This window comes from Theobroma cacao, chromosome 1 (genome assembly GCF_053813885.1).
Source record: "Theobroma cacao isolate CCN51 chromosome 1, ASM5381388v1, whole genome shotgun sequence".
NCBI lineage: Eukaryota > Viridiplantae > Streptophyta > Magnoliopsida > Malvales > Malvaceae > Theobroma > Theobroma cacao.
Window position 1 is genome coordinate 15,569,525 of NC_142639.1, and position 144,179 is coordinate 15,713,703.

Genomic DNA, 144,179 nt, shown 5'->3' on the forward strand with positions numbered 1-144,179 from the left:
TCGGGGTGCCTTACTAGTCCGTGTGGACGACAGTGAGGAGCGATTTGGGAACCTTTAGCTCCATTTTCAACCCAAACTCAGCATGTAGAATACCGAAAGTCGCCTTTGCTTAGGTAGAGCTTCACCCTGGGAATATACCTTTTGACTAGGTACACATGAAGGAATTTTCATAATCCCCTTGTTCTAAATTCTTCTCCGCGAATAATAAAGGTATCAGGTTATTGATTACTTTCATTCATCTTTTGAAATTTTTTTTTATAGTGCTAACTTAAATTTTTTGTCATATGCATATTTGCATCATAATAGGAAAAGTATTTGTCACCTGACAACCATTAACAGAGTAGATCCAGTTGCATACATGGAGTCATCATGGCCATCCTCAAGTTACGATGGAATTTATGAAGTGACTCAGCATATGGCGAGTGCCCAACAAAGTGAAGGAGATTGCTTGTCAATGGATCACTTCTCATCACTACCTGATAGGGTCCACCTTGATCTCAAACAGAACGACTTCACCGATTTGCTCAACATATGGGATAAGTGGGGGGCTACCACTCGGGCAAATTTCGATAGGAAATATGGCCACATAGCTCGACTCCTCAAGGTCCAGATAGACGAACAGTTATTGAAGGCTATTGTGCAATTTTGGGATCCGTCATATAGATGCTTCGTGTTCAATAAGGTGGATATGGTCCCCACAATCGAAGAGTACTCGGCTCTCCTACAAATCGATCTCGATAATCCGGACAAGATATATTGGAGAGGATAAAAGACCGGACACAGGCTAAAGTTAGCCAAGATGATGGGTATTACTTCGGCGGAAGTTGATCAGAACCTAAGGAAAAAAGGGGACAATGAATATATCCCGTGGAGTTTTCTACATAGTTATATCATGAAGCATCGGGACACCGAGCAAGGACAGCTTGTGATGGCCTTGGGAATTTATGGGCTAGTGATCTTTCCCAAAGTTTTGGGGCATATAGAAGTCTGAATTATAGACTTCTTCGAGCAAGTCATCAACAAGGCCCATCCTTCGCCCTCTATTCTAGCGGAAACTCTCAGATCACTGAATTACTGCAGAAGAAAAGGTGAGGGACGATTTGTGGGATGTGCACAGCTTCTTTCCATCTGGATAGTGAGCCACTTTGAATGCAAGGTCGATAAATTCAGAAAGCCATTTCATCCGTAAACCGCCCCTATCAGAGAATTTTGTGAGAGTGAATGGCCAGAAAATAGGACTAAGGAACAATGGATCTCTAGACTTCAGGAACTCATGAGTGTGGAAGTAACATGGAGAGCCCCGTGGATGCCACATCACCCTGTCTTATACAAATGCCGAAATGAACCTTGGGTACCGTTAATGGGGCCATGGGGAGCCATCAGTTATGCCTCAATTATGGTGAGAAGACAATTTGGGTCAGAGCAGTTTGTGCCAATGACACACCGACTTAATACTTTGGAGTTTGCTTATGGAGAGTCGGGTTTTCTAAAAAGGATTGAAGAGATTGCGCAAGCTTGGAAAAAAATCAGCCTAGTGGATCAAGGGAGGTACACCGACGAAGTGACTACCGGATATCAGATGTGGCATGACCAACGAGTTAAAGATGTGGTATATCCGAAAGAAGATGCACTACGTGGCCCAGTTGATCCAGAACCATGAGACGCTTTGCTCGAAAGTGAGTTGGCTCGAAAGAAGTCCGAAGCTGAAAATGCTAGTTGGAAGCAACGATATGAAGACCTCCAGAAAGAGTGTGAGAAAATGAAAAGAGAAGTAAGTGAGCAAAGAAAGAAAGTCTGAAAAATGGAAGGGAAGTATGAGAGCCTGAATGATAAGTTTTCTGCCACAACCAGTGAACTTCAAAGGGAAATACAGGTGAGAGAAAATCGAGGCAATGAACTTCAAACGCACAATGATGGGTTAAGAAGACAAGTGCGATTCCAACAAGAGTCCATCCAATTACTAAGACAGGAGTATGAAGAGCTCGAAGGGGTCATGACGACTTATCAACAGGAATATGAACGCCTTAAGCAACAGAGCACCAGAATCCAAGAATGGGGTGAATCTTACATACAAGCTTATACAGAGAAGTACGACCAGATGGATTACTTGGTTTGGCAAATGAGAGAGGTGGCTTACAAGGCGAGAAACATGGCTTGGAAGACGGACATATTAAGAAGCCAGATCTTTCCAGTTGGAAAACAAGAGCAACAGTTGATCAAGCATTTAGATGAGGTGTATAGCCATTATAATAAGATTGGCGAATATTTCTAGATGGCTTCTGAGTTGTAATCAAAGACAAATATCTTATGCAATGGATGACTTTGTTGTTGGGTGTCATGTGACGAATACTTTTAGTACATAATCATTCATACATGCATAAATCATCATTTCATGACAATGAATATTTGCATCTAAAAAATAAAGATAATGGGTTCATTCATGCATCAAATACGCATCTAATTCATGTTTATGATCAATAATAAGGTTCCAAAATAGCTCGACCACCTAAGCCAAGTGACCAACGTGTTCATAATACGCGTCAGCGAGCAAGGATCATGGAAGAAGAACAAAGATAGCGAATGGACAGAATGGAAAGAGCTCAGGAAGAAATGAGAGAACAGTTAGCAAAGATGATGGAATTGATGATGAGTCTCAGTAAAGGAAAAAGAGCAATCGAAGAGTCAGCTCCGTCAGAAAACCCACCAGCACAAGACAGTGGAAACCAAAGGGATGATCCATCCTATCCCCCAGGGTTCACTCCACCACATGCCCAAACCTCTCAAAGGGTCCACCCTCAAGTGATGCCACACGTCTATTACAATGCACCACCCCCGCTAGGCCATCAACTGACTCACGGGCAATTTGGGCCATATCTTGGGATAAATCCTGCTGAACCAATACACGTCCCAGATTTAGACGACCCAAAAGAACAAGAGAAACTGAGAAAAGACTCGTCGCAAACAGGAGAAAATGAAAAAGACCAGAAGAAGTACGACTTATTGGAAGAGCGTCTTCGTGCTATCGAATGAGTTGATAGGTTTGGTACCATGGACGCAACTGAGCTATGCTTAGTGCAGGATGTATTGATCCCTGCCAAGTTCAAGGTTCCGAAATTTGAAAAATATGACGGAACAAAATGTCCCATGGCACATATTACCATGTATTGTCGGAAGATGGCTGCATAGTCTCACGATGATAAGTTACTGATCCATTTTTTTCAAGACAGCTTGACTGGGTCAGCTGCTCGGTGGTACGTACAGCTAGATCGAAACCGTATTAAGACTTGGAAAGACTTAGCAAGAGCCTTCATAGCTCAATACAAGTATGTGGCTGAATTAGCCCCTGATCGGTTGTCATTGCAAACTATGGAAAAGAAGCAAAACGAGAACTTCAAGGAATATGCCCAAAGGTGGAGAGATACAGCAGCGCAAGTTCAGCCACCTCTCACTGATAAGGAGATGACTGTTTTGTTCATAAATACCCTCCGAGCTCCATTCTATGAGCGCTTGATCGGCAATGCCACGAAAAACTTTGCAGATTTGGTCTTATCGGGAGAAATAATAGAATGAGCTATCAAAAGTGAAAAAATTGAAGGGCATGAAGTTCCCAGCTCAAAGAAAGGGAGTACGCCCAGGAAGAAAGAAGGGGATGTGCAAGCAGTCGCTCATGATAGCCAACAAGCCCATAACTTTAACCCATATTAGCCGTACCCCCCATACCAACCCTTCTATCCAAACATAGGCAACATCACACAAAACCCATATGTGTACCAACCCGTCCCGCAACCAACATTTCAAACCAATGTTCTTCCACAAACTCCACCACCAAGACCGGTAGCTTCAACCAATAATCCTGGCCATGGTCAAAGAGGACCTAAAACTACCCCAAAAAGACCAAAGTTTGATCCTATTCCAGTCCCTTACACTACATTACTGCCACAACTCATAGAAAATCGACTCCTTGCTCGAACCCCTTTAGAACCACTCCGACCACCTTTCCCGAAATGGTATGATCCGAATGCGCATTGTGATTACCATTTTGGAATTCAAGGGCACTCCACCGAGAATTGCACTGCTTTAAAACATAAGGTCCAAGCGCTCATTAAGGCAGAGCTTTTAAATTTTGCCAAAAAAGACAGTTCGAGTGTTGATGGGAACCCGTTACCTAATCATGGAAGACCGACTGTGAATGCCATACATGAAGGGATGATTCGAAGGGTGAAAAAAGGTATTGATGATATTCAAACGCCGATGGATAAAGTGTTTGAGGCGTTGTCCAAGATAAATGCCATCACTCCAGAACCCATCGACACAAAGGAATTGGGGCATGATCTCGCTTATTCTTGCAAATTTCATATGGGGGCAATTGGGCATTCCATTCAAAATTGTGATGGCTTTCGTCGTAAGTTGCAAGAATTGATGGATTCATCGGTAATTGAGTTTTATGAATAAGCTGAAGAGAATTTGGTCGGAACCATAAATGGAGACACCCCAGCTGAAGTGGCATCAAGTTCATTCGGGGCAAACAAACCTAAACCTCTCACCATCTTCTATGAAGAAAACAGAAGCCCGATGAATGATACATCCCCAACTATGATCAGAAATGGTATCACCATCGAAGTCCCCAGCCCATTCCCTTACAAGAGCAATAAGGCTGTCCCATGGAATTATGAGTGTAATATTTTGGGCACAGCTTCATCCCCCCCCCCCAAGCATCTTTTGAAGACCTAACTGGTGTGGGGGGTATAACGCGAAGCGGGCGATGTTATTCCCCTGAGGTAGCAGAAAGAGTTGGAAAAGGGAAACCAGCACAGGGAGAGGGAGGCCTAAAGAAAGCAGATACCTTTTCCAAGGACCAAGTTGATAAATCCGTAGTTGCCCCGAACAATGAGGTCAAAAATCCTGTCACCGAGAAAGAAGCAGGTGAATTTCTCAAGTTTATCAAACACAGTGAATACAGCGTGGTAGAACAATTAACCAAGATGCCCGCTCGCATCTCGTTGTTATCTTTACTGTTGAATTCGGAAGCACACAGGAACGCACTGCTCAAAGTCTTGAACCAAGCTTATGTGGCACAAGATATATCAGTGGAAAAGTTAGACCACATCATGGGGAACATTACAGTGGGAAACTTCATTGCCTTTAATGATGAAGAAATACCATCGGGTGGTCGATGAAGTAACAAAGCACTGCACATTACCATCAAATGCAAGGACCATGCCGTACCTAGGGTCTTGGTCGATAATGGTTCAGCTTTAAATGTCATGCCTCGCTCTACTTTAACCAAGTTATCAGTAGATGTGTCGTATATGAGAACCAGCCGCATGGTTGTAAGGGCCTTAGACGGGACCACAAGGGAGGTGGTAGGAGACATTGAACTACCGATAAAAATTGGCCCTTGCATTTTTGAGGTCCAATTTCAAGTCATGGACATTGCCCCGTCATACAATTGCTTGTTAGGGCGTCCATGAATTCATATGACTGGAGCCATACCATCTTCCCTTCATCAAAAAGTTAAATTCATAGCTGAAGGCTAACTGATAAGTGTATGTGCGGAGGAAGACATACTAGCTATTCAACAATCATCTGCTCCCTATGTAGAGGCGACAGAAGAAGTCTCAGAATGCTCTTTCAGATCTTTTGAATTTGTTAATGCTACTTATGTGGGGGAAAGAAAAGTGATACCGACCCTTCGTTTGTTAGTAGCCACTAAAATGGGAGTTAAGCAGACTGTGGGTAAAGGATGCCGTGCTGGTTTGGGGTTAGGAAAGAATTTACAAGGAATTAACCGTCTTCTGACTCCAATGAAAAACGAAGAAAGGTTTGGTTTGGGGTACAAGCCTACCAAAAAAGAGAGAAGGAAACTAACAGCTCAAAAGAAGATTAAAATGATGGCTCAACTTGAGGGAAAGGAAGAAGAATTCGGGGAACGGACAATCCCACACCTATATGAGACTTTTCGCTCTGCAAGTTTCATTCATCCCGAAGCGCCACCAAAGGTCAATCAGGTTCTACGGATATTTGATAAGCTATCAATCCATATGATCAGAGATAAAGAACCTGATGGGAAGATCCCTGTGGTGTATCCAGTACTGCTAGGAGAGGAGCTAAGCAATTGGACAGCCACGAAACTGCCCATCATCTTTAAGTCTTCCAAAATGTAATGAACAATTTTATCTAAATGCCTATGCCCAAGGGTGTTAAGATTAATTTCCTGTTTAAGTAGGGCTTTCTGTTACCTTCATCATTTAAATAAATGACAATGCATAATGTGTTTCATAATTCATCAATCTTTTTGCATATTTCCTTTCATCTATTCTTTTAGCCAATAAATACTTGCCCATACACCCGTCCAACTTTACCTGTTTGCAGGTCTTTAAATAATGAACACGAAGACAATCTAGACAACGATTTGAATATCGATTTTGAGATAATTCCGAACATTGATGAATTGAAAAATGAAGAGGAGGTGGATGACTATAGCTTACCCCCTGATTTGTCGAGAATGTTGGAACAGAAAGAAAATGAGATTTTACCTCATCAGGAACTCACAGAAATGATTAACCTCGGAAATGGAGAAGAGAAGAAAGAGGTTAAGATTGGCACCTCGCTATCATCCGATGAACGACAGAAGCTGGAAGAATTGCTCCGTGAATATGTGGACGTATTTGCTTGGTCATATCAGGACATGTCAGGTCTTAATACTGACATGGTTGTTCACAAGTTACCTTTGGAACCAGATTGCAAGCCTATTAAACAGAAGTTGAGAAGGATGAAGCCAGAGATGTTGCTGAAGATTAAAGATGAAGTAAAAAGGCAATTCGATGCTGGATTTTTAGAGGTGGCTAAGTACCCTGAATGGGTAGCTAATATAGTTTCAGTTCCTAAGAAGGATGGAAAAGTTCGAATGTGCGTCGATTATAGGGATTTGAACAGAGCGAGTCCGAAGGATAGCTTCCCTTTGCCACATATTGATACTCTTGTGGACAACACGGCAAAACATGCTTTGTTCTCATTCATGGATGGCTTTTCTGGTTACAATCAGATTAAGATGGCACCCGAAGATATGGAAAAAACAACGTTCGTGACCATGTGGGGAACGTTTTGTTACAAAGTAATGCCATTTGGATTGAAGAATGCAGGCGCCACTTACCAAAGGGCAATGGTAGCTTTGTTCCACGATATGATGCATAAAGAGATAGAGGTATACGTGGATGACATGATTGCAAAATCTCATACAGAAAGGGATCATACTGTCAATCTCAAGAAACTGTTCGAGAGATTGCGAAAGTTTCAACTCAAGTTGAATCCTGCAAAATGCACTTTCGGTGTAACCTCTGGGAAATTGTTGGGGTTCATAGTCAGTGAAAAAGGAATTGAAGTGGACCCGGATAAAATACGAGCTATTCAAGAGCTACCACCTCCCAAAACGCAAAAAGAAGTGAGAGGATTTTTAGGGAAGCTGAATTACATTGCTCGATTTATATCCCAGCTCACTTGCAAATGTGATCCAATCTTCAAGCTGCTTCGGAAACAAGACCCAGGAGAGTGGAATGAAGAATGTCAAATAGCCTTTGATAAAATCAAAGAATATCTCACAAATCCACCGGTGTTGATGCCACCGACGGTCGAAAAACCTCTCATTTTGTATTTGACTGTGAACAAGAATTCTATGGGATGTGTATTGGGACAACATGATGAAACTGGGAAGAAAGAACGAGCCGTATATTACTTGAGCAAGAAATTCATGGAGTATGAGTCCAAATATTCTGCGCTCGAAAAGACGTGTTGTACACTAGCATGGACCGCTCAGAGGCTTCGGCAGTATATGTTGTATCACACAACATGGTTGGTGGCGAAATTAGATCCCATCAAGTATATTTTTTAAAAACCCTGTTTGTCCGGAAGAATAGCTCGATGGCAAGTGCTATTGTCTGAGTATGACATTGTGTATGTGTCCCAAAAATCAATCAAAGGGAGCGTCATCGCCGATTTCCTTGTAGATCGAGCTAATGAAGATTATGAATCTGTAAGTTTCGATTTTCCAGATGAAGATTTGATGGTCGTCTTGCATATAGAAGAGGTTGGTCCCAATGAACTTAATCCATGGAAGGTGTATTTTGATGGGGCATCCAATGCTTTGGGGCACAGAATTAGGGCAGTGTTGATTTCTCCAAATGGGAAGTGCTATCCAGCCACGGCAAGATTGAATTTCAATTGTACTAACAATATGGCGGAGTATGAGGCGTTGGTAATGGGATTACAAGCAGCAATTGATATGAAGGCTGACGCGATAGATGTTTACGGAGATTCGGCTTTAGTGATATGTCAAATGAAAGGTGAATGGGAAACTAGAGATCCTAAACTAGTTCCATATAAAAAGCTGGTTACAGAATTAAGCAAACAGTTCAAAGAAATCAGCTTCAACCATTTGCCTCGAGAAGAGAATCAGATTGCTGATGCTTTGGCCACCCTCGCAGCGATGTTCAAAATAAAAGAGGCAGCCGATGTACGCCCTTTTGATTTAGAAGTTCGTGAAGTCTCCGCACACTGCTTGAATGTTGAAGAAGAGGTTGATGGTAAGCCGTGGTATCATGATATCATGCAATACATCAAGCACCAGGCATATCCTGAGAATGTCACGGATAATGACAAGCGAACTCTTCGAAGATTAGCAATGGGTTTCTTCCTTAGCGGAGAAGTGCTCTACAAAAGGAGTCGAGATCAAGTACTCTTGAGATGTGTGGATGTTGCGGAAGCCAACAAAATAATGAAAGAAGTCCATGAAGGAACTTGTGGAGCTCATGCTAATGGACATACGTTGGCTAGACAAATTATGAGAGCTGGTTATTATTGGTTGACATTGGAATCAGACTGCGTAACCTTTGCTCGAAAATGCCACAAGTGTCAAGTATACGCCGATAGAATCCATGCTCCACCAGCCCCATTGCACGTTTTCACGGCACCTTGGCCATTTTCAATGTGGGGAATGGACGTGATTGGACTTATTACGCCAAAAGCCTCTAATGGACATCGATTCATATTAGTGGCCATTGATTATTTCACGAAATGGGTAGAAGTAGCTTCCTATGCCAATGTGACACAAAAGGTGGTGTGCAGGTTCATCCAAAAGGAGATCATATGTCGGTATGGGCTTCCAGAAAGGATCATTACGGATAACGCAAGCAATTTGAATGGTGCGATAGTGAAGGATGTTTGCGCTAAATTCAAGATCAAGCATCATAACTCGACAACTTACCGTCCGAAGATGAACGGAGCAGTAGAGGCGGCCAACAAAAACATTAAAAAGATTGTCGAAAAGATGACTGAAGTTTATAAAGACTGGCATGAAAAACTTCTTTTTGCCTTACATGCATATCGAACTTCAGTGCGTACCTCCACCGAGGCAACTCTGTACTCATTAGTATACGATGCAGAAGCAGTTCTACCTGTTGAAGTAGAAATCCCATCATTGAGGGTGTTGATGGAAACGGAATTGGAAGATGCTGAGTGGGTCCACTCTCGCTATGAACAGTTGAATCTGATTGAGGAGAAAAGGCTGGCGGCTCTTTGTCATGGTCAGATGTACCAACGAAGGATGATGCGAGCATACGAGAAAAAAGTTCATCCCAGGCAGTTCCGAGAAGGAGAGTTGGTTCTCAAGAGAATACTCCCTAATCAAACTGATTTTCGGGGAAAATGGATGCCGAATTGGGAAGGGCCATATGTGGTAAAGAAGGCTTTTTCAGGAGGAGCTTTGATTTTGGCTGACATGGATGGGGGAGATCTGCCTAATCCAATAAATGCGGATGCGGTGAAGAAGTACTATGCTTAAAAAAAAAAAATAGAAGGGGTTCATGCTGAAAACCCGAAAAAGGTAGCTCGTATCTAAAGGAGGGGGTTCGTGCTGAAAACCCGAAAAGGGCAGCTCGTACCTAAGGGAGGAGGCTCATGCCGAAAACCCGAAAAAGGGCGGCTTGAGGCCGAAAAACAGAAAGATAGAATGGAATTTGGGGATGTCAGCCTAAAGATTGAGGTAGAAATACACCATGGATGGAGCTCCACAATTTCACAAAGTAGGGGAAGTTAAGGAATCTGCAACCTACAGATTTGCTCAAACAATCAATCAAGGACAATTCTTGAAGTCGAATATCAGATTGTTTTCTCTTAGTGGTCTGGGTGTTCATTATTTAAAAGATCCAATGTTTGCCCTGTAGATTCTGTTTACCTTGAACTATTTGATTCCTCATATATGAAGTTTTTCTTCGCCTCTTTATTTTAACTCTTTCGTTATTTACCATCCCATGATTCACATAGTGATTGTCATAGAAATGAATGATAATTGGTAAAAGAAATAAACTAATTAAGCAAGAAGTTACACTCATTGTTCAGTAGAAGACTTAATGATGAAAAAAGGAATGGCAGAGCCCTGAACCAAAGGCAAAGCCAGATGTCAAAAGAGAGGGTACTTAAGGAAAAATTTGGAGTTACCTAAATTCTACAAGAGGAAAGAAAATAGGCAAAGAAGATCGAAAGTTGCAGTGAAAAATCGAATGAAGCAAGAGGAAGGTCTTGGAACCTTAATGAATCGTAAACATGAAAAGCATTCAATCATGTCAATCATGCATACATGCCTAGCCACGCACTCGACAAGAATCAAAATTAATTCATGTCCCAAGTGTCGAAGGTAAAAAGTCACTCGACCTAAAGGGTTGAGATTGTAAAACTCCAATGGAAGGATTTGAGTCTTTTCATTTCATGTTATTTCAATTAAGTTAGCATTAAAGAAATTTTTTAAATCAAACCTGTTGTAAGATAGGTCAAGCCTAGATTAAGTCTGAGAATTTTTAATTTTGTTTAAATCGAACCTGTTGTGAGATAGGTCGAGCCTAAATTAAGTTTAGGAATCTCAACTTTTAAATCGAACCTGTTGTAAGATAGGTCGAGCCTAGATTAAGTCTAGAAATTTTAATCGAACCTGTTGTGAGATAGGTCGAACCTAGATTAAGTTTAGGAATTTCAATTTTGTTTAAATCGAACCTGTTGTGAGATAGGTCGAGCCTAGATTAAGTCTAGGAATTTCAATTTTGTTTAAATCGAACCTGTTGTGAGATAGGTCGAGACTAGATTAAGTCTAGGAATTTTAATTTTGTTTAAATCGAACCTGTTGTGAGATAGGTCGAGCCTAGATTAAGTCTAGGAATTTTAATTTTGTTTAAATCGAACCTGTTGTGAGATAGGTCGAGCCTAGATTAAGTCTAGAAATTTTAATTTTGTTTAAATCGAACCTGTTGTGAGATAGGTCGAGCCTAGATTAAGTCTAAGAATTTTAATTTTGTTTAAATCGAACCTGCTGTGAGATATGTCGAGCCTAGATTAAGTCTAGGAATTTTAATTTTGTTCAAATCGAACCTGTTGTGAGATAGGTCGAGCCAAGATTAAGTCTAAGAATTTTAATTGAATTTGTTCTAACATGGGTCAAGCCCAGATCAAGTCTAGAAATTTCATTTTTGTTTAAAATCGAACTTATTTTGAGATAAGTCGATTCTAGATTTATTTGATTAAACCAACTGGCTTCGAGATAAGCCAAATGTGGTGTCTACGTCTTTGCACTATCCTTGATTTCTCAAGAATGTACAAAGAGGGGCAACTGTAGACACCCTAAAATATATATATATATATATATATATATATATATATATATATACAATAAATAATAAAATAAACAGAAATATAAAAAATTATATTAAAAAATTAAAAATTAAAAAAAAAAAAAAGGGATGGCTAGGCGTACGCCCAGCCATCCCTTCGCCATCCTTTCCCCCACCCACTACGCAGGATGGGGGGTTCTGGCCACCAACTCTAGGGGGTGCCAGAACCCCATCATTGGGTTGTCCAAATTTTTGGACAACCCGGCTCTTTAAAGACCCTGCAACCTGCAAAAGGAGAAAAGGAAAAAAGGGACCAAAGAGATCTACCAGCAATTAGCCACAAAAAAGAAAAACAAAAGAAAGAAACAAAACAAAAAACAAAAAGAAGAGGGGGTGAGATCTGATAAGAGAGAGAGAGAGGCCGACGAAAGAGAGGGATCGGCCGACAGAAGGCGAAGAGATCCATCGGGAGAGAGAGAAGAGAGAGACAGGCCGACGAAAGAGAGGGATCGGCCGACAGAAGGCGAAGAGATCCGCCGGGAGAGAGAGAAGAGAGAGAGAAGCCGACGGGAAGAGAAGGGAAGACGCCGGCGCCGGCGAAAAGAAGAAAGAAAACTTTTTAGAGATAAGGGAGAGGGTGCGGCTAGAGAGAGAAAAAGAAATGAGAAAATGAATAAAAAAGGCTAAAAAAGGAGTTTTTATACCTAGAGGAAGAAGGGCAAAACGGCGTCGTTTCAGAGGGGCAAACAGAAGCTGGAAGGTCCAGGCCAAACGGCGTCGTTTTGAGTGGCTTTGCAGGCACCAAACGGTGCATTTTGGGTCCTACCTCGTGGGCTTCCAGAAGCAGGCCGGGGTGTTGGACTTAGGCTCCCTCGGGCCACCGAGTTGGGCCAATCGCAGCTCAACAAGGTATAACTTTTTTTTTTGCTTTGCTTGGGTTTCTTAGTGTTGGGTCTAGCCCATTTTAATAAAAATGCATTTATTTTTTTTAGGAAAGAAATATTTATATAATATGGACACTTATATTTAATATTAAAAATCAAAAATAAAATAAAAAAATAATGATAGTAATAAAAAATAATGGTAAAAATGCATAGTCTAAAAGAACATATATATCAAATAAGTAAATAAATAAATAAATTCATAAAAATTAAAATTAAAATATATATGTAAATAATAACAATGACAAGTGAATAAAAAATATTTATATTATAAATATACTTAGAGGCTTGTAAATGATAATAATAATAATAGTAATAATCCGGAATACTAATACATTAATAATAACAAATAATATAAATAACAATTATTTGAGTATTACCACCTAAAAGGGGCAAAGGGTTGTCTCTTTCGGGCTGGTCATTTAAGTGCGGAGTTCGAAACGGATTTTCACCGAAGCGTCGGGATAAATCCGAATTCTATACTCCTAGACCCATTAATCCGAGTAATTGTTGTTTAAAATAATATATGTAAAAAATGGTATAATAAATAATAATAATAATAAACAATAAATTACCTGAAATTATTAAGCATGTAATTATTGTTATCAACCAACTAATTAATAAACACGGTCATATAGATTCCATCATTTTATACTGTCATTGCACGCCACTCTTATTTTGCTTATGGCGCGGGAATCCCGATGATGGGATTTCCCTGAGGAGCTTGTAGAGACGAGTTTCTTCCGGGGATATCTCTAGGTGAGGAGAATTTCGAGACTTCACCAAAGCGTTGGGATGGTCTTCGAATAATTTTCCAATAAAAGATTACCGACTCCATCATTTAAAATAAACAAGTCACGACATCATTCTACGTTTGCATCATATGCATACGTAAGACCAAGTGAAAAACTCAGTCTGACAATTTAATAAAAATTTAATTAATAAAGTAGGGATTAAATTAAGAAAAGGCTATATTAAGATAACTTAAGATTAAATGGTACCGTTCGTGGAACGGGCGCCACGGAGGTGCTAACCCTTCTCTGTGCGTAACCGCACTCCCGAACCCATCTCTGAAAACATGGACCAGTTCTCGTTCTGTCGACGAATCTAAAATCAATTTAGAACTTCGTCGATAGAATCGGATTAATAGGTGACCAATCACACCTTAGATAAAAAAGATTGGTGGCGACTCCCACACGATTTTAATTTTCGCCCGCGTTTGGCGGACGGGTTCCCGGACCCGCACGTCACGACAGTAATCACCTAGTAAGAGTTTATGGGTGTCCATATACCATCGTTAAATTTCATTAACAAGCATCTAAAACTTCAACATTTAAATGGAGACATTGAGCTTGATTATGAACAATCGAAATGCAAAGGTTTTCTCTTTATAATACCCAAATAGCCCTAGAAAAACCTTCTGCTTCTATACAATGTGATCTATCAAAACCCAACCTTCTAACAACTCTATCAGTCAAATCCCCACTGATACACAGTTCAACTAAAGCGATCACATTCAACTTAAACTGTTTCATAATATCCATTAATATTCTGACACCATCGTGTTATTTTCTCCATGTACCTCAACCTCATTTACAAGTATATGCTTGTTACAATTCTCCTTGGTATGACCATACAAACCACAGCTGAAACAAACCCTGAAAAGACCCTCATATTTTACCATTTATAATTTTCCATTGAGGAAAAATCTAGGTATTAATGGTTTTGAGAGATCTAACTACATTACTATACGGGGTAATTTTCCCTCGTTTCTCGAATCCAGTGTTATAGTCAATCTTCAATAAACAACCAAAGAGTGAAACAATTGTCTTAGCACCGATTTGTGATACAAATGCAGCGACATACCAGGAAATCTAATCCAGGCTACCACAATAGACAAATCTTCTGTCTTTTGGGAGAAAGAGGGAGACCAAGGCCTAATCAATAAATAATGTCCCTATATCATCCAAGGACCATCCAATAATGCCCTAAGATAGTCTTCTTCTGTAGAGAATTTTACCAGGTAATTCTCATCATCAAGATCCACCACATTAAATCTACCTTTAGGGGACCAAAGAGTAACAATTTTTTCGCAAAGCAATTTGTATGAAATCTAACGCCCAAGCAGTCGTACAGTGAAAGAACTTTGCCATCTCTTGGCAAGTTTGGTTTGTTTTCAATCCGAGATCCTAATCGAGGGAACCCCATCAATTATTTCAAATAAAAAATCAACCCTTTTAGTTTCCACGTTACTTGATGAACCAATGTCTCCATCATCCCCACTATCTCCATCCTCACTGAGATTCTCTTCTTTTTAATAATTAAAATGTTTTGTTTAATTGTTCTCCTCTTTTTTATCCCTCTTTAACTCCATTATCTTCTTCTCCTCCTCTTCTTCTTTCTTTCAAATTAAATTTGGTAAAATTGTTCAACTTCAAGAGATTTCAAGATAATTTTTACTTGTTGACTTTAGTAATATATTTTTTAAGTGATTTTTACAATTAATTTAGGATATAATGTGAAAACCAGTTGTTTTCTTTTCAAATAAATAAATTAGGATTTTACTTTTAGTTTGATTTAGGGTTATAATGTGATAGCCATTAAAAGTAACAACTTAATATCAAATTAAAATTCTAACAAAAGTTATGATAAAATTTTTCCAACACTAATATTACTCCGCAATCACAACTTGCCGATTGAAACCTTCGCTTTCTCATCAATCCTCTTTCCTAATTGAAACCCTAAATTAAAAACCTCCCCCCTTCTTCATTCACTTGCTGTCTCCTACTAGTACTTTGGCCCCAACCTCATCTACCTTCCTCCTTACCCAACATTAATTTTCAAGGTTTGTAAATTTTGGTTTTGGTGTTAGCTGTTATGGTTTTATTTGTGTTGTGCCTTCTTCCTTACCCATCTTTTATTATGCTTTTGGGTCCTTTGAATGATTCTTCCTTACCCGACTATTGTGTTTATTTTTTAGTTGAGTTGTGGTCATGTGGATATAGGTGTTAGTTTACTGGGTTTTGAGCCGAGTCGTCGTCTTTCCAACCGACCAAAACCAAGGTCAATTTCAGTTGATCGGTTTTCCCTTATGACTTGTGGACTTCAGTCAGTCATGAGGGATTGTCAATTTCGACAATTTTAGTTTCTCCTAAAACTGAAACTGACCAATGCACTTCCTGACTTAAACATTTTACCGATTGCTAATTTCATTTCAAAGGCTTGTGAATGAGTTTTCAAACAAAACTCTATAAAAACATTTTACACAAATTTGTATCCATTGAAATGAAGATTGGAGATTCCTTGAATGATTGATTGTGCTTGTCAGATAACTTGCACCTTTGGATATTTGATCTTGCTCAGGAATTAGATTCCCAAACTCTTTGGATATTTGATCTTGCTTGGGAATTGGATTCCCAAACTCTTTGGATATGAAAATAGATTACTTGTATTATTTTGAAAGTATTTTTTATAAATGCTCTCCTGTTTAGCTTGTTCTCCCTCCTCATATATGTTCATAGAGTTATTTATAACAAACACATGTAAGATGCATTTGTTGTTGCAAATCAATAGTTGCTTGGCTCGCTGTTTTTTGGGAAGAGCCATTTCTTCAATCAGTTAGGTAGGTGATTGAAAAGGCATCCAATAGGTATTAGCCCTTGCTTCGAGTTGAACTTTGCTAATTTGATTGCTTTGTTCATTTATCATGAATATTAGACTTGTCTATATTTTTGTAATAAATGTTATATTTTGAGAATTACCATGGAATGGCTTATACTTTAAATTGCCCATGATGACTTATAACTTGAACTTTGTATTTGTTATGCTTCCGCACTTTGAGCATAAAAATTATACAAACTAATATTTTGATGTTTGATATAAATAAAATTATACATGCTTGTAAAAGATTTCATGATAATGAGTTCTATGATGTAGATTTGAGTGATTTGCTTGTTTGTTTTAAGGCTTGTTTGGGTTAAAAAGGTCACTCCCATCGATACCCTTGCACCATTCATGGTTCTCGGGTTTGAGTCGTGACAGTATCTACTAATAGTTAAATCACGTGAATTTAAAAATTGTAATTATTTATACGAATAAGAACATCAAAAATAATTTTTTTTTCATTTAGTAATATTGATAAATTTTTTCGTATGGTCGAATTAAATTAATATGCATTAGTTAATTGTTAAATTTCAATCATGCCAATATTGAAGAAATATTTTTTTTTTCATATTTAAAATTTTTCTCAACCTCGACAAATGCGAAAAAAAAAAACAGAAATTGGATACAATTATTAAATAGCGTGGCAACGCACGGCTACCATGAGCTTGTCAGCTTCTAAATGATCTTTGGGAGGCGTCCAAGACCTGCCTTTATATTTTGTACAACGACATGCCTTCTTTTTTTTTTGGGTCCCAATTTTAATGAAACAAAAGCATTCATATCTTGTTGTTAAGGAAAGAAAAAGGAATAATTGGTCTACTTCTAATATGAGCTTTGACAGGTGGGAAAGACATGCAGTTCCTTGTCCCAGCATTGGATAATTTCAGAAACCAAGCTACAAGAGATTACGTAAAACAATTGAAGATAATCACATTCTCCTTGTTTGGACTTGCTAACAAATTGGTGGTGGGGGAGAAGGGCCACCATTTTTGGACATGATATCGCCATCAGCATCAAGAAAGGCCTAAAAACTCCCTTTGGGCTTTAATTTTGGTAGGTCTAGCACAGTCTAAGAAAATGCTTTTTTCCCTTTTTTTTTTTTTTTTTTTTGTCAGAATGAGATAATGTGGTTCCATTATTCTGGCCTTCAGCCTTGTGCAGCTCATTGTCTAGCCAGTTGCCCCATTTGTACAGCATAAATCCTAGGTTCAAATTTTTTAAGGCTGCCCTGAATTTTGGAGTTTAATTATTTCGACTTTCTCCTCTCTAAATCTATAGGAAAATGTTAAAGAGTTAGGAAAAAACAGTAGTCAAAAGAAGCAGGCAGGCAGCTGCCGCGAAAAGAATATCCAACAAGGAGCACTCCAAAGCCTTAAGCTTGAGCAAGCCGAATCAATCAAGTATAAAATATCAGCATAAAATGTTGGCTTGTTGGACTTGAGCAATGATGGATCAATCAGCATAAAATGTTGGCTTGTTGGATTTGGACAATGATGGGGCTGGACCATACGTCGTGAACTCGGCACGCTCCACCATCTCAAAAAATATTTGATGGTCCAGAACTCCAAACTTGATTACTCTCTTTACCATGCACTTGATCAAAAGTCTAGTTGCAACTTCCTACCGTTAATGTGTTTTTCGTGGATTTGGATACAAGTCTCTGAACAGGTAACTAGGTAAGTACAAGGAACCCATCAAGCTTGACTTGTAGTTGACACTGACTCCTCTAGTCAAATCGGAGGTTTTAATGTTTGGTTCAACACACACGCTCCCACCAACCTCAGTGAAACTTCCCGCTTCAAGACCTTAAAACTAGTCATTGCTTCTGGGTGGGGTTGGTAAGACTTTAGGAGCATTGACCCAAAAGAAGATCCAAAAAATAAATAAATGAGACACTTAAGGAGTCATCCTCCCCCTTTTTCTTTTTCTCTTTCTCTCTTTCTTTTTTTGTTTTTTACTGACACGTAATTTTGTACCACTTCATTTTCTTTTTATTAACTCGCAAAATTAAGCAGTGCAATCCTTCTATGGCACTAATAGTATATTTAAAATTATGGTGCGACATGTAATTTAAAATTATAACATAACTATATTTTTAATTTATATGATAATTTTTAATTACGTATCCTATTTTAATTTATTAAATCTCTAATTAACGTGATAAAAATGACATAAATTAAGGCAAACGTTTTTTTGGTGAGGATACACTTTGTTAGGAATTTAGGCACTATCGTTGCTGGTGCTTCTGTTCCTGTCCAACTCACGCTAAAATTTCTTTGTTATTTATTCCTTTTGTCCCTCAGATGATTACAGAAGACACTAAAACATAATCTCAAACAATCTCACGCATGGAAGCTTTAAGAGTTTTAAAATTCTCTCTAAAATGGACCCAAGTTTCCCGTATCATAAAACATGCTCAATTCAATTAAATATATAGTAAAGGCAGTTTTCATGTAGATAATAGTGATGAAGGCTTCTTTGTTTTCTTTCACTTTCTTATTGGCAACAATCTGCAAATATTAATCATTAACAGGTAAATTTCCCAATTTACATTAATTTTTGAATTTTCAAATACTATTCTATAGAATTTTTTTTTAAAAATTCTATATATGTAAGAAATTTTATCGTATTATGTTACTATAATATACACATACATAACTTTCATTTCCGTTATTCACTCCTTTATTTTCGTAAAGTATGTTTGAAAATAACATCTCATTAAAAATTATAAAAGTGACGAATCTTATATTTATTAAATTAAACATCTAATTGGAGAAGAAAGAAATGAAACAATCTTGTCCAGCAACCGAGGGGTGTTGTGAATACTTTAAGCAGCCCTAGTGCTTTTTCTGGGAATTGACTGATGGATTTTGCAGCATGATAAAACCCAGCAGACCAGATTGATGAAATAATTTTTGGTTTCCCCGTGGACCAACTTGCAAGACCGCAAACTCTATATTTGAAATTTTGGAAGAGTAATCATCGCCTAAGATTAGTGATGCAGCTATGATGTCATTATTAAAATATGTTAATTTTGCCAACAAAGTAGACGAGTAGTAATAGCTTATTTATTTAGTCATCGTGGCATCATTATGACATATGGTCCCATTTTCTTTTTTTTTTCTTTTCATTTTAACAAAGTAGTCATCGTCCCATTTTAATTAGAGATAATAATGACCCCACTCTAATAAATACCAACCGTAACATTTGAATATCCGTCGCGCTTCTTCCAACAAAGCGACTTCTATGTTTTTTATTCCTATCTATCTCACTGCAGTTATCAATTGATCTTCGCCTACTGAACAATAGATTAGATTTTGACCTCCAGCTTTAAAATGACCTTGTGTGCTAGCTATATGAAAAAATAGAATTCAGACAGAGATTTTAAGATTTTAAAGTTAAGTTATGATACAAAACTAGAAACCAAAAGCAATGTTGCAGCGTGAAGAGTTGTGGTGTTGAAGGGTGTTATAAATTCAAAGAAAAAACAAAGCATCAAGAGCAAAGGTACTGTGACTGAATTGACTAAAAAGATTGACGTTCCAGTTCCTTTCCTTCAATCCTTCGTTTTGGAGTATGTGTGGCAAATTATGTTCCCTGGTCTTTGCTAAGATGTCCACGACATAGTCATAGTGGGCATTATAGTTTTAAAAAGCTTAAAAGAGAAGCATGGCGCCTTGTCAATCGGGTTCACATGCTCGTCAAACGCCTTATTTAATCGCAAATCTAAAGAACTCAGCACTGATTATTGCCAAGGAGAAAGCCTCCGTGGGCTATCTGTGGGTCAATTGTCATTATCAAAAACACATCTTTTGCTTCTTTTTTTCATGTCGCTTTAGCTAATCTCCTATTTCTAGCGACGTCAATAATCCTACCAACTCTTCTACATTGCCCGCCGTGCCATTAACGACCGCGCAGATATTGTTTTTAATGTTTTAGGTAATCTTGGCGTCGAAATCACGTTGCTAGTAGTTACAATTTTATTATATACACATATCTGGAATTCCAATGTTAAGATTTGTGTGTCTTTTTTTAATCAATATGAAGTAAAAAAAAAAAATTTGTATTTTAATCAACATAGAGATTAAATGAATTTGTTGGTATCAAACGTCCTAACGATATATTGAAGCCCAAAGGTCCCCATCATTAAGGCTGAGAAAGTCATTTTGTTGTTGAGATTTCTTTTCACCCTGCTTCAGTTCTAAATGAAAAAACACGTTACGTTCGTGAGGGGACAATCTAACTGCTGGCGGGGGCATTTTTCTTCCAAGTAATGAGGGAGAAACTTGTTAATAATATGGGAATCTCAGAAAGAGAGGAACAAAAGCAAAAGCAAAAGCAAAAGCAAAAGCAGTGGGGAAGCAAGGAAAAAATTTATATAATCACATGGACCGGGGAGGGGACCCCCGTTTTAAAGGGCACTGAGTGAAGGTCAAAGTAAACTCGCAATTAGAATGAGGTTTGGTGAATGTAATTGTTGAGAAAAGGTGGCACTCTGGCAGTCCAGTCCAGCCCCTGGTAAGAATCTAAGAAAATTCGCTCAATCCAAGTTTGGATCCTGAATCCCATTCCCTCGGCTTCAAGAAATTTCCTAGGACCGTAAAAGTTGACAAATTGCATCAAACATATGCCACTGCAACCATTCCCTGTCTTAACAAGTTGACACGCAAATGTAGCAAAGCAAGCACTAAAGTAGGTATGATTATCAATAATTCACCAAGAGCTGTCTCAACTTGGATGTCATTTTCACCAGAATGTTTGGTTCCCTTGACGTCACCACTCTGTTCTTTGGGTAGTTAAAGGTCGAATCCAAGTGGACTGATGTTCGCACATCAGAATGAGAGATTATTAACCCTGTCCTTTTTCGTTTACTTCCAAATTTTTAATGAGGTTTGTAAATGTTAATGGTCATTTCCATAGATCAGCAGTTCAGCATCACTAGCATTCATCAGCTACAAGCAATCGCATAAGATTTTGAAAATTCAGCGACAAATCTTCCAGCTTTAGTATTGCTTTGTTCAGTGGCAATGATGGAAGCGACAATGACAATAAATGTTCACGATAAAAAATAAAAAATGCAAGGCAGCGCTCTCTGTAGCATCAGATCTGGATAATGTTGACAGGATACTACTACATTTGCCGAAAGAGATTGAAAATGGCGTTTCAAGCAGAGAATATTTACTTATATCCGTGTAATGGTCTTTATGTCGACAGAAACAGATATCAATCAAACCTTCTAGAGTTGCAGGTAAAAACCGAGGTTTGATTCCAAAAACTAGAATGCTGATAAACGAAGGTGAAAAGAAAAAAGAATGGTGGATACTTTCTCTTTCAAAATCGTGTTCAAACAAGAAAGTTTCCATCCATCCTAAATCCTATTTGCAAAGTTACACACAAAAAGAAAGCTGAAATATTCAGCAATATGCTACTATATATATATATACCGAGTATAGTAACAACATGTTGAATCAAACCATTATACAAGAGACAGAATAATAAATAAGTGGTCCGGAATAGATAAACCTCAATGTCTCAAACATGAGAAAGGAGGAAGGAGCATGTTACAAAATCAGGTTGGGCAGGAGAGCTGCAAGAATTAGTTGATTACATGGCAAGGGGCTGCTGTCTACCTTGACCATTGTTGTATCCATCATAAGGTTTGGTGGACTCCCCGGACTTTCTCTTCAAGACTACAACCCAAGTAATGGCTTCCAACAGCAAGGAAATCCCTCCCAGGGAAATAATAACAATCATATAAGCCAATTTCCACTTATGCTCAGGCCTCAAGATACTGAAACCCTTAAACACATTGAGGATGCCAAGGACAAGTATGGCGTATCCTAAGCTGTGGTGGTAAATGTTCCAGTAGAATCGGTACTTGTGCTCCTTCTTGGGTCTTAAAAACAAGGCAAAAATCTAACAAAAACAAACAATTAAATTCCAAGTTGAGTGTCCGCACAAAAATGAGTTGTTTATGCTATAAGTCCAATTCAATTCACACAATAAATCTAACAGGAAAAGGATCTCACAAAGCGAACATTTCAATTCACACAATGCTATAAGTCCAAAGGATCTCACAGAGCCAACTTGTCAACAAAATATCTCAAAACTTTAAGCATCGAGAGAACAAGTTGGCATACTAAAAATCACCGAACAGTTGATGCAAGAATTCCATTTTGATGCACACCAAAAGATATAGTAATTGCTAAAACTATTGCATATAAATTCCCAACAAATACCTGCACAGTAGCAAGAACGAAAACGGCAATTCCTATACTTCTGTGAACGGAATATTGAATCCCGGGGGATTCACTTCCAAGCTTAAGACCAGTTCCCCAGCCAGCAACTCCTATGGCATAAGCTGATATCTGACAGAAGACATGAAGATAAAACCAAGCTGGATCTGCAGACTCAAAGGTTCTTATGTACCGCGCAATCATAGCTCCAACCGGAAACAAAATTCCCCAACTCACAGCATTTAGTATCCCATGAATCTGTCATCAACAAAATTTTTGTCAAGTTTAACAAATTCATCAAAAACCCAAATCAATCCAGTTAACAAAGAATTCGATTTTTTGGTGCCAAAAAAAAATTCAACGTCAGTCCAAAATTTCTAATTTTAATAATCAAGTCCCTCAGTCAACAATTTCTAATTAACAAACATTAACTCTTTAAAAAATCTAAAATTTAAAAGGAAAGCTCACATTTTTCTTCTTAACCCTGGTGTCTCCTCCAGAACTACTGCTACTCTGTCCAGTTTTCAAATCTAGGGTTGCTTTAGACTTCAAATTAGCGGCAGCAAAGTCATGCTTTTCCAACTTGCCATCTTCTCCAACGCCGGGACCCACCTGCCACACTTGATTAACCGTCCCTTGCGCCGCTAAATCCGCCGGAACCTTAATTTTAGCGAAAATTGTCAAACTCCCGTCGGTTCCACTCTCGGCCAACTTATCCCAAACCTCAAACGATAAATCCTCCGGCACAATTGAACCGTACGAGCTGACGTTATAGGTATGCACGACGGCAACGCCGGTGGTGGAGTTTTTGTAGGCGACGAGGGATTGGGAACCCGCCATGCCGGTGGCCTTTGGATTTATGGCCCAGGCGATCCAGCCGCCGGATTTGGAGGGAGTGGCGATAAAGGCGATGGAGAGAGTGGTGTTGGAAGAATCGTAAGAGAAGTGAAGGTAAGAGGACAGAGAAGGCAGGTCGACGCATTTGGCGTAAACTTGGTTCTTGGTGAATTTTTGGGAGGAGCAGGTGAGGGAAACCGCCGGTGATATTAGCAGCGTGCAAAAGGTTAACACAAGAAAAGCCGACGACCACGAAGCCATATTTTTTTTTTTTCTTTTCTCTTGAGACGAGACAGAAACGAAAAGAGTAACGGCTAGGTGGGTTTTAATGGACGCAGGGTTAAAGTTAGCGGAATAAATAGAAGCCACAAATGACTTGGCTAATAATAGGCTGACACGTGCTGGTTGTTGGTTGGGAGGGTTCGTGGTAGTCACGCGCTAAATACAGAGGAAACTTCTCAACAACAGTGTAATTTATTTAGGGGGACGTATTTATATTTTCTGATGTTATTGGCAATTGGTTTGAAACAGCTAGTTTCTTCCATTGTTTTACCTGTCAGTCAAAAGAAATACTAGGGTACTAAGTTGCTATCTAATTGGGAGGTTATTATTGAGCAAAGATTTTTTACCAAAACTGTAGGCATTAATCAGATTTTTATGTTGAATTTGTTAATGATGGAAGTTTTCCAAACAAAACAATTAAATCACAAATGGGTTAGTTGGGAAATTTTAGATTTCCAGTAAATTTCAACTATAGTAAATTCTACTGGTTCCTGCCCAAAAGAATTCCATAATGTTCTTGTTCCTCATCGATAATGCTCATTACTGTTTATTAACTAATTATAATCTTATTTGATGGTATCTACTGTCATACCATCAAATGATATCATTTTATTATTGAAGTAAATTTAGAATTTTTAAATATTTAAAATTAAACATTAATAATTTTCTTTAAAAAATACAAAAAAATAAAAATAATTTTTTTATATCTCTCAAACTCGCGCTCATCCAATCTCTCTTTTTTGTTTTTAATCTCTTTCCAACTCCTCCCCACTCGATCTTGATCTTCTCTTCTTCTTTCGTTAAGAATAGTAAGATTTTATTGCAAGCTCGCAACTTCAATCTTAAAACATGGTCTGATATTTTCTTTTATGCAAGCTTGCAATTTTCGTTAAAGGCAATAGGATAATCAAGGTTTCAAGTAACTATTTTTACTTGCCAGCTCTAGCGATATATTTCTGGAATCAAAGATCTTACGGTGGAAGCTCATTGGACCAGAAAGTTTATGACTTGTCTAATTGGGAATGAGCGAATCCATTACTCCACCAATGGACTGAGCGGACCTTGGATAATGTACAGAATGGCCGAATTAGGATGAGTATGGTTGATCTTATGGCAGCCACAAGTCCTAGATCGACAATTCAATGTCCAAAACCAAGGTCCGTGGTCCTAAAAATGACTTCGACTGTCACTTAAGTAACAGAATCACCCAAATTCAAGCATATGACCAAGAGCATTTTCAAGAATTTTTTTAATGGTATCATAATTAAAAAATATTAGTATTTAAATTATAGAATAGAATTTTTTTATTTTTTGATATAGTATTTAAATATTAATATATAAATTACTTTTTGATAAATCTAATTTGAGTTGAAGTCTTTGACCCTATTCTCTATAAAATTACAAAAAAATAGCAGGTTCATTAGTGTCATTAACTATATAAAACTCTAACATAAATAATATAACAAGTATAAATTTTTGACAGTTTAGTGAATAAGTGAGGTCACGTGACACCACTTTTCTTAATGTAGATCCGCCCTTGCATATAGCCTTACTAATCAGACTAGCCCTAAAATACGCCTATACCACGGTTATGGCTATGGCTATGGTTCAACCCATAGAAACCTGAAAATAGGCCCTGGCTTCAGTAACCATGGAAACTATGAAGAACTGAGACTTATGCTATGACAAAAACATGTAGTTTTTTTACAACAAAATAATGTAGAAGCAATCTAAAATGCATTTGAAGAAGATGGAGAGAATAATTGCAAATTGTTTCTATTGGTTCAAATTCGAAAAAAAATCAGAGAGTACTATTTAATAGATAAAGATATATCCTTTTGCATAGACACAATCTTTTGAATAAACGTAATTTTTGAACAGGCATAATTTTTCAAAAGACTTTTTTCATTTCATTCTTCTAATATTATTGTTGAAAATGTCCAATAATCCTTCACCATTTTCAAAATAATCTAAATGTTTGATAATTTTGAAAATTGATTGCATAAATGAAAGTGTTTTTAAATTGAACTTTCACTTAGTGAAAACATGTTAAAGTTAATCGAAATTGCATGTTAGATTATGCTTTGAACTTGTTATTTTATTTGATTAATCAAACACATCTCACATAATGATTTCAACAACAATAAATGCACACTAATTCAATGACATTTTTATGACCTCATGCCAACATCTTATTTTTATGAGTGCTATTAGAGTTGAGTTTTTAAGTCCTCAAAACAACTACACTTTACACTCACAGAAGTAGATCTCATCAAGAATGCTCCTATAATTAAAACATTCTAACAAATTTATGCTATAGATCTATTAAAAGTATCTTACTTATCATTTCTTTATCATTATGAGTACTTAGCACTTTACCTAGATGGAATATTATAAATTATATTAGAGTGCTAATAATCATATACAATTGATATTCTTTGTCTCATTGAACTCAAGACCTGACATTGTACCAAATGTCAAAGTGTTTGCCAAGTTTTCATTTGACCTCATAAAAGTTATAGTAATCACTCCATCTAAAATTAATTATCAAGTATAACTATATCTTGATCCAATATGTCTAAACTTCCCATTATACACTTGACTATATGCTCTTGTTAAAGTTGTTTTACTATCACAATGAATGGAAATTGAAGAAATTGGTTTAAGCCACAAGGGTACATCATAATATAAATTTCTTAACCATTCGACTTCTTTGTTGGCGAGTGATAACAGCCAATGCAATAAATTTAGCTATCATGATGAAGTCCGTTATACACACATTTGTTTCTAGGATCCTTATGAAATAGTACTCTCACCAAATATAAAGATCCATCCACTTGTGCAAACATAATCTTCTAAATTTGTAATCTAATTAAATTCATATAAAAATTAATTTTTAAAAAAACTAATAACAATTAAAATTTAGTTTACTGATTTTTTTATTTAGAGAAAATTAAGTTTGAAGATTGAAATATAATTTTTTATTAAAAAAAGTTCAAACCTTTTTCACTTTATCTTATATATATATATAATACGGTCATCAATATTCTCAAATTCTTTTTGGACTTAATTTTCACTTCGAGCAATCTTAAAGACGTATTTCCCAACATCTTGGTGCATTTAAAATTTTATTTTTAAATTGTTTTCCACAAACATCAGACTCTAATCAATAAGAAAAGAAAACTACTAATTGGACTAACCTGTGTGGGTTTACAAGCTCATTTTCTACTTTTGAAATTTATCAAATTTACGAAAACTTATGCTTATAAAACTTATCTTAATTACATTATTAATTAGGTAAGCTCTAACTACACTTTTAGAGGGTTTCAACTTTCTGCACATAACGCTCTTGGGTATTTTTTTTTCAGTTAGCTCCTTTTGAATATATTTTTTTAATTAGCATCTTATGAATAATTTATGCTTTAATAATGGGTTAATTTGTTAATATTATTTAATAAAATTATAGAAAGAGTCATAAGCTTGAGCAAATACGTTAACTTTGAATGAAAGATATTTTTCATAATTTTACTAGACAAAATTAATATTCTAACCTCTTATGCGAATAGAAGTTATCTATAAGGTACTAACTGAGGAAAAATATATATTTGCAAGGTGCTATTTGAAATGAAAACAATCAAGATGGCATTTGAAAAAAGTTGAAATCACAAGAAATATAATTGAATATTATTTACAGATATTTCATAAAATGGGAGATTCATGGACATGAAACTCTAGATCCTGAGGTTTTAAGTTAAATTAGATATGTTATTTTAAGATCTATTTTTTAAACATTCATAAAGAGATAGTTTAATGATTGAAATTAAAATTTTAATCTTAAGAGGGATTAGGGATTATAAGATAAATACAAGGGATTAGTATTATGAAATAAATATAAGTAAATTTAAGTGCATGGTTCAAATTCAATAAATTATACCAGCAAAGAAATTTTGTTAGTATATTAGATTGAGAGGAAAATTGTCTATGAAAAATTCAAAATATTCAATCTCGTAGTCGTTTGGAAAAAATAAAAATCTATAAGTCGTGGTTCTTTTGTTTTAGTTAACATGCATATTTTATTCTATAAGGTTCTGGGACATGGACACATTACAGTGCATTTTGACTTTGAATGGACATAAGGATGCTGTGATGTCTCTTCTTCACTGTAATGGGTGTTTGTTCTCATGTTCACTGGACTGCAGTATAAAAGTTTGGTTTGCTGCAGAAGAAGAAAATTAGGAATTGATCTATACTCACAAGGAAGAAAAATAATGGTGATAATGGATTTGTCATCAACCATGAGCTAATATGAGCTGCTTTTGGATGCATGGCGTGCTTGCACTTTGTGGCATGAATGATGCAGAAACTAGACCAGTTTTGCTCTGCTCCTGCAATGACAACACTGTTCGCCTGTATGACATGCCATCGTTCACTGAGAGAGGAAGGTTATTTTCAAAACAAGAAGTTAGGGTGATTCAAAGAGGGCCTTTTCCGCTTTCCTTCACAGGGGGTGGAAGTGGGTCGTTGACTGTTTGGAAGTGATTGCAGAGGCCTGGAGGAGGGCCCTTGAATCTTGATATGCCATGTATTTATATAGACATCTTGCTCTGCAAACTCTCACTTTTGCTGCATAGAGAAGATGGATGAAGGGATGTAGAAACCGGTGGAGGCTAATCCTATTATTGAGCAGAACTCTTTTACTGACTGTACCCAATCATATATCCATTTTATTCATTCATTCAAAAAAAAAAAAAAAAAAAAACAAAGCATGCATGTTTATTCCTTTTTTTTTAAAAAAAAAAAACTTGCATATTTTATAAATTATCGTTAAAGGTGGGTGCTAAGTGAAAGGGAAGCATGTGGGCATAGATATTTTGTATTGGTACACAAGACAAAAGTTTGCATTTGGTTCATATGATTTATTCAATAATTTCATTTTTAATATGTTTCTTAAATTTGTTATGATTCTTCCGAATTTACTTATTTGTTTATTAAAGTAAAAAATATAAATTTTGCCAGTAATAAAATAAATTTGATTCAATTCATAGTTTTAATAATACTTCTTCTCCTAATTATGCCAGCATCAAATGATTCAATTCATAGTTTTAATAATACTTCTTCTCCTAATTTCATTGCAACCAACAGTAAATATCTTACGTTCGGGAACACATTCAAATTCTTTTAAAAGCAACACAGCATAAATAAAAATAACAATATAAAATTTTAATTTCAAACAACATATTCCAATATATATTTTGTGCGTCACCAGGACCTTATCCAAACGTCTGATCGCTTTGATGCCGTTATGACTATTATTTTTTTTCATTCAAAGTATGTGAATGCATAGTCAGAGCATTTAACGAATGCATGTGGACAATGTGTTTTCCACAAGCCAAACTATACAAGACCTCAAATTAACTTAGGGAGGCTATATTTCCGTGAAGGCAAATATATTAGCTGAAAATGAGGTGGACAGATGAAGACCGGACCACAAATAAATGAACCAAGAAAAGGAATGATAAAATTGTTATATAAGGAAAGCCGATTTCGTCAAAAGTGGACACAACATATATTACTAGCACATATCTTGGCATCACATCAAGTTGCCCAAATCTCCAAGGCAGTCCAGCCCATCAATTTACTTAAAATTCAACTAAGATAAGGAAATATATATATTGCAAATGGAATTCGTTTAGACTTTAGAGCCTTGCTAGAAAAGGTACAATGGACATGGCCTGAAAACGGAGCCTTCAAGACCAGTTTTATGTGTTGGATTGATATAATTAAATGCTATCAAATCCCTACGTCGAGTACTTACCTCTTAAAGATCTAACATTTAATTTTAACATAGATTGCAGCATACTTGTCAAATAAGTTTGTTTCCTTTCATTTGAAATTTAAAATAGTGAAAAAGACAACGATCCATATTAAGAGCTTATAAGAACGTAAAATATTGATGCTTTTGACAAGGAAAATAGCTATAACTATTAAACAATTGAAAGAGCTATGCATCATCACAATTAACTAGAATAGCAAAAGCCTAATTTGCAAGAAAAATGGGATTTGGTTCACACGTTACATGCTTAATTTAAACCATGCCCCTTAAAGTCATGGACTCGTGGTCAAAACTATTACTACTACTTAAAGAGCCAAAAACTACATTAGTGGCGTTTCCCCAAAATGTTGCTGGGTGCTTCAGTTATTGCTCCATAATTTTTGGCGTCACTTGTGTTTTTAGTTTATTTGCTTCTCAAATTGTTTAACGGGGACAGACCCCACAGGGCCACAACTGGACAAGATTTGGAACTAGCGTCCTTGACTTGAATGGTCGTCTCGTCTTTCATCTCCAAAACGGCAAAGGTGGAACACGTTGAGTCATTCCCGGATTTTTGTTCACACTTGAAATTAATCAGTCCATTGTCTGATTCAAATATAAAAACAAGAACAAGAATAAAAAATGAAAACGAGAAACGTGCCCTACGCGTTCTTTTCTCTTTTTCTTTTTTTTTTATTAATAAGATTTCGTTTGTTAAGGTTGAAAGTTTTTTTAAAAAAAATGTTCAATTTTTTCTCTTATTTAAAATGAAGAAATTTTTTATAAATATAAAATAATTTACGAGTTAACAAAAGAAATTGTATTGATCTGCGTAAATTGTTTTATGCAACCATAAAGCATTTTCTATATGCTTTCCTTTTTCTCTAAAATCGATTTCATAAATATTAAAATTGATCTCACTTCGAAAAATATTATCCTCCGTCTATTATAAAATTGATTATTTAAACCTTAAAGATTGATCCCAACAAACAATACAACAATAAAGTATCATTATTTTCCTTTTTCTTTCGTCTATTTAACTATTATTCTTTTTCCCAACAAACCATCATTAATTATTATTATTATTATTCAATTCTTTCATAAGAATCAAATCACTATAATTATTTTTATTAAAGTATGTTAATTTTTAATATAATATAAAATAATTAAAATCAATCAAAAAATTTATATAAAATAAAAAATAAAATTTTCACTCATGAAAATCTCTCATTTCTTTTAATTTTAAATTTATGATTTATTTGCTTAACAAATTAATCAATCTAACAATATGAGGAGAAATAAGTAAATAAAAAATTAAACATTATTTATATATAATTTTTTAACTGTTGGAAAAAAAGTTTTAGATGTTTTGCATACTTGATGGATGTTGATGTTTTTATGGTATTTTGATAGAAAATTATTAAAGATGGGTTATGATGGAAAACATTTTCTGTAAGATGATTCAAATAACAGAAAAAATTTTCAGTAATTTATTGAATAACAAAAACTATTAAATTTTTCAATAAAATTTTATTTAAAAAAAAACCTCCGACGAGTTATTATTTGGTTAGCAAGGGAACCTGAGTTGAAAAGAACATTTCTAGACTGTATATTTCCATGTATTCTTTTTTGCTACATAAAGGTCAAAAAAAGATAAGTTAACAATGGGGCTTGGACCTTGGGCGTAATGTTTCACCAACCCCTACTGCCCTACACGGTTGGGGTTTTACTCTTGGGCCTACTCCTGCAAAAATCAGATGGCATGTCTCCTGGAAAAAATGAGTACTAGTAATACCTAGCAAAAGGAGAAAAAAGGACGGCCATTCCATTTTGAACGACGTTAATTTTGCTGTCTACCGAGCGGGAGTAATTCTATTGGTATAAAAACGTAGAAAATGTAATATAAAAAAAAACTAGAAAAAATATATCTCACTATTTTCTCATGATAGCTAGGGAATTCTAATTCATCTCAAGAAAAAATGATTACAGGAAAAATGTCATAATACTAGTAACAACAAAATGAAGACAAAAGCAATATATAGTTGCTGCTGAAATCATTCAATATCTTCTTTTATTACTATACTCCTCAGAATCACATCAAAACCAGCAAGGAAACCAAACCCAAGATCCACAATCCGGCGCTCATTTCCCTAACCCTCGACCCATCTCCCGAATCATTGTTAGCAGCTTGTCGAGATGGAGATGGTCCAGATGGAGATGGAGATGGAGATGGCGTTGGGGATGAAGAACCCGAAATCACTTTCTCCACCAACTTCAACTCTCCCATAGAAGCCAGATTGGCTTTAGCAAACTCATGCTTCATCGGCTGACCATTACTAACCCCTGGCCCCACCTGCCAAACCTGGTTCAGCTTCTCGGCATTGGCCGGAACTTTCAACGAACCGTAGATAACCATCTTCCCGTCGTTCCCAGCCCCAGCTTCCAGGTCCCAAACGTCAAAAGATAGCTTCCCTTCGACAATAGAGCTGTACGAGCTAATGTTGTAGGTTTTAACAACCATGGAGCCGCTGTTTTTGAAGGCAAGGAGGGCTTGGGAACCTGCCATGCCTGTGGCCGTCGGATTGATGGCCCAAGCGATCCAACCGTTGGGGTTGGCTGGAGCTGTCGAGAAGGCGATGGAAAGAGATGAGTTGGTTGCATCGTAGGTGAAATGGAGGGTTGAGTTTAGGGTTGGGAGCTCCGTGCAGTTGGAGTATTGTTTCTTGCCTCCTGGGAGTTTCAGCGATGAACAGTTGAGTGAATGTGCGGGTGAGATTAGAGTAACCCAAAGAGAAAAGAACAGAATCAGAGATGGGCAAAAGAGAGACCCCATTTTTCTTTCTTCTTTTTTTCGCCTTTGAAAGAAAGAGAGAAAGTAGAGATAATAGCGGCGATGGGGTAGATGCCATTTGGTTGGAGATTTCTGGAGGAATATATAGAGAGGAACATGGTGAAAAGTGGAAACTTGATTTGGGCTTGATGAATACGTAGCCAATAGTTGAATGCCACGTCGGCGGGCACTCTTCTTGTAACCGACGTGGGCGGATTCTGGTTGGTTAAGATCAATCGTTGACTTTCTTCACTGGTTAATTTGGCACTTTTGACTCGTAAAGTTTTTGAGTGGGAATAGGATCTAGGAATAGGGTAGATCACGTGCACAATCTGAAGGGTGTTCGGAGGAAAACCCCAAAAGGAAAGGAAGATGCAATAAGGAAAAAGAGATCGAAAAAGAAACCAAGAAGGATTAAGAAAATAATTTATTATAATTATAATAATAATAATAATAATAGGGGGTGCACGTGGGCGATGCGTGCTACTGGTTCCATGTTTCCGTTAACTGAATGAGGGAAGGATCTACGAAGGAACTGGGAAATGATAAGGTGCCCAGCTGTCATCGATACAAGTGTGAATATCGTGACTTTCTCTTTTCTGACCTTGTTTACTTTTTGGGTGGTGGTACAATTTTACCGTGTAGACGAATGTGAACCACAAAGTCTTCTATTCCCCACCTTTAACGTTTTTTCTTCTTCTTGTTCCCGGCGACGGGGACTTGTTATTCGCTCTAATATTCAAATGATTATAGTTTCAATGTTTGAATGAAGGGATTTGTTACTATATATGACAAATATTTGCAAATTTCTTTTAATTTCATTTACAAAAATTAAGATTCTTTTAACAGAATAATTATATTATTCGGATTTTTATCCAAATTTCACTATATCTTAACAAATTTAGTCAAATATTTATAAATTCAAGATGAGGTTTGAAATTATGAATAGGCTATTTCATTCATATAACTTATGTTTTTAAGTAAAATTATAGCATAATATATAATTTTATATAATTTAAAGTTAAACATGTTGGTGTATTTACAAAATAAAGAGTTTTGTGTGAATTATTTTTTTTAAAAGGCTGAGAGAATTATTAAATATCGAGAGCAACAGGGAAAATCCCTATACAAAATGTCCTGTCAAGAAAGAGGTGAGAAGAAACCCTGTACAAAAATCAAAGTATGACCACCTTTGTACATACAGCTCACCTAGTGAGCAACAAAATCAACACGCTCTGGCATACCAGAAATGCCCAACGAAAACAGGGGGTAGAAAAACAAGGAAAATGACAATCGTGTCCCCTACAAGCAAAGTGCAATCCGCTTTTCTGAGATGGGTTAGCTTCAGAGTAGATCCACATAAGGTCGTGTGGTCTCAACACTCCCTCTTTATATCTCCTATTTTAATTTCAAAGTTAACTCATATAATATGATTATTAAAAAATAAATATATTTTTATATGAATAATTATTTTTTTAGTAAAATAATATGTTGAAAAAATACTTCTAAATCTAAAAATTATAATACCACAAAAAAAAATATAACTTAAAAGTTTAGATATGTAAAGTTATTTTTTTATATTATAGTTTAAAAATTATTTTTTATGAAATGAACGATTGTCTTTTTATAAAGTGATTATTAAAAAAATATATTTATTCAAAGATTGTGTTGTGCAAAATATAAATATATCTTTAAGATAAAAAAGTATCTTGATGGAAGAGTTGTGTCTTTCAGAAGAGACACATGCAAGCTTATATAGAAGACTTATTGTTAACTATTTTGACACACTAAAAATAAATAAGACAAGAAAAAAATCAAGAGTAAGAGAAATGTTATGTTTTGAAAATTAACATAAATACTTAAGTTCTCATTAATTACCAAAAGAGTTCAAATTCTTTATAATTTATTTGTTGTAGAAAATAAGCTCTAAGGTCAAATAGTTTTGCAAATCTTTAGGTCCATTTAGCAGTTACTCTCGTAAAGTGTAAAAACGAAGTTAAACGTTGATTTCATTGTATTCCAAAACTATTCATATAATTTTCTTTTTACATACAGAGTGATAAAGGAGAAATATGTTTTAAAGATAATATTTATTAAAAGATTGGACTTGAAGTAAATTTTGTCGATATCTTGAATTCCAATTAAACCCCATTTACATCGACAAAACAATCTTGATTCTATAAGTGGAGGTGAGACAAAAATTGTTCTAATCTATCGTGGATTTATGAATCATTATGTTTTTGGTTTTGAGTCAAAACAAAAAAGTATTGATGTTATAAAGATTTTATGTTAAGGTCATATTTGATATCAAGAAATCTGGCAAGATCCTTGCCCAATAAAAAAATTGCTTGGATTTATCCATATTCTATTCCCAAAAAAAATTAATGAGAACAATTGGAAAGCTCTATAAAAATTTAAAGATGTTGACAGAAAGAGATACACGGACTATTAGCCTTCATTTTTTGGGCTAGACACATTACACCTTAATTAAGCTGAATTTGTATATACATAGATATCTGCTCGGTTTGTGGGAACTTTTGTTTGCTTGTCTTACGCTTGCAAGATTTTATCTCCATTTTGTTTGCTTAATTTGGTGGAAATAGATTTCTATCATGTCCTAAAATCCTAATGGTATTGCATATCTGCAGCATCACAATCTCAAGAAGGAAAGACACTAATACAGCTTAGTGGTAAAGCTTTGAAACACCAAGCTGTATTTCTGTTACGTGCATGAGTGGGTTACTAGGTTGCTAGTTGTTTTTACCTCAACCAGGCCATGATGAAGTCAACAACTATTTGTTTGGTCTTTTGATATATTTCAAAAGCTTGTAGATAAAGGTTGTTTCCTTTAAAATAGGTTGTTACTATTTTTATGCTTCAATTGCTAATTTTTAAAAACTGATTATAGTCGAACGTTACAAATAAGTTGTATAAATAAGAAGTGTTGCAATAAGATCATCAATTTTTTGAATCCAAAACACATTCAAGATTTTCTCTTGGTAGAAGCCAAACCACCTCCCAATCTGATTAAAGTCTTTTTTCAGTCTTTAACTTCCCTTAACAACCATAAGGCCCAAGAAGAGCTACATTCCATAGTGGTATCAGAGCTTGGCAAAAGGTATGGAGCAACATATGGGAAACTTGGAGACTACAATTTAGTCTCTCTCCTTTGGGTAGGAAGCACTTGCTAACCAAGTTCAGACACTCTCAAAAGGACAATAAGCATTTGCTAACTAGTTGAATGAAATCCTCTAAAAAATAAAGCAGTTATCGTTTCAACCTCACAAAGAAAGAGATATATCTTCAGGTGAAGGATCCCACAGCAGGACAACACCAACGAGTAGTAATGCTTCATCCGCTTACACCCTTAAACCAATGAGATTGGACTTTTCGCGATTCAAAGGAGAAGAAGACCCCACAAGTTGGCTTTGTAGAGCTGAACAATTTTTTAATTTCCATGAAACACTTGATGGGGAGCAGGTTTCCATTGTTTCTTTTCATTTAGAAGATGAAGCCCAACTATGGTTTCAATTTTTGAAGGAAGATAAGCTAGAAGTCTCATGGGACTATTTCAAAAAAGGTCTTCACGCAAGGTATTAACCAAACCAGTATTTAGATTTTTTTAAGAACTTACTAAATTGCAATAAAAAGGAACCATCCAAGCTTATCAAGTACAATCTAAAAACTTCTCTCAAAAGCATGACGGTTAACACTAGAGCGGAAGGTTAGTTGTACAGTAAAAAATGTTTACGCACCAAAGTAAGAGGGTTATTCTACACGACTAGCAAGTACAACCCTATCACCTACAGTCAGAAGATTGAGCGTTGAAGAGCTAAATAAAAGAAAGAAATTAAGACTATGCTTTTGGTGTAACGAACAATTTGGGTCAAGTCACAAATGCAAAAAACTTTTTTTGTATATAGGCAGTACTTGACAAAAGTGATGAAGATGTGGAAATAAAGGTAAAAAACAAAGATTCTCATGATACTTCAACTATTTCTCTTCATGCATTAGCCGGCACTTCCAATCCTCGGACAATGCGAATAAGGGAAAAGATACATGGACATGTTGCTACTATTTTAATTGATTCTGGGAGCACTCATAACTTTATTAATGATGGGTTTGCTGCTAAGATTGGTTTGCAACCAGTGAGGGCGGGAAGCTTTGAAGTGTTGATAGGATCTGGTGAAAGACTTAGGAGTCAAGGCAGATGTCAACGAGTCCCACTTCTCCTCCCGAGAGCATCATTACTAATTGATGTATTTTTACTACCTTTAAAAGGATGTGAAGTGGTGCTTGAGACGCAATGGCTTCGAACCCTTGGCCCCATCACATGGGATTTTTCCAAACTTCTTATGAGATTTAACTTGAAATGTCAGGAGATGACATTACAAGGTGCTACAATGTTTGAAAGTAAAGTGATCAAGAATCCACAGATCCAATCACTCAATCGAAAAATCATTTGGGTGTCTTCCTCAAACTACATGTCAATTCGATTCAGGCTACTAATTAAGGGGTGATCTTGCCAGAGATACAAAGTATTCTTTACAAATACAAAGAGGTGCTCCAGGAACTAAACTTTTTACCTTATTTTCGGATGCAAGACCATCAAATTCCTTTGATGAAAGGATGTGATCTAGTTTCAATAAAATCTTATAGGTACCCTCATTTTCAAAAAGCAGAAATGAAAAAAATTATGGCAAATTTTCTCCAATCTGGAGTAATTCGTCTTAGCACCAGCCTTTACTCTTTACCGGTGATCCTTGTTAAAAAGCACGATGGCTCTTGGCATATGTGTGTTGACCACAAGGCATTGAACAAAATAACAATCAAGGACAAATTTCCAATTCCAGTAATTGATGAATTATTATATGAGCTACATGGAGCGTAATTTTTTTCAAAAGTAGATCTTCGGTTAGGCTATTATCAAGTTCAAGTCCATCCACCAGATGTTGAGAAAACTGCATTTCATACTCATCAAGGCCACTACGAATTTTTGGTAATACCATTTAATTTAACCAATGTACCTTCTACATTTTAGTCCCTTATGAATGAGGTATTCAAAATATATCTTTGAAAATTCATTCTTTTTTTTTTATGATATTTTGGTTTATAATCAAAATTGAGATGATCATTTAAAGCATTTGGAGGTTGTCTTTTCAATCTTACAAGCTCATAAGTTATTTGTTAAAACGGAGAAATGTCTTTTTGGGCAAAAAGAGGTTAAATATCTTGGTCATATTATTTCTAACCATGGAGTTGAAGTGGATCCTGAAAAATAAAAACCATCACAAACTGGCCTAAACCAACTACATTAAAGGCCATGAAATGATTTTTGGGACTTTGTGATTACTATCGAAAGTTTATCCAAAATTTTGGCAAGATAGTTAGTCTTCTCACTAAGATGCTTAGAAAGGATCGATTTGCATAGTCTACTAATGTAGAAGCAGTTTGTAGTCAATTGAAGGAGGCAATGACTCAAGCTCTAGTTTTGGCCTTACCTAATTTTTCAAACAATTTGTGATAGAATGTGATGTTTCTGGATTCAACATTGGTGCTATATTGAGACAAGAGAGACCCATCACATTTTTTAGCCAAGATTGTAGGGACGCAATTTATTTTTATCTACCTATGGAAAAAAAATTCTAGCCTTGGTCTTAGCAGTTCAAAAATGGAGGCCCTGTCTACTTGGAAGACAATTCATTATTTAGACTGACCATCAAAGTTTGAAGCATTTATGGACGCAAAAGATTACTACAACAGCCCAACAAAGGTGGTTGTTTAAATTAATGGGACTTGATTTTGTTGTAGAGTACAAAAAAGGAAAGGAGAATATTGTTACATATGCCTTGTCTTGAAAGTATGAGGAAGATTATGAAGGGAGCTTACTAGCAATCTCTTAACCCATCCCAGGATGGTTGAAGACAATTAAAGAGGAACATGCTACTTGCCCTAACATTCAACGAATCATTCAATTGGTTTAAAAGGATGAAGCCGTGGGCCCTTGGGAATTTCAAGAAAGGGTGTTGTATTTCAAAAAATGAATTTACTTGGATGAGAACTCTTCTTCGTTACAGGTAATTATTGATCAATTTCACAATAGCACTCATAAGGGGTTCTATAAGACTCTCCATCGAATCAGGGCCAGTTTTTACAGCAAAAACTTAAAGAAAAAGATCATGAAATTTATTCAAGAATGTGATGTCTGCCAAAGGCATAAAAGTGAGAATTTTTCTTCAGTTGGCCTACTATAACCCCTACCTATTCCACAATGAATTTGGGAAGACATATCTATGGATTTCATAGATAGACTACCTAGCTCAGGTGGAAAAACAACTATATATATGGAGGTGGATAGGTTGTCTAAATATGCCCATTTCATTGCAATTTCTCACCCATATAATGCTGTGAGTATAGCTCAAATTTTCTTTGATGAGATTTTTTATTTACATGGGATGCCAAGATCTATTGTTTGTGATTGAGATTGAGTTTTTACAAATTCCTTTTGGAAGGAATTATTTAGATGGAATGGGACTGCTTTCAATTTAAGTTCTGGTTATCATCCTCAAACTGATGGTCAGATTGAGGTGGTAAACAAAAGTTTGGAGATGTATTTACGATGTTTTTCTAGCTGTCATCCAAAGACTTATAAGAAGTGGTTGTCATGGGCTGAGTATTGTTATAACACAAATTTTAACTCATCAATTGGGAAAACGCCTTTTGAAGTGGTTTATGGAAGGGAATTGCCATCTTTACTCACGTATGTTCCAGGTATAACTAAACTTCAATTTGTTGAGTAAGAGTTGCTTAGTCGGGATGCCATTATCAGAGAAGTTCGTGAAAAGATTGCATATGTGCAAAATCGTATGAAGCAAATATATGGTTCTAAGCATAGGGAACGAGAGTTTTCTGTGGGAGATATGGTGTATCTTAGATTGCAAGCTTATTTACAACTTTCTGTTTCAAAAAAGAGGATGCACAAGTTATCAGCCAGATTTTATGGGCCCTATAAGATCCTCTAAAAAATGAGAAAGGTTGCTTATAAACTTGAATTACCACTTGGGAGTAGGATTCATTCGGTGTTCCATGTTGTTTATCCTTAAACCATGCGTTGGAAATCCAAACCCAATTCAAACGTAGCTTCCCCTCCAGTTAGTAGAACCTTCTATCATACAGCCTATTGCCATTTTAGATTGTCGTGTTCACAAGCGAATCCATGAGCTTCTGGTGCAATGGCAAGGTCTAGATCCATTTGAAGCTACATGGGAAGAGTTGAAGTATTTACAACAGCAGTTTCCGAAATTTGCACTTGAAGACAAGCACAATCTTTAAAGGAAAGGGAGAAAATGTTACATGCATGGGTGGGTTACTGGGTTGTTGGTTGTTGTTTCCTCAACTAGGCCACAATGAAGTCAACAGCTATTTGATTGGTCTTTTGATATATTTCAAAAGCTTGTAGATAAGGAACACAAATCCTCTACCCCCCTTTTGTGGCCCAATTCGTGCCTCCTTTTCATATGTTTGCCATCTGTCTTATCTCTTAATGGGATGTTAAAAAGGACAATCCCACAAATTTTAACACCGTTAATGTCACTTTAAAAATAAAAAGAAACAAAATCTCATTCTAGATTTTTTTCCTACTTGTTGCCTACTTCACTTTTACTTTGTTTTGGCTGCTGCTCCTCTTTTACTTCACTTTTACCTTTTAGCGAGATACTTTTTGTAAGTTTTTTTATTAATTCTTTAGGTAATCACACAAGGATTGCAAACCATCTTCCAACTTGTTTATCCTAGATTGAGCACGTCAATACACATTATGGTAGAAAACAAAGAGATATAGATAATATGTAAGCCTAACTTGAAAACAACATGGGATTTATAATTGAAGCAAAACTCAATATCTATTTGACTTCATGAATTACAAAAGTGGGATTTATCCATACCCATAAAAGAAAAAAATAACTTAAAAATATTATTCTTGATATCAAATAAAACAATGTTTGGCATAATTCAAACTATATAGAACTTAACAAATATGAAAACCAAAGTTTTATCTCAAAAGCAAAATAAATCACTTTTATCTTGCATAAGTAAATTACAATAATATATAAAATATGTGATGAAGTCATATCTTTCATCTATCTTTCTCATCTCCTTCCGAAGTTTCTCTTTGTGAAATAGGAACTTGTGGTATTTGAGCCTATACATATACAAATAAAAAATTAATTAAGTATTATAATCAAAAATAAAAAAATAAATTTGTTTATTAAATATAAAAGGAATTACTTGTAGTAAATCCACCATGCTTGCGATAGTAGATTGATGGATATCAACATGAGTTTGCTGTTAAATATTCAAATATGTGAGTGATACATAAAATGTAAAATTTATTTTCACTATTATAATATTTTAATTATTTGGACAAATTGAAATGGTTGAATACATTGATTGAATCCACTTGTAGCACTATGGTACAAAGTATGAGCAATTTGACTTGAATCCTATGAAATTATTAGAATAGATACATGATTATATAGATTAGAAAGAAATAATAATTATAAAATTAAATCAAAACATAATATAAAATGATATCAAGAAATTATTACCCTTACCTCTTGAACTAGTGGAGTCTCTACTAATTTATAAATTTGAAGTCTTTTCTTTCTTTTAGCTTTTTCCAAAGCATTTTTTGGTCGTCGAGATGATTTATCTCCTTTATTTTTAGGTTTACATTTGATTCCCTTGATTTTTTGGCTTTCTTTCTCATTATGCCCACTTTCGTCAAATTGACAAACTTGTTTTCCATTTTCGAAGCTTCGAGACTCTTCAATTGATAACTGCTTCAAAACTGTCTCAACTTTGCTCAATGTCTTTTCTCCATCACTCATAGCCATATTAAATGATTGCTCACTCATTGCAGCTCTTGTTGCTAAATTAGAATACCATCGAAGCAAAACTTTGTAACGAGCACTTACATCTACTTTAGGATCATTTGATCTAGTGGATGTTGAAGAATTTACCACAACTCCAATCTTCGCTTCCTTAGTCCATCCTTTTAATATATATTGATCTGGAACTCGTTTAAAATTCTGAAAGGAAAGCACCTTTAAAGCATAAGCGTATAAAATACCAACAAATTCAAATTTTTTACAACTATAGCTGACTGTCGAATTTGATGAATCAAATATAACTGTATGATGACGAAGTTTTCTTGGATCAATGACTTTGTAACTAGTAGTACTACCAATGATTTCAGTTGTGTACAATTCACAATCCCAAGTAAGCCAAAGTTCATTAAAGAACATTTTAAAAATTGTTAAAGTATACACATCTGCTGCATGCTTCAATATCTCCACTGGAACTGGTAAAGATGGCTTGCTCTGGTTATCTTTGTAGTCTGCTTTCAACTCCTCATAGCATCTATCAACTAGTAATCTCTGAAAGTGATGAAAAAAACGTAATAAATCATAGTTATAACCAATGTAATTTTTTATTTGGTTATTCATACTCTCACTTTTTTGAGTAGTGGACATGTCTGCACAAAAATTTTGTCGTCCATAAACCAAAGCCCATTTCTCCTTCAATTCAAATTGTCTATGTAGCCAACTATTATCTTTTAAATTGTATTTTGCAAGCATATGATCCCATGCATTTAGAAAATCTTTCTCTTCATCATTATCATAAACACAACTGCTAAAATCTTTAGCAAAACTACTAAATCTCTCAAATGTATCACTAAGATGTTTCGCTGCATTTTGATACATATGCCATACACACAAACGATGATATGTTTCAGGCCATTGTGAAGCAAGTGCTTTCGCCATTGCAACGTCTTGATCTGTAAAGATCGTCATTGGTTTTTTCACTGACATTGCTTTCAAAAATGAATCAAATAACCACATAAAAGTATCACATGTTTCATCATATAACAATGCTGCACCAAATATAACACTTTGCTTATGATGATTAACACCAACAAATAATGCAAAAGGCCTACCCTCTTTATTTTTTCTATATGTTGTATCAAAACATACTACATCTCCAAAAGATTCATAATCTAATTTCATCTTACCATCTGTCCAGAAAATATTTGTGATGAGATCATCAAGATCAACTTGGATAGCATAAGAAAAATTAGGGTCATCATGTTGCATATTTTGTAGATACTTTAAGACACCACCAGTATCTCCAACTTTCATTGCTTCTGCTCTCTTAGAACGTAAGTAATTATTGTAGTCCTCAGGAATAAAAGCAAGATTCTCCAGTCCACCAACTTTTCTTGCCAAAAACCCAACACTCTCCTTTGGTGCTATTCCAGAGCAATCAACGATTTCAAGTTCAACAGCTTGAGGGAGATTAATTACCCTTTGAGATCTTAAAAACATACGCTTACGCGGAGAAGCTAATACATGTGTATGTTCTGTAATAAATTTAGCAACACGTAATTTATCATCATATCGTGAAACTTTTAATACAGCTAAGCACCCAAATCTTGTTTCTGGACGATGACTTTTGACATTATCATCTCTTTTATCATTTCTTCGAGTTCCTTGGCAATGACAACAAAAAACCCTATCTACCCAATTACCATACTTATCCTTATGTCCTTTAATTCTTCAAATACTAAATCCAACTTCTTTGGCATATATGTTGTAAAAATCATAAATATCTTGTTCTGTTTCAAATTTCATTCCAACTTTTGGAATAATTTCTTCCGACATATTTGCATGAGCTGAAATCATAATATTAGTATTAGAATCAATCATGTTTGAACACTTATCTTGCTCAAGATTCTGCTCCTCCATTAGTTCAATTGATGGGATAATATCATCTTCAATAAATTCTAATCTTCGACATAATCGATTTTTATTAATTGTATTTGTAGTTTCTTTATCCATACCCTAAAAAATAAAAAATAAATAAATTTAGTTATCTTTTAAATTAATAGAAGAATCATACCTTCTTTTCCTACTATTTCATTCTATATGCTCATGAATTTATTAATTAAACATAATTAATGAAAAAAATACATCAAATTTGAATTAAACAATACATATACACATATATATAAATATATAAAATTTAAAAAATAAAAAAAATAAAAAAAGCTTAAATTAAAAGTTAATGAAAAGAGAACCACGTACAACTAAATTTGATATCAATATTTTCATGAAAGAACAAAATACATAATGAAACATGAATAATTATGAATAAGACATAAAAAAAAATTTTGAATGCCTTTCAAAAGAAAAATATGAAAAACATTATTTGCAAGCACAAAATTCAATAAAACACCATGTAATGAATCAATAAATATAAAATTGAAATCCAAAAAATTAATAAAAAAACTTACAAAAAGTATCTCGCTAAAAGGTAAAAGTGAAGCAAAAGAGGAGCAGCAACCAAAACAAAGTAAAAGTGAAGTAGGGAGCAAGTAGGAAAAAAACTTAGAATGAGATTTTGTTTCTTTTTATTTTTAAAGTGACATTAACGGTGTTAAAAATTATGGGATTACCCTTTTTAACATCTCATTAAGGGATAAGACATATGGCAAACATATGGAGAGGAGGCACGAATGGGGGCACAAAAGGGGGGCTGAGGATTTGTGTTCGTAGATAAGGGTTGTTTTCTTTAAAATAGGATGTTGCTATTTTTATGATTCAGTTGCTAATTTTTAGAAACCGATTATAGTTGAACGTTACAAATAAGTTGTATAAATAAGAGCTGCTGCAATAAGATGATCATCAATTTTTTGAATCCAAAACACGTTCAAGATTTTTTCTTGACAGAGGCCAGATCAGCTCCCAAATCAAAGTCTTTTTCATTCTTTAACTTCCCTCAACAACCATGGGGCCAAGAAGAGCCACATTCCAGTTTCTCAAATACATATCTAGTACCTTCTAGCCCAGAATATGTAATTCAACAAATTGAGCAAGTTGAGAATGCAAAGGAGCGTGTAAAATAGATCCAAACGGGCGTGGTTCAGATCATTTCCTCCAATCCATTCTTTGCCAAAATGTCCACTGACTGAGTTGCTTACTGTTACCAACACTGAGCTAATGAAGTATCCCATGGATGTTGAACACCAAGAGAGTGCAGTGCTCATGGTTCTCATTTTATCTGGAGCCTCTGAGTAGAAAAATTCAAGCATTCCACCTAGAGTTAAGATGTCCGATAGGCCGAGCAGCAAGTATTGCCAGCCCAGCCAGAAAACAGATAATGTTACGTTATTATTTGCCTCGACACGCCTTTTAGCCTCAACTATAGCGGCCACAGCCATGGAACCTGATGCCAGAGCCAGCCCCAATCCGATCCTTCTGAGTGGTTGGAACATGTTAAGCCTTCCAGGAAGGTTATTTTTTATTCTGAATAAGCGTACTGAATATTCGTACAAGGGTATAAAAGCCAGCATGACCATTAAGGGGAACACTGAAAGTGACTGAGTAGGGATCTTGAAATTGTTAAGCGATCTATTCATGATGTTCCCTTGTTCCACTGAGAATGTCATCAGTTGGGCTAGGCAACAGTTCATCATAATCGTGCTAGCAAAGATGGGGAGGAGGCCCAGGAAGGTCTTTGTTTCCTCGACCTCAGTTGCAGTAACATTGGAGTCACCAATTAATGCTTTATTTAGAGACCTGCATAATTTCAGACTTTTGTCAAATTAGAGCGCATTATGATCACTACTTACAATTATTGGAGACAGCATGCTTGAAGCTGGTGCAAAAGTGTACATGGTTTTTCATTCATATCCGCTTTATGTTGACTCATTAATTCCTTTATATAAGAGAGGCCAAAATGTAGCATCTAATATGACTTAAGGCCTGTCAAAGATATGCAAATTCTCTTTTTCATCAAAGATTTTGAATGAATTATTGTAGTATACATTTTCACAACTTTTTTCCATGTTTTTCTACCCATGTTCCCAGCATGATCTTTTCTAACTTGTAAACAGTAAAAACGGTAGTAGAAGCCTACTACACACCTGAACTTATCATGGTTTCTCTTTTCTCCAAAAATTTCAATCCGATTCTCTGCCTCTGATAGTGAGGCTTTCCTGTTTCGAATGGCAGAAGCAAGCACCTTGATACTCACAAAAGTTCAGAAAACAAAGTTAGAGCTACACTGAATGCCTAACGCATTAGAAGCAAATTTGACGTGATCTTCCAATTCCATTACAAACTTAGTTTTACCTTGTATATTCTTGTCAGTGGACTTCCGCCAGGACGTTTGTATCTATAAATTGGAAACCCCATTGAGAAAATGAAGAGTGCTACACTTAACGCTACCACTGAAATCTTAAAACTCCAATTCCAGCCTAAGTTTTCTTCAATCCAAATCATAACAGTAGACGCAATGAGACCACCGAAACATAGTGAAAAGAAGTACCAATTGAAGAAGGCAGAGATTAGACGCTGTTTGCTGTGGTCTAGCTGATCAGCACCATGAGCAGGCAAGGCAGCCTTAACGCCACCAGCACCTGCTGCCATGGCATAAAGCCCTGTATAAAGGATAGCCTCCTGGGACTTGGAAGGCTTGCTATTTATGGCTGGCTGCAACTGACTGTCTTGAGCTTGAACTGTCAGCAGGATGAGTCCCTACAAGGGTGATTTATTTATTAAAAAATTTCTTTGTAAAATGGAAATATTTTTGTTTGCTTAATTTGCGTATTAAATGAACATTACAAGGGGGAAACATGAAGTTAACCATACCAGCAACTCCAGAGTGCAAAAGATGATGAATGTCTTGAATCTTGTGAAGAAAGAATCACTGATGAAGCCCCCCAAAAGGGTGAGCAGAAAGGAGGTTCCCATGAAATTAGTAACCATATTTGCAGATTCAGCAGCCGGGTAATGCATTGACTTCAAAAAGTAGGCAACAAAGTTTGTGGCGTTGGATAAGAAGACCATGTTCTCTAATACCTCAACAACTGCATGCGATGCGTCCCCATGACAGAATTTAGATAAAAGTGCTATCAACAACAATTCTGTTTTATGGGCTCAATCCCACTACTAAACAATCAATCCCAAGTGATGGGCTTAAGTGGTAGCTTTAATTTTCTTTTTTCATTCAAAAAATTCAAAGCTAAAGCTAACTAACCACAAACAATACTTGAAGCTCTAACGCCACCATGTTTTCTAGGATCTGCCTTTTCCCCTCGCCAATCCTCCAACTCTCCATATTCAAAGCTCATCTCATTAGCCTATAAACATCGACAGTGAGAAGGAGAAATTAAGATCGATAGAAACCAACATGATAGTCAACAAGAATAGTGGCACTGGCATATATATATATATATATATATCAAGACATCAATATCTCAACGGCCCGGAAAACGGCAAAGAAAAAACACAACAAAAGGGTTTCATCTCATAGATCATTTTCTCCAACATCTTAACATAATAAGAGCATAAAATTGTAAACTGGAAATACATGAAACATGTATTGCATGAACCACTAGACAAAATTAAGTCTTTAGGTATAGTTTTCAAGCTTACCATGACGACTAAATGTAGAATTGGAATACCTGTGGATGATCACTCGGCACCCTTTTTTAAAAATAAAGAAAGGTTGAAGAAAGGAAGCAGTTTGAGTGAAAAATGGCGTAGGCACTTTGCTCAACGTTTAGTAACAATGAAATGGTAAAAAGAAGAAAATCAACTAGTGTAGTTATAAGAAAGAAATGAATTAGTGATACATTTGCATGTGGGAGAGTTGGGTTTCGCGTTTGCTTAAAGAGCAAAATTGCAATTAACGCTTTTGGAGTGAGGACGATTCTCCAGACACTCGCATTCTACGCCATATGCCTTGTGTGAAAGCATCCGCATGACAATCCCAGAGTCATTGTTTATCTTTCTTTTGAAACGTGAAAAATTAGGTAAGTAAAAAAGTCTGATTGTAACCTAATGTGCACTGACCTTGTAAAAGCAGGTAAAAGGGCGGTGCAATTCGAATTCTGAACCTGCCATTGGCCGAAGAAAAGGAAACTCTGAACCTGCCCAGTTGCGTTTCCAAAATGAAACTCTGTATTTGGATTTGAAATTAGGCTGCGTTGACGAACCTTAACTTTGGCATTGGGTGCCATTGTTATGCATGGTTTGAACATGCGTCATTCCATCAGTCATTCATTATGAGCAGCAAAACCATCGTTTCCAGTTCATTCTACGTCATTGGGTGAGATACATCTGCCTCACGAGGTTTTTGTGAAAGTAAACTTTTTTTTATATTTTTCAAATCATCTTGCATACGTTAAGGGATAGAAAGCATGATAACTAAATAATATTATTTTGAATTAAATAAATTTTTATGGTTAATATTTGACGAAATATTATTAATTAAAATATCACTTGTTATTGTATATTATGTGATTTTAATGTGATATGTTGAAATATTATAATAAATGAAAACGTGAAATATTGATGTAATATGATAATATGATTTTATACCATTTTACCCTTAATATGGGTATAAAAAATTACAAATGACATTTTAGAAGAGCCTACTTAATTCAAAATAAAAATATAAAAACTTAATTGAATGTAATAGAAAAATAAAGATTTATTTAAATTTTTTAAAATAATTTAAGAGTTTTTTTTCAAGTATTATACCAAAATAAAACTATCTTTTTTAAATATGGATGGTAAAAGTTTATACTTCATGGACAGATTTATAGATTTAGACATATTCATTTGGTTACAATTAAAAAGATTAATAATAATTATTAATTAGAGGATGGATGTTAATTATATAAATTCATTTATAAAACTTTAAAATTACATTGTCAATGTATAAGATATAATTCAAAGAGTAATCATATTAATTGTTAAGTTAACTTTACTGGAAAAAGGCATGCATGTATACCTTTGTTTTTATTCGTAAGGACACTTTCCTCCAATTAATATAGTTGACTTCTTTTTCATAGCCAATTTCTTTCTCTTTTAAAGATTCCCATGTTCTGTCCCCATCTCTTCCATGTTCCTATTCTTCAAATGAATTTGGTATATCATCCAATTTCTTCAAAGAAAATAAATGACCCCTTCTTTTTCCTTTGTCCTTTATTTTCTTTCTCTTCTTTATTTTTCTTTATTTTTCTTTCTTTCTTTCTAAATTATGGGCCACTTTACACAAAGATAACAACTTTGTTTTTCTAAAAGAAAAAGAAACATAGATGAATTTGAATGAATAAAAGGAGAAAAGCAAAGAAAAGAAGGGAAATTTTAAATAACTAAAATGCCACTTTATGAGTAATGGAATTTTAACTCCCATCACCTTTTTGGAGTTTTTGTTTTTCCCAATCTTAAATAGCACTTATACCAATAGGGTTGCTACGTACCACTATAAATTTATTTTTTTTTATAATTGAGGGAAGGGGGATTCGAACCCTGCTCTTTAAGTAAGGAATCATACACCAACCAATAAGACAAATGTTCGGGTGCGCTACGTACCACTGTAAATTGTTCTAGTGTGAGGGCTAGCTAATTCCTCCCGTTGTTAATTAATTAATTATCATTTTAAGTAACTTTAAGGGCATGCTTGGTTGGGGAGAATGGAATAGTCATTCCTCCCTTATTCTCATTCTTGATATAAAGTTCCATTTGGTTCAATGGAATGGCTATTCTTCAAAATAATCATTTCAAGAGAAACTTGAATAGTCATTACCAAGGCTCTCTTGGTAATAGCTATTCCAAATTATTGGAAATAAGAAAAGAAGTTGATTAGACAAATATATCATTTTACAATTTAAAAAATTATCTCATAAAAAAATACTAAACCTATTTTTTTTCTTTCTCTACCTCACTCCTTCTCTCTCTAAAGCACAAAAGACACAAAATTTTTTACTTCATTTTCAAAAAAAAGGAAATGAAAATATTTAAATATTATTTAATATATTAATATTATTTCACTATAATAAATATTATAAAGCATATTACTTAATATTATTATTTGAATATAATAAATGTAATAAAGAATATTATTTAGTATTATTTAAATTTAATGAAGAATATATTTTATCTTTTAATATTAAATATTATTTAATTATAATAAAAGGTTTAATTATCTTCTAATACAAAATATTATTCAATTATAATAAAAATATGTTTGTATTTTGGTGAAAATATTATTTAATTATAGTAAAAGTTATTTTGATTTTGTTGCTATGAATATTTTTATCTTTTAACAAAATAAATTCTTTAATTTTAATAAAGAGTATTTATTTCTCATCATAGTTTGTTGTTTTCAATTAAAAATTTTTTAAATTTTAATAAAGGATATTTTTATCATTTATCCATTATTCTTTAACCATTCTTAAAATTATTCCTGCCAACCCAATAATGAAATAAATAAGAATAACAATTTTTATCCTATTTCATTCCCATGAGCCAATCTATATAATAGTTATTCTTCCTTTATTCTATTTCCTTATAATGGCTATTCTATTTTCATTTTATTCTTTTCAGTGAACCAAGCATACTATAACTATTATAAATCTACAAGGAGTAATATTGTTACATGTTCCATAGGACTTGTCTTTCAATTGTTTACATTTTTTAACGTCATATATAATTCAATATTTTTGAGTGTAGTGTATGGATTCAAGAGTACATTTACCACTTCATCTTAGAATTTATTTAATCAAAAGTATTCAGGCAATGCTTTATTACAAAGACTTATAAATTATAAATTATCTTTTTTCAATTTCTATTTTAATCCTTTTCACAAAACACATTTTCACTCATTTATGAGTTTGCATTTGATACGCTTAATGCTTTCAATATATAATTTCATACATTATTATAAACCATCGCTTTCCACTTCATCAAAAACTTTTAAAATCTTTAGGAGTAAAATTTAATGTTTTTGTTTTGATAATAATATCGAAAAGTAAACTTTAATTTTAATGAGACTTGTTCAAAGACAACACGTAAAGTTTTTTTTTTAAATAAAATTTTGTGACATCACAAATTTTAATGTAATTAGCTTGAAGGCCTAATTGTATATCTAACATTCTAATTAAAATAAATTGAAATTAAGACATGGTCGTTTTGACATTTCAAGTAAAAAAGGGGACCAAATAATTTATTAATTTGCTTCCACACATTATTACATGCCTAACTTATATCCGATGAGAACAAACTTGAGTCTATATGTTTGTTTAGAACATATTGGTTTATGATGTCAAAGAATTTTTTTTGATACATTATATTATGTAAATTCAAATATATAAATATTGATATTTGAGTTCAATATATTTTTATAGAAGGTCACGAGGTTAAATTTTAATTATTTGACAAAAAAAAAACTCACATCGAGATGTTAAAATTTTCTTCACATTTAACACCATAATCTCTTATAATGATGATGAAATTATGAGATGTTAAATGTTAGACTGAGTAGGAGTAGGCCAGTTTTGGGTCCTTGGCATTCGAGGCCCAATGTTGTTACCACTACCAAATATCCGTCATGGGGGAGCCCCATGAAATATTGGGCTGGACTTCGAAAATGAGAACAATAAGCTATACTCTGTAATCCAAACACCAGATCACTCCTCTGTCCCATATATAGTTCCGCCAAAAACCCTAGCATGTTTCATCTGCTTCACTTTTAACTCCAGCTCCAGGGTTTACACGAGCCGCAGCGCAGCGCAGCGTTTCCAACAGGTAACTCTGTCTCTCTCTCTCTCTCTCTCTCTGTCTACGCATTTCGATTCGATTCTTTCAATCTGTTTCGGTTTGATTCGTTTTTTGGAGTTCATTTCTTATCGGAATGGTAACTAATTTCTCTTACGTATTGGCCTTTTTGCTTTTTGGTAAATTTGTTATTAGAAAAAATGGCAGTCCCTTTGCTGTCCAAGAAGATTGTGAAGAAGCGTGTCAAGAAGTTTAAGAGGCCCCAAAGTGACCGCAAGATCTCCGTTAAGGTAAAGCAGAAAAGGAAAAAATATGCTCTTCCTTATTATTAGGTTTTCCTTTTTATTTACTTTTTTAAAGAACAAAGGTCTAGTCTGTATGATTTTTAGTACCTATTCATCCTAGCTAAGAGTTGTAATTGGTTTTACTGGGTTCATAGGGTTCATTTTTCCTCGGTTCTTAAATCTTAATGGGTTGATTTCCCTAGCTGAAGAATTTATTCTTCTTAAACTGCTGTAAGAAAGTTGAGGTTAGAAAGAGCATCTACAAATAACTCAGCATGTGTTATTTTAATTTTGTGATTTGAGAGTTAGCACTGATGTATTCATTTTGGGATAATACAACTTTTTAGTGGTGATGCTAGTGGGACTGCTTAATGTTAGGTTTTCTGCTGTTTTAGTTTGGATAACTTGGGGACACCCCACTAATTTATAGCCGTTTGAATCTGTTCTGCATGTTTTAAGAGGATTATTTATTTAAGAATTTTTAAAGTTTATGGATAAGTGCCACTAGACTTACAATCTCTGAGTTTGCCTGTTATGCTGAATGGGCTGGATTTCAGTTAAGTAGACATCAGCTTGAATGAGAGAACAGTAGTGGAATTAATGAGATTTTTGCTAGAATGCCTCATGCTGAAGGTGATTTGAGTCATGCATCCTTCTTGGAGGTTTTTTTTTGAGATGATTACTGTTTCAGATCATGATGATCAGGTGTGGTCGCCTTTTTCATAGGTTTGCATGCATATTGCATAGGGCAATAGCTGAATGAAAAGATTTGTTTCCTGTTATATTGGTGTCGGAAGTGGAATTTATATTAGAAGCAGTTTCATATCCCACTTGATGTTCATCATCTTGATGTGCTTTTTTCTCACCCTATGAGCCTAGCCTTTTTTATTATTTTCTATTTAACTAGGAACGTGTCTTGGAGTTCACCTGTAGTTTGAGAAACTTGTCATATTGTGTCATGTTTCCCAGTGGAAGAGATTTTTGATTCACCAACCATTATGCACCTTTTGGGAGTTCTTCATTTTAGTTTATTAATCCCATGCAAAAAAAAAGTGAAGCTTACCCAGAATTCCTAGGTGAGCCATAAACAACTGGTAGAAATCTTTTTGTTTAGTGTTATGCAAAGATTATTGCATGGTAAATTGTTTGAGTAGATTCTTATGCAACCTTGAATTAGTTTGGATATCTATCCAAGCTCCTGAATTTTTTCTCTTCTTTATTCTTGAGTTTCAACAAGGCAGCTTGATTGCACTATCCATTTCAGTACAGTGCTGGCTCTTTCTTAGTCTTGAGTTGTAACAAGGAAGATTGATTGTGCAGTTCATTGCAGTACTGAAACTAAGCTCTATACTTCTTTCGTGCTTATGTCTTAGCTGGATGCCGTGCTTCTGCTTGTATGTTTTGTGGTCTTGAAATATGTTTATGATGACATTTTTGTTGCATCTTTTCTGGTTGATGTCTCGTTTAGGTAAAAAATACACACACATTTTCTCTCCTGCAATAATGTTAACAGCTTGTGTGCATATTGGCAGACAAACTGGCGAAGGCCTAAGGGTATTGACTCCCGTGTTAGGAGAAAGTTCAAGGGATGCACTTTGATGCCCAATATTGGTTATGGTTCAGACAAGAAGACTCGCCACTATCTTCCCAACGGGTTTAAGAAATTTGTTGTGCATAATGTCCAAGAGCTGGAGCTTCTCATGATGCACAACAGGTATATATATGTTCTACCCTTTCTCTCTTTTTGTTAACCTACATTTTCTCGCTTGTTTCTGATTGTTGATACATTCTCAGGACATACTGTGCTGAGATAGCCCATGATGTTTCAACCAAGAAGAGGAAGCAAATTGTTGAGCGAGCAGCACAGTTGGATGTTGTTGTTACCAACAAATTGGCTAGGTTGCGCAGCCAGGAGGATGAGTGAAGATTGGTCCTTTAATGTTGATTTTGCTTTTTGGTATAATATATTTTCGTTTAGGAAGTTTCAGCACTTTGGGTTAAAATTTTTAAGTCTTATTTTGACTTGAATCGCATGTTCTTTTGTTGTGATTGAATCTGAACACTTTTATCTAATTTGAAGTCTGCATGACTGATATTTTGAGGTTCTCTTCTTTGACTGTTTTAATTCCAGTAATAGAAGGTACATAATGTGCCTTTCCAACTTACCTCTCTAAGGAGGTGTGGTAAAGGGAGGCCTATTATCTTGATGGAATATTCGTTGCTTGCGTTACAATGTAATTTAGTTCTACAGGTCTTGAGCTTTGTTTGCCATGCAGAAATGTGGAATTATAATAGGTAGGAAGGCAAAAGCAACTTCAGACGGTAGGCAGTGGTTGTTGCTAGCTTGATTTTGTAAGTTAGTTTCTGTAGACACTGAAGCATCTTTTCTTGCCCTGGCCCAAAAATTTTGAAACAGGAGAGATTCCGAGTGGAATATTGTTTTTTCTTTCCTTTTTTTTTTTTCTTTGAGGAACATTTCTTAATTGTGTCATTATATCTGCTGGCTTTATTACGAAGTAATGAGAAGGGACTTGAGATCCATTGGCTTGGTGTACATGCTTGCTTTCATTCCAAGTATTCGAATAGTTCGCCTGGTAAATTTTGGGGCGACTGAAAGCAGGTGAATATGCTACATTTGATCCCTGATTAGTCCCATATGGTATGAAGTTGCCTTATCTCGTCTTGTCTTAAGAGTTGCCTTGGTGTTTTTTCCCTTTATGAGAAGGAAAAGCTTAAATCGGGTTATCCCTGGCCCCTGTTTTGAGACGCGCAACTAACGTCAATGCATTCCTCATTTTAAGCAGCCAAGATGCCAACCACAACTTCAAAACCAGAAACAGCCAATTTGCATAGAAACTATCAAATTCAGAAATGCAACTACGCGGCTAAAATTGATGTACTGAAAGGTTCAAACTCAAAAATACTATTAATCGGTGGTTATAATCAATCATACTCGCGTTAAGCCCGTGCAGTGCGTTCTGCGTTCGGGGCAAGTCTATTATATTTAATAAAATAATAAGGTTTTGTAATGCAATGATGAAAGATTATATGTTTATTAAATATATACATGGTAGTTGTAATTTGTTTAAAAACAGACTTTACAACTGTTAGCATAATTGCTTTACAAAAAATACTTTGGCACTTTTGCATCATGCTATGGTCAGTTGACAAGTTTGAGGCCTCCTCTGCATATAGAATTCAAACACTGCTTTCGTACTTTGTCTTGCTTGATTAATTCTATCCATTAAAACACAACAATCTAAAAAAGCAAAGCGACAAACCACAAATAATAAATAATTTTTAAATTAAATTCATATGTTAGGAATATGTAAAAAACACTAAATATAGTATTCATAGTAAAAAGAAAATACAAATAAATACCAACCAAAGCTAACAAACTTGTTTCAAAATAATATAAAAACTGAAAATAACAACAAAGTAGATAAAAATAAATGAAAACAGGTTGACGAAAACACCAGAGGGATAATAAAAAATTAAGTAAGAAAGTCATATTATAAAGGAAAAAAAGTTGAAATAGTTTACTATGTGCGAGGATTGATAATTTCGATGTCCCACCAAGAACAGGACAATAGATTTCAAACAAAAACATCAAAGAAGTTTATTAAGTTTTAATCAATATGATTATAAACACCAAGAAAAAATTGAACAAATGATTATCAGACAACAAATATTATTCATTTTAGTTTGTGAAAATTCGTACAATTAAAATATAAATAATCATAAAAAAAAATTAAGAGTGTATAAGAGATCATCGTACATTAACCATTGAAGAAAAAATTACTCCCATAAGCACATGGAGAAACAAATTGACGCTATGTCTCTACTAATGTGCCACATTAAAAAAGTAGAACAATACAAAAACTAATAATAGGCAAGCTCAATGTTTACATATATTGAATATAAGGAATGATGCATATCATATACATTAAATTTTAAACTAAATTCTATGCAAACAATTTAATATATATAATATAAGACAATAATGTTAATAAGAAAAAAAAAACTATTACTAAAAGTTTTAAAACAGAACAAACCATAATGTAAAAGACAAATTAAATAATAAATTAAAAAAAATGAGAAGAATATAAAATGCAAAAACAAAGCATCAAGCATGCCAATTGCTGAACTCGAGAATATATTTAAATCTTGTTACAAATAATCTCCATCCAACCAACATTGTTTAAACAATAAATAAGTAAAACAAACCAATATTTCATAATAATAAATACACAAATCTTATCACTATTTAACAAATCAACAACATATAAGACAAAAGACAAATATAATGAAAACAAAAGTAAAAATGAATATAGAATAAGCAATCACAGTCAATTTTTCCATGCTAGCACTAAAAAACGAAATAAAAACAAATATAAAAGAAAATGCATAAATCAATAATAAAAAAGATTAATAAATAAAAGGATGTAACTTTACACTAAGTGGTTCCTGACTTTTCTAACCTTTAACAGAAAGCAAGTAGACAATCATTGTAAAAAAACAATTAAATGTTAGAAAATGACAAATAACTTACCTCCAACCTGTCATTAATAATGAGAGTTCAATTCGCTATCTAAACCATGGAAGTAATTTAGATGAACTCATAGTATTTTTATTTTTAGAACCTCTCAGTCGAGGAAAAGGAAAATATTCATGCAAGCAATGTTAATTTGAAAACTATACCCGTTTTACTAAAAAACAAACTTACTCTTAAAACATAAAGAAAAAAAAAAAAAAAAACCCCACTAGAGACTTGTTTTGTACAACAGAAGCCATTAAGATGGGTCGAATTCAAACACCCCACCTCACTTGAAGCCTAAAGAAGGATAGGTCATAGGTGAAGCAGGGAAGCAAAGCCACATGCTGATTTTCATGCAAACATTTATCATTCTTAATTACACTTCAAATTGATTGCGAATTGATGAATATCAGTTTGTAGGTGACACAAGTCATGACTAGGAAAAAATTGTTTAGAGTTGATGGATGCGTAAGATAAGAACCGGTCTCAAAAGGCTGCAGCCTCACAAATAATTAGAGGATAAGCTAAACTGATCAATCATGTTATAAGATAGAACGTTGTCGAGGAAGTACCCAAGTAGTTAACCGTCACATTTGCATTAATGAAGAGCAAGAATTTAACCTTCAAAGTGTTGTTTGCTTATTTTTCCACAACAATCCCAACAACTTAAGAAAATGTTGTGTTATTTCCATTTTTTCTTCCTTTTCCTATATGCTCACATGGCCTTAACATCTGTCCAACGAATACTCTGCTTGCTGAAATTTGGGCAGTGAAAAACGCTAGGGGTGAATTGGATTTTATCAAGAATGGCATCGATATTACGTTGGAATGCCAAAGTTTGTTTTTGATTTGGGAAGGAAATCGGTGTGCAGACTTTATGGCCAATATGGGTCAAGCTTCGAGTAAGAAGCATATATTCAGTATCATCGTGCTGTTGGCCTCGTGGTCCATGTCCTCATTCAATGCTTGCCTGAGTGTGTTTGTTTGTATTCCTTTTTCCCAACTACCTAATGACACAGTTGTTCCAAAAGCCAGTGGATATTCCTCCATTTTCAAATAAAATAAAAATCGAAATTTGTATTTATATACCCTGACTGCTATATAAACCTTAGCTTTCAAACCTTGTGTTGTGAGTTGGATTCGTGGTTTCTAGTTTCTAGTACCATTCTGGTATTTGGATTGACATGTCAAGTGCCTTTCTTTATTATACATTATCCTATTTTAATTTTTTTTTGAATTGCTTATCTGAAGATACAACAACTAAAATATCTGGAAGTTTATCCAAATTTCATCTGTTATCAATTCTTGATGTGGTATTAGAGCTTTAAGCTCCAACGAGTGATATTTATCTTTTCCACTGAAAGCTTTAAGCTCCAACATTTGACAGTGTTACTGCACATTCCTCCATTTTCAAACTCCCTTTATCATTCTTAATGTAGCTGTTCATTTACTAATTAAACTCTACTAATCTAAATCTTTTCATGTTGCTTATTGTAAGGGGTTTTTTTGGTAGAAAGAAAAGACGTGTTGCAATAAATGAAATAGAAAGCACTAGAGGCGGCAAAGAGGAAGACTGAAGTGGTCCTTGAAGCGTAGTGGCAAGTGGTGAGGAATAAAAAAAGATGGAGAAAGTGACGGATTACGGCCGATGGGAAGAGCTGAGTAGAAAGAATGTTTAGAGGAGAATTAAGAGATCTTTTAGGACAATCTCTGCTAGGTTTTTAATAATTTCTCATTGCCTTCCAACCTACAAGGCTCTCATATTTACACTGAACATGAGCACTTCCTTAAGAATAGTTAGGAGAACATGTTCAATCATGGAAAAATGTACTTGTCATGGAAGAGTAGTTAAAAAATAACTTATGGGATATTAAGAGAATGACCATGTAGTTGGGTAATGGGCATAATTTTTGGATAGTGGAGTAGTGACACTTGATAGTGCACCACGTGTATTTTTAAGAAAGAGAGAAAGAAAAGGGTAAAGCACATATACTTCAGGAAAAAGGTTAATAAGAAGTCCTCTTAACTATCTTCATATCTAAACCACCAAACCAAGCTCTCTCGAACATCCCAAATGTGAAGTTAACTCATGAACCCTGTAACTCGTTCTAAGTTACTTTCACTTCTCCAGATAAATAGTTGTTCCATGCTTGTTCCTAGGCGCTTCTACACTTGGAATGCCCCTGGGGGCTTCTGCACTAGAAAAGTCCCCAAGTGCTTTTGCACTGATAATGCCCTGGGCGTCTCCACGTTCGAAATGCCCCTGGGTGTTTTTGCTCTTGAACACCCTTGATGTGGTTTTTTCTACAACACAATACTTCAAAAATAACAGTTAGCCAAAATTGAGCATCTACGTTTTGCCCCTTGCATAAAATTCTTATAAGGAGTTTTATGCATAAAATAAGAAGATGCACATAGAATAAGCAAGGCAATAACTCTCCTAGGCACTTCTGTGCTTGGAACTCCCGAGACACTTAGTGTAGTTTTGCTCTCTACATGAAAATTGTATTATTGAAAATAAAAATTTCATGCATAATTGGAATATTAGATTAATATCAAACCTCGTGTGCAAATGAAGCTATTAATTTATATATATATATATATATATATATATATAAAATAAATAATAATAAAAAGTTCATAACCTTTTAATGATAGCCTGCTGGAGATTATAAGAATTGATTTGGCGAAACTACTTCATGCCGCTAATTTATGAAAAGGTTGGGGGCTCTAAAGCCAATTTTATTAAATACGACAAGGTGATTTAAACCTGGACAAAGTACTTAAACATTGTCTTGAGTGTGGATTTATGAATTTTGCTAGTAATAGGATGTGTTTACGTTGCCAAAAGGCAAGGCCGAAGATACAGCTAAATCTTGGAGAATGGGAATGCCTTTCATTTGATTTCTTGAATTATAGAAATAACAAGGTTTGTCTAAAGTGCAATCATGATTACCCTAAAGAACAAACAAAAGAGTACGATGAGCACACATGGAAGAGAACTCTATAGTCCAATTAAGTAACAAGGCTGGATGTTTGCTTCAAAAGAAGATTGCAAAGTTTTCACATGATCCAATTGTCGAGAACATGAAATTGTGGGTATTTTGAGTAGCATGCTACAAAGAGGGTCATAAGTCAAGTGACTACTCACTGCATCACGTATGTCGCAGCCTATGACTAGTTTCTCTGAGCTTTCAATTAAAGTGATTTTAGTTCCTTAAAGTAAATTGAAGGGAAGAGTTGTAAACATGAAGGAATAGGATGCCATAGTTTGTGGTTACAATTGAGTGTATAGCATGCAAAATGTTCTTCAAATTAATTGAATAGTCATGCATTTTTTTAAAAAAAAAGGTACTTGGACATTGCAAGCATTTTCCAACAAAGCCAACATTGGAATCTATGGAAGGAATTGTACAGGCTTTGAAAGAAAAAGAAACATATTGTTCGAATTTTTTTAAAGGTATTTGCCTAAGTTTTACTTGACTTTTTTTTTTCATGACAAAGAAGCAAACTACACTAAGTATTTAACGGTTGCACTGTGTATCAGTAGAAACTGATAAGCAATCGGTTGAATATGATCCATACTTATCCCGGAAGACTCTTTCTAGTTTAACTAGTTTTTTGTTTACATCATCTACAAGTAACTACTAATTATCTGCCTCCACCAACTCTTTTTAAACTTTCTATGTGATGGTTTTAGTATGATAATAGGAAAAGTTCAAGATAGGAGAGAGAAGTAGAGATATATGTGGAAAAACAATGAGATGTAGAAAAGGATTCGATAAGAGAATTTAAAGTGTTAGATTCCTACTAGAAAAATAATTTCTAAAGTCTATAAATAGAAGAGAATAGTTCTGTAGAAATTCATAATCAATCTCAAAGGCTTTTCCTTAAAATTTCTTTAAACAAGTAAGTTCTATTTACAACAATTTTATTTATTTTTGTTCCTTTTGTTTCTATTCTCATAGGAAAAGGAAAGAAAATTTTTTTATTACTACTTTTACTTCCCATGTCGCAATACAACTTTCTCCTACAAGAAAACACTAACTTGTTATTTTATTTTTTAATGTAGAGGGGGTAGTGATTTATTTGTTATTTATTGTTGCTTGTAAATTATTACATCATTCAGCTATAATTACTAATATCCAAAAGGCTCACTACAACATATCACACAATAATATAATATCCATGTTTATAGTATAAATATATATATATATATATATATATATATATATATATATTAAAGGCATCCGAGTATTTGACTTATTGGTTGGTACATGATCCCTTACTTAAAAAGCAAGGTTTGAATCCATTTCTTTTCAATTAATATATATATATATATATATATATATATATATATATATATATATATATATATATATATCAAAAGATGCATAATTTTTTGTCCAAAAAGTAATCTAAAAGACATGAAAACTCTTATGCTTTGTGTGGAAATAAAGATTTCAAAGGGTAAATTTAGATTTGGTTTATCATCAGATTATAGGAATAGGTATATATATTATATAAATCACTTGTTAAATCTCAATTTGCATGTCAATGTTCAACTTTGGAATGTAGATAAAGGAAAAGGTTACCACTTTAATATTTTCTACATAGTAAGATTATAACTCGTGTTAATGTAATAAGCTCAATGTGAATAATTCTAAAAGCGGGGTGAATTGGAATGTTTTGAAATTTTGAAAATTCTTTTTCAGTTTTGAGAAAAAAAGGTTCCTTTAATCTAAATTCCCAATTTGAAAATAAGTGAGATAATGGACTTCTTGAAAAATAGAGAAGATTGGTAAAAGCAAATGAAACTTGAAGAAGTATGAAGAGAGAAAAATTAACACAATGATTTTTATAGAGGTTCGGCCTCCTTGCCTACGTCGTCTATTGAATCAAAATTCAATACAATGCCTATTGTGGATCAAGCATAACCTTTTCAATACAATGCCTTTTTATGGTTAAAGCATAACCACTTTACCTTTTATATTGATTAAGGTATAACCACTCAAGTAATTGCAATGAAAAGAATATAAATATAGCTCGTACACCTCTTAAAGGCTGAATAACAAATTTGGTACAATGTTTGGTGAAGGAATGTAAGCTCAATAAATGCTACACTAGAAGACTTAAAGACTAGAAGAACAGTATAAGGAGTCTTGAATGATTTCTGCCAAATTCTTCTATTTTGAGTTGTGTTTCAAAGTCTTCCAACCTTCATAAATGTTAAGGGAGCTTATTTTTATAGTTGCTAAAGCTTTAAAGGTAGTTGGGAGTGCATTAAATGTGAAAAAAATCGTTCTTCTCTCCATCTAAGGCTCTAATGGTCATATTGTATTGATACATATATGAATGTATCAATACATTGCTTTTAATTTTTGAATACCCACTATGATGTATCGATACATTTTGCCATGTATCGATACTTTTGAACTTTCATGCAAAGATTTAGCCATTCTATTGAAAATGTATTGATACATTTGTTAATATATAGATACTTTTGAGGCAGCAAGCATTTTGTTGGAAATGTAACGATATATTTCCTAAATGTATCGATACTTTTAAAGCAGTAATCATTTTATCCCATTTTCATCAATACATTTAAGAATGTATTGATAGATTGAGGTTGAGTTTTTGAAATTTGACTTTTCTCAAGAACATGTACCGATAGATTTCAAAATCTATCAATACTTGTCCAAATGTATCAATATATGAAGAACATGTATCGATAAATTTGAACCAGAATGCATTTTTCAAAGTCTTTATTAGTTGTTTTTCTTCTCAAGCTCATTTGAAAGTGTTAAGGGATGTCTAGACTTGGTATTCCAAAACTTAAATGAATTTTGATCATTTTCTTTTGTCATTTCAAAACATGAAATCGATTTGAAAGCTGTAGAGCTAACAACTCTTTAATAATATTGTTCAATATTTTATGAGACGTAAGCTATATGAAAAAAATTAATATGGAAAAATAGAAAAGGTAAAAGTTTAAGTCTTACAAGAAAGAAAATAGGACATGGTTTTGGGACAAGTAATAATCCAAAAGAAAGATAGACATTTGACTCATGATAACTATGTAAGCTTTTGAATAAATGAAAGTTTCAACAATTTTGATTTCCTCAAGTTTTCAACTTTTTCTTCCATATATAAGCATTAGTGTGTCTGTGTGTCTATATATATGTTCTTATTTGTCTCATTGGGTATAAAGATAGTAATAAGCAAACAAATATGGGACAAATAAGAACAAATAAATAAACATGGAATATTATTGTAATTTTAAAGGATGTAAAAGTGTATAGGTAGGAATAATAAGTCATGAATACTTATCTGGTTATTTTTGTCGTTTGTAGGAATTTTGTTACCTCATCTTATGGTCAAGACTCGTTTTACCCCAAAAGTTCACTATGTGAGCCTAGTAGAGCTACTCTGAGAAAGAAAAGGAAAAATACTGCTACAACTTCTCTTTTTAAGAAAATGCGAGTACGAGAACTGGTGTACTATTTCCTATTCCTGAAAATTGGGATGATGGTCTCATTAAGGAAGGAAAAAATGATTGTTTCTGAGAAGTAATGCACATAAAACAGATAAATAGGCATCCATATGCGTCTGCTAGCTATCATTGGGATCGTATTTGTAATGAAACCTCTTTAAATAAAAGGTGTTCCATCTTATAAGTGTCAATATTGAAATTCATATTTGAACGTGGTGTATTTGAACTTTCTGTCACTAAATTTGGATCCAACTCACTATGGGTCTAAGGTTTAGATGAATGGATATAGAAAGTTATGAAGAATTTCGCATATGTGACTACTCTAAAAAATACTGGAGTCCTTGATGCTGCAAGAGTAACCACTAAACTTCGTATTCATAGGGAATCCAAAATTGAAGTATGGCGCACTATTCTTGCAAAATGGAGTATCTTTTCACATACCATCGTTACTACTTGAGGAGAGTTTAATTTTACCCTTGAAGATGTCGACATTCGTTTGAAACTTCCTTCTGCTGGTAGAGACGACTTTCTTTCCATTATATCTTCAAAGGAAGATGAGAGTGTCAAGGAATTCTTTATAAACTTGTTTGAGAGCCAAGTTAAAGCTTTTAAAGTGGCGCGCTTCTTTAACTAGGTAAGGCTTTTCCAAAAGAAGTTCAATATTAAAAGTCAGAGCAATCATTCTATGTATCCAGATCACGCTCATAAGTTAGTGGCTTTGTTAATCATGTCCTTGGCTTGATATGTCCTCCCAAGTTGTTTAGATGATGGGATCTTTTCTTCAGTTATTCTTTATGCAATCAAGATTATTAAAGGTATGAGATTTCCTCTTGCTTTACTATACTTGGGATCTCTATATAAGAGATTTGACTTGTATCACTTTAAAACTACTAAATCAATTAGTTGTTACAAAGTCTTGACTTGTGTGGATGTATCATTCATTCAAATTTTTTTTGTGGGAATGACTCCGTAGTTGTGCCCCCACTCTTAACATGTATTAGCCTTTTATGTCTTCCTCTACAAGTAATGCTTTAAAAGACAATTATAGGTCTTGGGTGTGGCATGACCAAACTTTTAGGGACAACATTCTTAAGGCTTTAGATAAGGCAAATCAATTTACTACAAAGCCATATGTGAGATCGAATAATGGTTTTGGTAATCTAACTATTTATGAAGGTAAGTGACCATTTGAAACTAAAAAATTGAGCTCACACGGATAAAACTTCTTAGTATGGATTCATTCTTCTCAATGGCCTTCCATGATTGAAATAACTAGTTCAAGTGTTGATAGGGATTCATCATCTGTTGAAGTATACTCTCCTTATAAAGTGGCACACCAATTTAGATATGATCAGCCAGTTCCACGTAGACCCCATTTTTCTGAAAACTCCTCTTGTACTTCCTTATTTTTTATTGGCGTGCTTAATCATAATGTGGATAAGTTCAAAAACTGTGTTGTCCTAGCTTTTGACAAAATAGGTGTCTATACAACTGGTTGGTATGCTTAATGGGGAGACTATTTTCAAGAATGGACCTGTTTATTGTACCTGATCCTAAGGTGCAAATGCATGTTCCTTCCATCATTAATAATGATGTGTCGCTTCACCTAATTTGCTTTATAAGAGGAACAAAACCTCTCGTCAAGCAAGTTTGTTTCTTATTCTCTTTATTTTCTTTTTCCATTACATTCTCACCTTGATACTAAACTCCGCCTTTCTTTTTTTTTTTTTTAAGGAGAGTCAACTTCAAGTGTAGAGGTGGGGGAACAAGAGAACTCAAAGTCTAAGAGTGAAGAAGAATCATGTGATCACACAAATGATTATAAGTCGAGTGATGAGTCAGTTAAGGAAAAGCTTCCTAGACATGAATATCTGAGTTTAGGAGGAGGGATGGATGGTAATGTTATACAAGAAAGTTTGATAAGTATGACCAATTTTCTACCTTCTACTATGCAAAATGTTAGTGGTGGTGATGTGAATGCCATTATTGGAGTTAGTGGTGATGATGTGAATGCTATTACTGAAGTTAATTGGAGTGTTCTTAGGTTTGGCTTTGGAACGCCTCAACATAACAATGCAAGTATCATCTCTGAGGGAACCTTTAAAATTACCAGAAGCATTCAGAATAACTTTGGAATTGATGTCACTCTTGGTGCTACTCGCGACGTATCCTCTTTGGGGTGTTTCGAATGTTACTCGTGATGCTTCTTCTCCTAAGGGTGTTTTGATTACTACTTGTAATGCTTCTTCTTTTAAGGGTGTTTTGAATTCTACTTGCAATACTTCTTCTCCTATGGTGTTTCGAATTCTACTCGCAATTCTTCTTCTTTTATTGGGGTTGTTCAGAATAGTACCCTTAAAGCTTATTTTTCTCATAAAGGTATTCGAAATAACTCAAATATTATTTATTTAAATATTATTCTGGCCACTTCTTACTACTTACCGTTTGTCATCTTTTTTTTTAGTGGTAGAACGTAGAAATGATGCTTCTAACATTTATTTGGAAAACTTTCGTGGCATTCCAGTATTGCCACAACACATGTAGCTTTTGGAATATATCTATAAGCTTGAAAGTGAATTTTGGCATTTTAAAGGTGAATTCATGAACAAAGCTATTATGGATAGCTTAGGTAGTACCTTAGAGATTGCTTCCTCTCCATGGACAGACATTTCTTTTAAAGAATTGCAGAAGATGGTGGATCTCATGGAAGATGTCCTTAACTCTGGTTGTCGAATTAAATATCTTGACGCTTATATAGCTAAAGCCAAAGGATACATTATGATGAGGATTGACAAAACTAGCATAAAGGTTGAAATAAAAGAGATTGACGTAAGGAAGATGGAGTTGTAAGGAAGATTAGACAATCTCTTCAATTTTGAGAATGATAGATCCTCCTCCCCTCTAAACTTCATACCTAACTAGCTTGTTCATATTCTTGTTTTTCTGACATTGTAGATTTGTTTTCTATAGTAAACATTTACTTTGCTTTCTTTGTGGTTTTATTGGATACTCTGTTCCATATTTCATTCTTTGCAAACATATGAATGTTTCACAAGTATCACTATGTGTGGCCAAAAGCGGTTTTCAACCTCATTTTAGGGAGAATAATTTTCAACCTAGTATGAAGGGGAATAACATATCCTTTATATGAGTGCTTAAAGCTACGGCTTATTTGTGAACAGCAACCTATGGCCAGGAAGTAAGAGATAAAGCTAGTGATCAATAGCGTAATATCATTATGGTCAGATTATGAGTGTTAAAGCTTGTGACTGAAATATGAATTACATGGTGAAAAAATTGAGCAACAAAGCTTGTGACTAAGTGCAATAATAATAATATTACAGCCAAAGTAAGAGCGATAAAGCTTATGACTAAAAATGAATTTACTTTAAAATATCACAACACAGCCAAAATGGAAACAATAAAGCTATGGTTGAAAATGCATTTACGTTAAAGTATATAAGATAATTTAAGCGGAAGCTGACATTGAGAAGTCATTCATAAAAGAGACAAATAGTGGGTGGCATTCTCATACATGATACTTTTTAATGTATTTGAAATTGACTAGTACTGTGACAACATTGGTCTTTAGACTCACTAACTTGAAATATCGACTCTCGTTCACCTCATAAACAATGTATGGTCCTTCCCACTTTGGACTAAACTTAGCTACTGATGTTCCTCTTATAATATGTTCTACTGCATGAAGTACTAAGTCACCCACTTCAAAGCTTTTTTTTCTTACTAGCTTGTCATACACTCTACTCAACCTTCTCTAATACATAGAGAAGTTCTTCTTAGCTTTATCCCTTCTTTCTTCCACTGTTTTCAATTTCATCATTTGTAAAGCATCATTGTCCATTTTAGCATCTAGGTCTAATCTTACTAATGGAATTAGGATCTCTGCTTGCAAAATAACTTCTGTCCTGTATACCAAAGAAAAAAGAGTAGCATTGGTAAGTCCTCACTTGGAAGTTCTATATGCTTATAGTGCCATAAGAACAACATCATGCCATATCTTAGGATCATCATGCCATATCTTAGGATCATCATGTACCATTTTACTTAATATCTTAAGTTAAGTCTTATTAATGGCTTCTGTTTGACCATTTCTTTTAAGGAAATAAAGGGTTAACTTCACATGGTTGACATCATAATGGGCTAGGAGTCCCTTACACAAGAGTTAACAAATGGAATACCATTATCTGACAAGATACACTTGGGTATTTTGAACCCACATAAGATGTTCTTGTTCATAAAGTTAGCCACGGTTGGTTTATTGCATTCTTCAAGGGAACAACTTCTACCCATTCTGTGAAACACTTTATTGCTATGAGTATCCATGTACGTTTTCTAGAAAGGGTACTGATAGGTCCAACCAATTCAAACACCTAAGTGTTGAAAGGCCAAGGTTTGATGACACTATGGAGTACTACAGCTGTCGCATGTATGGCATTTCCATGGACTTGACATTTATGGTATTTCCTTGCATAATTTATCACATCTATTTCCATGGTAAGTCAATAGTATCCAAGATCCAATAGCTTTTGATAAAGTTTTCTCCCATTTTCATGGTCTCCACTACTTTCGGCATGAATTTACATGTCTTTAGGCATTTAGATGTGCAAGGAGTGGATTATTTTGAATCTTGTTGTTTCCAATTAGGACTTCCTCTACTTATGTCCTCTTGTGAAATATCTTATGCATGTTTTTGGATTCAGCAAATGGATGACCCACTACATGATGGTAATCACAATAGTGTGGATTAGACTTCTCTTCTACTATTAGTGGTCTCAATACGTAAGGTAAATTTATTTGTTCGTCTCTAATCCATTTTTGTAGGAGTGCCTTTACTCTATCAAGTGGAGCTGAGAATGGAAAAGGTGCAACAATCTCTTCATCTTGCCTTCTTTTAAAGTTGTCACTCTTTGGCCTTAGGTTTTCTCGAGGTCTTTTTCTTTCGCTACCTCCTCATTGGATTGCGTTCATAGTCGAGATGTTCTTCCTATTGAAATGATTAACTCCTTTTTACTTAAAGACTGTATTATTGGTCCGTTGTGCAACTTCAACTGAAATGGCAAAAGTAAAAAGAGGTAAGTTTTCCAAATGTACCTATATTCATTGAACCTACCTCGAATGCATACTTTGACCAGCTCCTTTTCATCATGAGAATCTTATATATCCAGTATGTGTTCTTTGAACCATTTGATGTACTCTGTAAGATCTTCTCTTGCCTTATGATGCTCTTTCCCTAAGTTAATGAAGGTCACCTTCTTTTGGGTAGAAAAAAAGATTTTCCCAAACATCCTACACATCTAGTTTCAAGAGTCAACTGAGCTTGGAGTGAGATTAATGTGCTAAGTGTAGGCTTTCTTAATGAAGGACTTAGAAAACTCCTTTAGCTTTAAATTGTTGTCCAAGCTTGCGACTTTTAAGGTTTTTACAAACCTCATGACATATTCTCGAGCATCATCAGTCTTGCGATTGAATCGTTTGAATTTCGGAGTGGTATAATCCTTAGGGTATGACTTAGTGGGTACTTTAGTAGGGTATGATAGTTTCAAGTTAAACTCTAAGAAGTTAAGACTCTTGTTCTTTTAATTGAGCAACATTCTCTAATTCTTCCTTTGTGAAAAACCTTTGAACATTAGTGGAAGGAGTTACTGTAATAAGAATGCCTACAATAGAGGGATTTGTGGTATTGAGGAGTGGGTCAATCTTGTTATTTCCATTCCTTCCATTTTCGTTCTTGTTGTTGACCACATTAACGACATTTTCTCCATTATGGGTTAGCATTGGTTGAGGTAGATAAGTTGTAGCAGTTGAGGATGAAAACTGGGCAATAGTTTCCACCATTCATTTGTTGTTTTCTTTCTGCACTTGCATCATTTCTTAAGAAGCTTAAAGCATTTTCATGAGCTTTTAGACATAAGTAAAGGTGAATGTTTTTTGGTTGTCAGCAGAACTCTCCACATCTTCTGGTAGGAAATTTTTTGGTAACTTTTTCACTTACTGTAATCACTCTTCCCTAGTGGAGTTGTCAAATGTAGGGGTTCTTTTGATAGGGACAGAGGACATGTTGCAATAAGTGCAACTGAAGGCACTAGAGGCGGTAGAAAAGAAGACTAGAGCAATCCATGAAGCGTAAGTGCTTTGGTGGCAAGTGGTTAGGAATAAGAAACGGTGGAAAAAGCAATGGATTATAATAGATGGGAAAGGCTGAGTAGAAAGAATCTTTAGAGGAGTATTGAAAGAGCTTTCGAGATAATCTCTACTAGGTTTCTAATAATTTCTCCTTGCCTATCGACTTCCAAGGCCCTCATATTTATATTGAATAGGAGTACTTTCTTAGGAGTGGTTAAGAAAACGTGCTTGTCATGGAAGAGCAATTAAAGAACGACTTATGGGATATTAAAAAAATGACCATGTAGTTCAGTAGTAGGCATAATTTTTAGATAATGGAGTAGTGATAGTTGATAGTGTGCCACGTGTATTCTTAAAGGAGAAAGAAAAAAAAGGGTAAAGTATAGGTACTTTAAGGAAAGGTTAAAAGGAAGTCTTCTTAACTATTTACACATCTGAGCCACCAAGCCAATCTCGTTAGAACATCTCAAATGTGAAGGTAACTCATGAACTGTGCCACTTGTTTTGAGTTACTTTCACTTTTTTATATAAATAGTTATTCCATGCTTGTTCCTAAGCACTTCTAAGCTAGAAACGCTATTGGGCATTCCGTGCTTAGAACGCCTCCAAGAGCTTCTACGCTTAAAACACCATTAGGCACCTCTGTGTTTGGAATGCCCTTGGGTGCTTTCACACTTAGAACGCCCTTAATGTAGTTTTTTCTATAACAAACTACTTCAAATCATAGTCAGCCAAAATTGGGTATCTACACTTACACATTACAACACTAAGCTATGTTGATGGCTCAATCCCATGTCCCTCTAATATGATTCCAAAGGAAGGATCAAATCCTCCGATGGTGATTTCAAATCCAACATATATGATCACTAGACTTGTCAAGATTAACTTCTTCTTCATGGAATATAATGATTTCGAATGCATATAATCATCAGACTTTTCAAGATCAATTTCTTCTTCGTGAAATATACTACAAAATAAATAGGCATTTTCCCTTAGAATATTCTATCAAAAGCAATTTTAAAATATTTTTGGCACATTTTGACACAATTGTTAAGGTTGAAAAAGTTCAAAAGAGAATGTGGTGCAAAAGGAATAAGATTTATCAAAATTGGATTTAAATTTATATTTTTTAGGTAATATATCTTTCTAGGTAGTAAAATCTTAAAAATGAAATTATTTAAAATTTTAATAATTTTCACATTTAATAGCAATATAAAAAATTCAGTTTTTACTAGCGTATGCAATCTTTTTGATATTACTAAAAATTTGTATAATGCAATTAATTTTTTTATAGATTTTCAAAAAAAATCTATAAAAATGTTGTAAAAAGTGTTATTAAAAAATACTTTTAATTGCACATTTTAGAAATGTATAGTCCCAAATCAAATTTGTTATAGTATGCATAAAGATAATAATGATAATAATGTTGTATATGAGTTGTTATCTCATTATTGACTTAATATTTGCAAGATTGATGAAATTCTTCTTGTTCCTTTTAAGATAGCACATCAATTCGAGTGTGATCACCAAAAGAATATTTTTCCCTTGGTAGTTTTTTTTCTCGTGTTTCATTATTTCTTCTCAAAGGGCTTTATGAACACTTGGCTATGCTTAAGAGTTGCACTCTTACAACTTTTGATAAAGTTAGTATTCACACTTATGGTTGTTACTTGTGCTTTTGGCACTTGTGTAACACGTATGTAACAGAATAATTCAAAGGCTAACTTGTGATTGTCAATATTCCATGGGCAAGTCCTCCAAAAATTGAAGCTAATGTTATAATTCATAGATTATGATAGCAAAGTTGAGATTAAAACTGAGGGAGATTGCAACAAAGTTTATTTTATTGAGGAATTGTGAAGATGAACTGCAAAGATGATTAGATGCATTCTCCAATATAAAAAATAACAAATCTTCTCAAGGATAATTAGATACTTTCTCAAATATAAAAGATAGTTGCTCTTTTCCATCGAATTCCATAATTTGTTTGTTTTTTAAAGCATGCAATTTCATTAACCTTAGCTACTATGTTGAACTCAGATAAACCCAAAAACTATACACAAAAAGAAGTCTTTTATTCCTATAAATTCACAGCAACCAATCACCCCCACACTATGAACTTTACAAAAAAAATGCCAAATATCTTTAACAATGAAACATCTTTCAGCAGATTTCATTCCCAAAAACCCTTGCAATAGAGTCTAGTAGTTATATTCTTGCAAAGTATCGAACCTCCTCCTACCAACATTCACATCCCATAATAACAACAATATACCACCAACATCCATCATCACAAATTTAATCCCTTATCAAATGAGAAAGTCAGACTAGAAGCCATATCATTAGTCAATTAAAAATAAAAAACACATGGTAACACAGTAGTAGTGCTAGACTCACTTGCCTTCTTTTATCAATCATCTAGGTTGTCTCCTATTTTATTCTTCACTTCCCTAACCATTTCATCATTTGGACTTATCCACAACATATTGTCAACACACATTGCTCTTTTTTTGGCCTGCTAGTCAACATTTTGGTTTGCCTCCCTCAAAATGTGAACTGTCCTACATTGACTAATCATTTTCTTTAGCCTTTCAATGTCCAAAATCCATCTCCTACGCCTCCATGGAACTAACTTCGATTGTTGGACCTAGTTGATTGCATTTTGAGGATCACTTTCCATCATAAGCTAATGAACTCCCTCTAATCCAAGGATGCATAAAAAAAAATGCCTCATTGATTGCCATGATTTCAGATAAATTTGAATCACCAAGCCTTTTCATTTTGGAGAAATAGCCTTCACATGCCCCTAGTTATCGTGTTAAACACCACCAATGCCTGCCCTTCTAGGGTAGCCAATATAGGGCAAGTTCACCTGTCCATTCTTAATCTATTCATGAAGAAAAGTTCTCACTCCATTTGGTAGGACTAAGAATGGTGGAGGAGAATCAACCTATTCATCTTGTTTTCTTAAATTTTCTTGTCTAGGATGCAAATTAATTCAAGGTCCTCTTCTTCTTTACCTTATCCTTGAATGGCATTAACTGTTGGGTCTTTCTCTTCTTAAAACAACTAGCTTTTTTTTGCTTAAAAACTATATTATTAGTCTTTTGTGTAGCTTCAACCAAAGTAGGGAAAGTGGGAAGACGTAAGTTTTCGAAGTGCAACTTATTCTCGTTAAAGATGTCTTGAATACAAATTTTCAACAATTATTCTCATCGTGAGACTTATATATATCCAACACTATTTCTATGAAGTGTTGAATATATTCCATGAGGTCTTCCTTGATCTTTTTATGCTCTTTTCTCAAGTCAATAGAAGTCACCTCCTTTATAGTAGAAACAAACTTCTCCTTAAACATTCAACACATTTAACTTTAAAATTTCGCAGAACTAGGGTAAGATTTGCATACCATGTATAAACCTTTACTATATGAGACTTTGAGAACTCTTTCAACTTTAGATCATCATACAATCCTACAACTCCAAGGGTTTTCACAAACTTCATAACATGTTTCTATGAATCATTAGTCTTACTACTAAATTGCTTGAACTTAAGACTAGTATAATCCTTAGGATATGGCTTAACATTTACACTTGGTGGGTACGAAATTTAAGATCAAATTTGGAAAGTTTTAAGCGTTTATTTTTCTGATTGAGTGAGCTTTGAACGTCTTCCTTTGTCATAAATCCTTGAGTAGTGGCTAGCCAAATTATTACAATAGAGGTAGTTGCTAACGTAATTTCCATAGGAGAATTGAGCATATTGGGATTTCCACCGCCTACTTCATTCATAGTGTTTTCTCCATTTCCTTTGGTCTCATTTGTGTTTACAACTAGATGAGTGGCTTTCGTCAGGTGCATTCTCATTACTATTAAGGTGAATAGGTTCAACTTGAGAAGTGATGACAACAGATGGCAAAAGTTGGGATATAGTCTCTATCATCCGCCTATTGTAGTCCTTCAATTTTTTCATCCTCTCTTGAAAAGTTTAGACTAATTTCATCAAATCTTAGATGCAGATAAGAACAAATGCATCTTGGTTACTAGTGAAATTGTTCATTTCTTCTAATAACATGAAGTTATTCCAATGAGATCTTACTTATTGCAAGCATTCCACCCAGTGGAGTCACCAAAATGCAGAAAGCTTTTTGTGATAGGGAGAAAGGAAGTATTGCAAATAAGTAGAAGGATGTGCTGGAAATGACGAAAATAAGATTGGAGTAGGTGGAAGAGAACAAGTAAACAGCAGAGTAAGGTTGGGAATAAAGTTGAGAAGGACTAGTATAATTGAATTTGAGAGAAATTATTTAGAGAGAGAATAGTGAAAATGTGTTTTCAGTGACCCAAGAAATCTTGTCCTTCAAAATTATTTGTCAAAACTCTATATATATTACCAAAAGAAACAGTTACTCAAGAATAGATTTTGATGCACATAATGAGTAACATTATTAACAAGAGATTTAATGTACATAGTGAATGATAGTTACTGAAATCCATTATGTAGATATTGAAGTAGTAGTTTTATTGCATTATGTAACAGTTAGAAACTTATTATGTGGCTATTGAAGTAGAGAGTTTTTATGACCATTAATAGTATAATAAGACTTGTTCTTGAGTAGAAGGTAAGAGAGAAAAAAATATAAGAGAACAAGGTCAGAGAGAAAAACACTTGTACTTTAGCAAAAAGATAAGAGGAAAACCTCTTAAATTATTTCCAAATCTAAATGATCAAGTCAAACTCTTCAAAACATTTCAAGGTGAAACTAACCCATGAATCCTATCACTTGTTTTAGGTTACTTTCTTTACTATTTGCATGATGTAATTGCTCCATTCATTTTAGTTGTTCTCATTGCTCTTTGTATAGCTTTACATTGTTGTAAAATACTTAAATATATATATAATAAATTAATAATCAAAATCAAGTATCTACATCTAGTAATATTTCACTTTAGAGCCATTGATAGAGAAAAAACAAGAATTTGACCGAATGAACTACCATCAAACAAAACAAAAAAGAAAAGAGAAAATCTATTACGTAAGTAAAAGAAAGCCCCAAAGGGGCTTCCTCATTCTGCCACATGTAAGCTAGGACAATGGCCACGTTTTCAATCTTTCAACCCATGTGAGTCAAACTTTGCAAAAGAAAAAACAAGAGCCCGTGAGTCAATCAAACTCAAAACCCTTTTTCCCATAAATCAGTGAAGCCATGTTTTGAATCTGGGAGGTTTAGACCTCTGTCAGTCAAATGACACCCAACCTTAGAAAAAGGGTTTGAAATCTCTGACATTAGGCTGTGCAAACGGTTAGTTTGGTTAGTTCGGTTATTGAACTAACCGAACTCCTATATAAAAATAACTGATACTGAATCGAACTATATAACTAATCGAACTAACCGAAACCGAACTAATTTGGTTAGTTTGGTTCGGTTTCCAAAAACTGAACTTAATAAATTTTTTTTTTGGTTTGTATATATCTCAAATATTACTTGTATTTGTCAAAAGAAAATGAAGAAAGTAAAAACCTGAGGAAAGAAAAAGGCAAGAAAGCAAACCATGGGAACAAGATTTAATAGTTAATTGTAGGAGTTTTATATGGGTGTCTGCAGTCTCCAATTTGTGGAATAGGCTATGTTATGAAGATAGGCTGAAAGGGTAGTGGAGAACACATGTAAGCCATATAACAAAAATACTACTCTAATTTCAACTTTATTTGACTGGCTTAGACTCGCGATTTGATCCAAGAACATAGTATTGAAAATGCAATAAACTACATAAAATCATTAAGGTTTCACAGTTTCCTGGTATTTGAAAATGGAGAACTTAATTGTCAATTGACCATTAATATTAAGAATATCTTTCTTTCATCAAATATTGGGCCTTTTTTTACTTTGTTTTCCAATTTGTCCATATTTGAATGATTGAATAACCTCTAAACTCCTAGAAATTGCCTCAGGCAGACACAACTGAACTAGTACAAAACTTAAAAAAGTGAATAGAGTAAGAGTTTCTATTGCTTAGAGTACTTCTCTTTTTTTGTTAAATAAGGATTTGCATTAACAAAAACATAGACAGCTACAATGTTCCCACATCTTGGTACAAAGTACCAAAGAAACAAAGGTTGGTTCTTAACGGTACAAGATAAACTCAAACTCTAAAGTAGCACTTGTTCTAGCCAATGCATCTGTTGCGCTATTAGCTTCCCTGAAGATAATATTAACTTTGAGTCGACCCTCTTGAGAAGGTTCCTGCAATCACCAACAAATTGGGTTCAAGAATATGTTTTTATTGAAGAGTCATTCATAAGCAATGGTTTTAACAGGCAGTGCCTCTAATTCCAACTCTAGTGAAGTGAGGTGATACCCAATTACAAAAAAAAATCTCTAAAAAAAAGTTTTTGTTTTAAACATGTCCGAAACTCAACCGAATGAAATTAAATTCAATTAAAACAATCATAGCAAACAAAACAAATAGAGAAACTAAATGAAACACAGCACAAAAAAATATACAAAGAAAATTAAAACTATAGCATTATTATTTAAAGTAAACTCCTACAACCTGCAATATCCTAGTTAAAATAATTAAAACGTTAGATCTACATGTGCAAAATGCCTCTTTTTAGAATGAGCAAAAATCTCCAGATTAATAGCATAAATATTTAAACGTTACATGAAACCACCACCCAAAAAAAATCAAGCAGCAAAAAGTCAAAAACCAACATAAAAAAACTCATCAACCAGACCCACAAAACTTCAAGCTAAGAAAACATAGAACAAAAGGAAGAGAAGAGGAACTAAAAACCCATAAAAACTTACTTGATGTGAGAAGGGTGAAGGATGGCAGCAACTTACTAAAGATGAGAGAAGGGGAAGAGAAAAGGGTAGAGACTGGAGACAGGACACATGAGAGAAGGGGAAGAGAATACGGTGGAGATTGGAGAGTTTGGAGAGTGGAGATGGGACGGTAGAAGAGGAACCAAACAAAGAGATGACATTAGTATTTAGGTTTAGGATTTTTTTTCATGTAATATGTCTATAATGCCCTTCGATTAGTTCGATTAGAAATTTTTCTAATCGAAACCAAATGAAATAATGTTACTAACTGAACTATCTTAACCGAATTAATCGAAAAACCGAACCAAAAAAATCGAACTCATTTCAGTTCAGTTCGATTATTCGATTCGGTTGATATTTGCTCACCCCTATCTGACATGGCTTCTGAAATATGAATAATAAAAAATTGCACTCCACCGCGTTTAGGTAGGCACATTTCTCTAGTAAACCTAACAGGAAGGTATTTTACCTAACAGGAAGGTATTTTGATGGAAATACAAATACCAAGTGCTGATAACATGTAATTTTAAGTATGTAGGTGAGAGCCTAAAACTATGTAATGTTACTCTTTGTAGAGATTATGGACACAAATGAAGGATATACTTGGCGTATTTTTTCCGAAGCCATTAAACCATGTGATCTAAAACATTCTGCCTTTTATCAACCAACACCTAATAATTCAATGAGGAACCTAGTTCTACAACATTTTTCTTTTTTGCCCAGAATAAGAATAAACATTTCACATGGTTAACTTGTTCCGAGAGATGGGCAGTTTCTAATGGTAGTTGCCCCTCTCTTCTAACCAATGAAATTAATTTTCCTTCAAATATATATAATATAATCTATATATCTTTCAGGATCTGTGATTTTCAAACCTTAGATCAACAAAAATGAGCTCATGTCCAAAAAACCCTGCAAAAGAAGTAATTGCCAGGAGAAAAGCAATCCAAAAAAGTTAATGCTTTAACTTGTAAGCCACAGGCATGCTGGAATATTTGAAGGCCAAATGCCAAAAGTAGAAGCTAATTGGCTAGGCCACCAATTCTAGATCTATATAGTATTGCTTGCAGTACCAGCCAACTTGGCAACCTAAAGGTGAGGTGATTATTGAATGCTGCTCGTTCTTTTGAAGGTATAAGTTATATATAAATTAAATCTGCATGGATTTCGTGATTGCAATCTCCATTTATAGTCCATTAAATAAGGTGCAAAGCTTGGACACGGGACAGCGAAGGGCCGATATTAGTATTACAATTATCGGTCTTTTCTTCATGATGCAGGCTGGAAAAGAACAGAGACGGAGCTAGAGCAATTTAAAAAAAAAACTAAACAGAATAAAATATTAAATAGTAAAAAATATATATAATTTAATTTTTATTCATTTAAAAAATTAAATAAAATTCACAAGATATTAAACATAAAAAAATACATTAACAGTAATGAAGGTATCATATATATATATATATGATTGAACAAAATTATAAAAAAAGTTTCTCTCACTCTCTATGCATAAGAGTAGAAGTGAAACAATTTTTCGAATTCAAATAAATTACCTCTTTACTTTAGGTAGTTTACACGAAATAGGTAGCTTTATCAAGAAGATCTCTTTTTATTTTCTATTTACCTTTTAAATTGTTAATTAATATATTGAGTTATTGGATTGAACTATTGAGATATAATATATTATGATAGGCTATTAAATTGGACTGTTAAGATATAATATATTATAATAAGTTTATATTTATATTAAAACTTAGTGGGTTTGAGTTAGTAAATTCACTTTTTTTTTTAATTTGATAGGTTTAACATATTAAGATAGAATTTATTTACTAGACTTAACTAGTAATATGTTGATCATAATAACTCTAATTTCATTAAACGGTTTGAGGAATAAAAAATAATTATTAAATACAAAAATTATTTTGAAGGTTATTAAAAATATATATAGTAAATAAAATTATATTGAAAGAAATATAATTATTTTATTTTGTTAATTTGTATGTATATCTTTGTTATTTAAAGTTTACAATACACATACCAAAAAGTATTGGTTATTCTAAATAAAATGCGTACATTAAAGAAATTCTAAACAATAGTACAATATTATAATTTATATTTGAAAATTATATAATAATTTATTAATTTTTAAAAATTAAAATCACAAAAAATAAAATTCACATAAAAAAAATTGACAAGTAGAAGATAGTTACCACATATGATATAATAAAAAAGAAAGAAAAAAATTATAGTTAATGATTCTAGAAATTTGTGTAAAAAACTTATAAAAATTTAAAATATATAAACAAATAGAATAAAAATAAATAAATCAATATAAATTAAAAAATATAAAAACGATAAAATTGAGTCAGATATATAAAATCATTTTGTAAGGCAATACTAAGCCGAATCAAGATGGGACATCCTTCGACTTCCTTGCTGAATCCGTCTATTAGTTACATCCTGATTGAACTTCTAAACCATTGAAATTACTCTTGGCTGGTTACGTAGCTATTTTTTTTTTTTAAGAAAATTACTCTTAGCGTCAGAATTCATAAATATTAGGTAATAAAAACAAGTACACAAACAATTATGTAATTAATGACCTGAAATAATAAAGACACACTTCAAGTATAAAATTTGTAATGATATCTAACTGATCGGTGATGGAATAAAATAAATAAAACACAATAATATCATCTGTTACCGAAAAAATTTTAAATTACCTTCTATGATAATATTATTTCTTAAACTTTTATGATAATATTACCCTTTGTGGCCATTACAACTTCACCACTCAATCTCATGATCAATGTAGTCAATTCAAATTAATAGGGTTTATTTTCTTTTAATTTAAGAGGAAAGAAATTTAAATTGAATTTTTTAAAAAAAAATTATTTTTTATTACATCCAAATAAAATTTTTATTTTATAATTCGTCAATGACATCCTCCACACAGGTAGATGCTAACATGCATTTTCTTACATGATGAAACTAGTTGAATGAAAACTTTTCTTTGATAAGATATTGTCGTTTCAGTCAACCAATTTCATCACATTAAAGAAATAATGTAATCTGACGCGAGTGCAAACGATACTAGTCGGCTATGAGCTTAATTAATGACTGTTAAGGTCAAGCGTGTTACATGATATTTTTTATTAATATAAAAATTTTATTTAAATCAAAATTATAAAATAAGAATTTATTTAAATATAATAAAAAATATTAATTTTTGTTTTTAAAAACAATTGAATTAGTTTGAAAATTTATTTAGTATTTTAGCTTTAATTATTTGCATATATATAACATCTATTTTTTTTTAATTTTATTTTAACCTATTGAGTATACACTAACTAGATTACGCAATAAAAGCATATTTATTTCACCATCTTCTTTTCCAATTTCCATCCCTTTCACGTGGCGGCCTACTAACGAAGGCAAAGACTGAGGTGCCGCTAGACTGGACAATATGCGGTTGGTCGCAGTCAAAGGCCTAGGGAGTGGGGCCAGTAGGGCCCCGCCCCCTTAAATTTTAAAATTTAATTAATTTTTTTACTTTTTTGAATTTAATAATTTGACTGTTTATTTTTTTAAAAAAAAATTATAATTTTATTCTTATAAATATTAAATCTTTTATTTTTACTCCTTGAAATATTAAATTCTAACTTCACTATTGTTGCAGTTATAGTAACTTTTTCATCAAGTCGTTAAAATAAACTTAAATCTGTACGTACGTTGCGATCAGCAAATAATTTCATTTTCTTGATTAATTATATATTAGGTTATGAGTATGTATTGATCATTTGTAAACAAATCTTATATTTTTCTCCAAAAAAATTTGAGTGTCTTAAACGTCCAAACACAAATTTAATCCACATCTATATGTTAATAGGTTTGGCACACCTTGATCTAATCAAAGGTGGAATAACTACTTAGGAGGGGCAATTTATATATGTTAGTATGGCCCTAGCTGGAAAATTTTCAAGCCTCTAGAGGCTAGATTGCTGCCTGGGACTCAATGTCACGCATTGGACCAGTCTGGTGAGTTTGACTACTGCTGATGCGAGCTGCTAAATTATTATCCAAAATTAGGGGAAATTATTAAATAAATGAGTCCTATTAGGTTAGCCATTTTCTGTGGAAAAAGATATGAATGTCACTTGAGCTTAATTAAAGTGATTAATCTATCTCTGGACATATATATATATATATATATTGTCATAAAGGAAGTATTGGCAGGGGCGGAGCCTCCTTAGGGAATGGGGGCCATGGCTCCACCAAAATTTTTAAATTTTTTTTATATTACATATTTTAAATTTTTTTATAAATTCTTTTAGTGGCTCTTAGAATAAATTTTTATTTAATAATTAATGTAATAAAAAATAATAAAATATTTTCATATGCCTAACTCAATTTTAAAGTTTTTTTTTTTATTTTTCTCAATTTATATTCATATTTTTATTTTTATTTGCTTATTTTTTTCATTTCTATTATATTTATTTATATATTTTAAATCTTTACAGATTTTTTTACATAAATTTCTACAAACCATCAATCATATTTTTTTTCTTATTATTTCATATGTAGGTTCTATCTTCTATTTGTCATTTTTTTTTTATTATGTGAATTTTATTTTTTATGATTTAAATTTTTTAAAATTAATAAATTATTATGTAATTCTCAAATATAAGTTGCAATGTTGTATTATTGCTTAGATTTTCATCAATGTATCATTTTTAATTCAAAATAACTAATACGTTCTAGTATGTATGTTGTAAATTTTAAGTAATAAGGATATACATATAAATTGACAAATAAAATGATTATATTTTTTAATACAATTTTATTTATAATATATATTTTTAATGGCTCTCAAAATAATATTTATTTAATAATTATTTTTATTTCTCAAACTGTTGGAGGAAATTAGAGTCATTATGGTCAATATATTGCTAATTAAACCCAACAAATAAATTCTAACTTAATATATTAAGTCTATCAAATTTTAAAAAATAAAAGTGTGTCTAATAATCTAAACTCGTTAAGTTTTAATATAAATCTAAACCCATCATAACATATTATATTTCAACAGTCTAACTTAATAGCCTATTATAGCATATTATGTCTCAATAATTTAATCTAATAACTCAATCTATTAATTAGTAATTTAAGAGGTAAATAAAACATAAAAGAAGAACTTCTTAAGAAAACAATCTATTTTGTATAGAACATACAAAGTAAAAAAATAATTTATTTGAATTTAAAAAATTATTTCTATTATACTTTTATACGCAAAGAGTGAAAGAGATTCTATAAATAGTTTCGTTACATATATATATTGATATTATTATTACTATTCAAGTGTATTTTTTATATATTTAATATATTGTAAATTTTATTTAATTTTTTAAATAAATACAAATTAAATTTTATATATATATATATATATATATTTTTTTTTTAACTACTAGTGTCGTGGCCTGTTTAGTCTTTTAAAAATGCTTTAACTCGGTCCCCGTCGGCTGTGACGGGGATGTTGTTAATTGTCAAATGGAAATCGAGTGCGTACGGAGATTCAAGGCTTCAATTTCATCCGAGACCAAAATGTTAAGGTTGTTGAGCCGTGAAAGTTGGTGTGGGTGCACTTGTCACGAATTGGACCTCATTTTACAGCAATGAGCAATCTCTGAACAACTCCACTGGCCCCCAACTTGACTAGTGGCAGTGCAACAAATATATACAACACTATTCAATGTGGTAATAATTTCGCTTTGAAACAGAGGAAATTATGAGAGCCAGGTGCATTGGGCACACCATTCGGTTAAAAAAAAGAATGAGATCAACTTTTTTTCCTTTCTAAGACGAACAAAACTTAATTAGAATATATATCTTATTCTTAAACAACACACAGAATTTCATATTCAACTCCTCGTCTTTTTTATTCGTGTTAGCTTGAAATTGAATATTTGAATCTAATACCTCAAGCACCGCCATGCCTTTTTTTTTTCCTTTTTCAAAAGACAAAGATGATATAACTCCAATTAACTTAAATTCAATGAATGGATGCCATGCCATACTTGTCCTATTTTTCCAATCTACCTTTCCAACCTAGTTCCCTTGCACTTTTTTTCATTGCCCACTTACAATAACACATTAATAATTATAGAAAATGTGGCACCATCTTTTTCGGGCTTTTAGTAGAGATGTGACATATATACGTTCAACAAATCAACCAACCTAACACAGCCCAGCCAAAGCCATTAAGCCAAGTAACGTTCATGGTTTTTGTACATGTTATTTAATCATAGTCAATTAGCCACCCCTCCCAAGGAACAAGAAATATGAAGCCAAATAACATCTTCAAATTATATATATACATTTCATTCACACCACGAAATTATTTCTCAACTTTATGATAAATAAAAAAAATCAATAACAACTATTATTATTATTTTTATTATAAAGTTAGAAAACAGCAAATTGATTAGCTTCACAAGGATGATGATTTTGCCCTTTAAGCCAACCGTTTTTGTTTACATTCTCCAAATAATTATTATTATTATTATTATTATTATCATGACTCTCATCATGTTTACCTTTACTCTTCCCACCAGCCTCACCATTTGCATATATTCCTTGCACAAATAACTCCACATCGATTTTGTTAAATCCTTCCGCGCCCTCCTTCCAAATCTCATTCCCTGATTGTGGGGGAATATACGGTGGCCGCCCGATTCGCAGAATCAATTCCCAATCGATCCCCTTGAAAAAATCGTGTCCCTTGACACTCTCCAGCGTGATCCTCTGTTTTGGATCCTTTTCTAGAAACAACCTTATTAAATTCCTCAACGACGTCGGTTCGCCCACAAGGTCGGGCGATTTCGTTAAAATGCGATAAAACGTTTCCTTTCTATTTGAACCTCTAAACGGCGTCGTTCCGTACAGCATTTCGTGAAGAACGATCCCTAGGGACCACCAATCCACGGCGAAATCGTGACCGTCTCCTGATATGATTTCTGGCGCCACGTACTCCTCTGTTCCGACGAACGAGTTTGATTTCTCTACCGAGTCAGACTCAGTATGCTCCGAGTTGACGCCGGCTTGGGAGGCCGAGTCGTCGGGCGAGATTCCTGAGTTGCAGTACCTCTGAAACGGAGAGAATCGCCTTTTCTTGACTGAGTCCGGCGGCCTTTCAGTGACCGAGTTGAGATGCGTTGAACTTTTAGTTGATCTTGGAGGAAGCTTCGTGGAAAGATCGAAATCGACAAGCATTATATGGCCATTTTCTTGGATCATGATATTCTCAGGCTTCAAATCTCTATAAACAATGCCTAAATTATGAAGATACTCCAAAGCGAGAACCAATTCCGCTGCATAAAACCTAAAAAAAGATATGACAAAAATAATTAAGTTTTGTTTGCTTCCCGAGAAATTGTCAGAAATATTCAAACTTATTAATGCTTAACCTAGAAAACGAGTGAAAAAGTAGTAACTAATTGCTTTTTTACCTTATAACATCGTCGGAGAACATTTTCTCAGTTTGTTTCTTTCTCAAAGAACTAAGATCACGACCGGGACAATAATCGATGGCATAACCCACGACTTTATCCGTAGCCAAAACTCCTCGTAATCGCGGTAAAAGCGGGTGGTTAAAATTGTTCAACACTTGCTGTTCAAAACTAACTCTTCTGTACTCGTTTCCTTCATTTCCATCACTACTCCTTACTCCTTTATTACTCTTCTTCTCGATCGAATCTCGAGATATTACTTTTAAAGCGAAAATCTCATCTTTCACTTCATCTCTGGCAAGAAACACCACTCCTTTCGCTCCTCTTCCTAGAGCCGTAACTATTTCAAGGCGATCTAAATCAAGGGCTGGGATTGAATGCTGTGGATTTCGATTGACTGGTTCATCGTCGAACATGGCGGAGGCTGACAGGGAAGTCGAAGAAAACCGGTTGATTTTAAGATTTGATCCCCGGGTGCCTCAAGGGGAGAAATGGAGTTTCGCTCCCGTGGAAAAGTTGGGTGCATCAATATATATAAAGGAGGAGGAAATGGGACTGGTATTTTCCTTTTTTTCTATATTTTCTTAGTGACGAAGGATTCAAAATTCAAAGAGGAAGTGAATTTCTGCGAGACTCGATTTGGACACGTGAGCAATCTCGGCGGTGAGTGCGTGACGTGGCGTAATCAGGGGATTTTAGTTATACATATTTTAGAAATTAGAGAGAAGAAAAAAACAGGAATGGTAGTATGAGATGGGAGATTATGTACTTCTAGAAAACGTGGGTAGCAAGGGAACGTGGAGTGAGGGAGGGGCCAAACGCCCCAACAGCGTAAAGGTTTGAGCGGGTGGCGCTATATCTGCTGGTGGGACTGAGGAGGTGGTGGGTAACGATGCTGTTACGGTATTACCCCCAAGTTGTACGCTAAAAGTCCTTTTTTATTATTATTTTTATTTATTTTACTACTTCTTCGTTAACGTTTCTGAAATGTCAGCATGTAACACGTTTGCCTTTATGGGGGTTTCAAAGAAGTTACATAATCATAAAGGGAAAGTGATGTAGAATTTAGATTTTAATTCTTCATTTTATTTACCCTTTTTTATAATAAAAATAAAAAGAAAAGAAATAACTTGATTTGATAAAAGGTGTGTGTTTCTAGAACTGGATAGCAAGGTAGGGTCAAAGGTGCAAAATGATGATTCAGGCTAGGGCTATATGATATTGAGCAAGCTGGCCCAACTGCAGCCTAGGACTAGGCTAGGCTATACGATAATTCAGGTGACCCGTATTAAAAGCTAGCTTGATAGCAGTATCATTTATTCAAAACGAATCAAGTACCTAATTAAGCGCTTCTTTTTCACGTGCTCCTTTTGAGCAGTTGAATGAAAATGTAAACGGTAGCAAAAATGCAGTAGTTGCGCAGGCTCATCCTGAAAATTTAGAGACAAGAATTTTCCAAAGACAGACTGTAATGCTACTCTGTCCAGCTGTAACCTCTTTTCCCACTTCTGCATGTAGATCCGGGCCTTATAACCTGTTGGTCTAAGTGGGCTTAGTTACGATAAGAGTCGGCGTGTGGCCGTGTTGTGGAAAAGCTGAAATTTGAGCTTTAAAGCTTTGAAGTTGAAGTTTGGTACATCTGCTTCATATCAGTGTGGGGTTGCCGCCGCTTATGACTAAACCCATAGGCCATAAGCCATCAGTTTGAAGCCTGTAAAGCCTCTATCCCACTTACCAATAAGGCAACACCCAAACTAGCAAGAAACTGAGCCCGGCAGTCTTAACACCTGACCTAATAGTAACACTCATCAAACCCAAAACCCGCATTTGATCCACCCAGCCTACTTGATAGTAAACGCCTAAATGCCTGCTTATCTTCCTTCCTTGGTGTTAAAACACCTATAAACCAGTGTTATATATTAATGTAACTAGAGTATACCTGTACATTGCACTCGCGTGATATAGACAAAACAATATTTAGTGGAATATATTTACATTTCAATAATTATATGGTACTCAATAAGCATCATGTTGATAAGATTTATAAAAAACCAACCTAACCTATAAATTAGTTGAAAAAATGATAAAGTTGAGGCAAATTAACAACTAAAAATTATAGAACAACATTATAATACTTTTAAAAACTTATCAAATCCAAATAGGAGAAAAGGAAGAGTACAAAACTTAGAACCATAAAAACTTAAAACCCAGTTGTCCTTCGCTCCTGCAATACTCTTTTGACAAGCAAACAAACAGCTTATAAACAAAAATAAAATATCATAATAAAATAAATAATAAATACAATCAACTAATAATCAAAAAAGTAAAACAACAACATCAAATATTACTCAACAGAAAGTAAATGAAAACATTAACAATGTATTTATAGGCTGATATAAAAGATAAACCAAGTTGAAATAGAATAGAGATCTCTTGAGCAGCATATTTTATAATTATTTGAAAATTTAAAGAAAATCCAAGATGAACTATAATATTCAAGTGATGTTTCCAATCACATTTATATATTATAAACCTGAAGAATGCATTAAATTAATCAACAAATCAAAATCAAAGCTGAACCACAATATTTAAGTGATATTTTTTGACATTTGAATATTGTAAACATTAGTATAAAACCCATGAGAAGAAAGGCGTAAAGAAAAAGGAAAGAACAGAGAATAACTCTTGATGTGGGAACCAAAGAAAAAAGGGAAAATAAAAAGGTGAAGAAACCAAAAAGAACGAAGATTTCAGATACTAAAGAGAAAAGACAAACAAAACATGGTCATGGACAAAAGTACTTAATGAAGAGCCATATGAGATCAAGAGAGATCTATCGATTCCCATAAACGAACTATTTTAACTTTGATCGAAGTATTTTGTTGGTAAGGATGTAGATCATGCAGTAATTAATAAACCATCGCTATATTGTTTGTTTTTATTTGTTTTTCACTTAAAGAGTAAATTGTTTGTATAATTGATAAAAAGGATATGTAAAGAAACTAAAATGGTATAGTATATCGTAATTATATATAAACACTATAGACAAAGTTTGTAAGAAAGAAAAATAAAACTAATATAGGATATCATGTCATAAACATATAACATTCACGTACCAAACATATATAAGCAAGCACAAAATATACACAGACCAAAGTTAGAAAAATATATATAAATTAAGTTGCTGCAAATGAAAGCTTAGTAAATATATAAAAAAAGAAAGAGAAAAGGCAAATAGCTTTTGCAGAAGAAAAGTAATGTAATAGAGAATAATGCCCTAAAACCATAGATCTTTGAAACACATTGGTAAAAGTAAAAATAAAAACTTCAAAAGTTTAGATGGATTCAACATTAAAATACTAAAAATAAAAAATTGTGCAAGACTGGAAACTTGAATCAAGCAAAAACCAAACACAAAGCAATTAGGTTTAGTAACTAATGTCTAATAGTAAAAAAAAATTATAATGGGAAATGTGGAAATCTCAACTCTTAGCTTTACAGTTGACAATAGGAATCTTGGCAATTGTTTTGTACCTAAAGAACAAAAGAAACCTAATATCACATGATAAAAAATGAAACAATAAATGAAAATGCAAGGTAGAAATCAAAACCAGTATTGGGAAAAAAGCTATTTGCTATGCTGTATTTCTCTGTCATGCATGTAGTGTAAAATAAAGGTTCAATAAGTGTAGTTAACAGTTATCCTTGCATCTTATACTTTTTCCTTGTACGCAAACACACACACACAAAAAAATAAATGATTATATCCAAAAGAAACTCTTAAGTTCATTAAATAGCTAAAAGATATTCAATACAACTTCATAAATTAATGTAGATTCATTTTTTTATAGAAAATTGGAGACATGTATGAACTAAAATGTACACTTTCATGGGAACATATTGGATAGGATTAGTCATCTTTGTATCCTTAATATCGTAAATGATGATAAAAGAACATATGACCAATATTACGGTGTGTTTTTTTTAGGGCTTGTTAAGTTCATTTTTTCAAAGTAGCTAGTAAGTTCATTTAGGGCAATTATCAGTAGAAAAAAACTTTTGCTTTTTTTCTTTTTTTTTTCTTTTTGTCTTCTGTTTTTTTTTTTTTTTTTTTGTTTAGACAAGCTAAGAAATGATGAAGCAAATTTATTATTTGGAGTTGACATTTAAGCCTATAATGTGTGGGATACATGGTGCATAATGTTGGACCACTAACAAATTGACATTATGAATATAAGAAAATCTAATATATAAAAGATGACCAGTCGAATTTTTAATTATTAAAATGCATCTACCTAGCTTTATTTGTACACCCACACAAATAGGATCGCACGCATACATGCAAAAATACTAAAAAGTTTCAGAATTCACATCCATTCAACATTAAATACTAAAAAATTAAAGTTTTTTCTATGACTAGAAACTTGAATGAACCAAAAACCAAACATAAGATACTTGGGCACAATAACTAATGTCTAATGGTAAAAAAAAAAAATTGAGAATGGGAAATAGGAAATCTTAACTCTTAGCTTTACACTTCACAATGCGAATCTTGACAATTGTTTTGTACTTGCAAAACAAAACAAACCCAACACGAGAGGAAGAAAAATCAATCAATAAATGAAAATGCAGTGTAAAAAACAAACCCAACATTGAAAAAAAAGCATTGTCCACGAAAAAAAATGTAAACACCCATAGAAAAAAACAAAATAAATAAACAAAAAGAGCAAATAACAAATAAATCTTAAGCAACAAAAGAGAGAGAATATGAAGAAAATAGTGGAAAGAAAAAAGAAAACAATATAGAGAAACAAACATAAAGAAAGGAGAGAAAGTTTTACAGGTTATAAACAAAGGGTGTGGAGAAATCACAGAAAAGCAAATTACTGAAGAGAAAAAACCAAAAAGGATAGAAAAATAAGGCAAAATCTTATCCCAATACAACTCTAGTCAAGTCACAATCAAAGAACCACGTCTGAACGTCCATTGCTCTCAACAACACAGCACTATGAGTCAACAACCATGGCTAAAGAAATGAGAGAAAGTTGCAGAGGCTATAAATAAAGGAGCGGAGAAATAAAAAAGAAGAAAAATAGTGAAGGGAAAAGACCAAAACGATAGAAAAATGAAACCTTGTTGGTGTATTTGTCTATATTTGTCTGTTTAGCTCAATGAATTGACTTTGATGTATAATCATTAAAATAATTTAAGAAAATAAGCAAACGTAATATTTAAAAAGTCACATATTGGATAAGAATTTGATGTAATTTATAATTTATGTATATTATTAAATAATCAATAAAAAGGTAATAATCTTTTCTTCTGTTTGTTTCTTAAAAAAAAAGAAGAAAAAAAAAGCATTGTTATTTGCTTATAGGCTTCATCAACTTTTCTTTCCCTTTGCAAAGAGAAAAAAAAACCTCTTTCTTTTCACAAACAAAAGAAAAAGAAAAATCTCCACTTTCTCTCTTTGCAAATCTTCTCTTTAAAACACTTTCACTTTTTCTCTATCTCTCCAATCCATCAAATTCTTCATCTTTTCTTCCCTTTATTTACATTTCTTCTTATTTAATCCATCAACTCTAACTACTACCTTCATAAACTTCAACTTTCTTCACTTTTTCGAAAAAGCCAAACTGAAATTCATTTCTTTTGCTAAAAAAACTCAATAGGGTTCGCCAAAATTTTGACTATCTAAACCTTAAAAGCCCATTTTTTTCAACCCAAGTTTTTTCTTTCAAAGTGAAAAGTTCAATAAAAGGTATTGTTTGAGATCTTGTTAGTGTTTAGCTTACACACAACAATCTCCTTCTTTCTCTCTCGTAGGATCTTTACATCTACTGTTAATGGATGTGAGTCATTAATTTGTTTTACTAATACTTTGGTCTATATTCTTCATAGTTATTAATAAAAAATGAGCAGACCTCAGAATCAGTAAAATTTGATGAACAAAGAGCACAAAAAAGGAAATTGAAAGTGAACCATAGTTACAGTATAAAAAGGAGATTACCTTGAAGAGATCATTGCTGATAGCAAGGAGAGAATCGAGAGTTCCAACACAGAATTTAGGTATATTGAACTACAAAATTAATTTCAATTAAAAAAAGAAATATTAAATCTAATTGGAAAAAAAGAAAGGGAAAATATTCTGTAAAGAGAAGTGTGGAAAGAATGTTTAGAGACTTGGTTTTGTAAATTATTCCAGAAAAAAAGAAGAATCATTAAGAGAATAGATTAAAAAGAAAAAAAAATAGACAAAACCCAATCCAATACTTCTCTTAGTCAAATAACAATTACACCACCACGTGTCACTCAATTGTTCTCTCAGGACAACTTTTAATATATGTAGATTAATAAAGTTGGATTCATGACATCAACCTCAACAATCGGTTTTAAACATTAACATAAAATTCCTTATAAAATTTTAAGAAAAATTGTATCAACACTGATATATAAAATTAATTGTTGAGTTTGATATCATAGATCAAATGACACTAACTCAATTGGTAAAATTATATAAATTTCTAACAAAATAACTATATAACATACAAAAACTAAAGTTATATTAGTCATTTGACTTTTTAATTAGTTATTAACTTTTTACTAGATACTAATACCCATAGCCAAGCACAATGAATATAAATAATTTTTTAAAAAAATAGTAATATAAAATATAATTAATATTTTAATTATATAAAAATGAAAATTTGATAATATTAATCGATAACTTATTCAATGTAAGTGGAATTCTTGGTTATGATTTAGATAAATTTTATAAATCTATAACTCTAAATAAAAAGAAGCCCCAACGGGGCTCCTAGAGAGTGACGGGTGGTACCTATTTATTCAACATGTGGCGTTCTCCAAACATTTCTTTTGTACTGGGTTTGCTGATGGTTTGGTAATGGTTTTTGGCTTTGGGTCAAGTTTGGTAATGGGTTTTTTTCCTAGCATCTTTCCTTTCTTTTCCTTCATCAGGAGTTGGACCCAACCTATCAATGGTGTATGAAGGGACGTGTGTGTGGCTGAAATAGGTGCCTTGTTTTTCTTTCTTCTACTCAGACTCATTTTTCCTTTTTTATTGTATAAAGTCTTTTCTTCCTATCTTTTTATATGTATGGGGCAACATGCTTAAGTCTCAAACACTGTAATTTTCTTTGCTTTGGGTGTTGTGTTTTTCTTTCTTTTGCTTAAACTCATTTTTTCTTTCTTCTTATCTTTTTTCCTGTATAGGACAGCATACTCAGTCTCTAACACTGTAATTTTCTTTGCTTTTCGTCTTTAGAAGTTTCTCTCTCAACCAAAACGCTCGGCCTTCTCAAAAAGTTGTCTGCTCTTCCATGTCTTCTGATCGCTTTATATGCATGCATATACTATAATTGTTAATTAACTTTTTTTGTTGGGTTTGTTTTGTGTAAAGAATGGAAAAAGAAGGAGAAGAAAATTAAGAAAGATGAAAGTCCACTTTTTGGAAGTTGTGACGAATTCAAGAGGAGATGAAGAAGAGTTCAAGAGATAATCGATGAAGAATCCTGTTAGAAATTTACAAAATAAAAATGAAAAGCCAAACTTTTCTTAGAAGTTTTTTTTTTTTGGTATTTTAACTATAATTAGTAGATGTGATTATGGAAATCAAAACTCGGACTTTTCTTTGAAGTTTTTGTTTTTGTGGGTATTTAAACTATATTTAGTATATTCGATTATGTAAATCAAAACCCGAACTTTTCTTTAAAGTTTTTGTTTTGGTAGGTATTTTAGCTATATTTAGTAGATTTGATTATGGGTTTTGATGCATGGAAAGTTTGGGTATTGGAAAAATGTGCGAATTAGAAATTTGTTTGAATTTGAGAGTTTTCAGCACAAGTGAAAACTTTTCTTGGAGTTTCATTAAATAGTAACAGGTTGTTTTATGTTGCATTTCAACACATTCACTAATACTATTTCTACTAGTAGAGATGGAACATCAGTTTGCCCTTTTATCTTTCTTTTTTTTATTCCTTCAGAAAGTTGTTGTTTGAATCTTGAAATCTATCATCCAAGTGTTCTTTTTATTGTATTGTTGATTGTCCCTACTGAGTACAGATATATCTCACAAGAAGTTTTGCCAACAAATCAATTCTACGTCTCAGAATATTTTTCCCTTATGCATGAGTTTGATAAGACATGGCCAAGTTGGTTGAAAGTGACTTTGCAAACATATCTCTCTTCTTTTGGTTAGTGGTTGCTAAATATTTACCCCTCCATTCAATTGTTTACTTTTTGTATGATTTGTCACCAATCACTATGACAATAAAAGAAGAGCATCGAACCATTCTCTATTTCATCACTTGACTTTGTGCAGTATTAGGTGAAACATTTGTTTTAACAAGTTTACGATCTATGCTCATTTTGTAAATGATCAAATTTATTTATAAGATGCTTAAAGTTTACAAATTAGGACAAGTTGTAGAATCAAAGTGGTCAAAATTGATTATCATGTTGTGTTGGCTGTTTTTTAGTACTTTATATTTGTTCAAATATGGGTGTGGCAGTGATTTGGACCTTTGAGTACTTTTAACATCAAGTTAAAACCTCTATTTTTTGTCGCATTTTTTGTTTACTTTTATTTAAAAGGCTTAGAACTTTATGTGGAAAACTATTGATACTTTTATTATTTTAATGTATATTCAATTTGCTTTACATTTAAAAATTTATAATCATTACATAGCGCTTGAGTTCAAACCTAGCGTCCTATATGTCTGCATATATCCTCCATTTTTTTCCACCCATAGTCAGCTAAAAAATAAATAATTAAACCTTTTAAAAGCTTTATTCATTCTCTTTTTGTATCCTTTATTATTAACTAAGGTTCCATATACATTTTGTACAAGGAATTGTCTCGGATGCATTGTTTCACAAAATCCAAGATGTTAATAATTATCTCTGCTAAGAATTGTCTTTAATGCATTGTTTTACAAGATCCAAGTTGTTAATAATTATCTCTATAAAGTTCAAAACAACTTGACTATGCATGTTTATGTAAACTGCTTAATGAAATGATAAACTTTTGGCTTTCATAAATTCCATTTGTCAAATTAATTAATATGAAATGGTTATATAAACTTATTATGCAAAAGTTATCAAATTAGTGCAAAAAAGCCAAAAAAATAAATGTAGCTTGTTCAAGAATGTATGTGCTTAATATAAGAAAATTGCTTGGCTTAATGAATATCTATTTGTCAAATTAATTAATAAATAAATGCTTAGAAACAAAGATTTTAAAATGGAATTGCTAGGTGAAGTGTGAAAAGTCACATACATATACCTGCAACATTAAAAATAATTACAAAGAGTTTGATTTGATATACACATGTTTGTAACAGTGAATAATACAATATATAAGAAAACTCAATTGGAGAAACATTATTTCTTGATTTTTTTTCAGTTTCTTTTCGTGCATTTTTCTTCGTTTTCTTAGGTCTTTTGTCTGTGCACATCTTTTTTTTTTTTTTGGCTTCCTTACATTTTCTTTAGTTTTCTTCTTAAAGATAAGATATGATATGTGAGGTATGATACTTTAATTTTTAGTGCTTTTTTTTTCTTCATATTTTTTTAATATTTTACCGTATATGTGCTGCTAAGACGCACAAGTCACTCAAACATAAGAGTTTGACTATTTTTCCACTTTATTAACGTTTTGTTGGTCCAATTTCTATATGAAAAAAATCTTTCTCGCTATTAAGGGAAAGGTTGGTCGACAAAGAACATCGACAAGTTACGATACAACCCTTTATTCCTTTAGCAACAAGAAGGATGTTTTTTATATAAAAAATTTGGACCATCCCATATAGCACAATCGTTGTTAAGACAATACATTTCAAGAAGAATATATCATCAAATTACATAAATTTTATACCTATCACGTAATATAACTTTCATGATATGTTGTTTTTATTTGTTATATTTGTTATTTATTTTAACTATTTTTATTTATTTATAAGATACTTTATCATTCATCTTGATATGATGCATGTTGCGGTATTTCTTTTGGTGAATGCAAGAATATTTGTTCTTTAAAATAATATTAAAAAAATAGTTATGGATAACATTATATTATTTGTTAGGTGACATAATATTGTTGAGTCGTGCAAGGTTTAATGACATAATATTATTTGAATATTATGCAATACATTAACAAAACTATAGTACTTAAAATATACATGAACAATAATTTCTTGGTTCGTTTGATCACTACAATATACATTAGATTTCCCTTTCTATGACTTTTAGCTAAATACTGCTCTTTATGTCTAGATTAATTCTATTTTCTTAGTTAAATAGTATCTTCATATATTGAGTGTAATGTCACCCAACGTCTTATTGTTGATTGGTTTTCTAGATATTTCACTGGACATACAGAATATCCAACACCTCTAGCAAGAATAGAACAACTAAAAGAAGAAATTCTACCATCACCAGTCAAAAGCCGAGTAGCTAGAAAGCTTTTCCACAACTGCACTATCACAGCCTAATTTTCGGGCCATGCCGACGCAAGGGCCCATTGGGCTCAACCCACTAAGCCCAAGCAAGCCTATTTATGTAATTTTATACATTAATCCACGTTTCTTTAAAATTCAAAATTCGTAGTGTTCAAGTATAGTTCTTTTGAAAACAATTTATAAAACTCAATCATGCATTCATAATGGCAACATCAACCATTATATACATATATAGATTAACAAATGAATCTTAATATTTCACATCAAGTATTCATATACACATAATTGGACCTTAACCGTCAGCGGAGTGACTCTGGGCACAGTTGCTAACATATAATGTCATGGTAAACCTACAGAGCAATGGATAAGGAAGAGCACCTCGTCCTAGGATCCAATCACCTTTAACTCAAGAAGCCTAAAACATGAAGTTTAAAAACGTGAGTACAAACTCAGTGAGTGAACATGGGAACGGAACAAGCAACGTTAAGGAAAGTTTAGAAATCACGATGCACTTAAGTTCAAAAAACAATGCAATTTATTTTAACTCTTATTAAAACCCCTCATTTCTAACCCTTGGTTGTTCAATCACTCGATGATGAAGGATCCATGAACCACAAAAAGTTGAAGAGTGAAAACTTTAGTAGAATTCAAGCAAGTCAAACATAATAGATTGATTCTTGCTGCAACGAAATTTTGGCCAGATAAAATCGAAGGGGTGTTTACTGCCACAAGGAAGATCCACTCATGCCACATTGTACGTTAAATTGAACACATTGACAATAATCACGTTTCTTCAATATTCAATGCAATCACACATTATTTTCATTCTTTTTTCTATAGCATATAAAAACATATCTATAACATATATATATACAAGCATGTAAGCAACCACCACCTCCTCACCCAGCTCATGTGCAACCCCCACATTGCGCACATAGTTGGAGTCATCGTGTGCATCCCCCCACATCGTGCACACCACCACCTCCTCACCGAGCTCATGTGCAAACCCCACATCTCTCACATAGGTGGAGTCATTGTGTGCATCCACCCACATCGTGCACAGCTAATACTATCGTGTGCATCCCCCCACATCGTGCACAAGCAATATCATCATCCACACTCCCATACCCTGTCATCATCGACATGTGCATCCCTCCACATCATGCACATGCACGGTTGTATTTATCACATAATATTAACTATCAATACACAACATATAAATATATATATATCAACATCATATAAGGTAGACCTAGCAATTTTGGACACAACACGTTAATACGACACGAGAAGACACGGGTTAAACAGGTTTTGAGTTTACCCTTAACGTGTTTCGTGTCAGACACGACAAACACGTTTACTTAATCGTGATATCGTTTTTAAACGTGTATACGTGTTTAAACGTATATACATGACACGTTTATTAACCTATTAAACATTAATAGTTAAAAACTATTTTAACCTTATATAAATAATTTTTAATAATTATTTAATGTGTATTTTAACCTTATATATGATTATGAATTTTATGTATGTTATTTATATTAAATTTTATTATATTTGATGTTATTATTTTTTTGTTATAATTATTTTTATAATTATAGATTTTAAATTTAAATAATAAAATTATATTTAATTATAAATATTTTTATTTAATCTTGTTAAACGTGTTATCAATCGTGTCGTGTCGTATATTGACATGTTTAATAAACGTGTAAAACGTGTTAATCGTGTCGTGTCGTATTACACGTGTATTAAACGTGTACGTGTATGTATTTCAAATTTAAGACACGAATATTAAATATGTCGTATTCGTGTTTAGCCTTAACGTATTTCGTGTCTAATCGTATCTGACACGTTAAAGATACGAAAACATAAATTGTCAGGTCTAATATAAGGTACAAGGATTCATCATATTGCACACTCATAACATAAAACGTTTTAATAAGAGTTAAACTAAATTTCATTTTTTTTTTAACTTAAGTGTATCATAATTTCTAAACTTTCCTTAACATTGCTTATTCATTCCTATGTTCACTCACTGAGTTTGTACTCACATTTTTAAACTTTATGTTTTAGACTTCTGAGTTAAAGGTGATTGGATCCTAGGACGAGGTGCTCCTCCCTATGCATTGCTCAATAGGTTTACCATGACATTAGATGTTAGCAACCGTGCCTAGAGTCACTCCGCTAACGGTCAAGGTCCAATTATGTGTATATGAATACTTGATGTGAAATATTAAGATTCATTTGTTAATCTATATATGTATATAATGGTTGATGATGTCATTATGAATGCATGATTGAGTTTTATGAATTGTTTTCAAATGAATTATACTTAAACACTACGAATTTTGGATTTTAAAGAAACGTGGATTAATGAATAAGATTACATAAATAGGCTTACTTGGGTTTAGTGGGTTGAATCCATTGGGCCTTTACACCGGTCATGACCCGAAAATTGGGTTGTGACATGCACATCGCAGAAACAACCCACCACCAGGAAAGGAGAGGAATCACCTACCAAGAAATACAAAACTAGGTACAATTCATACATTGTTTTGTGATTTCTGAGAGTTTGGTGGATTTATGATCTATTGTTCTTGTGTGGGTTTTGTGTTTTGTCTTAAACAAGTGAAAAAAGTTTAGATTTTTTAGAGGTGGAAATTTGGTGTTTTCTCATGTTCTTTTGCTAATGGAGAGTGGATTGTGCGTTGTTTGGTTTCTTGGTTTCATGCTTTCTATTGTAAGAGTGAAGAAAGTTAAGATTTTCAGACGTAGGCTTGGTTTGATATAGTTTGTTTTGCTAATTCAAAGTGTTTGCACTGTTTGATTTGCTGGTTTTGGTTTTTCAAGGAAAGGATGTTTAGTTGTTGGGAAAAGAGAGCAGATTAAAGAAATTTAAGATTTTAATAATGTGTTTGAATTCTCAACGACTAACTTAAATATTTGATTTCTCTTAATTAACCCTATGCAATATGGTTTGCTTCATTTCTTTGCACTTAAATTCTTTACTGAACCTAACTTTTATTTCTTTTTTCCCCATGCAAATGATTCTCCAAAACAATCCAATCATCGAAGAACAGCTTCACTGTAAGGCCTTTGCCCACCCCTTAATACCAAGAAATTCTGAAATTTCATTCACAATTATGCCTCACACTATCTTTTATTTTTTTATTCATAGGCAGCATGATGAATTGAACACTATGATGTTAACTTTTGTATATGTGTAAGATTATAAACATTGTCTTATAATTTTTTATTGATAAGCAACATGATAAATTAAACACTATAATGTTAATTTTTGTATACACACAATATCTATAAAAACACAATAGAAGATGGTGATCTTAATTTTGTTTATGGGCACTCACTTTTTGTCAAGTGGGTAGGAATGAATGTAAAAGACTATAAACATTGTCTTATATATTTTGTTTACAGCAAGCATGATAAATTGAACAGAAAATCATGATTTTAATTTTGTTTATGGGGCATTCGCTTTTTCTTCAATAGGTGGAAATGAATATGTACAACTATAAACAACTATTATTCACTCTTCCACTTTGTACTAAAAACTATAACTTCTCTGTATATATTTTTTACCATAAACACTTCCTTCAACGATTTGTATTTTATTTGAGCGTAGTGCACCGGTCAAATTTAGTATTTATAATAAAAATATTTTTAATGAAAGTCATTTACAAAAAATCTTATTAATATTAATAATAAAAGATATTTGAAATAAATAATTAAAAATATAATAAATAAATACAATAATTTTCGTTAATTAAAAAATTTTAGTTGTTTAGTTTTTCAAACTATATTTATTTTTTAAAATGAATGAGATTAGAAATTAATAAATAGGAAAGAAGAAAAATCATTTGTGGAAAACAGAAGACAAAATCTCACGTGGCTGGGATGAGGATAAGCCGACCCAACGACCACCAGCGACCTCGACACTACACTGGCTTTTTCTCTGCTCTCTTGTCCTTCACCCTTCAAAACACACCCTTTTTTTTTGTTTTTTCAACCAACACACTTCTTTAAAACATAAAAAACGATGCGGTAGCCAACTTCCTATGGAGGCTCGGAGGCTCGCCATCCTCTCTTCTCATCTTTGTCCTTCCGGTTCGGGCTCTGTTCCCGCCCGGTCCTCAACCGTTTCTGCTTCCGGCTGCGCGTCCGACAGGCAGTCTCTTGATCCCGATAGCAAAACTCTGGGAAACGACTGCGTTTTTTGTCAAATTATTCGCGGTGAATCCCCGGCTCTTAAGGTAAAGTTATCGTTTTTTCTTCCAGATTTAATTGTTTTTAGCTTAGCTCTAAATTTCTAATTTTGACTTATTTATTTTTAATTGACAGCTGTATGAAGATGATATGTGCTTGTGTATATTGGATACGAGTCCTTTGAGTCGTGGGTAAGGTATCATCTTTCCTATATTTATTGCAATAAGATTTGATTATTTAGTATTTACTGTTTTAAACTCCAAGTAGCTTGCTAATAATAAATAGGAATACTAAGGAAATTATGTTCGGAAAATTGCGAAATTATGATAAATCCTGTTATTCTTTCTATTTTCTTGGGCTTAGTTTGCCATTAAGTTGTGATTGAAGCAGTAAAAGAAAACTGCATTTAGTCCAATTGATGTTTGGTAATATTTCTTTAATACTTCTAAATAATTATTGCGTTTTAATTATTTATTTACATGAGGGCAGTCATTGGAAAAAAAAAATTCAAGGGCAGGAGCAGTTGGGAGAGAAAGGGAGCTGTGGTTTCAACTTTTTAAGGGTATTTTTATTATGGATTTTGCTAATGAGTGCCTTAAGGGCACTCTTTAAGATTAGATACTAGTAATATTCTCGTCTTAACTGTAGTAGTTGACGGTTAATGTAATAAATTTCATTGCATTAGCAGAACATATTACTTAATATAGTAACCTTAAAGAGTGCCCTTAGAGCACTCGCCAGCAAATTCCTTGATTTTAACACCACATTTGAGTGCAAAATGAAAACCAAGAGTTAAAAACTGTTATGGCCATGCTCCACAGTAGATTGGGTTGCATTTTTTGCCCGGCTTTGTCGTTGGGCTGACACCTGCAGCTTAGTTGAGTGGTTATTCAACTTCACATTGATTTTGAGGTTGACATGTTGATCTTAGCCTATAAGTCAAAAGGCCTGCTAAGATAAAGGTTATAATCATAAATTTTTAGTATTGATATGTTATCGCTTCCATGATTATTTTTAGCATTTTGCTTTTTCAGTGTTGATGTTAAACTAATCAGTTGGGCATACTTAATTTTTTGTTGTTTCCTAGGCACTCTCTTATTATCCCAAAGTCTCACTTTTCTTCCTTGGACACAACTCCACCATCTGTAAGTTCACTAGATGTTGTGTTTGTTATTTCTTTATGAATTGTACATATTGTTCAAGCATTCATGAGCACTTTCCCATGATACTAAACATTTTACATTGGGAATATTTATAGGATAAAATTTTTTTATACTTACAGGTGAGCAGATAAAAGTATTAACATGTGCCTCTGAGTAATGAAAGAAAGGTTGCGAAGACAAAGCAATGACATATTTTCCACTGTTTAACTTCAACAAAGATTTTTCTCCTTGCTTGTAGAAAGTGGATTCATTGTTTGTTACACATAGCATCCAAGTTCACCCAAACCGCATTAACTTCATAAATGCTAAGATATATAGCTATTAGTTTGGCTTTTGTGCTAGGTCCTTGCGAAACAAGTGTATATCATGCATTTGTTCATATGCTATATGTATATGTATTGAAACATATTTCCATTCATGTAATCATTATGGATGAAGTATCATGCTGTACAAAATTGAGATTGGTTGAGAATTTTTTAGAATAAATAATTTTTAAAGTTTCTTTTTATGTGTGTTCTGAGGAGCATTCAGGTGGTAGCTGCGATGTGTTCAAAAGTGCCTTTTATCGGCAATGCAATCATGAAAGCTACTGGTTCTGGTATGAGCTGTAGTGTCTTTGTTGCAATTATAATCTAGAAATCACACTTCTCGTTACAGTTATTAGACTATATTATCTAAATATGTGTCGAATTTGCGATCAAGCTCTCTTGAGATTTTCTTTTTGGAAGTGCAATGGTTAAATCTTTGACCCAAAACTAGATATCTTATCTTATGGGTTTGGAAGATTAAAACTAGCTGAAGCCACCAAAAGAAACAACCAGCCTGTATCTGTTTGCTGATCCTCATTCATTCTTTATAAAAATTATTTTGGAAATATGGATTACCAAACTCATAACTTCACCACTATGATTAGTACCTATCTGCGTATACTCTCACTAGTGTTGGTTTTCCACTATGCGGTAGGTTGGCAGCTGTTTTCTGTTATTACCAGCAGTCTATATAATGACAGAATTATCTGGTTGAAATTTATTTTTGACGAAGCTCTTTTACAACTTCTAATTGCATTCTATTATGCAAGTTTGCCCTGTCTAATAAGCTGCATTTTCACAACTTGTAAACATTCTCTCTCTCTCTCTTTCTATATATATATATATAAACTTTGTTTCAAAGTGTATGGTAATTTAAAAGCTACTTGTTTACCCTGTCATTTCAACTAGTTTTCTGCAAGGTAGATCATGCACATGATATAGGCAGCTTCAATACAATTTCTGTTACTTTGAGGAGAATAAATTTATCAACAGAACAGTATATTTACTAGCTGGCTAGTTTTTTTTTTAATCTCTCTTGTGAAATGTGGATGACAACGTAATTTGCACTTGTTTGTAGTTGACATACGTGCCATAAATTCTATCATGTAAACTTACTTTAACTTGGAAGTTCGAAATGTGCAGATTCATTCAACTTGTTGGTTAACAATGGTGCAGCTGCTGGTCAAGTTATATTTCATGTAAGTGCCAGTTCTTTGTTTCTTGTTTTTTTCCCTCTTGTGAATGTTTTTTGTCTAGGAGGAGGTGGTAAGGGTAGATTGTGTTTCACAGCAACTAATTTGATGTGTCTCTACTTTCCAGGATGTGAATCTAATTGGATTTTCTTTATTGGACTGAATCTAAAAAGATAGAACTGTTATTGCGTGTCGACAGAATCATTTTCATTTTGCCTAGCAGATTAGTTTAAATATCTATACTGAGTGAGACAGTTCTTGAGTGGTTTGTTTATGATATAAAATTTCAGACTCATATTCACATAATCCCTCGTAAAGCACGTGATTGCTTGTGGACTTCTGAGGTATGCTTCACTTGCTTACTTGTTTTTGTTTTCTAGTTATGCAAGACTGGAGTAACCTTTCAGGAGAAATATATGACCTCTTGGAATTTTTACAGAGTTTGCACCGGCGTCCCCTAAAGTTAGACCAGGAAACATCAGGTCTCGCAAGTCGTGTTCGAGAATTGTTGCTAAACATTTCCGAAAAGAGCAAGGTTCAAGTGTCGAGTCTGTCTTGAATTTTGTGGGATCAATGGCCTGCTGTAATCTACATGTGACACAAATCTTTACTTTTACTATACTAGTTTTTGTACCATACAAGTAGATAGTCCATTCTTTCAAGAATCTTGTAGGACCTTCACAGTGTTTCTGTTCTTGAAGGTAGAAATAGTGTCAGGCTGCATGAAAGGAAAAGGATAAAAGTTGAGTGGTATATGGAGTCGTCTCTTTCATCATAGTGTTGCTATCATTCTCATTCTTGCTTGTTGAAGACATGCTAGGATCACAAAAAGTCACAAAAACAATCACTGCTGCGTAATCATGCATGATGTCATTGTAGAGTGAATGTCCCGTATATCCTAGGAAGCTACATAAATCATCATCTCTTTAACGTCTCTGCATCTTGTGGTTGTTCTGAATACGAAGTTTTCATCGATTGTTTGAAAATTGTTCGCAATCATTCTAATTGTGGGAAAGCCCTTCCCTGTAAACTTAGTGGGGTAATATATATGGATTGAGGTATTGAATCTCGAGTTTTTGTGATATTGGTGATTTTGTTATATTTCAAGGATGATAATAGTAAAACCTGCTGGATTGTTTTTATATGCCTCTATCTATCTGCCTCATAGTTAAGCTGACCCTTCCCCCTAGATTGTATGATTCAACCAACCTGAGCCATTATTTCGAAACGGAAACATTAAAATAAGAAAGGCAGGCTTGCCAAAATGGGATAAGCTGCCCTCTTCTGTCATAATAAGATTGTAGTCAGACATGTTCTACGCATGGAATTTTATTTTTTATTTCTCAGCAAGATGTTTTAATGAAATCCAACATTACTTTTATGGACTGGTGCTGCATGGATTTAGCTAGTTACAATTGGTATCAGAAAACTGTGTTAATTCAGTGTGGGCTTTTGCATTGTGCTGGCAAGATTTTTGTTTATGGTGTGGGCTTTGTTGTGATGTTCCATCCCACAGAAGAATGTGATTATTAAAATTTACATAACAGTTTAAGTCAATTAATTTGAGTTTAAGTTTTTGTAAATTATGCGATTTAAGTTAAAAAAATCATTACAAAAATTAATTTTGTCATGGGCTGTGTCGTGAATCTTACATTAAGTAAGAAATGAGGTGAGGTTTGGATATATAAATATGAATTTTTAATCACTTTTTAAATATGTGTTTTGGGTTAGAAATATGGGTCTTTTACTAGTTTTTAAAATTGACCACACGAGCTTTGGGTTTAAGTTTTGAATATGTTGAGAGTTTTTTATTTAATATTTTATTGATGAGAGAAAATACATTTAAAGAAAACAAAAACATAAAAATAAATTAATGCTTCCATTATAAAATGAAATAAATAGCTCCAACCAAAGTGTAATTGTCATCCCTTGACTCCCAAAGTAAATTTAAAAAATTGATTTTTAATCCAAACGCTCGTCCCACTTTCAGTGTTTAGGAAAAGAAAACAAGGCAATTTACTGACAAAAAAACTAAAGACGTAACATAATGCTTCCTCCAGTGATATTCGGCTGTGAGAGAACTGCATCCTCAGCAAGTGACGTGATCAAACGGGGAAAAATTAAATAGAGGGGCAACAGCATTTTTGTGTTGATGTATGTGCGAGAGAGTTGTAGTTGTGAAATTTCTTAAAATTCGAAAAGCGTTGCGTGTTGGCGTTGCTTTCACTTGTAACCCTCCTGAACCCTCTTCGAAATCGCGGTGCTTCCTGTCGCTCATTTCATTTCACAAATTTAAATACAAGACACGCCTTTCATTCCAAGCAGAAACTTCTAGACAAAACACAAGAGGAAGGAAAAACGCAGAGTTCATTGGCGTTGCGAAAGACACAGATTTCATTTCAAGAAAGAGAAAAGCAAAGATCATCAATTTACGCTTTACAGTGAAATAAAATTTAAAGAAAAAGAATGGGGCCAGGTTCCGCATTGAGCGCAGCAGCGAAACAAGCGGAGCAGTTGAGGAAAGATGGGAACAATTATTTCAAGAAAGGTCGTTTTGGGGCTGCCATTGATGCTTATACTGAGGTAAACAAAACCTGCCTTTTGTTTTATTTTTCGATTAATGGTTTTATTAGTTTTGTTTTCTAATTTTTTTTTTTTGTTTAAAGGCGATTACTTTATGCCCTAATGTTCCTGTGTATTGGACGAATCGCGCTCTTTGCCATCTCAGGCGCCAGTATGTACGCTTACCGATTCTTTTTTAAGTAATTCTGTTAACACAATGGATTTTGTTTTTTTAGGAAAAAAGATTTTTAACGTGTTTTTGTTTCTTGGTATTATTTGGTTATTGGTTTCACGCAGTAATTGGTTGAGAGTTGAGCAGGATTGCCGGAGAGCTATTCAGCTTGACTACAGTTCTGTCAAGGTAATCTCCTTTTTATATTCTTTTTTGCTGATTTTTTTTTTCCATTACGAACAATGCGTAATTAACATGAAAAACCACCTACCCATGGACATCTTGAAAGAGTTTGGCTACTTTACTTACTTGTTAGAAAGTTGCCTCGGGGCCCATTTGTTTTTTCTTGATTCTTCTTTGATGTAATAATAGATTATGTTTAGTGGAACAATGAGAAGATCTTTAGGTGAGCATTCATGTGTTTGAAGCGTCATGGGAAGCTGACATCAAGTTTCAACTCATCCTTGACTCCTTAATTATTTCCCAAGGAAATGAGTCAATTTTAATTTTTTACTGCCCTTTCAAGCTTCAATCTGAAGTCTGAATAAGGTTGGAAATAAGGGACAGATTGAAGCAAATTAATGGCATCCATCAGTCAAGAAGCACCAAATATCTTGATATGTTAATCTTAGGATCATTCCTAACAATAGCCAACTTCAAATCACAATTACTAATCTCATTTTTTATCATAAAACTCTTGGAAGGAAAGATACTTGTACACTCAATAGGCACACTATCAACATAGGTGATCTCATTCCCACCACCACCCTCTAATCCATCTCTAACATCTAAATCATCCATCATCATAGTAAATTGTTGAGCACTACCATCCTTTCTAATGTCATCTTTATCCTTAATGTCTTCTAGAGGATCCACTATTTGAACATTTCTATTTAAGGGTTCCACAAAGTCTTGGTCTACTAGTAAGGCCTGTTGCGGACATTGTGAAGCTATGTGACCTATACCATGACATTGAAAACACTAATTGAAGAAGTACTAGAAGTCGTAGAACCATTAAGACCACTAGGATTAAGTGAAGAAAATTCCTTGTACTTTGTAGTGTAATCATTTTTATGCTCTGATAATGAGGCTCCTCTAGATTGATCATGACTGCCAAACTAAAAAGAAGTCCTATGTTGGGAAACAGTCATAGTATATATCTCAGCAACTAAGGTACTCTGGTAAGCTTTATCTAAAGAAGCTGGAGTAGACAACTCCACAACCCTCCTAATCTCCTCTTTAAGGCCATGAATAAGTCTTCAAACTGTATGAAAAGGTTCTTCCGTCATTTGCACCCTTAGCATAAGTTCATCAAATATGTCCATGTAACTTGACACAGTAGTGGTTTGTCTAAGGTCTATCCGTTGGTCATATAACTGACTTCTATGATAGGGGGTAAATAGTTATCTTTTAATTTTTTTCTCATTATAGTGCACTGAGTTATAGAGGCTCGCCTAAATTTTCTAGGGTCTGTTGGACACCATTCTAGAATTTCTTGGTTGCACTTACTAATTTCATTTTAGCAAACCGCAGTTTTTCTATTCACTCAGATGACATACTCAAAATAGTCCTCTGACTCTCTAGCCAATCTAAGAATTCACTAGAGTTCATCTTTTAAAAGATCGCAGATCATCCTTATCTAATTTGTGAGCATCAGAATTTTCATTATAGTGCCTATCATTTATTTCTACCATACCTAGGTAATCTTCATGCTGCCTAGAGAACGCCTATGGAAATTTCTATGACCCTTAATATGTAGTCTATCCGACTCAAATTCCCTTCGAGCGTCAGAATCTTTACCAGTTCTAAATGATTCTTTAGAATGATATGCATGCTTGGAACTAGATGGACCACTCACAAACTCTTCATCACAATCAATAGCATCATCCTTTGACTTTGGAGGGTCTTTGGTTTGTCTAATCCAATGACCCCTATCAACCTGTATAAGAATTTGACCATTCCCAAAGTCTGTTACCTTTACTAGATCTGAGAGGTACAGATGCTTTTTAGTCAATTTTATGGGTTCAACCTCCTATCTCAGTTTACATTCATCCAATTTCCTTACTATTTGATTTAACTTTTGATCCATAGTAGATATTGCTGTTCCACAGAGCTCATTTTACCTCTAAAAGAGGTCATTAGCATCTTTTTTTTTTTTGAGGTAAAATTGAGGCTAGAACGTTTTGGGGAAGAAGATTGTAAATCAAACTGAGAAGCTTGAGACATGGTTTCAAGATGCTGAGATAAAAAAGTAATAAAAAAAAGAAATTGCAACTAATAATATGAAATTTAACCTACAAGATGCACATACGCAAAACTAACTAATTGAATGCTAATGACATGTCACAATATGATTAGAGGGGGTTGGTGTAAGAATATAAAGATTAGCTCTTTGTTTTTGTACTTCCTTTTTTTCAAAATTATGAATAAGGTTAAATTATAAATTTAGTCCCTGCACTCTATCAAAATGTTGGATTTAGTCTTTCTAGTATAATCGTATAAATTGAGTCTCTGTACATTCAAAATTTGTTAATGTTTGTCCAATCGTTAACACTGTCTAGCTTCTGCCTTTAAAGTTGTTGATGTCATGTTAACCGGGGCTGATGTGGCATTGATCAGTGTTGATGTGATGTTTATCAGTGTTTGATGTGGAATTGTTGGGGATTTTAATAGTCATTCTGAATTTAGTCCCTATACTAAAATGTTGGATTTTGTCCTGGTACTCTATCAAAAATATTGAATGTAGTCCCTATACTTTATCAAAATGTTGGATTTAGTCCTTGTACTCTATCAAAATGTTGGATTTAGTTCCTATACTTTACCAAAATATTGGATTTAGTCTCTGTATTCTAGTAAAATGTTGGATTTAGTCCTGTGTTATAGTTCATCTAAATCAAATCTCTGTACTTTGAAAATTTGGTAAAGTTGTTAGCACCCTCTAACTGTTAGTCTAATACTTTCAAAATTCTAGTAAAATGTTAACCTAGTTGTTAACACCATCAAGTTTGGTCCATTAAAGTGTTGACACAACGTTAACCATGTTGGCATGATGTTGACCAAGTTGATGTGTCATTCATCAATAATGACATGGAGCTGACCAGTATTGATATAAATGATATAGAATTTTTGGGATTTTAAACATTAAAAATTGTGATGTGATTTTTTAGGTGGCCAGCTGACACTAATTGCCACCCAAACAGTTAAAAGTCCCAAATATACATTAAACACTAAACTAATTGAGATTAACCAACCAACAAAGAAATAAATAAGGGTTTAAAATAAAAGGTTAGCAATTAATTAAACTAATTAGGATTAAAATGTAGTGAATCCAGAGAGAGAAACTCCATCGAAATGTAAGAATTGATACTTATTCAATTAAATGGCTGATTTTAGCCATTTGCATCAAGCTTCTCATAACCTCGATTGTTATAGGAATATGAGAGAACAAAACGTTGTATGATATAGAGAGAGAATTGGAAGAAAAGGAAAGAATCAAGACATGGCATCTAAAGAAGGGTTAAAAAATTTTGATAGTGCTTGAGAGAGAATCTGAAAGGTGGAAGAGAACCAAAAGTTGTGTAATGTAAAAACAGAATCAAAGGCAACTGGCACAAAGTGGAATTTGAAGCAAAGTTTGAAGAGATTCACACAGGTTAATGTAAGAAATTGTTGTTAACTTTTTTGGATTTTTATTTGGTTATAACTATTTGTGGTCCTATTAGTGTTTAGAAGTTCTATGTTAGCACCAGTCAATGTCGTGTTAGCATCGGTCAATGTCACATCAGCAATTAACTTTAACGAAAAAGCTTGACAGTATTAACAATTAGAGTACATAAATTTAGAATTTGACCTGTAAAATCTAAAAAAATTCCACATCAATATTGCTCAATTCCACATCAGCAACTTAAATGGAAGAAGCTTGATGGTGTTAACAATTGGACTGACATTAAAGAATTTAAACAGTATAGGGACTCGATTTATACTAATTATAGTAGAAGGACTACAAACAACATTTTGGTAGAGTACAGGGACTAAATTCATAATTTGACCTAAAAATAACTGATAGTGAGTCTCTCATCGAACCTTCTTTTTTTCTCAAACTTTCTAACCTTTTTACTACTGGCTTTAGCTGCGTCGTTATGTCCATTTTTGTTTGTTCTTCCCTTAGTAACAGGAGTTTGGCTTATTATGCTTTGTATGCATATCCTTTTCCTATACTATTTGAAGTAACGGTGTTTAGTTACATTTTCCTCCTACATGACAGGCACACTACATGCTGGGGCTGGCCTTGCTACAGAAGGAAGAATATGATGAAGGGGTCAAGAAACTACAAAAGGTACGAGTGACATCTTAAATCTTTCTGTTTCTTAAGAATCAGGAACAATAAGCAAATGAAACCATTAAATTTTTTAAGATTGTTTTGATATTCACCTTTTCCATTTTCTTTGGATTAAATGGACAGAAATCTATGTGTATTAGAAACAGTTATCTTAGTGCTTCACTTTAATTTATTTTATTTAAGATTGTTTAAGTTACTATGTGCAATCATTTTTCATGTTATTTATCATCACATATGATATGCACTTGTTACTCTATCGTATTGATGTTCTTGTTATTTCCTTCTCATATCATGGCAAGACAATTGCATTTGACGTGTATATATATATTAGGTGCATTCACATCCCTATTTTAACATTGCTGCTAATGCTCAAATAGGAATGAATTAACTTCAAGTAGCAGATGTATTTCTTGATATCAGAGCTCACTATTCTTGTGGAGTGTGTGCCTATTTGGTCCGGCTTTTGCAATAACTTCTGTATCGTGGAAGGCCAAAATTAGGCAAGCATGGGTTTCTACAAAAACAGCTTTTAGTTTCTGAATAAATTTAAAATAAGCTTTTAGAGACCCAAATCTTAGGCCCCAAGTTGGAGATTTTGAAAAAGTTGCCCTGAGATACTCAAAGACATATTTAATGAAAATTTTGAATTAACATAACAGTCATAATTTCAATATGATGGTGCTTCTCAAAAAGCTGTACCTTGCACCTTTCAATGAATCTCTACCCTGGCCAAATGAGCTCTGTCTAATTATGTAATTCCAAAAATTTTTGTACTGTAATTGACAGTATTGTGGGGCGGCCATTTTTTTCTTTCTTTTTCAAGTTTAGAAATTTTTCTGTAGTCAAATGCATTTTAAAGTCTATTAGTAGTTGTGCAGGGCATAGTTTGGTATATATTGGGTGAAATCTATATTCCACCAGTGTGTGCTTAGCTTTTTTTTATTTCCTTTATCCTTTAGGACTTAATTGTAGCAAGCAAGCTGCTGTATAATTTTTGAAGGGGATGGAAGCCCCTTTCACGCACCATATAAAAATGGAGTTTCTCTGGTTTTTAATTTGTCTGCTATTATGATGGCTTCATTTGGTATATTTTGTTATATGGGCTTGGATCTTTAACAAAAAGAGTTGAGTCAGATTATGTTGATTGATTTCTTCTTAGCTGAAGCTTTCACCATCATAGTTTGGTCAAGGGAAGAGGATTGTTGATGGAAAGAAAATGATTACTGAAAATTCATTTTGATTTGGGATGCATTTGAGAGCTTTTCATTTTTTGCTGTCCTTTCTTGCAAGTGACCCATCAGAGCATTGAAGGGGAAAAACCCAAAAAAAAGATAATCTATTGAGGAAGATCATTTGTCAGATTTTGCACAGAAAACATCGTCTTGTCATCTGTTGTGTTTCCAGCTATTTTGGTGATTCTTTCTTGGCTTTTGTATTTAGCACCTTGGTCTTAGCTCGTATAGCATAGAGGTTAAGTGGATGAATATGAGGTGTATTACGTTAACCATAGCAGGCATTTGTTTAGGTCCATGGTGTGGACAAGCAGGTTTAGGATTATTGCATAATTTTGCTTTCAATGTGATTAAGTGTTGTGAATACTACAATGAACAGTTCTTCATTACGCTGTGCATTTAGTCTCAGCTATTGCAGACTAACTTGCTTATGTAGGCAATGGATCTAGGAAGGGGTGCAAATCCAAAGGGTTATATGGTAGAGGAGATTTGGCAGGAGCTTGCAAAAGCAAAATACCTGCAATGGGAGCATGCATCGACCAAACGTTTATGGGAATTGCAAAGCTTGAAGTATGTCATCCCTGTGAGTTTAGTCATTTGCTTTGAGGGGAAAGATCACCTCTTTTAAATATTTTTGATAGAGAATTTTTCTTAATGTTTATTGTTGCTTCATACAATTCTTTCCTCTGTCTCTCAGGGAAGCTTGTGAAACTGCTTTTAGAGAAAAACCTATTGTTGATGGTTCTTATTCAGAAGATGATCGTTCAAAACATCTGGAGGCTCTGGGACAAGTGTTTAGGGAAGCTGGTGAAGCTGACCTTCCTAGTGAGGTAGGTATTTGGGTTGTTTATTTTTAATATTTTGTTTCTATTTTCAATTTTACATGTTATATTATATTTTGGTATAGATACTGATAGATAGTTTCAGGTGCCGGATTACTTGTGTTGTAAAATCACACTTGATATTTTCCGTGATCCTGTCATTACTCCAAGTGGAGTTACATATGAGAGAGCAGTGATCCTTGACCATCTTCAAAAGGTGACATGTGCTTTGGGGATATTGGATGCTTTGGCTTAGATACCATTTCTTTTTTCTTTCTTTTTCTTTTTAACACTAACATTGATCATTGACTTCCTGGAAATCAGGTTGGTAAGTTTGATCCAATCACGCGTGAACCACTCAATCAATCCCAGCTTATACCTAACTTGGCAATGAAGGAGGCAGTCCAAGCATATTTAGATAAACATGGTTGGGCTTACAGGACGAACTAAAGCTTGAATGTTCTGATAATTTTGCTGAACATGCGATGACTTAGCCAGGGCAATGACAAGGACTGAAGATATTGGTCAGAGTCTGCTGTATCTGTTTGGTATATATCATCAATCATGTTTGGTGTGTGTAGATAATTTTGTGTTGGCTTCAGTGTGTAATGCCATGCCCTGTACCAGGGCATGTGATCGTCTGGAAATGTACAGTTATTCTTGTAACAATTTACTTGACATTGTACAGATTTAGTTAGTAAAGCTAAATCATGCTATAGATGAGTGGCCTTGTAAGGGTTGGAAAGAGACCAATTTACATTGCTACAGTGGGGAATGTCGGTTCTTTGTCAGGACTAATGGCTGCATGTTTAACTTATCTATTTTTACGGTTTTGTTCTAGAAGATGTGTACTTTAGTTTGTGCGGGGGCATGTCATCCTTGTAATTCTTGGTAATCATAGTAGCTGTGAATGAAAATTTTGAGCTTTTGATAGTCTCAAAGATGGATCCATCTCCGAAGTCGACTACTCTTCGATAGATGGAAGGTCCTGTAAAACCCAGTATTCTCCAAAACCTAAAATGACGCATATACCCCCCCTACTATCCTTGCCGCTGAAGCAAGCTTTTTAACAAAATATTTCACCATCTGCAGCTATCGGAAAGATCTGTATCTCATATGTTGACAGTCGCAGGGTCCCAATGTGAATGTCATGGCTAGGCTAGCTAGGAGTTCCTATCCTTGTCTGCGTAATTGCATCCTTGAAGCACGTGAAGCATTTCCAACTGTAAACACGCTCATTTTTTAAAGACCTAGCTCGTAATCGTATCTGCTCCATCCTCATAGTCTGCACTCTTCTACAAGAAGCAGGGCAACATAATTCATCTTTGCTCTGATTAAGGGTCAAAGATTTTGACTACTAAGATGTATAGAAATGTTTTGAGTCGAGTCGGTTTACATTGTAGAATAGAGTGCAAATATTCAAGTGTTTCATCAAGTATTCCGAAAGGTTCACCATCAAAAGCATATAATTCATCCAACATGGCGATTCTCATAGGGTGGGGCTAAATGAATTAAAAGAAAGAGTTTGGTGTTATCACATCAACGACAGCAACACCTTGAATAATTGTGGGTTATTACTTTAAGCACTTTTCTTTGAGTCATGGATGGTCCGAGAAATGACTTAAAATAAAGTCTATGCATTGCACATTATCCATCTTGATCTGTCCATATTCCTTTTGATGGGTTGTCCTGAAAATCACCCATCAGCTAATCATCTCAATAGTTTTGAGGGTGGTGATGGCGCGGCATGAATACAAATATTATTTCCCCACCCAATCAAGTTTAAAATTTGGAATGATTAACGTTTTGAACTTGGGTTTCAATCAATTCCTTGCCAAAAAAGTCCTCTCTGGGAAATTCATGCTTACATGTTGTTGGGGCTTCTATTACGAGAGGGGGACAACTTCATTAACACATTGACTCTTCTTCAACTGTTACCAAGGGAAGGGAAGGGAAGGGAAGGGGGAGGCAAACATTGTGCTTCATCTTATTAGTTCAATGTTTGGGAAGTTTAATATTAATGAATTAAATCATCGTTGTTTTTTCCTTTTATCAATTGAGCTAAGGAAGAAGATAGATTTTGGCCCAAATCAAATTAGAGGTTGCTTATTCTATTGTGGGGGTAATCCAATTTAAGGTTTTTTTTTTTTTTTCTTTCAAAAAAAATTCTGATAGCATAATGAGTGACATCTTCTCTTGAGTTGGCTTTCAAAGATATGAATCAAAAAGTGGACCACTGCCTAAAGTTTAATCTTACTATTATTATATTACTAGCATTAATTTGGACAGTCTCTGAATAATCTGAAGTATGCAAGCCTTAATGCCCAAAACTCAAGTAAATATTACGAAGAAAAATGGACATGTTTCTTGCGAATGGATAAAGACACAATTAAACAAATGAAGTGGGGAAGGGTGGGGTTTCAATTTTTTATATCCCACCCTGTGTCGGTGAGGAATTTTTGTAACTCTATGCAAATAGGTATAGGTAGCCTGATAAATTTGACAAAGCCCCAAAGTTTGTGTAAATGTTTGCTTATTAGTATTGACAAAAAAGGTGGAAAGGAATTGCGGAATCTGCATTTATGTGGGTATTTTGGTCTATGGATGAGGGGGAGCAGCCATCCACTCTATTTCGCTCATTTTCTTTTGCACTTTTGGTAGTGCTACAGCAGGTCACCTCAATGGGTTGTTTTCAATACACATGCTTTTGTTTGTTCCAAACAGGGTGGTTTCTATATCCCCTTCCCAAGGTACAATATGATTCATGGATGCCTTTCATTTATTTTCTGTTTCGAGTTTTCCATGAAAAGATTCTAGTTTTTCATTTAGCCATCCTTAAGTGAATGAATAGACCATCTTCACGTAACTTGCAAACACCAAAGGGCCAGCACATGAACCAATTATTCAGTCATATCTTATCACATCAACCACAATAATTCAACAATCATACATCAATAACACCCTGTTGTGACTCTTGATTTTTTTGTTCCAAGGATAAATATCAAATATTAGTTGTATTTGCTTGGTTTCAGATTTAAACAGATTAATCATTTCTTCACATGTGAAAAGAAGTGTGCAAAATGCGTTTTTCTTATATATTTACTTGTGGATGGATGTGATTTGAGAGAGTACAAGTGGCACTCGCCACTCTGCCCATGTGTACAACTACAGCACGGGACAAAGCATGCACATCCCTCCCTTTGGAAGGTTGCGACTTGATGGCATGAGCCGTGAGCCATTCCGGTCGGCAAGTGGCACATGGTAGACCCATTTTGGTGGTTGAATTTGTTTGATTTAGCATACAACACTAACGGCCTCTCTGTAGTCTACCCGGAGCCCTCCCGGATCTCCCATGCATGCAGCTAAGAGGCTAGCAGAACCAAGTGTTCACCTGGTTGAGTATTTTCTTCTGAGCTCCAACATTCCATGGGCAAATGATTCTGTCTTGTGATAAAAAGGATAAAAGCTTTAAAATGAATATCTACTTTTTGAAGTCTTTCCATTGCTTTGGGGGGTATGTTTTTGTCTAGATGATGATGTTGTCAAACATCCCATGAGTATTTGCTTTTTCTTGGCAAATTTCAGCAAAAACACTGTTACCGTTAATGCACAAAGTATGGGGATCAGTTAGCATTTCAACATGGTAAACTTTTCAAATCTGGACCTTTCCTAGTATTGCACGAATTATTAAAATGAAGGCATTGGAATATGGTGTCATGTTTACTTGACCAATCGAGGCAAAACCGCTATCATCAAAGTTTGGGCACCCAGATTTTGAGACTGTAGACCACACGCTTTCAAGTAATGCATTGAAATACGGTACGGAATGTTTGTTACGCAGTTGTTTTCTCGACCTCAAATTGCTACTACTTAGACAGGGTTAGGAGCTGCAGCCGCTGGAGAGATAACACAACTCACTATCAGATCCCAGTTTCCAACCTTACAACATCTTCTCACATTCATTACCCATTCATCTCATTGCTAGCAAGGAAAAGAAACGAGGCTAAAGGAAACTAGTATTTCCTACCTTTAGCTTGAGACAAGCACAGGAAAAAAAAGAGGAAGAAAATAGGCTTCTCCTTTTCTCGGGAAGGGATTTGGGCAGTAACTGTTACATTGAAGACTTTGGGCACCAAATTGGATGGACCACAACACCAGAAATCACCACGCCATTCAATATGGACACATTCTTCCCGTTCCATAGCCAACTCTTTGGAGGACCATTCATTCAACTTTTGGATTCATTTATGAATCATCCATAGTGTGATAATGAGATTGTCTCTTTCCTCGGTTGGACGTTGAGTGAGAGAGACCGCCTTTGCTATTGCGAGAAAAATTCTGCAGTATCTAAATTGTACGACGCATAGGTAATGGACAAAACAAAGGACGAGGCAGAAGTTAAAAGATAAGTTTTTCTGGCGTAAATCCAAGACTCAAGGACCAAGTGCAACTGGTACAAAGGGGAAACAGTTAAATGGCATGTAAAATTCTAATAGCTGCTAAATAGGCCATGTGGATTGTGCGGGAACTACTGGACCAAAACAAAAGAGAGAATCTGATGCATGACTGGCATTCGAGAAAGAACAGGAGTGGATGCTATGAAACAAGTAAAAAAGGCCAAGATTCTGCTATCTATACGACCCAAATGCCCGAAAAAAATTATTGGACCAAACAAAAGAGAAAATCTTATAAACACAAGCTTCCAACGTGTTTATTAACAGTGGCTAACTCATAAAACTGAAATTAAAACTCTGATGAGGGACAAGAATTTACAAAATCGAGATGATGATGTGCTGCACTGATCACCAGGTGTTGGAAACAGAATTTACAAATGATGTGCTTGGTAGTGTTGCATTGAGTAACATCTTCATGCCGTATGAGTAATATTAACAGCCCTTCTCAGTCTCTCAAGAATGCCAGTAGCTTTTCTCTTGGCTCTAGAAGTTCCATCTTGAGCAAGTTTAGATATTGTTCCATAGGTATTCTCTTCTTCCCTTAGTGCCTTCCACTTGGTTCGATCATTCAGACAGACAGTGTGGAGGATTGCGATGCAATTTTCCTTGTTGCGTTCACAAGTGCTCTCCCTGACAATGCGAAGCAAGCATGGAACAGCTTCAAGCTCCCCTATTTCCTCAACAGCCCTTTGATGGGTTGAAAGCATTGCAAGGATAGCCAATAACTCATCTACATGCACACCATCCATAATCTTTTCTATTATGACCCTGACTGCACCATCCCTCACAGCTCTTGCCTTGTTCTCATGAATAATGCATAGGTTAAATATTGCAGAAGCAACATCTTTCATTGCTAATGGATGACCCTCATCTAGAAGGTCAATGAGAGGTTTTAAGGCACCTGATTTACCAATAAGTGCCTTGTTAGAATCAAGGGCAGATAGAGTGAAAAGGGCTGCCGCTGCATTGCTCCTTGTTTCAATAGTTTCAGATCTCAGTGCTTCCATAAGAAGAGGAATAACCATTGGAGTTTCGGCAACGAGCTTCTTATTGCTGTCATGGATTGAAAGGTTCAAGAGTGTCGTGATCACATCTTCCTGGAGATCAGGGTGAACACCACTCTGAGATTTGCTTCCAGAGAGTGGAGTGAGCAGTTGAGGAATGGCGTCAACAGATTCACCAAAAAGAGCCCGAAATGAAGGCATCTTTTTTGTCAACAACCGAAGCTCCTTTGCTGCTTCCTTCTGTTCAGGAAGCGTGGCAGACAACTTCTCGAGCAAAGAAAAGAAATGGTCATGCTCTGCTTTTGTTACCCCCTCCTCTTTACCATACTGAACCGGGTTTCGCAATTCTAATCCCTGACTCTTACACCACTGTGATATCATTTCCCTGACAAGGTGATTAGGAGTTAGAGCAGTGTGCGAAAGAACTTGTTGGGTTCTAGGGCAAGTCCTATTGCCTGCATTCAGCCATTTCTGGATAAAGGGTCTGTCATATGTCTGCACATCAACAAATGAACAAATCAGGAACCACGACCCAAAAAAGAAAAGATTGAAGCTTCAAACAAACTAGAACAAACCATCCGATTGGTGAACTTGTCTCCAGGGACATTGAATTAAAACAAACCTACCAAAAAAATAACCATAAAAAATTATGCAATTTATCTATTTGCTACAATTTAAAAGGAAGCAAATTTCTTTTGGTTCCCAAAGATGATACGGAATATATCTAAGGGAGAAAAATCCAAAACCATAGCCCATAAAAGAATTGTACTCCTCTAATAGTTGAGAAAATAGTACGAATACTTACTGTACTTGAAAATCTTCAATTTCAACTAATTATATCAGAATCACTCTTAATGGTCTTAAATTTCTATCTGAAATCGAAATGCAGAAAAAGAAATTCGCCTTAACTGATATAATTCGAGGAGAAAAGATATGCTACAACAAATCTCAATTTAAAATCACCGGTATTTATAGTAGTAATTTATTTAATAAATGAATCCACAATGACCAAAAAAAAAAAAGGTGAAATGTTTCATTCACCCACATTTTCTTCAACACCAAACAGTAGAACAAATTGACAACCTTCATCACGAAATCATCAAAATTTCTTTTAACACGCTGAGAAAGAGAGGTGAAGCCACCCTAAAAAGCTATCTCAAATTATCGCTCAAAAATACCAAAAGAAAAAAAAAAACGCTCTTTTATAAAAATTCTATTAATTTTCATTAAAAGAAAAATGTAAAGAAACAACGGGTTTACCTGACCGGAAGCTAGAATAATAGGATCTCTCATAAGCTCCTTAGAAAGAGGACATCTAAACTCTTCAGGACACGACACCGCTTCATGAAACTTCAAGGAGGATGTGGTGGTGGCCGTCGATTGTTTATTGAACTTAAGCTCTCTCAAAGCACAAAGAGCATCTTTAGCTTGATCGATGGCGTCGACGCTGTAATAATCCTCATCGTCGACGATGGTCCTCACCAGCCTCTGCAATTCTTTCTTCAATTCCGCCGCTCTCGCTCTCACCGTTGGATCAGAACTCAACACCCCCGTCTTCGCCATCGGATTGTCCGCGCCCACCACCCAAAGAAAAACACTCAAAAACGGAGCCGTCAATTATTTATGGCAAGAGGAAAATAAAAAACAGAGAATGAGACTAGTCTGTTTCATTCTCTCTTTTTCTAAATTTTTGGTTTTCTTCCTCTATTCAGATTCTCAGCATAATTGCGCTGAGCTGAGCAAAATGAAAAAGAAAAGCAAAGACAAGTAATACTTGTCACTTCTTCTTTCTTTCCCTTCTCACCTCACTCCATATTTATTATTATTATTATTAGTATTTTTGTTTTCTTTTTACGGGTTGGATTTTTTTCCTTTTTCTTTTGTTTTGCGTGGGGAGGTTTTTCTCTCTCGAAACACGCCCCTGTTATGACCTTCAGGTTAGGCATTTAATTGTGATTTTGCCTTCTCATTTGTCATTAAATGTGTTGGCATTTTATTTTTCTTTCTTTTTACTCCAAAATCAGCTTCTGACGAACATGTTAAAATACATCTATTCAAGTCTCCAATTGTCTCTTAAGTTACTTCTTCACCTTTTTTTTTTTTAAAATTCAAACTTGACATTTTGAAAATAAAAATTTGAAGATATAATTACAGTAGTATTAATTTAAAATTTGGCCCAAAAAAAGTATTAATTCAAAAGGGAATTATAAAAATTTTCATTTTAAATTTAATTTTGTTTATGCAAATAATTATCTCTCTTACTTAAATAATTGAATTCAAATTTCATATTTTCAAAAAAAAAATTATTTTTATACAAATGAAAATATTCAAGCTAGAAAGCAATTACGGATTTTTTTTCCTCTCATTGTTATTATAATTTTTTATCCGTTTGTGTAAGTTTATGCTCATAATTCAAACAGTTCATTCGTGCCATCAATTTATTGGGTGCAACGAATGATCTTTGATAATGATTTCAATGTCATTAAATATCATAATTTCTTTATAAAGATTATAATTGCAACTTTTGTGAAAAATACGTCAAACTTCATATGATTAATTTTAAAATTTATATTTGATGCATAAATAATATATAAAATTATGCACAAACAATTAATCACAAAATGACACATCATGAATAAGTAAAGTAAAAACTCTTCTGAAAATCAGACATCTAAGTTTTTTTGATATCTTAATTTAATGAATTTATACATGTGCTTAATAAATAAAAAATCTAAATCCTACCAATGCTGTGGTCGTATTTTAATTATATGTTTTGATAGGACTTGATTGTTATTTTTGAGTCTAAGAATGCGAATTTGCAAGCAAAGGATAACATGAGTATACTAGTTTCCTCTTTTTTTTTCATTTTTCTGAAATTGGATTGTTTTTTATTTGTAAATTATGATTAAGTAGAATTTGAAAAAAAAAATCTTTCTAAATTATGAACAAAGTAGTTTTTTAAACTAAAATTATTAAAATTTATAACAATTAGACATTTAAAATAATTAAGATCAAAATTTTTAAAAAAATTGATAAAAAAATCAAATTAAGGTAATATTTTGAGACAGATAGAATAATAATTGCAATGTATAGATCAATTAAAATCAGTAAAAGATGTACATCCCATTAATATATGTTTTGTTGAAATTAAAAATTTGTAATTTTATGTAGTAGGTTTGGTATGAAAAATTCGTAATAGTTTAACAACAAAAAGGGGAAAATAATACTGATGGGCTTACGTACTTACATAGTGAGGGGGCACAGCATTCAGGACCCACACGGTCCGAACATGTAGGCAATCACGAAATCCACGGGCCTGTACAGCTGGCAAGACGCTTGGCCTAAACTTGCTCATCACTCATCTACACACTACACTGGTACAAAAGCTGCAATTCATTTTTGTATGTGTAATAGTAATTGCTCGCTTCCCACCGCCCCTCAAGGTAAGATATGCCTCGGAGTCTGCTTAGTGTTAAATTTAATATATAATAATGTTAAATTTTAAATTTTAATGCCAACAAAAACTACTCATTATATTTAAATATAAGATTCCTTACCAAATCAACTAAGTGGAATTATCCACTCACACCAGCGAAAAATTAATTTTACATTTTTTCATATTTTTTATACCATTTATATTAAGTAATTTAACTTTTTATACTCTATTTCACCAAAATTACACACGTCAAATTTTAATCAATTAAATATATCTAATTATTTATTTAATATAATAAAATATCAATCTTTAAATATATATATATATATAGTTAATGTATCATATTTTCAATTGATAAATGGAGATTTTAGATTAATTTGAAATTTTACACATATGATGGATACAAGTACGTTATTAAGTTATAAAAAGAGCATAAAATTAATTAATTTTATAAGGCTATAACTTGGTTGTTACTCGTAATCTAATATAAACCATATTAATATAGTTAAAGGCACATTAACAAAGCATAGGTGACAGGAATTATAATATTCATAAATTAAATTAATTCAATTATAAAAGGTTATTTGTTCATCAAGTGAAAAGTGGTACTTCTTCATAAAAAATAATTACGTTTGATCATTCATAAAATATTAAATTTATTCGTCAATAATTATTATATGAAAAGGCATCTATTTTTATTAAATGACGAAATTATTTTCTGAAACTATTTTCATTGCTTACAGCCTTACGCTTAAAAGGGTTTGTAGTTTTATTGTATTAAAAAAAAAAGCATGATAAACCTTTAAAAATTGTCCAAAAAGCCAATCTCTTCTTCTTCTTCTTATTTCCTTATTCTCAAATTTCTAGCACACAATTATAAATTAATTAGTATTACATTGGCCCTTTTGGTTGAATGCAACAAACAAGAATTCTAGATTGATTAGAAACGTGGCATAAACTTTACATGTGCTCGACGGGGCGGGACATGTGTATGTTAAAAGTAGACGAAAGAGTGGACAGGTGGCACTCACCGGCAGGGAATGGGGATACATGTCAGACCAGGTAAGCAATGGTGGTGGGTCGAAGGAAAGGAATTGTAAGGTGGTGTAGAGAACACCTAGACCAGGTAGTCCCAACCAATTAAGAAAGGGGTCTTTGGTCAAAGATCCTTAATTTTCCGACAATAATCAGGGGCTGAGTGGAAGGACCACCTGAATATTAACTGACCTAACTTCTAACCCCAAAGCCAAAAAGAATAATTAACCTAGGTTAAGTTAAAGAGTGATTAACCAAAGGAAATAAATTGAGTGGAAGAATCTTAAGGAGCACTCAAGATTAAAGTCAAACCCCATTAGTAATGATGGCTGTGTTGAAACTACCTTAAATCGCTCCCCAAAGTATTTCCTTTATAAAGTATTTATGGTGACAATTATACCCTTACCTTACCATTTAAGGTTTAGCTTGATACAATTAATCTAATCACAAAGGCAAAAAAAATAAATAAATAGAGAATTGAGCAATGATAATTATGTTGTTCATCAACACTTGATCATTAATCGTGCCTTATTCACACTATTTTGTTGTTTTTACCACTCCTTCAATATTGATGGGGGCCAAAAAGTAGGTCAAGCATACGGCAATTAAGCTCTCAAAATTGTTGGGGGAGTCATGACAAACCCCAGCTCCCTGCCTTTGATTTGCCAAAATTGGTCCATGTCCTCTGTATGCGTTACATGTGTGTACAAATCAAGGTAGTTGCTACCTGTAAACAAAAAAGAGCCACTTTATAACATTAAAGAGCAAGAATTAAAAGCATATGTGAGTTGCTACACGTAAATTAAAGGAAAAATAAAGTACACTTTATACAACGTTTAAAAAAGAAAAGAATTAATAGTAGTAGTAGTAGTATCACCTAATCAAAAAAGAAACGAGGAGGGCGGCAGCATCATCATAAGGAAACGGCAATCTAAAAGTGCGTTTGGCGGGAGACAAGGAACCCCCAAAAGATGAGCGTTTGTCGCCATTCGCCTGTTGCTTTTTCGGCGGTCTATGCTAATTATATCCGGAAGCCGGTCAGCCATCGCTCTCTTGCTTTATTGGGAGTGAGGTGGATGTGGGACTCCCCTTCTACTCTGCCAACTAGGATTCCCTTCCAAAATGTGGGGGCCGCTTTTTGTCCTCCACGTGTCGCTAGAAGGGCTGCTTCCAATACCATGTCCGCAGTGTCAGACATTTCCTCTATGCGTCGTTTCCGTTTTGCATGTACTTCCTCCACAAAAGATGAGCTCTACTCTCTATTTTCCAATTATTTCCACTTTGAAATTTCATGTGATAAAATTTAGTTGGGTTTGAAGGATGATTCTTTCAGTGTGCACTGAGTCATGCCTCTTTCCATATTGTTTTCGCAAAGATGCTTTTCTGGTTTTTTGTTCTTTTGTGAATTCTATAAGATACTACTATTAGGTAGTAACCTTCAGTGCATTCTTTTTTTTTTTTTTAATTTAGTAAGCATAATGCTTAAAAAAATTTTGTTTTGATGTTGAGTTTGGACTTGCTTTGGATCCGTTTGAACTATAACTAAGCATTTGGACTTACAAAATGGGATATTGAAGATTTGTGTGTGATTGTTTCTCCCACACTTAAAGTCGGTAAAGATTTAGTGAAAGAGAGACAGAGACACGTGGAAAAACTAGTACTTGGGTCATGTACATACGTATCTAGGTGGGCGTCTTTTTCTTGACAATTGACAATTACAGAGGATATTCAACTTCTTATTCTTTTGTAAAGACTGATGGAGTCTATTAGAAGACCCATATAATGGCCTCCATTGTTGGTTTCATGGGTTTCTTAGACGCTTGAACCTAGCTCTACACAATTGACAATCGCGATAATTTAATAGTTTTAAGAGGTGGTCTTAACCATCAAGGCGAAAGGCATGGTCTTGTAACTATAATTCCCTATATCGAATGTGAAATTAAAAAAAATTTGATTCAATTAAAACTCATATAAGATATTTTAATGAGTATTTTTTAAAAAAGAAAAATAAAAGTCTCTAAATAATTAAATTAAAAATATTTTGAAAAAACTTGCTGTGTCACGCACTCTCACTATTTCAGTATTTTGGTAGGAGTAGAGAGTAGAGAGTATTACATATGCACCATGGCTAGGACCTCAAGTCCTTAATTAACATTTATCACAATACAATAGCTTTGAGAGTAATGTTAAAATCATCTGGAAACCTTATACCAAAGCTCAAAATTCAAAATATAAAAAGCTGAGGTAAACGATGCAAAGTTTTAAACAGGCTTTTGGGTCCGTCCTTCCCTAATAATTCCTGTTTCTCAAATCAACTGAAGATTGAGAGCAAAGCAGCTAAGGAAGCTGAAGGGACAAGCAAACTGGTCTAATTAATTAATGAACATTTCACATGCAATTAAGCTGAATAAATTAGGTGAGCGAGATCCAATTTGATGACTTGTTGCTGAATTCAGGCTTCAGCATTACATGCAGGAAATAAGCTATTATGACCAGCTGTCTAATATGAAGTATTTGTAATTATGGGATCTTGTATATATTTGGAATCCATGATACATCATGTGAATGAAATATAAAGAGATCTAGCTAAAACCTAACCTAAGTTATCTAGTGTTTTAATATATGGGTTAATTACATATTTGGGATCGAATTATAGTAAAAACTATTGATTTGGTCTCCGAAAAAAAATCACAATTAAGTACTTCTACTTATATTTTATAAAGCATATTACATTTCAAACTATCTTCATTAACAGGAAATTTGACTTGCCTTAATCGATCAATGCCAATACATCATCTATCATAGAAATGCCAACTCAGATTACAAATCATCCTTACATCATTTTATTTCTGTTTTTTCCCTTTTTCTTAATAAAAAAAATCAAAGAGAGAGAAAAATAGGGTGAGAGAGAGAAAGAAGAGAGGAAAGGAGTGGAAAATAAGAAAACAGGGGAAGAGGAGGGACGAGGGAGGAGGATCTATGTCAACCAATTAGTGTGAGGTAGATATATGTCTAGGGATGTCAATGGGTACCCTATTACAGAGTACTTACATATATCTAACCCAGTTATATAAAGTTAAGGTATTTTATAATCAGATTTGAGATAAATTTTGGTAGTGATTTCACTACCTGTATCGGGTTTGGATATTACCTTTTGAGTACTCGTTATTCGAACCCGATTATTATTTATAAATTTTTTATTATTATTTAAAAAATTAAATTAAAAATGTACAATTTTTACTAACTTTTCAAGCAATTCCTTTTATTAAAAACTAACAAATATATGAAAAGTATGGTTATTCAAATTATTAATTGATGACATTCATATATTTAAATTAAAAAAGTATTAAATTATTAATTATGTTTAAATAATATAAATATAATATCATATTACAAAGGATTATAATTACTATTATATATATACACTTTTAATATAAATATATTTACTTTCTATTTTGTGTTAACATTACAAAAATTATAACTTAGAAAATTATAAATTATAATATATACTATTGTTTATATAAACTTGTAATATATATACTTAAAGAGAGACTCTGAGATTAGAATAATTTTGGAACCTAACTATCTTTTTTAATTTCATATAATTAAGGACAAACTTTTCTAGTTAATTAAATTAATTTATGAAATTATGATTATTAATTACGTTGTAATGTCTTTTAATATATATAGTTTACATATTGTGTTAATATATAAGAAATATAATTACTATTGTATATATACTAAAATCCTTTTAATATATATACTTTAAATATAAACATATTTACTTTCTATTTTGTGTTAACATTAAAAAAAGTATATCTTATAAAATTATTAATTATAACATATATACCTTTATTTATATAAACTTATAATATATAAATCTAAAGATAAGTTGTGAGATTAGTATAGTTTTGAAACTTAGTTATTTTTTTTAATTTCATGTAATTTAGGACAAACTCAAATAATTAATTAAATTAATTCATGAAACTATAGTTATTAATTAACTTGTAATGTCTTTTAATATATATATATTTTATATATATTAGGTTCATTTATAAGAAATATAATTACTGTTATACACACACACACACTTTAAATATAAACATATTTACTTTCTATTTTGTATTAACATTACAAAAATTATAACTTATAAAATTATTAATTATAATATATATAACTTTGTTTATATAAACTTATAATATATAAATATAAAGATAAGTTGTGATATTATAAGAGTTTTGAAACCTAGTTATTTTTTTTTAATTTCATGTAATTAAGGATAGACCCATATATTTAATTAAATTAATTAATGAAACGATAATTATTAATTAACTTGTAATATCTTTTAATATATGTACTTTATATATATTGAGTTCATTTATAAAAAATATAATTACTATTATATATATACACAAATACTTTAAGTATATATACACTTTAAATAGAAAGATATTTACTTTCTATTTTGTGTTAATATTACAAAAATTATAACTTATAAAATTTTTAATTATGTTTGAGATAATTATTTTTTATTATTTAAATTTAAATTTTATTATTTGTGTGTTTTTATTAATTTAATTATTAGTAAATTATTTGAAAATATGTAGGAAAAATATCATTGTATATGGATATAGGTATGGATTCAGGTTCGAGTAATTGGATACCAACGAAGAGCAATTTAATAATTTTTTTACATAACTTTTTTTTTAAACGGATTAAGGTAATTATAGGGTAGTGAGGATGTATTAGAGTTAGGGTTAGGGTAGCAATTTTGAAAAATATTCGTGTAATTATTAAGGTTCGGGTATTTTATTTTTTATAAGGTTAGGGTTTGGGTACTTCAAAATTAACAAATACCCTACCCATTGACAACTCTATCTGTGTCAATCTAGTTAGAGCAAGCTAAATCGATCCTAATAGTGTCTCGCATCAACTAAAACAACGATCAACTAACTTTCACCTCCTTCGTTTGTCTCATCTCTTCTTTTTTTACCCTTTTTCTCTTTCGCCCTTCTCCTTGATTCTACCCTCTATCTTTTACCTTTTAATGTTTCATTTTTGGATTTTTTTCCTTTCTATTTTAAATTTTTCTTTCTTTCAATTTGTTTCAATTTTTGGAATTTTTAATTTCTTTTCTATTTTTAGAACTTTTAATATAGAAATAAAAAGAAATTAAGAAAAATAAAAAGGAAAAGATGAGGTGACACTTGCCACATGAGATATTTATATTGATTATTTTTGTCATATCATGCATTTAATAACAATGTTAATCAAAAAGTACAAAACCTTTAATGAAAGCGATAAAATTTTAAATTTCTAATATTGAATCAATAATTTTACTATACTTTGAATATCAAACCTATAATTAACATTTAATTTATTTTCATTTTAGGTGATTGTGATTGCAATAACCCATTCGTTATTAAGGAAACATATCACATACCATTTCCAAACACTTATGTATATCGTAATCACATTTTATTGTTTATCTAATAAATTAAAAGTTGAAACCAATATTACATATTTATGAGCTTATTTAAACCTACCTTTTTAGTTTTTGTTCATTCCAAATGTTAAAATTCTGTTTTTAAATCTTTGCATGTATAGCAGTGAATGAATATTTGCATCCATATGCATTAAGGTTGTTGGTTACAACTTTATTCTTAAAATGCTTAAAAGAAAAAAATAAAAAAAAAAGAAGCTGCTGAAAACCTCTTATAGTTGCTAGGCAATTTAATTCCAGACTCTTCAAAATAAAAAGATATTTTTATAAAAATAATTTTGTCAGAATATTTTGACGGAGTTCCAAAAGAATGAAATTCACTATTTTCGATGGAAAAGTCTTGGTTGGAAACTGGTCGAAATCGCAAAGTGCGCCAACTAATCATGTTTGCTATCAATATTTTTGACGAAATATTTTATCAAAATTTAACAATTTTCTCTAATTTTTGTTGAAAAATTTTTTATATTATTTTTATTTTATAATAATAATAATCCAAAATTTTTATTTCTCTTTGAACACAACAAACTCATGCATAAGCAGGAAAAGCTTATTATTGCCCAACAATTATATATGTGCTGGTATTTAATAATAACACTGTACGAAGGATTATTATTGTTATTATTGAAAATGTACAAAGCAAATTTAGATGAATTGTCACATGTTCATTAAATTATAATTAAGAAAATAAATAAATTAATATAATTTAGATCAATCTTTCAGAGTCGTGTAGAATTAAAAAATTTCGCATTAATAAATAGGATAATATATATTTGTTGTGGTAAAGAATTGATAGTCCAAGACATATTTATGGTGTGATAGGGAACTTTTGTTTTGGCATTGAGGACAATATGGCATGGGTTTGGAGAGAGTCACAAAGATAGACAGATGGTTGGATGGAATGACTTTAGCTGCATAAATTTTGGCTTTTAGCTTTTGGAATTGAGTGTTTATGGGGTGGAAGGATTGTATGTCATGGGCAGACTATTTCCACAGAAGTGTGACAATCGAGGGAGTACTTACGGTCGTCATAAAAATTAGCTTTCCCCTTCGATTGTGACTTGTCTCATTACACAAAAGCAATGTAGCAAATACCTTGATAATTCAGTGACACTTTATCCACGTTACCTAGCTCGATTCCAATTCTTTTCGTTTTCCTAGTTGGACCAATCCTTACCCTTCAATTAAGGAAGAGGCTATATTTTGGGGCTGTAATATGATGCAGTATTTAACTTGTATACATCAATTCAGGGGGCAGTGTGGTGAAGGCAACCAGCTATTTTCTTCGCCTTCCACTAACTAAACTTGTGTGTCAAGTCATATACTGTATATTCAAGTTTTTGGGATGCTTGCAAACGTACAAAATCATATAATTAAGTATAGTAGTTAAATGGTTTAATGCTCGTTTTTGAATTATATAAAAAAAGTAATTAAATTATTGTATTTTTATTATATTCAATTAAACTCCTAATTTATATCATTATATTTCTATTCAATCTCTACACATTGTGAGGAAAAACTAGTGAAAATTCGTGAAGCTGCAAACAAATTACGGTAACTGAGGAACAAAAACAAATAAAATATACTAGTACAAATAACAAATAACAGGCAGGTATTACACCAAGCAGCAAACCTAAACGGGTTTTTGATTTGCGTCGACGATACTTTCCTAAATCCAAGACAAAGTCGGATGTGGGGCTGGCGTCGCCTTGGAGTTCCTGCAATTAACCATGGCTTTGTCAATGATCGTGTTTTTATTGGTTGCTCACTTTATTGAACTCTGTGTCTCTGTGTCTTGCAAGTCACCTTTCAAGAAGCGAAAGGCTTCCTTGCTTCTGATATAAACTCTGTGTTTGAATGAGGAACTTGATACCTAACTTTAATGTTTATTTCAACTTTTTTGTAGAAATATTGGGCAATCTCATTGGAATCAGATTTTTTTGCATTGTTGGTTTTTGTTTTCATGGTGAAACTATCTGTTTGGAACAAATTATTTAGTATTAGGGTTTTCAAAGAATGTGTTTTAGAACCAAACAATATAAGAATGGAACTAAATTTTTTTTTTTTTGAAAAGTAGAATGGAACTAGATTTTATTTGAGAATTATAATAAATTTTTGTTTTCAATGACATCAATGGACAAGGAAAGCTAGAGATTTGTATTTTGTTAGGATAATTTACTAAAATTTTAACAAAAACCCTAAATCAAGGTTGAGGAGATGATAATGAGGACTTTATTTAATATTTTTTTTTGTTTTTTTTCAAATTTCTCATCTAATTATTTTTTTGACAAGTGGCGAGGTGAAATGGTAAATATACAATTTTTAAAAAGCAAGTTTTATTAGCATGACACGTGGTAGATGGTGTAGCATAAAAGTACGAATTGTACTGTTGATCAATGTAAGTTAGTAGTGTTTATTTGATTCAAAATAAAAGTTTAGAATTTAATTAAATGTAAAAACGTATAGAGGTTTAATTAACTTTTTTGATTATAGTTCAAGGGCTTATTTTGAGTATTTAAGCTTGTTTGACTCAGCATTTTTTTAGCTTAAAGACAATTATGAAGTATTTATGAAAAATAATAACTTTTAAGATTAAGTTGAAGCTCTTTGACAAGTTGTTTTGTAAATTAAATTATATAAACTCTAATTTTAGTTAAACTATAAAGGATATTAATGTCATCTTCAAATACCTAATAAACCAAAACAGAACATGTCTACTTCAAGCTTATAGATGATTTCAAATGTTAAAATTAAAGAAATCCATACAAAAAGGGAACAATTCTCAAACTTTGTATAGTAGTAATAATATTAATTTTTTTTTAATTTAGTAAGCAGTCAGATCATGATGCTTCCATTTTTCAAGAAAAAAGAAAAAAGAGAAAACGATATATTTGACATTAAATAGTAATTGAATGTGACTTTGAGTTTTTGGGTTTTTTTTTCTTAATCTTTGTAAGAATAAAAAATTTTCATATTTTATTATTCTGTTGTTGGATCTTCTGTGTTATTTTTCCTAGTCATCCTTGTAAAGAAAGGCAAAGGAGAGAGAGATCGTAATTTGCATTGAAGAAGGTGATTTGCAGAGGAGATTGATTGAGAGAGAGAAGTCTTTTCTGAAAAGTTGATGTATTTTTAAAAGAAGAGAAAATAAAGCTTCTCTACATCTTTTCTTCAATTTTTTTTTAAATTTTGTTAATTAAAAAAAGTTGTTTTATTTTTTTAAGAACTTCTCAAAATCATATTTGATTGATTTATTTTTTTTAAGAAATAGATAAGTTGAAAAAAAATAAGAGCAAATAAGAACCTATTTAAATAAACCGTTAAAGTTCATTCAAATATAAAGTTTTTTTATTATTATTTTTGTATGGTTTTAAGATTATTAACTGTTAGTCCATTATATTTATAATCATTAAATTTGACAGGCATGGTGCAAGTATTTAGGTCTTAAAAATTCAATTTAAAAATATATTTAGGGCCATCGGTGAATGCAACTCCACAATAACGGGGCGAGGAAGCTGTGCACTGCAATCACTTAGAAGAGAAGAGGCATCCATTGAGTTGCTATCTAAACATACCACACTAACCCATACTTTGGGTTCATGGGTTGGCAGCAGATTGGGTTCCTAAGATGGGGATGTGCTCTGATTGGAATAGGTGGGCCAATCCTCATCAACTATATCCATTTTCTTTCGGGTCGAGGGGAGTTTGCTACGAGCTTAAGTCGTTAATATATGTACTAGTAAAATGTAAACTCTGACCCAAACTCGCTATGGTCCAGCCCCTTGTCACCGTTAGTTACAAGTTAGGCAAAACAATGCTTACTTGGAAGGAAGTCGTAGAGCCCCGGTTTGGTTATTCCATCTTAGCGTCATTTTAGGTTACACTCGAGTCTGAGCCTTGTCTAATTGAAGCCTACCATGGGCTTTCTTTTACCCCCTTAATGAAAATCACTATCAAGTTTCAACATATAAAACAAATAAAAGTTTAGTGAGTTTTCTGTGGTAATTCACATGCTTTTATCTTTTATTCTAACCCATTATTTTCACTGGAATTTAACCCGCACTTTGCCACGGTTTTTTTTATTTATAAGGGAATTGTTGAAAATAATTTAATAGAATCAATGTGATAATATTTATTTACATATTAAAATATTAGTGTTTATTCTAGAGAATTTGATTGAAGCCTACTACTAAGAGTCACTACGGTATCATTACTAATTGAAGCCCACTATTAAGAGTCATTATCTATAACAGTTAGTCTTGTACAAAACAACAAAAGATTGTTATGATGGAAGATAAAACATATTATTTTAGTGTGAAAATGTTTGATATCCTTCGCATGTTTCGGTCAGAAAGATTGTTTTGGTTGGAGTTCTTTTGTTTTGTTGATGTGTTAAGTTGGAGGAGATGTTCTTTTCTTTTTTCCTATCAAAAAGTCTAGTTAAAATTTGATTAGGTAATTCGTCTGCTTTACATTATTACAATTTGTAAATTTTAGAAGAGTTGTAAAATCGAGAGAATTAATTGCTGCATTAAGAATGGTCAAAGGTCAGGATTGTACACAGCTCATTGACTAACTGAAAAATGAAATTAGTTATGCGGGGGTTAACAGAAAGAAAATAATCCTAACTACAAGGATAAAAACGTAAAAATCAACTTTCAAGTTAGTTGCATTGTTAAATAAATAAAGCACGTGGTACGACACGTGCTTGTATAAACACTTTCTGCTCGTCTCTCGGTAGGATGAAAAGATCAGATAGCTGATTCTTCAATCTTCTTCAACTTCTAGGTTTTTTTGGGCAAATGTTCTTGTTGAAGCCCAAATTATTTCATACTTTCTCCTCTATTTTCCACTTTATTTTGTCGATACTCTCCTCAAGATGTGTGTGGATATTAACAACATACATCTTTCTTAATAAAGTATGAAATTGCCTCGCCTGAAGTGCCTTTGTAAAGATATCTGCAATTTGCATTTGTGTTGAAATATACTTTAAAGCCATAACTCTGGATTGAACCTTGTCTCAGATAAAATGACAATCTAGTTCTATGTGTTGAGTTCGCTTATGAAAAACATGATTTTTGCATATGTTTATGGCAGACTAACTGTCATAATAAAGTTCCACAGTTCTGGTATCTTTAATCCCATAATACAATTTCACAGCAAGCATTAGCCATATACTTATAATCTGCTTCAGTTGAACTCTTTGCTACAACATTCTGCTTTCGAGATTCGCAACTAATTAAAGAATGACCAATGAATATACAAAAACCAGAAACTGACCTTCTTATATCTACACAACTAGCCCAATCACTATCTACATATGCCTTTAAACAAAGTTCTAAATCTAAACTCAACAAAATACCTTGTTTAGGAGCATTTTTCAAATACTTTAGTACTTTGAAGGTAGCAAATAAATGTGTTTGACTAAGCTTCTCCATAAATTGTGACAAAACATGTGTGGCATATGCTATATCTGGTCGTGTGAAAGTTAGATATAACAATTGTCTTACTAATTCTGTATATCTAGTTGCATCAACTAAATCATCACTTTTAGTATTCTTGCAAAGTTTGTGGTTATAATTTATGAGTGTGAAAATAAGTTTTGCACCAAGTAACCCACACTTTTCCAACATATCTACAGTATAATTTCTTTGACAAACCATGATTCCTTTAGCTGATTTGGTTATTTCAAGTTCAAGGAAATACTTTAAGGCACCAAGATCCTTGAGTTTAAACTGGTGTGCTCAAATATTCTTTCACTTTAGCAACTAATTGATTTAAGGTACTTCTAATAACAATGTCATCAACATACACTAGTAAAGTTGCAAATTCTCCATCACTAGTGGACTTTGTAAACAAAAAATAATTTGACTTAGACTGAGTAAAGCCATACTTAAACAATGATTCAGTAAATTTTTTATTCCACTAGCTAGAAGCTTGTTTTGGGCCATATAGAGACTTATAAAGCCTATAAACAGGCTCAGAATTTGTAAGATACTCCCTTGAAGCTAATAATATTGTGGTAGATCCATATAGACAATTTCATCTAGATCACCATTCAAAAAAACATTATTAATATCTAATTGGGACAAAACCAACCTTGCACAACAGCTTGAGCAAGGAAGATTTTCATTGTAGTTTGTTTAGTTGTAGGATTAAAACTCTCATGGTAATCAAACGCTTCCTTTTGGCTAGATCTTTTAGCCATTGACTTTACTCTGAATCTCTCAATACTACCATCAACATGCATCTTTACCTTTTAAACCCATTTGCATTTAATTTAATGGACACCAAGAGGTAAATTGACTATGCTCCATGTAACGTTGCTTTTTAAAGCATCTAATTCAACCTTTATGGCTTCTTTTCAATGATGATGATGATGTATAGCTTGATAAAAGTGTGGAGGTTTTTGTGTATGACAAAGAGAAACGATAATGGATTTGTGCTATGTAAACAATTGGCTAGATGATAGAAAATTAGTAATAGGATGATAAGTGACGGGTTTAGTTTTAGAAGGTAATTCACATTGGTAAGCTTTAAGGTATTTAGGAATTTGTCTAATTCTATTACTCTTTGTATGAATAGGTGAATCTAACAAAAGAGAATTAAGATTCAGAAACAAAAAAAGGACTATGTATAGTAAGACTAGGATTAGGACTATGAGTAAAAGTAGTAGTGTCAATATATGAAGGATGTATAATATTTTCATTGGAATAGGATGGTACACTAGATGAAGGATATTCATTATAAAACACATTAACAGGTATACGATTGTAGACAGTTGATTTTGGCTACTAATTTTTTATCTTTAAGAATTGTTTTACAATTTAGTGTTATATAGAGAATAATGAGAACAACTAGAACAAGTGAAGCATTACTTAAAGCAAAACAACTAGAGTAAGTGAAGCACTACTTCACATAAAACTACTACAGTAAATGAGTCATTACTTCACGCAGAAGAATTAGAACAAGTGAAGCATTTCATGCAAAACACTTAGAGTAAATAGAGCCCTATTTCATGCGGAACAACTAATACAAGTGAAATAATTACTTCACATAGAATAACCACTTTACATAGATAATAGTGAAAACAACTCGAAATAAGTGACAGAGTTAATGGGTTACTTTCATCTTGGGATGTTCTAGAGAGTTTTGCTTGGTGGCTCAGATATGGAGGTAGTTAAAAGGTCTCCTTCTTAACCTTTTTCTAAAGTATAAGTGTTTCTTCCTCTTACTTTGTTCTTGTGTACTTGTTCACGTACAACTTTTCCTCTTAACGTGTTCTCATATAGCTTTTCGCGTATAACTTTTCTCTATTATCTTCTACTAGAGAACAAGTTTTATCATACCCAATTATTTCAATGGTTATATAATGAGTTTTTAACTGTTACTCATTATATGCAATAAAATCACCATTTTAATATCCACATAATGAGTTAAAATAACGGTTATTCACATTAAACTTTTCATAATAATGCCATTCATTATGTGCATTAAAGCTTATTCTTGAGTATTCACCATTTTTGGCACTATATATAAAACCTTGACAATTCATTTAGGGGACTTTCACTTTTCCAAGGGTTCTTTCTCTAATTCTCTTGTACTTTTTTATTTTCTTACTTGTTCTCTTTTTATTCTCTTCCTCTTGCCACAACACTCAATACTTTAAGAATAGCTTTGATCTTCTTCTCCGTCGCCTCTGGTACATCCTTTACTTGTTTGCAACACTTGCTCTTTCTATCACAAGAAACCCTTTTACAATGATCAAGGTAAGAAGAATTTTTTAGAGAAAAATATGATTTAGACTAGGATTACTAATATAAACAGAAGGTGATTTAGAAAATTCATTACAATGTGCAAAATGCATTTTTGAATGAAAGGAAATATTTGTTCGTGAAAAATTACATCTCTGAATATGATGACTTTGTGTGCATCTAGATCATATAGTTTGTATCCTTTAATGCCTTTGGGATATCCTATAAACACACATTTCCTAGCTCTTGGTTCTATTTTCTTTCTATGATGGATAAGGTAAAAGCATAATAAAGACTACTAAAGACTCTTAAATGAGAATAAAAAAAAAGGCTTTTGGTACAGAATTTCAAATGGAGTCTTGTTATTTAAGATTGAAGTAGGAATTCTGTGTACAATATGAGCTACCACTAAGATTGCATCACCCTAAAGAGAAGGAGGTAGTACAAAATGAAACAATAAAGCTCTTACAATCACTAATAGATGCTAGTGCTTTCTTTCCACAACGCCATTTTGTTGAAAAGTCTCAACATAAGACATTTGATGCACTATCTCTTTAGAGACGTACAAATCATTTAACTTAAACTCTATGCATGATAAGATCTAATTTGTTTAATGGAGACATTGAATTGATTTAAAATCAAATTGAAAAATGAAGGTAAAATAGTTGAAATGTCATATTTATGTCTCATAAGAAAAATCCAGGTGAATTTACTGAAATCATGAACCATTGTGAGAAAATATAAATGTTTTTTTGAAGTTGAAATTGAATAAGGACCCTAGAGATCAATATGAACTAATTCAAATGCAAAAGTGGTACTTTGTATATGATTTGGAAAAGACAATTTTTTCTGTTTTGCTAATGGACAAATTTCACAATGTAGATTTGCATTATAAGAAATATCATCACATGTCTTTTGAATATCCTTTATTCTTTGAAAAGAAACGTGGCTTAACTTATAATGCCACAAATCAAAATCATAAAAAAGAATAGTACAAACCATTGAATGTTTAGGAAATTTTACAAAATTATTTAAATTGAAATTTATAAGATATTGTGCTTCTTGAAAGCCTTTGATGAGATAAAATCCTTCAATGACTTTAGCAAGCCTAATAACTGTCCATCAAGTAAGACCTTGAATGACAAAATAACTATCAGTAAATGCAAACCATATTGTTTTGATTTCATGAGTTTGTTAATAGAAATGAGATTAAAGTTGAACGAAGGTACATAAAGAACAACGGCAAGAGTTAAAGATTTAGAGATATTGATAGTACCTACATGAGTTAAAGATGCCTTAGCATTATTAGGGAGATGAATAAACATATTAGAAACAATTTTGTAGGAATGAACACATTTCACGGAACATGCAATATGATCCGATGCACTTGTATCAACAATCAAAGTTTTATAATCTAATAGAATTGAATTGAATTTGAAAGACTTATGTGCAGAAACATTGTTTGCTTTAAGAGAATTCATAATTATACCTGCTACAATGGAATTAACAAGAGTAGGTTTAGCCTATTGATTAGTTGGTGATTTGGTTAAATCATCATTGTTGTCACCATCATCACCAATGAAAGCCATTAATTTCTAAACTTGATTCCTTATCGGAGTTAGTTAAGACATAGTGTTAGTAGTTTCCTTCTCCTGTTCAAACTGATGAGATCTAACAACATTGTTAGTGGTAGATTTATTCTTAAAATAGTTAGGCTTTTCTTTTGTAAACTTAAAATTCTAAAAAAAAATGTGGTAGCATTTCTTCTTCACATGACCTTTCTTACCTCATGTGAAACCCCACTTCTTAATTAGACTAGATTTGTAACCTAACTTGGTGAGCTATTATTTTGATGTTTTGAACTTAAAATTTTAGACCATTTTGATTGAGAAATATCATGTTTTAGTAACCAAATATGTTTATATGAGAGTTGGTACCTTTATGGGGTCAAATGGGATGATTTTTGGACTTAAAAACTGCATTTTAGACAAAATGTATCAATGCATCAAACCCGAAAAAGGACTTTTATGAACATGTATAGATACATGTTCATCATGTATCAATACATGAAACCCAAGGCAAAATGTATCAGCACATTACCCTTATGTATCAATACATTAGGCATAGACTTAAAAAAATAAGGTTATTTTTGTTTTTCTTACTTATTTAAAAATCCTAAAACCTTATACTTTACCTAATTTGGCTAAAAATGTGATTTTTCCTGAAAAACACAACCACCTTCTTCCTTTTTTCTCTCAACTCTCATCTTCAACAAAATTATGGATTTCAAGCAGTAAAAGTCATCTTCAAGCTTGGAAATTGATTCTAAGAATTTTGGAAGGTAAAGCTTTTTGTTTTAAACCTTTTAAACTAAGGTTTTGAATTTCCAAAATTAAAAATTCTAAAAATTTGTTTTGTTCATGAACAACTTAGGTTTTAACTCTCAAGCTCATCTAAGTAAAGTTGCTTTAACTCTAGCTAGAAGTAGATTTAAATCATTTAGCTAGAGTTAGATTAATTGCTAGAAATTACTTATGGAATGATTATATGATCATTGGTCGAAGATTTTTGTTAAGAATATAATATTAATGATGGAAACTTTTATGATAGGTGTTATGGAAAAAGTTTGAACCTTTGGAAAGCCAATTGTTCGACAAATGCTGATGGAGAGTAAGGCACTCTTATTTGAAGTGGGTAGATGCGACGTTTTTAATTGTTTTAATATGATTAAGCATGCCTATTCTACAACCTTGCATATGAATTAATTTTAGTGAGTTTGTGTTGTGAACAAGTGTTTAGAAATATGTTTTGATGAAAATTATAGACTAAGTATGTATAGTCTACTTTGTAGTAGTTTGAAAATGGGGAATAAGCCTTTCAAAGTTTTGACATCTCAACATCTCATTCATCTATGATTAATGTATGACTGATGATTTTAAGTGTAAATGTGAGAATTTATTTCTTTTTGATAAGGCCATGGTATTTATTGTCAATTAGTTTGAAATATTTGATATGGTTGATTGAGTCTAGTTTATGGTTAAGTTTCAACCTCTATGATTATGTTGGTGATAGGTTTCACCTTTTAGAATGATTATATGTCCTGATTATTTCATTAATTGAAATGTGTTTGTTGGAGCCTATCGGTATAAGGACTTGTAGCTACTGGCAAAAGGCATTAACCATTGTGCACAATGACTGACAGCTTGAGCCAGTTTGACGCCGGGGCATTGTAAAGGCACCTAGGCTTTATGAAAAACACCAATCGTGGCGAGGTTGAAAACCCCACTAAGGTGAATCACCAATCTTGGCAAGGTTGAAAACCCCACTAAGGTGAAAAATAGCCAAAATCCCACTTTGGTTGGCTAGGCCAAAGATATTAAAACCTCTTACTCTTTAAAAGAGCCTAGAGAAATAAGCACTCCTGCTTAAGAAAATATTATTTATTAACTCTCAACTCTGAATGTCTCATAACTAAGCCTAAGGGTCCTATTTATAGTATTATTGGCCCAAATCCTAATAAAATTCTACTCCTAGTTATCTAATACAATTAGAATAATTAATAAGAAATTTAAATAAAATAGGTGGTCTATTCCTAAATAGAACATGACTATCCTAATCAAATACTAATTCTTAAAAGTATTAAAATAAAAATAAGAAAATAATCCTAATTTAAATAAAATAAAGAAAATAAATCCTAAATCAACTAAATTAGCAAAAACTAAATTTAATAAAATACAATCCTTGACGCTCCTGCGTCACAGTTGATGTAATTTCTCGAGATTCGCTCTACCACTTTTTATTGAATGGTTGTCGGCTATAAGCAATGGACCATTCAGATTAGTGTGATGACATAAGGAGATTTGGTTGTCCTTGGCTAGGGCTCCATAATTGATTAATTTAATGTCTAATGTGTTGGATTTAGACTAAGATTATTATTGAATTCATAATTGAAATGATGATTTGTATTGTAGTTATTGTCTATTTGATGTTTTAAAACCACTTACTTGACTATGGGTGATTGATAGTCTTGGTTGAGGTCCTAGAAATGAGTTCTATGCTGAAATGTGCATTATGTAGCTAATATATCTATATATGGAACTAGTGTATCAATAGATTCAACACAGAACTGATGGGTTGGCATTCTTCTTCAAATCTATCGATACGTTGGAGCAATGTATTGATAGATGGAATAATCTATCGATACATAGGGCCAATGTATTAATAGATCAGGCTTATTTTGAAATACAACATTTTCAAAAGGTTTCCTAAAGAGGAAAATGAGTTTATTTTATAACTAAATCTTCAATAAGCTTGATTTATGTTTCATATACTCTTCAATTGATGTTTAATTCAATTTTATCTAACTTTCTTAAATTGAGTTCCAAACTTTAGTATTTTTTAAAACTTAAGAGTTGTTTTCAAACTATGTTTTATGGAAACATTTTATCTATCCTTGTTCCATTTAAAGGATATTGGATAAAAGGTTAGGGTGGACATATGTTTCTCAAGTTGTTTGAAAGATAGTAGACTTGGAAACTACGGGATGATTTGGTCCATATTTCGTTTAAAAAATAGTAGGATTGGAGACCATGGAAATATTTGATACACTTAATAAAGTGGGTTTGTCCTTTGAAAAAGCGAGAGGTGATTTATAGTTACGTTTGGAAAGGAGGGTTTTGCAAAACATTAGTTAAATATTTATTTGCATATTTCTGAAAGTGTATTTATTAAATACTCTTCCCCATTTGCTTGTTTCTTTTCCTCGTATCTGCTCACAGAGTTATTTATAACTCACATGCGTTTGTTATTTCATATCAGTAGAGTGCTTGGTTCGTTGTCTTTTGAAGGAAACTCCTTTTACAATTAGTTTTGGTCATGGAATTTAGTAGGTGTTAGCCTTCTATTCCAAGTCATACTCTGTTGGGTTTGGTCTAGTCCAGTTTGGTCTTTTATATTTGACTGTTATGGATTTTAACTTGTTATGTCTTGTAATAATTGACACTATGGATATTGCCATGAGATGGCTTATGTTTTGTGTTTGCCACAAGATAGTGTAAACACTGGATTTCATTTTATGTTTCTTTCGCAATAATGAGCATGTAAGAATGCAAATAGATTTTATATACATTATGTTATATGATATAATCATGTTTATATTTGTTTACATATGATTCCATGGTGATGGTTCCCATGAGGCAAATACAGTTATTGCTATATTATCTATCTTAGGCTTGCATGAGTTAAGAGGGTAACTCTTATAGATACTTTTGTGCCGGTCATGCCCCGGACTTGGGTCGTGACATCACAATGACTATAGATCAAATCATTCTTGTTCTTTCCCTTAGTGCTATTAATCATCGTCATAGCATTCAATTCTGACAGAGGTTTTGTTACATACAAGTTTATATTTGATTTAGCTCTTAATACTAGGCTATAAGCCTTGTCTAGTGTTAGAAATGGTTCCATAGTGATGATATGTGACCTAAGTGCATAATAGGATTCATTTAGGCCATTCAAGAACCTAAATACATATCCTTTTTTACTACATTGAACATATTTATGAAAACATATCTTGTTACATCTTCGATATTCACAATGAGATAATGGATGATAGCTTTTCAATTCGTCCTAAATAGTATTGAGTTCAGTGAAGTAAGAATCAACTGACATTGTGCCTTGAGTCAGGTTACTCAAAGTATATTGCAGATTGTAGATCTTTATGTTATTAGGTTGTCAAAACCTCCGTTTAAGATTCTTCCAAATCTCTATTCAGAATTCATGAAGAAAACATTTGAAGCAATTGGTAGAGAAATAGATTTAAATAGCCAAGCCATGATCAGATTGTTGCAGTGATTTCAAGCTAGATAAATGTCATCAGAAGACTTAGGTTCTTGAATTGAACCATAAATGAAACTAGCTTTGTTCCTGATAATGAAAACCAATAAGAAAGATTGTCTCTAAGAAATGTAGTTTGTAGATGAAAGTTTTGGTGAAATCACTACTGATATGTGATTCTTCAAGATTTAAAGCCTTTGAACTTTCCAAAGTTGAAGCTCTTGATGAATTAGCCATTTTTTCAAGAAGAATAGAGATTGATTATAGGGAAGGAATAAGCAAAACGATGTAAAGATAAAAAAAGAAAGGAAAATCATGATTTATAGAGAAACCTTAATCACTAAGTTTTGACACCATGTAAATTCTAGAAGAGTTGTAAAATAGAGAGAATTAATTGTTGCATTAAGAATGGCCAAAAACATGGTTTATATGCTGCTCACTAATTAATTGGAAAATGAAGTTAGTTATGCGGTGGTGATAAAAAGAAAATAATCCTAACTACATGGACAAAAACATAAAAACCAACTCTTAAGCTAGTCGAATTTGTTAAATAAATGAAACATGTGATACGACACATGCTTGTATAAACACTCTTGGCTTGTTTCTTGATAGAATGAAAAGATCAAATAGCTTATTCTTTAATGTTCTTCACCTTCTAGGTTTTTCTGGGCAAATGTTTTTGCTAAAGCCTAGATTCTTTCATACTTTCTCTTTCATTTTCCATTTCATTCCATCGATATATTTTGATTAAAGGTAAATGGTATAGAATAATTTTCATACATGATCTTAGTTTTCTTGGTTGGTGACTTGTCTAAAAATAATTCCTTTGAAACTTGTGTGTTAATTAGAGATGATAGTGCTAGCATTTGAGGCTGGATTTAGTTCCTGTTGCACTACTTCTATGATAGTTGTGGAAGTGGTGGATGATTGGCCTTGATAAATTTTAGTTAGTCTTTCACTTATATGGTCACAGTTAAAGAGCTTGAAGATTAATACTCATTGGTTGAATGCTTTGGATGTGAGCCTAACTTTTAGTGCTATTTTTATGTTTTTCAGTGCTTTGATGGGTGTTGGAAGAATCATTTTGTCAATTTTTTTTGTTCTAACTAGCTTTCGTATTGTTGCTTCAATTAGTTTTTTTGCTTGTTGAATGAATGTAAGCAGCTACATATCTTCAATAGAATTTTCAATTGTAAACTCAAGAATGACAATATACTCCAATATCATTAATTATAGATTTTGTAGGATTATGCATAACATTTATGTTAATTGCATAATTACCTCTATTCAATTAAGTCCCTGAAGTTCATAACTTCATTTAGTTCTTTAATGTGTGTGATCTATTAAGTTTTTAACATATTGATAATAAATATTAATTATAATCCAAGCTGAAATAAAATTAAATGCATCAAATTTCTTTGCATTCATCATCAATTCTAATTGATTAGTTCATATTTATAAGTCAAGATTGACATCTAGCAATGTATTGTGACTATCCAAATGTTAAGAAAAGTCATAGTGATCTGCTCAACCTTTTAGTACATAGTCTTGTCATGCAATTAATATATTCCTTCATCATCTAATAGCCCGACAAGATTTAAAGCATGATGCAATGTCTACCCTAATTTCATTTTTACCATTTTAATACCTGATCCCAATGATCAAACTCATCTTGAGATTGTGGACAAGCCATATGTCAACATCTCAAATTGTCTAGGCCTAAGGCTTTTATGAGTTATTACTTATCAAGTTACAATGTGATATTCCCATTTATTTTCACTTAAAGTGATGAAACCCCTATTGATCATTGACTTTACTTCATATGTCTCGTGCTATATACAAAATCTATCCATTTTTTAGCATCTTTGGTTAAGATCACTTATACAACATCAAAGTATAGCATTTCACATATAAGGTAATCATATGATTTAAAATCTAAGGATCACTTGCACAACAATGGCATGAGAATTTATTCTATATAGACTCGAGTGACATATCTAATGGAATTCTCATAGCAGGTCATGTCTAGTGAATTTGTTATTGTAACAAGGATCTACATTTTAGTTAAAGTATCCCCATATTTTCATCTATGAGATCAATTGCCCACTTCTTAAGTGAGAAACATAACCATGTGTTGATCTTTATTTTTTATCAATATCCATGTTTCTTGATAAAACTTTCGACTAGGAACTAATTTAGGAATAATGCTTTGAAGCAATAAGATTCTCATAATTATAACTCTTTATAATACTTTTTGCAAAACCTGTAATATTCCATGGGCTTTACTTCTATCAAATCATTATACATAAGGATTTAAGAAATGAAGCCTACTTTTTATAAATAATAAATGCTTAACAACAATAAGTATCTCTAAACAACCAATCCAATTGACTTGTACCATGTACTAACACTATCATATATATCATATATGAAGAAAATGACGTGAATTAAATATAAATATTTTAACTATGCGCACAACACATATTTTAAAGATAGTTTGATCTTACGTATCAAATATTTTGTGCTATTTGAGATTAACTTAAATTGTAAGCATGTATCAAACACTTTATGCCATTTGAGTTTAAATCAAATAGTAAGCATGGTAATGAGATTGAGGTAGAAATTCTAGATTAAATAAGTATACTCTTTTGTAACCAAAATAATATGAGTAAATTAAACCTATGATTCTTAAAAGTTTGATTGCATACTATTTTAACCTTGTAGGTTGAAAAGTCATTTGGTGTTTTTTATATTTTTAACATTATAACAAAATGATCATTCCATCAATATTTTATCAGTTTTGGGGTTAAGTTTCACTTAGCGACAAGTGTTAGATGATGTGTTCAAAATTGATTTGTTAGAAATTATTTATTTAATTTAATTTTTAAACCCAATTTATTAATATAAAATAAATAATGAGTTTAATATTTTATTTTAAATAAATTTTATAAAAAAACTTCTCACAATTTTTCTCTTTTCTTCCTTTGGTCTTGTTGGCATGGCAAAAGGTCGAATTCCATTCTTCTAGTGCGTATGCTAAGAGCGAGAGCTAAGTGTTGCGGGTCAAAACTTAAGCCCAATTTTGTGCAACCTTAAACGAGTTTAAGTAAACTTATAAATCACGGGTCTATATTCCCAACCCAAAAGACATACCTAATGAGTAGTGGAAGACTCATGTTTATATACCTGAGACCCACCCCATTTCTTATGGATGTGGGATCTATGACATTCTACCTTACCCATTTATGCAATGTTCTCGTTGCATTGACTCATTATCTATAGAGAAAAAGGACTCTTACACTATTCTAAGTTTACCACGACCTTTGTATCTCTCATGAGATTTACATCAATGAAGATTTAAGTATGTTCTGATACCAAATGTCATGGGCCAAAACTTAAGCCCAACCTTGTGTGACCTTAAACTTTAAAAAAAGAGCTTAAGTAAGCCTATAAATCAAAAGTTCATGTTTCAAACCCAAAATATATGTTTGATAAGTGTTGAAAAACTAATGTTTATATACCTAAAACACACTCTATTTCTTATTAATGTGGGATCTTTAACATAAAGCGGATCTTTACTTTGTTGGATACGACGTGGGGAGCTAGATTAAGCTCCCTCAATTTGGTGTGAGAGCCTAGAGTGGCCCTTGTAGTGCCAATCCATTGTCGTGAAGGGGCATTTGCCCTTGTATTAGGATAGATTAGTGATGAGGTGCCAAATTAAGCCCCTTCTATTGCCCAATCTTTGCATTTTCCACATTTTCTTTGTCTAGAACTCTTTTTTTACCCAAAACTACTTTAAGATGCCATAAATATCCTTGCAATAAACTCACAAACAATAAAAATGATCTAAAACAATTTGAAAATTGCCATGTCCTAAACCAAATTGGTATTTTTTTTTTCATTTAAGCATTATTTATACACATCATTTGACACATCAAGGAACAAGTATTGTTTGTTGGTACTTGACTACATGATTAACGAAAATAATGACATAAAAGTCATTTCATTATAACATCCAATAAAACTCATTTTATTATAACATCCAAAGTACAAAGTTAAATAATAAGTGATTTTTCAAAATGCAAGGGTGGACATCCAATCCGAACTTTGAAGATAATGGCGTAATTTACTCCAAAAAAGTAGTAATGAAATAGTAAATAACTTTTCGAGCTGGAGGATGGTAGGGCTGAGTAAATGTAAACCGAACCGAATCGAAATGAGTTCAATTTTTTCGATTCGATTAGTTCAGTTTTTTAGATAGTTCGGTTAGGATAATTCGGTTATTAAAATTAATTCAGTTTGGTTTAGGTTAGAAAAATTTTTAATTGAACGAACCGAACTTAAGTAAGGGTATTATTGAGATTTTGCATGAAAAATAAATTCTAAACCTTATCTCTTATCCTCTTTAGTTTCTTTTTAATTATATGACTATCTATCTTATTTATTATAATTTTTAATATTTTTATAATATTTATTTAATTAAAAAATATAACATAAATAAAGATATACAAAAAAGTTATCAAATTTGATTTTTAAAAATCAAACCGAATTAACTGAATTAATTCGATTATTTATATAATTCAATTGGATTTAATTTTTTTAAAATATAAATTTAATTATTAAATATTTAAAATTAAATTAACTCAAATAACCGATTACTCATCTTTAGAGGATGGAGTCAAGTCACATTCATACCCATAGTCCACAGATTTAAGATTTAAGCGTTGTGGAATAAAGAGTCGGAAATTAGTTTAAAGATGGCAAAAGGACTATGCCATTGGCACCTAAAATGTTCAAATCCCAAGAAACAGGAAAAGGCCAATTTCATGCCAATTCCTAAAGTAGCAAAACTGGCCACCCGCTTCACCATTGGGCCACTTCATCTCCGTCCCTGAGTGCCCTGACCTCCCTTATCTTGTCTCCTCAGTCCTGCCTTACTTTTGAAAACCGAAAACAAATAAAATATCTTATCCATTTCACCATCTTTCCTTTTCACTCCTGTCCCCTCATTATTTTCCCCTTTCAGAGAAGCTCGGATATTTGCCCAAATCTCCTGCTCTCACCCTTCCACTTGTCCACTGCATTCACGCCAGTGCCACCCTGTGATATCTTCTCTCATCTACCTTGCTTGACTGCATACAAAACCAACACCTCCTCATCCTCCACGTTTCCCAATCGCGACGTCGCATCTACACTAACCATGCCACGTCACCCTCATCCCGTTCTACAGTAATTCACTTCCCGACACGTGGAACTTTCTTCAGCGGACGGTAATCTCCCTGGAAATCGGAAGGACATATTTCGCTCATTTATTGATTTTCAGGTCATGTGGTAAACACGTGATCAAATTGGCAAGACTATGTTACGGGTGGTCGCCTTGTACGCAACGTGTGTTTGCCGCGTTACACTACTTTTTTAAATTGTTGTCTTTTTACGATACACGAACAAAAAAAAAAAGATAAACTAGAAAAATTGTAATTATTGGAGTAATTACTAAAGATTACAAATATTCCACGCTTTTTTATTACTATTATTATTTTCAAAATTATTTATCTCGTTTATCAAATTCTCATCTCGTACGGACAAACAAACGGCCGTTGACAGCGTCGTCGAACCCAACGTAACGGCATTTGACCACGTTGACGGGATGGATCATTGCGGGGGTCAGCGAGCTTGCGCTCGCTGAGATTTGGTTCGTCGTTCGACGGTACGAACCGAACCATTTGTTTTGCATGTAACGGTTTTTCCTCCAAGGCGGGAGAGATAATTCTTTGCTCTTCAACGATCTTTTTGCCGAATCGCTCATGACCTTGACGATCTTTTTCAATTCCTCGTTCTTCCCTACGAAAACCCTGGGCAAATACTGCAAAAGTCTCGAGTACTCGCTCGTCGGCCTCGCGATCTCGAACTCGGAGGCAAAATCGAGGTCAATGAAGTACCGGTTTTGCCACGTGGATGATACCGATTGCAGCACGTCAATGAACTCGTAG

General features: G+C 33.2%; 10 protein-coding genes and 2 long non-coding RNA genes across 13 annotated transcripts in view; 4 read left to right on the plus strand and 8 right to left on the minus strand.

The window, feature by feature from the left end:
• Window positions 1-21,668: 21,668 nt before the first annotated feature.
• On the minus strand, window positions 21,669-23,659 carry LOC18612658 (cytochrome b561 and DOMON domain-containing protein At3g25290). The gene is made up of 3 exons (XM_007049563.3): window positions 22,960-23,659; window positions 22,495-22,749; window positions 21,669-22,171 (listed from the first exon to the last, which is right to left on the minus strand). The coding sequence occupies exons 1-3, from the start codon at window positions 23,587-23,589 to the stop codon at window positions 21,860-21,862; spliced, it is 1,197 nt and encodes a 398-aa protein (XP_007049625.1). The 5' UTR covers window positions 23,590-23,659; the 3' UTR covers window positions 21,669-21,859.
• Window positions 23,660-31,464: 7,805 nt separating this feature from the next.
• AIR12 (auxin-induced in root cultures-like protein) lies at window positions 31,465-32,339 on the minus strand. Its single transcript, XM_018118899.2, has one exon. It carries the CDS (start codon window positions 32,253-32,255, stop codon window positions 31,515-31,517), a length of 741 nt encoding a protein of 246 aa, XP_017974388.2. The 5' UTR covers window positions 32,256-32,339; the 3' UTR covers window positions 31,465-31,514.
• An 8,047-nt stretch (window positions 32,340-40,386) lies between these two features.
• LOC108661586 (protein FAR1-RELATED SEQUENCE 5-like) lies at window positions 40,387-42,637 on the minus strand. Its single transcript, XM_088806744.1, has 4 exons — window positions 41,816-42,637; window positions 41,048-41,689; window positions 40,539-40,595; window positions 40,387-40,452 (listed from the first exon to the last, which is right to left on the minus strand). The coding sequence occupies exons 1-4, from the start codon at window positions 42,635-42,637 to the stop codon at window positions 40,387-40,389; spliced, it is 1,587 nt and encodes a 528-aa protein (XP_088662870.1).
• A 1,340-nt stretch (window positions 42,638-43,977) lies between these two features.
• Window positions 43,978-47,044, minus strand: LOC18612662 (protein NRT1/ PTR FAMILY 4.2-like). The gene is made up of 6 exons (XM_018118691.2): window positions 46,751-47,044; window positions 46,353-46,455; window positions 45,965-46,182; window positions 45,446-45,850; window positions 45,238-45,335; window positions 43,978-44,890 (listed from the first exon to the last, which is right to left on the minus strand). Exons 1-6 carry the CDS (start codon window positions 46,751-46,753, stop codon window positions 44,143-44,145), a joined length of 1,575 nt encoding a protein of 524 aa, XP_017974180.2. The 5' UTR covers window positions 46,754-47,044; the 3' UTR covers window positions 43,978-44,142.
• A 3,777-nt stretch (window positions 47,045-50,821) lies between these two features.
• LOC18612663 (large ribosomal subunit protein eL32z) lies at window positions 50,822-53,271 on the plus strand. Its single transcript, XM_007049568.3, has 4 exons — window positions 50,822-50,911; window positions 51,077-51,171; window positions 52,698-52,879; window positions 52,960-53,271. Exons 2-4 carry the CDS (start codon window positions 51,082-51,084, stop codon window positions 53,087-53,089), a joined length of 402 nt encoding a protein of 133 aa, XP_007049630.1. The 5' UTR covers window positions 50,822-50,911; window positions 51,077-51,081; the 3' UTR covers window positions 53,090-53,271.
• A 21,071-nt stretch (window positions 53,272-74,342) lies between these two features.
• LOC18612666 (uncharacterized) lies at window positions 74,343-75,285 on the minus strand. The gene is made up of 2 exons (XR_001927386.2): window positions 75,151-75,285; window positions 74,343-74,583 (listed from the first exon to the last, which is right to left on the minus strand). It is a non-coding gene; the product is annotated as an uncharacterized LOC18612666 (long non-coding RNA).
• Window positions 75,286-81,585: 6,300 nt separating this feature from the next.
• LOC18612667 (serine/threonine-protein kinase OXI1) lies at window positions 81,586-83,493 on the minus strand. Its single transcript, XM_018118757.2, has 2 exons — window positions 82,674-83,493; window positions 81,586-82,546 (listed from the first exon to the last, which is right to left on the minus strand). The coding sequence occupies exons 1-2, from the start codon at window positions 83,087-83,089 to the stop codon at window positions 81,631-81,633; spliced, it is 1,332 nt and encodes a 443-aa protein (XP_017974246.2). The 5' UTR covers window positions 83,090-83,493; the 3' UTR covers window positions 81,586-81,630.
• Window positions 83,494-89,516: 6,023 nt separating this feature from the next.
• On the plus strand, window positions 89,517-90,163 carry LOC148764576 (uncharacterized). Its single transcript, XR_016023238.1, has 2 exons — window positions 89,517-89,707; window positions 90,094-90,163. It is a non-coding gene; the product is annotated as an uncharacterized LOC148764576 (long non-coding RNA).
• Window positions 90,164-97,062: 6,899 nt separating this feature from the next.
• Window positions 97,063-100,817, plus strand: HINT3 (histidine triad nucleotide-binding 3). Its single transcript, XM_007049574.3, has 7 exons — window positions 97,063-97,425; window positions 97,514-97,569; window positions 98,466-98,523; window positions 99,073-99,139; window positions 99,993-100,048; window positions 100,333-100,386; window positions 100,482-100,817. Exons 1-7 carry the CDS (start codon window positions 97,231-97,233, stop codon window positions 100,599-100,601), a joined length of 606 nt encoding a protein of 201 aa, XP_007049636.3. The 5' UTR covers window positions 97,063-97,230; the 3' UTR covers window positions 100,602-100,817.
• Window positions 100,818-102,205: 1,388 nt separating this feature from the next.
• Window positions 102,206-110,011, plus strand: CHIP (carboxyl terminus of HSC70-interacting protein). 2 transcript variants are annotated; one of them, XM_018118834.2, is made up of 8 exons: window positions 102,206-102,625; window positions 102,709-102,780; window positions 102,902-102,965; window positions 107,041-107,112; window positions 108,784-108,917; window positions 109,045-109,177; window positions 109,275-109,385; window positions 109,493-110,011. In XM_018118834.2, exons 1-8 carry the CDS (start codon window positions 102,567-102,569, stop codon window positions 109,616-109,618), a joined length of 771 nt encoding a protein of 256 aa, XP_017974323.2. In that variant the 5' UTR covers window positions 102,206-102,566; the 3' UTR covers window positions 109,619-110,011. The 2 variants fall into 2 exon arrangements, with proteins under 2 accessions (XP_017974323.2, XP_007049637.3); XM_007049575.3 differs by having other exon boundaries at window positions 102,207-102,625; window positions 102,709-102,776.
• Window positions 110,012-113,827: 3,816 nt separating this feature from the next.
• Window positions 113,828-116,413, minus strand: PUB9 (plant U-box 9). Its single transcript, XM_007049576.3, has 2 exons — window positions 115,887-116,413; window positions 113,828-115,121 (listed from the first exon to the last, which is right to left on the minus strand). The coding sequence occupies exons 1-2, from the start codon at window positions 116,187-116,189 to the stop codon at window positions 114,036-114,038; spliced, it is 1,389 nt and encodes a 462-aa protein (XP_007049638.3). The 5' UTR covers window positions 116,190-116,413; the 3' UTR covers window positions 113,828-114,035.
• Window positions 116,414-143,648: 27,235 nt separating this feature from the next.
• The window catches only part of LOC18612672 (sulfate/thiosulfate import ATP-binding protein, putative (DUF506)), a 1,267-nt gene continuing 736 nt past the window's right edge, over window positions 143,649-144,179 (minus strand). The window contains exon 1 of the mRNA XM_007049577.3: window positions 143,649-144,179. This exon is cut by the window's right edge and continues 736 nt beyond it. Coding sequence (XP_007049639.2) covers window positions 143,759-144,179 — 421 coding nt within the window. The 3' untranslated portion in view covers window positions 143,649-143,758.

Excerpts from the sequence above, each read along its gene's own strand:
- LOC18612667 (XM_018118757.2), bottom strand. The coding sequence starts at position 83,089 with ATGTTCGACGATGAACCAGTCAATCGAAATCCACAGCATTCAATCCCA. Across the intron at positions 82,547-82,673 it reads TTCTCCGACGATGTTATAAG|GTTTTATGCAGCGGAATTGG; the intron begins GTAAAAAAGCAA and ends ATCTTTTTTTAG.
- LOC18612663 (XM_007049568.3), top strand. The coding sequence starts at position 51,082 with ATGGCAGTCCCTTTGCTGTCCAAGAAGATTGTGAAGAAGCGTGTCAAG. Across the intron at positions 51,172-52,697 it reads ACCGCAAGATCTCCGTTAAG|ACAAACTGGCGAAGGCCTAA; the intron begins GTAAAGCAGAAA and ends GCATATTGGCAG. Across the intron at positions 52,880-52,959 it reads CTTCTCATGATGCACAACAG|GACATACTGTGCTGAGATAG; the intron begins GTATATATATGT and ends ATACATTCTCAG.
- LOC18612662 (XM_018118691.2), bottom strand. Across the intron at positions 45,336-45,445 it reads CACTGACAAGAATATACAAG|GTGCTTGCTTCTGCCATTCG; the intron begins GTAAAACTAAGT and ends GTGAGTATCAAG. Across the intron at positions 44,891-45,237 it reads AGAAACCATGATAAGTTCAG|GTCTCTAAATAAAGCATTAA; the intron begins GTGTGTAGTAGG and ends GAAATTATGCAG.
- HINT3 (XM_007049574.3), top strand. The coding sequence starts at position 97,231 with ATGGAGGCTCGGAGGCTCGCCATCCTCTCTTCTCATCTTTGTCCTTCC. Across the intron at positions 97,426-97,513 it reads GTGAATCCCCGGCTCTTAAG|CTGTATGAAGATGATATGTG; the intron begins GTAAAGTTATCG and ends TTTAATTGACAG. Across the intron at positions 99,140-99,992 it reads CATGAAAGCTACTGGTTCTG|ATTCATTCAACTTGTTGGTT; the intron begins GTATGAGCTGTA and ends CGAAATGTGCAG.
- LOC108661586 (XM_088806744.1), bottom strand. The coding sequence starts at position 42,637 with ATGTTTTTAAGATCTCAAAGGGTAATTAATCTCCCTCAAGCTGTTGAA. Across the intron at positions 41,690-41,815 it reads TGAAGGAGAAATGGGCTTTG|AGATTACTAGTTGATAGATG; the intron begins GTTTATGGACGA and ends CATCACTTTCAG. Across the intron at positions 40,453-40,538 it reads GCATGGTGGATTTACTACAA|GCTCAAATACCACAAGTTCC; the intron begins GTAATTCCTTTT and ends GTATATGTATAG.
- LOC18612658 (XM_007049563.3), bottom strand. The coding sequence starts at position 23,589 with ATGGCTTCGTGGTCGTCGGCTTTTCTTGTGTTAACCTTTTGCACGCTG. Across the intron at positions 22,750-22,959 it reads CCAGGGTTAAGAAGAAAAAT|ATTCATGGGATACTAAATGC; the intron begins GTGAGCTTTCCT and ends TGTTGATGACAG. Across the intron at positions 22,172-22,494 it reads TCGTTCTTGCTACTGTGCAG|ATTTTTGCCTTGTTTTTAAG; the intron begins GTATTTGTTGGG and ends TGTTTTTGTTAG.
- AIR12 (XM_018118899.2), bottom strand. The coding sequence starts at position 32,255 with ATGGGGTCTCTCTTTTGCCCATCTCTGATTCTGTTCTTTTCTCTTTGG.
- PUB9 (XM_007049576.3), bottom strand. The coding sequence starts at position 116,189 with ATGGCGAAGACGGGGGTGTTGAGTTCTGATCCAACGGTGAGAGCGAGA. Across the intron at positions 115,122-115,886 it reads TTATTCTAGCTTCCGGTCAG|ACATATGACAGACCCTTTAT; the intron begins GTAAACCCGTTG and ends GTTGATGTGCAG.
- CHIP (XM_007049575.3), top strand. The coding sequence starts at position 102,509 with ATGGGGCCAGGTTCCGCATTGAGCGCAGCAGCGAAACAAGCGGAGCAG. Across the intron at positions 102,626-102,708 it reads CCATTGATGCTTATACTGAG|GCGATTACTTTATGCCCTAA; the intron begins GTAAACAAAACC and ends TTTTGTTTAAAG. Across the intron at positions 102,777-102,901 it reads CTTTGCCATCTCAGGCGCCA|TAATTGGTTGAGAGTTGAGC; the intron begins GTATGTACGCTT and ends GGTTTCACGCAG.